A 139,803-nucleotide genomic window follows, 5' to 3' on the forward strand; every position below is an offset into this window, starting at 1 on the left:
GGGATTGTGATAATGGCTGAAGTGGAATGGTATCAAAACACATCAAATGCATGGTTTCCATGTACATGGTTTCCATGTATTTGATGCCATTTAATTTGCTCCGTTCCAGCCATTATTATGAGCCATCTTCCCCTCAGCAGACTCCGCTGACGTACACACAATACACACGTACACACATACCAGCACACACACACAAACACACAGTTTTGTACTGCTATCCTTGTGGGGACCAAAAAATGTGTTCCCATCCAAATCCCTATTTTTCCTCACCCCAACCCTAAATCGAACCCTAGCCCTAACCTTAACCCTTAACCCTTAACTTAACCATAACCCTAACCTTAACCCTAAGTCTAACCTTAACCCCAAACCCCTAACCCTGAAAGTATACCTAACCCTAACTCCTAACCCTAAACTTAACCCTAAACCTTACCATAATTATAATCCTAAACCTTATTGTAACCCTAACGCTAAACCTAACCCCTAAGCCTAAAATAGCATTTTTCCTCATGGGGACCGACAAGGATAGTTAAACAAAAATATACACACTCAGACACACACTAAACCCACATTGTGAAAGTAAACACATGCTTGGGAATCAGATAGACCTATAGATATAAAACAAACTGCAAACAGAAGTGGAGCTTACCCATAATAAAACAAGGCAACAGTAAACATGTTGTCCCCCACAAAGGATGCAGCGCCCCCCTTGGGCCAATCAATGTCATTTTGTAAATGACCGATGGATCTCTATGGCAAGAACCTTCATTCACCCAAGTTTCGTCAAAATCGTCCCAGTGGTGTCTGAGATATTGAGTGGGTTAGCTAGACTCATCTCCCTGAGCATGTGTGCCAAATTTCATCACTTTGAGTCAACAGATCAAGAGATATAAACATGTGCCCGTTATAGCGCCACCGTGAGGTCGATATGAATGTTTTTGTATGTGTTGAGTGTTGACAGTGTTTGCAACATGTGTGCCAAATGTTGTTATAATATGAATATGCATTTATGTGACTCATATGCATTTATGTGACTCATATGCATTTATGTGACTCATATGCATTTATGTGACTCATATGCATTTATGTGACTCATATGCATTTATGTGCCAGACCACGCCGGCATGAACGTTTATTGGCCAATACCAGCCATGTTGTTTTAGGTTCTAGTCTGAAAAATATTGCTTTGAGAGACCTTTGACCATAGATATCACATATCAAGTTTGGTGCAGATCGGTCATTAGCTGCCAGAAGAGTAGCATCAAAGATATTTATAGGTTTCCACTTCTGTCTGTGGTAGCGTTTTAATCGTTTTTTCACAAAATTCAAAATGCCAGAAAATCCATAATGAAAGACGTGTTCTTTATATACCTGAGGGACCTACAGTATATACGAATTTCAGGACTTTAGGTCAAACGGGCTGAGGGGCGTATCTTTTTCTAAGTTGAGTCCAAATCGGGCCAGTGCTGTCTGATATATCAAGTGTGAATAACGTCGGAAAGAACATCCTAACGGACGGAGACAGACCCACAGTCCCCTCACAGATTTTATCTTTGGGGACGAGCAATAATGTATACAAACCCTGGACTGCTGTTGCAATGTATTGGCCATTGAGAGTCTTTGAAGCCACCGGTTGGTAATATTGGAACTCCAGTTGGAGCAGTCCACAATAGGAATGAATGGAATTCTAAAATACTTCAATTAAATGTTTCTAGAACAAAATTGCATGTATTTAAGTATGTTTTGCTGTAGTGGGGAAAGTAACATTAGTACTAAAATAAAATACTTAAAGGAAAATGTTTTAATATATTTTTTATTTGTATGTTTGGCTCACATAATGTAATTTAAAAGTATGCATTAAGGTTTTCTGTAATATAATAAACATGTCAAAAACGAATCTAGACATGAATAAATGCATTTATGTAGCGGTGGCATCATTACAGCACCCCCTGTCAGTCATCCAGGGTTTATACACACGACTGGGGACAACTATAATGCATACTGTTGTACGGATACTGCTAGTGTAAGGTCCACTAGATGGCAGCAATTTTCTGTGAATGAGAATGTTTGGAAAATGCGGTCATTTTGTATCCTATTGGGCCTCCATACATGCTCGCATGTGACAAGATTGGAAGCGGTGTTTGTTGACTGATTCCGAATGTGAGTTGCTAATGTTTCTCAAACAAATAATGCTATTTAGTAAAATAACGTTTATGAAATTGTTGATCTCTATCATTTTCGCAAGTATAATGCAATAGTCACCCTAGCTCTATTGTACAGAGCATCATCAATTTACTTTGCAAACAGTTTTTCTTGTTACAGCTAGCAGGAGAGGCTAACTGAAATGAGCCATCTCACTCGTCCATCAAGCTAACGTCAGTTAGCTGGCTAACAATAGCTAGCTATATGTAGACATAGATAATACGGCAAAGTTACTGGGCAATTCTTCTTTGGTTTATGAATGATATTCATGTGGTGGTCTGTGTAGATACTAAAATATTTCCTGCGGGACGTTACCTAAGGGATGCTGCTTTGTTATCTTCATAGCCAGTTAAATAACTACACAGCTAGCACATTATGGAACTATGTAATAACAACCCATGTAACTAGCTCACGAGTTATTCGGGTAACATGTAATTGGTTCAACCTGATTCTAAATTATTTACACTAGTATAGTTAATACCTGTTTAGGGCTACTTTACATGCTCACCTCCTTGCCTACAGTATCTGACTCCAAAGTGAAACTTGTCTTCTTAACTTCCACGTTCTCTCAGCAAGATGGCAGAACAAACGACGTTGGACAGCCTGCTGGAAATGGGCTTTGACAGAAACAGAGCGTAAGTAGCTAACTGAATTAATGTGGCTATTTTTCGACACACTAAATATCAACTCTGGTCCTGTCTGTCTACTGCTTTCAGGGAAAAGGCTGTGGCACACACAGGAAACCAGGGCATAGAGCGGGCCATGGACTGGTAAGTCAGCTGGCAGAGGCTTTGGTGAGCTGGCCTCAGAGGCTTCTAAATCCACAGCTGAATTTTACAGATGGTCAGTTGAGTAATTTACATGGAATAACTGATTTGTCATTTCTTTCTTCCATTATGGCTTCCTTCCACAGGCTAATGGAACATGAGGGTGACCCAGACATTGACGAGCCCTATGTACCTCCTGTGGGGAACGTGCTTGGTGGAAGTGGAACTGGAGGAAGTGACCCACAACAGCCCAGTCCAGCAGCCCAAACCGCAGCAGAAGGAACAGACCCTGGTAAGTGGTCAATGGTCATGGCAGCATATTGTATTGTTATTACTCATATTGTTATAACCTCATAACTATGGCTTGTACTTCCCATTACTGGTTAACATGGTTGTTGGTTTACATAGTTTTCTTGTCCCCTACCTCTTCTATGTCAACTCTACCTTTTTAGCTACAGACGGTAGTGACCAGATGATCCATGACGGGGATACCAAACGACCAATGACAGAGGAGGAGAAACGTGAGCAGATAAAGAGGTCAGATAATTCACCTCTACTGAGGTTCTGTTTACACACTTGTTTTATTCTGTCAGTGGGGAAATGTCAGGTTTGGTCAATAATGTTACTCAAAGAGATTTTCAAGTGTCAGCAAAAGCTTTCAGTAGAAAATGCAATGAGACAGCATACAATGAAGCCTGTGCCTGTGTTTGTGTCTGTTTCTTTGTGTGTGTGTCTATTTCTTTGTCTACTTCCATGTGTGTGTTTCTGTGTGTACCAGGCTAGAGGAGCTGATGCGGGTGAAGCAGGAGGAGCGGAGAGAGAGGGAACGAGCAGAGGAAGTAGACAGAGAGAAGCAGAGGAGGAGGCAGGGCCAGGAGCTGCTGCAGGTCAAACAGAAACTGCAGGAAGATGAGATGAAAAAAATGGTCGACCTGCGCCAGAGAGAGAAGAACGATGACAAAATGGCCAAGTAAGCCATGAAGTCAAAAGGCTTGTTTGACATTGCAGGCGACTGCCGATTAACTGATTTACAAAATACCTTACATATAAGTATTATTATTTGTAGATCAGCTAGGCAGTCACAATTTACCCACAATGCATCACAGATGGATTTGATACTCTCGAAATTGGCCAATGGCTGTTGTCTCAAAGGACATTGGAGGAGAGGATCCTTGAACAACCTCCTTCAATGAGCTTTGAGAGGAATTGAGGAAACAAGAATAGCTAGTAAGGTTTTCATACACAGCCAATAGTTAGTTTTTGTAAATGTCTTAGTGCAAATAAAGTCTATTCCCATTCTACAACTGTTCTCTTTGTCCAATGAATACCCTCTCTTTCTCAGGCAGCGGGTGCGAGACAAGATAGCACGGGACAGAGAGGAGAGAGCACTTAAGGTACTGACTGCACCTACAGCATCTGACTCGTATGCTGAACTGTTGCTAAATAATGTCTCCATGTCTTTCATAGAGTTGAACTCACTAACCCCTTCTACTCCTCTCCAGTTTGGAGGCGGTTCTTCCAGTACAGCTCTAACCTCCCCTTCAGCAGAGGGCCCTCCCTCCTCTCCGCCCAGTCAGGGCCCGCCTCCCGCCAAGAAGGACTATAACGAGTGCAGAATCCAGGTTAGGGGCCATGGATGTCTACAGCCTAGTTCACATTCTGTTCATACTCACAACTGATGTACAACGCATTTTGACACAACAGATATTTTTGATGAGTTTGTCTCAACAGTCAATGTAGTTTATTTATCCTCCTGTCCTCAGGTGCGTATGCTGGACGGCTCGGCGCTGACCTCCGTGTTCAAGGCACAGGAGCCGCTAGCTGCTGTGCGCGTCTACATCCAGATGAACGGCAACGCCCCCGAAGGCCAGGACTTCACGCTGCTGTCCCCGTACCCCCGCCGCGTCTACACAGAACTGGACATGGAGAAACCCCTGCAGGAGCTGGGTGAGCAGACAGGATGCCCCTCTTACTGGGCTTGAACAGAGAGAATCGCAATAGTCTAAAGGGGCTTCCTCTCCTTCATCTGCACTAATCTGAAAGGACGAGACGTCAAAACCAGCCAAAGACGTACTACTTTCATCTATCCTGTGTTGTCAGATCAGTTTTAGAGGAATCTAATCTGATATTTAGGTGTGTTGTAGTTTGTGTCGTACTGTCTTAACTGTTTTGTGTCATTGTTCAGGTTTGGTGCCTTCAGCTGTGCTGGTCGTTGCCAAGAAATGAGGACCCTGAAGTAAAAACATGCTTTATGAGCCAACCTCAATTCCACACATCATTTATCACAACAGGACAATGACCAGGATGTCAACTATGGATTGATTCTCCTTCAACAAACATTGAGCTTTAATGTTAAATAGCAACACAAGATGGATGACTATTGATTCTCATGAGGCCTAAAGTGTAAGACATGGCTGGTGTTGAGACACTGCGACTTTCCACTGTGTTGAAGTTGTAGTTTCTATAAGTTAAACCATTTGACAGTGGTGTTATTGCATAATCACTTGGAGTTACATGGTGGACTGAACATACTTTAAAACTTCACATAATGTACTTTTACGAGAAAGCTGCAAAACTTGATGACCTAAGTCAGCTTTGTATCTCACTGACTGGTGAGAGTTGCTTATATGTGCATGACAGTTAAGAAAGATACACTCTTAAGAAATCACGTGTCATATCAAGAGTCCCAAAAATGCACATTGTGCTTCACTCAAATGTTTTATTGAACAATGTAAAAGTGAAGATTAAAAGTTACATTGTCATACATTTGCAGTGTATTTGTGCATGCCTTTTTTGAGTACAATGGATTGGATGCACTAAAACACAACAGAAATGGAATGGTATTTCAAAAACTCAGTGATTAAAAAAGGCTAAAGTTGTGTGGTGGATTTTGCCAAACATTTAACAGTTTTCTACTCTGAAGTTTGACCAAACATGACTGATGCTGTTGGTTTTAGACATGTCCACTAGGTACAGCACAGCGTACCTATTCAGTTATTATTCTTTACTTAACCTCTGAGTCCAGAGGCACTGGTACACCTGCATACAACATGGCTTCCCTATCTTCTGTCTGGAGGACTCGAATGGGCAGAAACTTGAATGAAGGACACAATAGATTGATCTTAACCTGCTCGTTAATGAAAAGAGCTTTGACTTCACAACTATAAAACACCATTATGTACATTAGAAAAAAATACTAGCCTATACTTCTGGAATGACAATAATACAGGAGGTATGGAGAGATGGTTTTGCTTAAAATGAAAGGGGCTGCATGTAGAAGAGAATACAAAAATAGTTTATCATTAAAACAATGTACAAGAGCACATTTTCAAAGACCAAACGAGTAGTAGACGTCACAGGTCCCACCCCTGTTCCTGATAAAAGATATGAGTTTGCACCCTATTCCCTACAAAGTTCACTACTTTTGACCAGAGCTCTATGGGCCCTTGTCAAAGGTAGTGCATTATATAGGGCATAATGTGCCATTTGGGGTGCATCCATGGAGTTTAAACACGTGAACACTGGGTCGTCAATGCTGAATCATCTCTGGTAACCCCTGCTGTCAGTTGGTGTGTCACAGGAGTTCTCTTCCCCCTTAGCTGGGAGGGTAGTAACCCTGATTGTAGTTCCAGGCTTGCTGGTAGCCTCCGTATCCCCCATACTGTGGTTGCTGAAAGAGGAGAACAACACTTTAAAAAAGGGCAAGTGAAGGAACACCCGCTCTCTAAACATTTTAGTGCAGGGGTATTCAGATCTTACCCTACGAGGTTCGGACTACTTCTGGTTTTCTGTTCTACCTGATAATTGCACCCACCTGGTGTCCCAGGTCTAAATCAGTCCCTGATTAGAGGGGAATAATAAAAAAAGCAGTGGAACTGGCTTTGATGTTCAGATTTGAATTTGAGAGCTTCAGTGTCTCTCCTCTATCTGGCTCAATTTCAAAAGAAGCACTGATCGTTTAAGACCGTATGTAGACGATATTTGGCTCGTATCAGTTTGTACAGCGTAACCATCCCTGTCATACCTGATGCCAGCTTCCATATCCTCCATAGCCTGCATGAACCGCACTCATGTCCCCACCCATCATGGGTGGAGGTGGTGTCGTCATGGGGACATGGGGCATTGTGGGAGGGGCCTGTGGTGGAGCGGGCACAGCAGAGCCATCTTCTCCTTTACTCATCTTCTCTGGGTCCTCACTGTCTCTGCAGATCAATCAATATAACAACTGCGTCAATAACCAATCCATGAACAGTTTACCCATTTGCTTCTCCATGAACAGCTTCAGATCAACAAAAAATGTGTCACAACATCACACAATTTGACAGGTATAAACCCTTGCATGATATTGATAGATACGTTATAATCTCACCCGTTCTCAGCCACTCTCTTCTTGTTGCCGAGCTCTTTCAGTAGCTTCTGATGCTCCTCATAGACTGTTAGCACACTGCAGGCCAGAGAACAGCAACAGTACAGTCATTTAAAACATGGTAAAGTGATGCTCCTCAGACTGTTGGAACACTGCAGGCCATAGGACAGCAACAGTACAGTCATTTCTCCTGGTTGGTTGATTTCATACCATTAAATCAAATATGGGCAGAATAAAATGCTTGTTTTATTTTCTCCGGGTTCCTGATTGTATCTAAAAACAACAAACAATCCTATGACCCCTGACCTTTGCACAGAGGTCCCATAGTCCTCAGCGTACTGCAGGCCCCTCTGGGAGAAGAGGATCTTGGTCTGTGGGGAGAGGGGTGCGGCCAGCGCCCGCGCCACGCACTGCTGCACCCCCTCGGCCGACCCTCTGGGGTCACCGGACACCTCCAGCTCCAGCAGGTTCAGGTGCAGCTTACCGTCATCCTGGAAAACAGAGGGGACATTAAAGAGGGAACAACAAACAATGATAAATGATGCTCTGACAGGTTACATTTTCTATGAGGTTTAGATCTGGACTATTTTCCATGTTCCATCCCTGATATTCAATCCCAAATGCATCTTAAATGTGATCCTTCCTCTTTCAGTCGATGCTTAGAGCGCTTGGCCAGTAACCGGAAGGTTGCTGGATTGAATCCCAGAGCTGTTAAAAATCTGCCGTTCTACCCCTGAGCAACGATGTTAACCCACTGTTCCCCGGGCACCGAAGACGTGAATGTTGATTATGGCAGCCCCCAGCACCTCTCTGATTCAGAGGGGTTAGGTTAAAAAGAAGACACATTTCAGTTGAATACATTCAGTTGGACAACTGACTAGGTATCCCCCTTTCCCTAAATCTTTTCATTTTTGCCTCTCTTAGATCTATCTCCCCTCCTCTCACCGGGCTAATCTCCAGCGCCTCCTGCAGGACTCCCCGGGCCTTGCTGGGGTTCTTGCAGAGCTTCAGCAGCAGCCGGGCCAGTTTGATGGAGTAGAACGCATGGAGGTAAGGTGTCTCTTTGGCCTGGGCCACCGCGTCCCTGAGCAGAGCTTCTGATTCATCTAGCCGGCCCGCCCGTCTCTCTAGCCCCGCCCTGCGCAGCCGGACCATGGCCAACCCCGGCACTGAGGTTTCCAGAGCCTCCAACACTCGCCGTGCCTCTGTTAGGTCACCTGGGAGGAGATGGAGGGGAGGAGGGCGTGAGTGGGCTACAACACTGGGTAATGGTGTCCTGTGTATCACATTTGAGGTGAAAGTGAAAAGGTGAACAATGTGACGTGTTTCTTCCTCTCTCACCATGCCTCTCCTCGAAGGTGGCCCACTGCAGGTGCATGGTGTGTTTGTGGGCCAGGTGGATCTCACAGGCTCGCCGAAACACTCCCCGCGCCTCGTCCAGACTCTGAGGTTCCAGGTACTGAACATACTGAAAAACATGCATACAGTATACATTAGTCACACTGACATACAAACATGTTACTGACACACACACCCCTGCAGCCCCTCCTTACCTTGGTCCAGAACTCCTCGTAGAGAGCGCAGGCAATCAGACAGCGCTCAAACAGGATCCGTACCCTCCGGTCTCCCCCGGCAACGATCTCACTGCTCTTTGACCCCTCCTTTTCCTCCTCTTCCTGGCCCTCCATGGCCTCTGGTTCGGTCTCGGTCTTCACCTCCTTTTCACCGCCCCCCTCCAGCTCGGTGAGCTCCCAGTCCAGGTAGGAGTGCCAGGCCCTCAGCTGGGTCCGGTCCAGAGGCTTCACGTGGAAATATGGACGCTTGATCTGGAAAGAAGGGAGGAATGGGAACAGAAGAGAAGATAAGTAAATGTTTCCAACCAATGAAAGTACACTACTTGACCAAAAGAGTGTGGACACCTGCTCGAACATCTCATTCCAAAATCATGTTTACTAATATGGAGTTGGTCCCCCCTTTGCAGCAATAACAGTCTCCACTCTTCTGTGAAGGCTTTCCACTAGATGTTGGAACATTGCTGCAGGGACTTGCTTCCATTCAGCCACAAGATTATTAGTGAAGTCGGGCGATTAGGCCGGACTGGCATTCCAATTCATCCCAAAGGTGTTCAATGGGGTTGAGGACAGGGCTCTGTGCAAGCCAGTCAAGTTCTTCCACACTAATCTCGGCAAACCTTTTCTGTATGGACCTCGCTTTGAGCAAGGGGGATTGTCATGCTGAAACAGGAAAGGGCCTTCCCCAAACTGTTTCCACAAAGTTGGAAGCACAGCATCATCTAAAATGTCATTGTATGCTGTAGCATTAAGATTTCCCTTCAATGGAACTAAGGGGCCTAGCCCGAACCCTAAAAAACAGCCCCAGACCATTATTCCTCCTCCACCAAACTTTACAGTTGGCACAATGCATTGTGGCAGGTAGCGTTCTACTGGAATCCGCCAAACCCAGATTCTTCCGTCGGACTGCCAGATGTTGAAGCGTGATTCATCACTCCAGAGAACACGTTTCCACTTCTCCTGAGTCCAATAGCGGCAAGCTTTACACCACTCTAGCCGATGCTTGGCATTGCGCATGGTGATCTTAGGCTTGTGTGCAGCTGCTCAGCCATGGAAGCCCATTTGACGAAGCTCCCGAAAAAAATGTATTGTGCAGGGGCAGCTTGGAACTTGGTAGTGAGTGTTGCAACCAATGACAGACCATTGTCACGCGCTACGTGCTTCAGCACTCGGTGGTCCCGTTCTGTGAGCTTGTGTGGTCTACCACGCTGAGCCGTTGTTGATCCGAGACGTTTCCAATTCACAATAACAGCACATACAGTTGACCGGGGCAGCTCTAGCAGGGCAGACATTTTACAAACTGACTTGTTGGAAAGGTGGCATCCTATGACGGTACCATGTTGAAAGTTACTGAGCTCTTCAGTAAGGCCATTCTACTGCCAATGTTAGTCTATGAAGATTACATGGCTGTGTGCTCGATTTTATACACCTGTCAGCAACACGTGTGACTGAAATAGCCGAATCCACTCATTTGAATGGGTGTCCACATACTTTTGTATATATAGCGTATCATGCATGCTTCAATCATTGCTTCTGAGTTGCACATGGAAGGGATGTGTGTGTGTGCCAGGGGTAACTCACAGCTTCCTCAAAGTTCCACCTCTTCCTGACCTCTCCCTCCAGGTCTTGGTACACCTTCTCTCTGCGAGCCAATAGGAGCTCTCGCATTTTCGGAATCAGTTCTTCCTGATTGGGTGAAACATAACATAACAGTTATGATGGCAGACTTTTAAATCAGTGTAAAAATCAAAGTTAAGATCCTATACCATAGCCTTACTCCATAGCTTGAAATGTCTCCACTTTATGCTATTTTGGCAGCATCTGACACTCGTGTAAATGCCATGTTAAATCTTAATCCAACACTACTAGGGATTTGTCATTTGTAATCCACCTCTGTAGGTTCCTTCTCTTCCCCAGGTGGTAACTCCTCTTCCCCCTCAGCCAACTCAGACTTCTCAGTCTTGTGGCTCTGTTTAGATTCCTCAAGCAACCCCTCATACTCCACTGCTGAGAGGACGTCCTTGGGCGCATGGGCATTAAGATGAGTCTTGAATCTGTAAGAGAGAGATAGGAGGGACGGAGAAAGTGGATCAGATTCACCAGGTCAGCAAATATGAGGTCCATAATGGGAAGTGAGTTTGATAATTATTAAAATCTATAATTTAATAAAAGGTTACGATTTTATACTTTAGATATATTTTTTACCCCCTTTTTCGATCTTGTCTCATCGCTGCAACTCCCCAATGGGCTCGGGAGGCGAAGGCTGAGTCATGCGTCCTTCCCGAAACATGACCCACCAAACCATGCTTCTTAACACCCGCCCGCTTAACCCGGGAGCCAGCCGCATCAATGTGTCGGAGGAAACACTGTTCACCTGACGACCGAGGTCAGCCTGCAGGTGCCAGGCCCGCCACAACGAGTTTCTAGAGCGAGATGAGCCAAGTAAAGCCCCCTCGGCCAACCCCTCCCGATGCTGGGCCAATTGTGCACCGCCCTATGATAATCCCGTTTACGGCCGGTTGTGATACAGTCCGGAAATGAACCAGGGTCCGTAGTGACACCTCTAGCGCCTTTGACCGCTGCGCCACTCGGGAGGCCCTATAGTTTAGAGTTTTGACTGATTTGAAGCTCTACTGTTTTTCTTAGTACAGAGAGTGTACTGTTTGTGAATGTGTATAGTCTCACTTCTCATAGTGGCTGCTGTACAGCTGAGTGGGGACTCTGAGGACTCTGTCGTAGACTCCAGTGGCAGCCTTCATGTCTCCCTGCTCCTTCTCCCACTCGATGTACAGCTCCCACAGACGGTCAGAGTGGAAGTCCAGTCCTGCTGCCGTCACCGCCTCCTCAAATGCACTGGGGAGAAGTGACAAGAGACAGGGATCAGGCTATCTGACATCTATCTATCTGACATCTATTAAAAAAGAGTTAGGGCTCCATATCTTTATTTGAACATTCATTCTGTGAATGAGAATAAATATTGAATTAAAAGATTTGGAGTGTTCATGCTAATATTGAAAGTAAAGGCTGGCTAGTGTTGAATGTATATAAGTGTGGTACTGTGTGTTAAAGAGTATAGGAGTGTGTACCTGCGAATGCGCTGAGAGGACTCTGGCAGGTTCATGTTGAGCGTGCCCAGTAGCAGGTTAATGTAGTGGATCCACAGATCTACACTCAGGGGAATGGCCTTCAGACCCTGAACACACACCTGGAACAACAAAACAACATTACACATGAATGTTATGGAACTAAAGCCATTACATACTGTGAGAGAGAAGAATGTGCCTTTTTGTCAATAAAAAATGTCAGTCAGCAGACCACATAACAAGACACACATCCATGTGCCAAACACACTCTTCCTCATCCTCATACCTCCTGAGCTTTGTTGGTGTAGCCAGCACGTCGCTCCAGGTCGGCAAACTTCTTCCAGTATCCGTAGCACAGTGGGTACCGTGCCAGAAAGGCTACCAGCGCCCGACGTGACGCTGTCATGTGACTCTGGGGACAATTAGAAATCTGGTTAGCTGCAAATTCCACTTCAACAGTGCACATCTGAACAGTGGTATAGTTAGCTATGCATTATTAATGCAGAAGAGCTTTAGGCGTATGACAAAATGGCAATAGGAGTCTTGTCTGTCTCCTCAGCTCTTTTCACCTCTTGCTCACAGTACTGCAGTAGGTCAGTCCAGCTAGAGAAGTCCTGTGGATTGTCATGGGCCAGCTTCCAGAGTCGGTCAAAGTCCGCAGGGAACTCTCCGTCTTCTTCCTCCTCATTCTCTGCCAGAGGCATGTTGTATGATGTCGCAGCTGCTGCTTCTGGAGCCTCAGAGGCTCCTCCTCCACCATTCTCCTCTGATGCCTCTTCCTTCTCTGTTGGAAGTTGGACAGCCTCCATGGCTTCCAGAGCTATTAAATGAGAAATGTAGAAAGTTACACATGGAAGAATTTGTTTTATCTATAACACAAAGAAATGGCTGGCCTGCTCAATGACGCATAGTCCTAATCAAATGTAATTTACAGATTAAATGTAGATTACTGCCATTATAAGGGGAATTCCAATCACTGATGGTGTTTTTAGCCAATCATTCATTAGTATTTCTAGGTTCTACACACAAATCAAATTAGATCAGCTTACTACACCATAATAAAAGACCCGGCCTGGCAAGTACTAGCTAGTGCAGGGATGGGTAACTGGCGACCTGACTGGAACTCAGTCGGGGTCTCAACCTACTGTTGAGAGTTAAAATCGTAGAATACACAAGGCAATTTCAAAATGTGGTTGTGCATCAGCAGTTTTTCTTGTTATGTCAGTCACTCAATTAGCCCATTTCAGCTAACATTTTTTAGATTGGTAAATTAGTCTAGTGGCAAGCCATCTAAATTTCTAGTAAACGTGCCTGAAGACTCAACGTTGAATTGCATAGAATTCTATGTCGGGCAAAAATTTGCATTTGAATCAGAAAAGTTCTCTCTCACAACCTCTACAAGTCAGAATGCTGAATACAATGATACTTCCGATTGTCCGTGTGGTTGGTCCTTTTGCAGGTAGGAATGTTAGACAAAATATCCACTGAGTAGTATTATCAACCCCACCTTGGGTGGTCTGTATATCATTTGTATTTCTGGTTCATATTTTCAATACTGATGCAATTCACATGTGACCAACACTTGCATAATATGGCCAAGACTAACCGAACAGCAAACACTTCAAGCTTATTGCGAGGAAACGTGCTTTTGTTTACATATTGTGCATCACGTGAAATGCGTCAACAGATTGAAAATACAAGTAATAACCTACTGGCACCGCAAAGTTTTCCTGTGGACAGCCTATCTCCACCTCCTACCGCCAAAAGGATCAACAGCATGTACAACCGGTAAAGTAAGTGGAAATATCATTTTATTCAACATTCTGTCTTGTAGAGACTATTGTGTCTTTTTTTACAGCGACTTATTTCAGACTGATATTCATGGGATAACCATGGTAACGGGCTGATGTTTAGGCAAGTAGTAATCATGGTCGAATTATCGACCCGGGGCCCCAATTGAATTTGGTTAGTCACTTGCACTCAGATATCATATTAAAAACTGCAAACATTTTCTCACCACCCCATGGCAAAATGTGTAGATTTGCAGCAAAGTTGCTTTAAAACTGCCACACTTTCTAAATGTATAGAATTTAGGGCTGACCCCAAATAGTCGACTGGTCGATAGGCTGTTGGTCAACCAAAATATTTTTAGTAGAGCAGTAGCAAATATACAGTATACATTTCCTACATTGTAGAATAATAATGAAGACATCAAAACTATGAAATAACACATATGGAATCATGTAGTAAACAAAAAAGTGTTAAACAAATCAAAATATATTTTAGATTCTTCAAAGTAGCCACCCTTTGCGTTGCTTACAGCTTTATACACTCTTGGCATCCTCTCAACCAGCTTTATGGGGTAGTCACCTGGAATGCATTTCAATTAACAAGTGTGCCTTGTTAAAAGTTAATTTGTGGAATTTCTTTCCTTCTTAATGCATTTGAGCTAATCAGTTGTGTTGTGACAAGGTAGAGGTGGTTACAGAAGAGAGCCCTATTTGGTAAAAGACCAAGTCCATGTTATGGCAAGAACAGCTTGAATACGGAAAGAGAAACGACAGTCCATCATTACTTTATAACATGAAGGTCAGTCAATGCAGAAAATTTCAAGAACTTTGAAAGTTTCTTCAAGTGCAGTCTCAAAAACCATCAAGCGCTATGATGAAACTGTCTCTCATGAGGACCGCCACAGGAAAGGAAGACCCAGAGTTACCTCTGCTGCAGAGGATAAGTTCATTAGAGTTACCACCCTCAGAAATCGACAATTAACTGCACCTCAGATAACAGCCCAAAAAATGTAAAAAAAAAAAAGTAACAGACACATCTCAACAGCAGCTGCTCAGAGGAGACTACGTCAATCAGGCCTTCATGGTTGAATTGCTGCAAAGAAACTTCTACTAAAGGACACCAATAAGAAGAGACTTGCTTGGACCAAGAAACACGAGCAATGGGCATAAGACTGGGGGAAATCTGTCCTTTTGTCTGATGAGATATTAGACCGACAAAATTTTTAGATTTGGGGTTCCTACCCGCTGTGTCTTTGTGAGACTCATGGAGGAAGAGGTGTGATAGTGCTTTGCTGGTGACACTGTCTGTGATTTATTTAGAATTCAAGGCACACTTAACCAGCATGGCTACCACAGCATTCTGCAGCGATACGTTATCCCAACTGGTTTGCGCATTGTGGCACTATCATTTGTTTTTCAACAGGACAATGACCCAACACACCTCCAGGCTGTGTAAGGGCTATTTGACCAAGAAGGAGAGTAATGGAGTGCTGCATCAGATGACCTGGCCTCCACAATCACCCGACCTCAACCCAATTGAGATGGTTTGGGATTAGTTGGACCACAGAGTGAAGGTAAAGCAGCCAACAAGTGCTCAGCATAAGTGGGAACCCCTTCAAGACTGTGGAAAAGCATTCCAGTGACTACCTCATGAAGCCAGTTGAGAATGGACAGTGTGTGCAAAGCTGTCATCAAAGGCAAAGGGTGGCTACTTTAAAGAACATTAAATATATTTTGATTTAACAATTCTTTGGTTACTACATGATTCCATAAGTGTTATTGTATAGTTTTGATGTTCTACAATGTAGAAAATAGTCAAAATAAAGAAAAGCTCTTGAATGAGTAGGTTGAATGACTGCTACATATATATATATGTGTGTGTGTGTGTGTGTGGGGGCGGTACATCCTGTATAAACACAAACTCACTCCCTTGACAACAGAACTGCACTGCTCAGCGAAGCGCAAGAAGTATGAATACCCAGTCTTTTGCTGAGGCCGTATCACCGTAAGTGCTGCATGGCCAATGCAGACGTCAGATTGACCATGCGCCCAGATGCACAATGCACTTCTATCTCCAGAATGCGCTCTCTCCCACCAATTTGTGAACATTCATTGTTTCATAACTTCATTGTGTGAATTGTTTGCATTTGATTGTTAGTGTCTTTCAATTCCCCATCATATATCACCAGTAGTACATTTCTCGGTAATTCCTAATCTACAATGTTTCTTACTTTCGTTATGGTAATTTCTGTTAATGCATTCAATATTATTCCAGTCTTACAGTTCATTGTCAGAGTTGACACTGTAGAGCGCACAACCTATGCTACACATGTGAAGTGAACAACACAATTTAGTCATTGCCTTCTGTTTGGAGTGCTCATGTCAATGTTGAGTAAGGACACGCATGCATAGAAGTAGGCCTATAGGCTACCTGGCCTGCGCACAAATGTAGGCATATAAATGGGGTATAGTATTTTTGATTGGCTTCAAGCACCACCACTAATGAGCTGTGGAGCTTATCAAAGTAATGTTTTCACATCAAATAGTAAGCAAACGAAGACTGTTTTTACATCCATTGAGCATTACACTACTTCCTCAATGTATTTGAAAAAATCTTTCCAGCCCTCTCCCTTTCGATAACCACTCAGCGTGTAAGGGGGAAAAAAAGGTCATGATCCAGTGGAAACGTCATAAAATAGGTCTACCCGATTACTTATCAGTGCTTGTCATGGACTGAAATAGGTTCAGGTACTCATTTTGGGTGCTGGTATTGTTTATATGTAGTTGCAGGATCTCCACAATACTTTTGAGCTAATATTCTAGAAGAGGAACAGGAGCTCAAGCAGTAAAACAGTTGAGGTGCTGGTCGTCAGCTACGGTGAGCCTACAACTGTGTCCGTCTTGAGCTCACTGGTGGGAAACTGAGGGCCCAGAATACTTTATACAATGTTACAGGTTCGCTAGTGCAAGCTACATGGTTGCCGACTCCTTGTGTAGCCTATTACCGGAAACTTCAGGAGAGTAATGGCAGAATTGGCGAAAGCCAGCAGGAACAGAAAGAAAGAGTTGGGTCAGCTTAAGGTTACCTACATCTCTGGTTCCCTCAAGGCATTGGTGTCTTATTTAATCAAAAGCTTAAAGCATCAGACAAGCTCAACACATATAGTTATTTAAAACATATGGAAAAATATGTTCCAAAATTGACTAATCAATTGATCTTAAAAGATTGATGACTTTCACTGGACCAATATTTTTTTTTAGCAGGGGCCAGCCTGGTAGAATTGCAGGAAATGTATTTAAAAAGGTAATTTTCTCCCCCTCTATCCACTGTCTGGTGGAAAAAGTTTAAATATTTTGCTCACAAGGTGGGGGTAACAAAATGTAGCTTAGGGCCCCCAAAAGGCTAGGACCGGCTCTGACTACATGTGTAGGTATGGATGTGTGTATGCAGACCCGCGAGCCACTGAGGCCCCCCATAATGAGTTCAGATTTATTGTGGACCACCACCCCCCCATCAAAGTTGCCCAACCCTGTGCTAGTGCATTAACTCTGGTACTTGCTAGGGGGAGGCAACTTTCGGTTTCTCCAGTTGGCGCAACGTAAACTCATATTAGCCATGTCAGCTAGTTAACGTTAGCTAGCCAGCCATCTTTTCACAGGCGTAGTTGCGACTGTTAGCTGACGTTAAAGATACAAACGACTATACATATGAACCATTGAATAACTTCGTGAATATATTTAGATTATTTCATGTTTTTACAACCTGAAGGAGCCTCCATTAGCCCGTTGGTGTTCAGGTCTTCTGAATCCGAGCCTTCTGCCGCCATGACAAAAAAAAAAATACGTCACTTCCATGCGACAAGTACTGTCTGCAAGATAACCGAATAAAAATTTTGCTGAGCGTTGATTCACGGTATTTTCGGCCAAATATGTATTCCACTGACAGTATTCATATGGAAATGGATACGCGGATCCTTGATCAATGACTTTCCTTTAAAATGGCTGGCATTATTGTAGGCCAAATTCGTCATCTGTATACACACACACATTGCAAAGGAAAGCTTTGGGTTAACATATCTTTGGTACAATAAGAACAAAACAAGGACTCATTAGATTGGGAATATAGTTATTTTATTAACATCCCCATCTACGTAAACCGCATTAATTCATAATTAAAAACAACAATGCCCTCTCACATTTGGTCAGGTTTATTTTCACTTGGTCCGTCATCTTATCACATACAACTGGCTTCAATTGGTTCCCAGTTCCAACACTCATCCTGAGAATGCTGCAGTAAGTTTTTGAATTCAACCACAAAATAATGAAGAAAAACTCTTCAAAATGCTTGATTACCAACGACAGTAGGGAATACAACCGCTTAACGATGCTTTGACCAACCAGGACCGGTCGCTTGTCTCCAGAGAGCTCACTGCATCTTAGTAAACATATCTTTCCTAAGTCGCATTTAGACTATTAAATCAACACTAGAAAGAGCATATGACACTGAAGACAGTGGACCATGACCCTGTACCCCAACTGACAATCTAATCTGAATGGCCCTAACTGCTATTAGGATGAGCATCCACCAAGTCAAGTGGTTTTAGAATAATTCCCAAATATGACCCAACTTATAAAGCCAAATCCTCGCCATTCATTAGTTCAGTCGACCATACTTTGTGTCTTTTCTCCAGCACATTTTTAAAAATGGCATAATAATGACTGAGGTAAGCACGCACATTCTTGTCAGAAACTGCATTAGGGGCAAAATAAGAAGGAATGACTAACCTTAAAATTAGGAATATCAGATATAAGACTCAATACACCTTATGGCAATTAGAGAGATGCACATGACATTTACAGATCTTGATCAGTGCAGCATTCTTGATTGGTAATAAAAACCTGAATAGAATGTGGCACATAAGCTGAAAGCAAAGGGAGCGGTTTGGCTTTCCTGTCAATTTCTCTTCAGTAATTACAGGGGGAATATGTAATGGAATAAAAACATGAAAAATATAAGAATTTAAAGTCATAAGAGATGGCCAGATATGGAATTAAACAGATACTAACTAGTCTGAATGAGTGTCTTAATTTTGTTGTCAGCAAACTTATTCAATGATCTTTTACATCTACAGCATACTTGATGGAAAACCTAAAATAATCATCCATCAGACTTGAACGTCCGAGTACTCCCAAAACATTAACGACAATGATACCCTGATTTGAATTGAAGAATTTTGCCCTAAATGCCGCTAACAAAGAACAATCTACCTAGTAACCAGTTCAGATCTACAGAGCAAATCCCTGTCCACGTGTGTTTGTGTGTACAAAATTGTTATGACAGTGTGTGTGTGTGAGAGAGAATAGTCCTGTATCACCTGTCCAGTCTGAGTACCACAGAGCAGTCGTTCCAATATCTTGCTTGGTGCGTTACGATTGCAGCCCGTGTCCACTCAGTTCCTCTATCTCTCTCATCCTTTCCTGTTCAGTCAGGTTCAGCCCCCCCCCCCCCCCCCCCCATTTCTCATCTCCATGGTTACTGAAGCACCACAGTCCAGTCCACCCCTGCGTTGACGCCTGGCTTACGAAGGGTTAACACCGACATGGAGGCATCAAACTCAAACTCCAGCAGATTCTCCTTGCCATCTACAGAGAAAAAGACATCAGAACATAGCAATAACAGTCATTTGAGTATGACCTGTCATTATACACACAGTGAAAGATACACAAAAAATGACAACAAAAATATAATAACAAGTGTTGGTCCCATGTTTCATGAGCTGAAATAAAAGATCCCATACATTTTCCATATGCTCAAATTTGTGTGCATTCATTTGTTTACATCCCTGTTAGTGAGCATTTCTCCTTGCCAAGATAATCCATCCACCTGCCAGGTGTGGCATATCAAGAAGCTTATTAAAGAGCATGATCATTATACAGGTGCACCTTGTGCTGGGGACAAAAAGGCCACTCAAATGTGGATTTGTCACATAACAATGCCACACATATCTTAAGTTTTGAGGGAGCGTGCGATTGGCATGCTGACAGCAGGAATGTCCACCAGAAATGCACATTAATTTACCATAAGCCACATTCGTCGTTTTAGAGAAATTTGCAGTATGTCATCCGGCCTCAAAACCACAGACTATGTGTAACCATGACAGCCCAGGACCTCCACATCCGGTTTCTTCACCTGCAGGATAGTCAGACTAGCCACCCTGCCAGCTGATGAAACTGAGGAGTATTAGTCTGGAATAAAGCCCTTTAGTGTGGAAAAACTCATTCTGGATTGGCTGGGCCTGGCTCCCCAGTCATGTGAAATCCATAGATTAGGCCTTAATTTATTTAAATTGACTGACTTCGTTATATGATCTGTAACTCAGTAAAATTGTTGAAATGGCTGCATGCTGCGTTTATATTTTTGTTCAGTATAGTTTATTCCCAAACTGTTTCCGTCTCAAATGCCTACTTGGGTGTGAAAACCAGAAACTTTCAAACACAATGACTTACTGGCAAATTAATTCGGCACACTAATCCATAGTATGAATAAGACATTGGAAGAACTCACCAGGAGTCTTCAGAGTGGCCTTGCTGGGCTTACTGGCCCCCAATATGACTATCTTCTCAATCCAGGAGGGAGTGATAAACTGGGAACCAGGGGCCAGGTTTCTGCAGGGAGAGAAAGGGAAATCTGTGTTAAACAAAAAGCCAGGAGTAATAATGACTAAACAATTTGGAGAGAGAAAAATGATCTGACAGACCTGGAGGACAGGGCCTTATTGGCAAAGGAAAGTCTTCTGTGGATGAACTGTTTCTGTTTGTCAAAGTTGAAGGTGTGGCCGTCATCTATGTAGAGCTCGCCCTGGGCAAATCTCTAATGGACGTAAAAAAGGTCAAATCCCGAATCCCACTTCTCCTGCTTCAGAAATCCATCTAAATGGGGAACATTTAGTGTATAAGTGATAATGTCTGTGTTTGTTTTACCTTGGGGCTAAGCGCAACGAATAAGGTGTAGGGGTCATGTTCCATGCAGGATGATGACCTTCGAACCCGGGCCTTCCTGGGAATAATTGAACCACCGCGCTGGAATACCGGAATCTGGTAACGAGAGAGCGAGTCAAACAGGGAGTGTCTTTCCAAGCTTACACAATTCTCTCAACAGCACATACAGGATGTAATCTTAACTGTATGTGACTGTTTAACTAAGCATGTAGCCCCCTGGTCATGACAGACTGGTTGTGAGTGTGTTGTAGAGTTTCTTACAGAGCTGATGGTGACAGGGATGTAGAGGTTCTGGGCTCCGTTGTGTTTCTGGAACGTGTGGACGTCAAACCAGACCTGAAGGACACAGAACAGAGCAGCTAGGAGAGGGTTTCAATTAGACGGCTGACATATAACCTACACAAGACATAAGTGACAATGTTATGACAGTTCCTGAGATGGACTCGCCTCTCCTTTTCCAGGCAGGTAGGCAGTAACACCCCTGCCCCCCTCCTCAGTCACAGGGTGCACCAGCAGATCTCTCCCTGAAACAGTAGGATAGATGGAATGTGACTCAGTCATGGCATCAGTCATAACGGATAAGCAAAGACAGGAATATCTATTGACACAGAGTTCTACTAGGGAATAACAGATCAATATAAACATGAGCTCACTCACCAAGCAGGAACTGGTCATCCATGGAGAACGTGGCCGTATCCTGAGGATACTCCACCCACAGAGGTCTCATGACGGGCTGGCCAGAGTGGTGGGCGTGGTAGAACAGCTGGTACCAGTAGGGCAGGAGGGCGTAACGCTGGCGGACAGCCTCCCTGATCAGAGCAGTGTTTTCTGGGCCAAACAGCCAGGGCTCCCTGCGTGGGGTGTCCAGATGGGCATGGGCCCGGAAGAAGGGCTGGTAAGCCCCTGTCTGGTACCAACGCACCAGGAGCTCAGTACTGGGAGACTTGAAGAAACCACCCACATCAGCTAGGAGAGGGAGAAACAAGGACAGGAGTGGTACATAGATTTAACAGAGGGAGAATAACCAATAACAATGTGGTGGGGTTTAAAGAAACAGGCAACAAACCATAATAAATGTAATGTAAACAAGTCGATAACGGCAACATAAAATTGTGCAAAATATTTCCGATGTATTAATTGCTTAGTTGTGACTTTTAGTGGAGAGGAAAATAGAGGTTTTCACTAAGCCTGAGTCAGACTCACCTCCACAGAAAGAAACACCAACCAGGCCCAGACTGAGACACATGGGGATGGAGATCTTCAGATGTTCCCACTCAGCAGTGTTATCACCTGTCCACACAGCACCGTAGCGCTGGGAGCCAGCGAAGAAGGCTCTGGTCAGGACAAACGGCCTCTCCACTCCCCCTGAACGCTCAATCAGACCCTCTGCTGTGGCCATTTGCTGAAGGAGAGAAGAGAGGGTGGTTACTGCAAGTTCAAGCAGCAAAACTAAAACATTCAAACAGTCCAACAGTCATTTCGTCAAGAAAAAGTCTACCATTGCAATTGTAAGTCCCAGTTCTACTAGTGAAGATGGGCACATACAACACACTCACCACATAGAGTCCGTAGAGGTTGTGGAGGTCACGGTTCTCCCAGTTCCCGTGCAGGGCGTCTTTATGCATGGTGACCTCTGGTCCGTTAAACACTGACGGCTCGTTCATGTCGTTCCATGTATACATGTTCTCCATGGATCCCTGAGATCAGAGATGGGGGAAGAGATATTTCAGCAAAAGAACGACACAGGGAATGAGACGACATGGCAAAAATCAAACCCGGGCAGAAGGGACTAGGGCTGTTACGGTGACCACCCCACACTTCATTTCATGTTACGGTGCCCACCCCACACTTCATTTCACGTTACGGTGACCACCCCACATTTCATGTCGGGCTGTTACGGTGACCACCCCACACTTCATTTCATGTTACGGTGACCACCCCACATTTCATGTAGGGACGTTACAGTGACCACCCCACACTTCATGTAGGGCTGTTGTGGTGACCGTATTACCGCCACACCGGTGGTCACGAGTCATGAAGGGAGTCAAATGCCACAGGACCGCGTGAAAAAACAGTGATGGCCACTAATAAAAAGAGGTGCCCAACAGCTTTCTATAGGCTAGTGATGATAGATGATGATGCTAGTGGTTGAATTAATTTTGGATCTACAGCATCCCACCACTGTCCCAGACTATGTTTGGAATATTTATTTCTCGCACAGAATAGGTCAACTTTTGTACTGTGGGGGATAGTAGATTGACATAGGTTAGTTATTTTGCTGTTCATTAGGCCAACTCATCTTGTTGGCTGATACAAAGTAAATGTGGACAGTTCTTCCAATATCTTCAATGAGCACCACAGAATTAGATAAGGACGCGTGCAATTGCGTCACAGATGTGTCCGTCTTCACTTGCAGCCTATGAGAAAGACCTGATCACCTGATGGAGAGCTGTGTGAGTGAGATGAGGTGCATCGGAGCAGGCAGCACTCAGGGAGAAGGGCTGCAAAAGGCATGGATTTATTGTGAAGGTGTAGGCTATATTACATGGATTTATTAGACTTTTAAAATGTAGATGTTCCAAAAGGTCTCATCAGTGACTTGTAAGCTATGTGTGGAAGCCAGGAGATGCTAAATGTGTTTGTTAATTAACTGTCAATTACCGTGAGACTGACCGTTATTTGCTTGACTATCAACGGCTAACGAAATTTCGTAACCGCCACAGCCTAAAAGGAACTTACCTCATACTGATCGTAGGCAAACATACTGGCCCACCAAGCTCTCATCTCAGGATTGGTAAAGTCTGGGTAACCAGAATTACCTAGATTAGAAAAGGGAAAGCTTAGAGAGAGATGTTGAGTAACTGCAATGTGTTCTTTGATTGTGGGTCAGACTAATTTCCCAGTTTCTTACCAGGCCAGCACCAGCCCTCGTAGTCTCCACCATCTTTGTTTTTGACGTAGAAGCCTTTGGAGCGGATCTCATTGTGGATCTTGTAGCTGCTGTCCACCTTGATGTGGGGGTCCACAATGGTCACCATCTAATGGTAGAGGGGGATAATGAGGGAGAAGGAAAACAGCAAAATTGAGATTAGATGACTTGTCAACCTTTTTTCATTCTTCAACCATTTAAACCAGTGGTCACCAACCTTTTCTGAGTCAAGATCACCGAGTCAAAATGCATGCCGAGATCTACCTCAGATTTTTCTTATTAACATGACTTTAAAAAAAAATGTAGGCCTATGCAACATTAACCAATTAAAAACAGTCCTGTAGCAATGAGGTTTGTGCAGTAAGCTATAGGCCCAATATATTATCACTGCATACTGGCTTTGCTTGAATTGCCCTGCCAATACATTGTTGTTCGAGACATGTTTGAAAATTATATTTCAACATTTGAGGTGGACAAAATGATCCCACCGGTAATAAATCCATTGTTGTATTACTTGTGAGGCACAGCTGAGTGAGCATACATTTAAAGAATTAGCTTTTTATTTTACTGGGCTGATGGCGCCTGCATCTGATGGTCAGTCTCAGCGGAGGGAGAGAGCAGCAGACTGAGGGTCAGTCTCAGCGGAGGGAGAGAGCAGCAGACTGAGGGTCAGTCTCAGCGGAGGGAGAGAGCAGCAGACTGAGGGTCAGTCTCAGCGGAGGGAGAGAGCAGCAGACTGAGGGTCAGTCTCAGCGGAGGGAGAGAGCAGCAGACTGAGGTTCCGTCTCAGCGGAGGGAGAGAGCAGCAGACTGAGGGTCAGTCTCAGCGGAGGGAGAGAGCAGCAGACTGAGGGTCAGTCTCAGTGGAGGGAGAGAGCAGCAGACTGAGGGTCAGTCTCAGTGGAGGGAGAGAGCAGCAGACTGAGGGTCAGTCTCAGTGGAGGGAGAGAGCAGCAGACTGAGGGTCAGTCTCAGTGGAGGGAGAGAGCAGCAGACTGAGGGTCAGTCTCAGTGGAGGGAGAGAGCAGCAGACTGAGGGTCAGTCTCAGCGGAGGGAGAGAGCAGCAGACTGAGGGTCAGTCTCAGCGGAGGGAGAGAGCAGCAGACTGAGGTTCCGTCTCAGTGGAGGGAGAGAGCAGCAGACTGAGGGTCAGTCTCAGTGGAGGGAGAGAGCAGCAGACTGAGGGTCAGTCTCAGTGGAGGGAGAGAGCAGCAGACTGAGGGTCCGTCTCAGTGGAGGGAGAGAGCAGCAGACTGAGGGTCAGTCTCAGCGGAGGGAGAGAGCAGCAGACTGAGGGTCAGTCTCAGCGGAGGGAGAGAGCAGCAGCAATCCCTCCGCTCTCTCTTTCCTCCACTGACCAAAAAGGGACATCGTCTTGCAGCTGATGGCGAAACTCGAGTCGCACCGCATTATTTCTGCCTCATGCATAAATTCATGTTGTTTCTCCAATGAACAGAGAAAGGGAAATATTCCGATATTAAAAAAAGACCCAAGCCGCTAATATTAACACGGCAAGCATATAAATACACTTTCCTACTCATTCATTACTGCTGCACTGCTTGATGTAGTGCTGAGGAGAAACAGGAAGAACTAGCATTTTATGGTTTATAAATAAGTGTTGAATACTACAAAGTGTTGAATACTACAAAGTGTTGAATACTACAAAGTGTTGAATACTACAAAGTGTTGAATACTACAAAGTGTTAAATACTACAAAGTGTTAAATACTACAAAGTGTTGAATACTACAAAGTGTTGAATACTACAAAGTGTTGACAGTGCTGAGTAAGAACTGAAACATTAACTCACTCAAAAACAGCAGCTCTTTGCTGTATTCGTTGACAGTCTCTTTCTAGTCAAGGTTTAAATCGTTTTGACATCTCACAGTATCAACTTAACCATAGCTTTATTTTACGCCTGCTACTTTACTGCAGACTCAGTCATCTGAGCAATCTGATTGGCCAGGAAAGGCATAGTGCACTTGATTTCCTCTCCAGGCCCACCGGCAAAGTTTGTACCTACAGACACATGAAATGGCAACAGTTAGCCTACCCGGCGCGCAGGGCAGCTGAATTGGCTGGACCTACCACCAACAGAAATGTTTGGCGATCCACTAGAAATGCCTTGGAGATGGACAAGTCGATCACTATCAACCGGTTTTGTGACCACCGATTTAAACAGTCGAGTCCCAATAAGACAGAACCCAGAAACATCTACTACAAGGGAGCCCTGGCCAGACAGCTGTAACACATTCATGTGCTCACCTTGCGTCTCTTGTCCACCAGGCCCTGCAGCATGTCTTTGGGCTGGGGGAACTTGTGAGGGTCCCAGGTGAAGTAGCGCTTGCCGTCCGTGTGCTCTATGTCCAGCCAGATAAAGTCATAGGGGATGTCGTGCTCATCGAAGCCCTGGTCCACAGCCGCCACATCCTCCTGGTCATTGTAGTTCCAGCGGCACTGGTGGTAGGCCAGTGCAGATAGGGGAGGGAAGGCCTGGGTACCTGGAGCAGTGTGTGAGGGTGATATGAGGGAAGTAGCACGATCTGCGACACTAACCTCCACAGGGACTTAGAAAATAGACTGGTGAACTGGCAAAGTGCACAGGGCATATGAACTGGGTTTCTGTAGTGAGAGTCTGACCTGTGAGTGATGAGTACTGGGAGAAGACATCAGTGGGAGTGGGTCCCAGCATGATGAAGACGTCAATGATGCCGCTCTCTGAGATCCAACGCACGTCTGTCTGTGGCGTCTCACTGGAGCCCTGAACATAGTCTAGCATCTGGCCAAACACAGTCTAAACAACCAGAGAGAACCAGAGTAGGGGTAAGAAGGTGTGTTTGGTTTCTCTCTGACTATACCCTTCAATGTCTATACACAGGGTGGTTGAGAGGTGTCTCACTAGGAACCATGGAGAAAAGGATTTACTGACTAACTGTGTGTGTGTGTGTGTGTGTGTGTGTGTGTGTGTGTGTGTGTGTGTGTGTGTGTGTCTCTTACCTTTCCAGCGGTGTTGGAGCTGATGTCCACCCAGGTCTCAGCAGCGTTGAGCCAGAAGATGCCCATGGTGCGTTGTGCACTGTGGGACAGCATGACAGGGATGGCACCGTACAGGGCCATGGGGTTGAACAGCTCATACTGGAACACGTCTAGGTTAAACAACCGGTATGGATCCCCTCCACTGGAAAACACATGCGCATATATTATTGTATAAGTCATATAGTCTAATTTCATCTTAATTAAAAAATCTTCAACCTACAACATTGAAAATAAAAGAAAATGCATAAACAAACAGAACTAATTAGGATGTCCTGCACCGTCAGAAAATACATACGGTGGAAAGCCATGTGAAAACATGTAGTCTTAATTAACTACAGTCTCAATTAACCAATATAAGGGGCCAATGTCAGTATCACTCACTCAGTGGTTTTGAGTTTAAGACTGTCTGCGTGTTCCGGGATGCCATAGACATGCTCTACCCCTGGCAGAGAGAAGTCCAGACTAATGGAGGAAGGGCCTGTGGGAGAAAACAGCCAACCAGGACACACTACATTCAAAACCAATTCAGCACTAGTCACTGTGCCTAAAGCAAGTCATAAAACTCATCAATCAGAAAATAATATCTCCAGGAGATGAGGACCCAGGATCAGAATACCAAGTAAGCCTCCTCTTTCACCTCTCCATTGATCTGAAACAACAGGTCCACAGAGATGTATCCGTACCATTGGGTTTGTTGTCTGTGTGCGACTTGAACGTCTCCTCCCACATTCCATCCTCCTTTGCCGTCTAGGAAGGAACAAAAGAACCAACATGGAGACCGATGGAAAGAGCGGGAGAGAAGCATTGTGGTGGAGAGAAAGAAAATGGGAAAAGCAACGAAAAGGGGGTTGATGTGCGTTTCAGTCCGTTGGCAAGGGCAGTAAGCAGTGCTACAAAACATTTAACTGCATCTCTCATTCAGTTTACTGATCCTAATCAAAAGACTGGGGGCAACCTTCGTTCTAGTGTTACTTCTCTCTTCACCCCCCCCCCACACACACACACACACACACCTCTCCTTCTGCCGGTTCGTTGGCAGCATCAGTTTCTTCTTTCTTCTCAGCTCCTTCTGGGTCTACCTGACTGTGGGAGAGAGAAACATCCCCAAAAGAGACAACTTCCTGACAACTGAGTAATTAAACATCTAAATTAGGTACAAGAAGCACACAGGGATGAGGGAACACACACACCGGAGCACCAAGTCTGGTTCCAAAAGGCTCCTTAACAGCTTCTTCCCCCCCAAGCCATAAGTCACTTTACCTCTCCTACATGTACAAATTACCACAACCTGTACCACAACCTGTACCCCCACACAAACTATTTAACACAAGTTAATGAGTTAAACCATTTATTGAACAGAAGTCTTGGTTAAGGTCTTATAAGTAAGCATTTCACACCACGGTCCACACCAGTTGTATTTGGTTCATGTGACAAATACAATTTGATTTGAAATAAGGAAAATCATGATGAACCCCCACACACACAGCCTTCTCACTAGTATCAAAATACAGCTAGTGTCAAACTACTTAACCCTCTAAGATTTCACTCTAATGACAAAGGGGAGCAACTCCCTACCTTGTGGTTATTTTTTTAGCTGAACACCCCAAGGGACTAACCCCCAAGTGACAACCAGTACCCTGCCTTACACACAGACCTCCTCCGAGAACACACACTACCCCAGTGGAAGCACACACTGACTGGAACAAACAAGCCTTGAGGATATTGTTGTCTACTCAGTGCTATGGGATTAGACTAGGCAGCCACTAAATACAGTGCCTTTGTAAAGTATTCAGACCCCTTGATTTTTCCACATTTTGTTACAGCCTTATTCTAAAATTGATTGAATTGTTTTTTCCCCCCCTCATCAAATCAGTACACAATACCCATAATGACAAAGCAAAACGGGTTTTGAGATTTGGTTGCTATTTTATTTAAAAAAATAAACTGAAATATAAACTCAGCAAAAAAGAAAATGTCCACTCACTGTCGACTGCATTTATTTATTTTCAGCAAACTTAACATGTTTGTATGAACATAAGATTCAACAACTGAGACAAACTGAACAAGTTCCACAGACATGTGACTAACAGAAATGGAATAATGTGTCCCTGAACAAAAGGGACAGGGATCAAAATCTAAAGTAACAGTCAGTATCTGGTGTGGCCAACAGCAGCATTAAGTACTTCAGTGCATCTCCTCCTTGTGGACTGCACCAGATTTGCCAGTTCTTGCTGTGAGATGTTACCCCACTCTTCAACCAAGGTACCTGCAAATTCAGACATTTCTGGGGGGGAGGGGGTCCCAGATGTGCGCAATAGGATTGAGATCCAGGCTCTTCGCTAGCCATGGCAGAACACTGACATTCCTGTCTTGCAGGAAATCACACACAGAACGAGCAGTATGGCTTGTGGCATTGTCATGCTGGAGGGTCATGTCAAGATGAGCCTGCAGGAAGGGTACCACATGAGGGAGGAGAATGTCTTCCCTGTAACGTTCCCAGCGTTGAGATTGCCTGCAATGACAACAAGCTCAGTCCGATGATGCTGTGACACCGCCCCAGACCATGACGGACCCTCCACCTCCAAATCGTTCCCGCTCCAGAGTACAGGTCTCAGTGTAACGCTCATTCCTTCGACGATAAACGCGCATCCGACCATCACCCCTGTTGAAACAGAACCGCGACTTGTCAGTGAAGAGCACTTTTTGCCACTCCTGTTCAGTGACGTTGGGTTTGTGCCCATAGGCGAGGTAAGGCAGGTCATCACAGGCAACAACAGGCCTTACAAGCCCTCAGTCCAGCCTCTCTCAGCCTATCGCGGACAGTCTGAGCACTGATGGAGGGATTGTGCGTTCTTGGTGTAACTCCGGCAGTTGTTTTGCCATCCTGTACCTGTCCGGTAGGTGTGATGTTCGGATGTACCGATCCTGTGCAGGTGTTGTTACACGTGGTCTGCCACTGCGAGGACGATCAGCTGTCTGTCCTGTCTCCCTGTAGCTCTGTCTTAGGTGTCTCTCAGTACGGACATTGCTATTTATTGCCCTGGCCACATCTGCAGTCCTCATGCCTCCTTGCAGCATGCCTAAGGCACGTTCACGCAGATGAGCAGGGACCCTGGGCATCTTTCTTTTGGTGTTTTTCAGAGTCAGTAGAAAGGCCTCGTGTCCTACGTTTTCATAATCGTGACCCTTATTGCCTACCGTCTGTAAGCTGTTAAGACACTAACGACCATTCCACAGGTGAATGTTCATTAATTGTTTATGGTTCATTGAACAAGCATGTGAAACAGTGTTTAAACCCTTTACAATGATGATCTGTCAAGTTATTTGGATTTTTACCAATTATCTTTGAAAGACAGGGTCCTGAAAAAGGGCAGTTTCTTTTTTTGCTGAATTTACATAAGTATTCAGACCCTTTACACAGTACTTTGCAGAAGTACCGTTGGCACCAATTACAGCCTCGAGTCTTCTTGGGTATGACGCTACAAGCTTGGCATACCTGGATTTGGGGAGTCTCCCATTCTTCTCTGCAGATCCTCTCACTTTCTGCCAGGTTGGTTGGGGAGCGTTGCTGCTATTTTCAAGTCCGGGCACTGGCTGGGCCACACTAGGACATTCAGAGACTTGTCCCGAAGCTACTCCTGTGTTGTCTTGGCTGTGTGCTTAGGGTCATTGTCCTGTTGTACGGTGAACTTTCACCCCAGTCTGTGGTCCTGAGCACTCTGTAGCAGGTTTTCATCAAGGACTGCTCTGTACTTTGCTCTGTTCATCTTTGCCTCGATCCTGACTAGTCTCCCAGTCCCTGCCGCTGAAAAACATCCCCACAGCATGATGCTGCCACCACCATGCTTCACTGTAGGGATGGTGCCAGGTTTCCTCCAGACGTGACGCTTGGCATTCAGGCCAAAGAGTTCAATCTTGGTTTCAGACCAGAGGATCTCGCTTCTCATGGTCAGAGTTTTTAGGTGCCTTTTGGCAAACTCCAAGCGGGCTGTCATGTGCCTTTTTACTGAGGTGTAGCTTCTGTCTGTCTACCATAAAGGCCTGATTGGTGGAGTGCTGCAGAGATGGTTGTCCTTCTGGAAGTATCGCCCATCTCCACAGAGGGACTCTGGAGCTCCGTCAGAGTGACCATCGGGTTGTTGGTCACCTCCCTGACCAAGGCCCTTCTCCCCCGATTGCTCAGTTCGGCCAGATGGCCAGCTTTAGGAAGTGTCTTGGTGGTTCCAAACATCTTCCATTTAAGAATGATGGACACCACTGTGTTCTTGGGGACCTTCAAAATGGCAAAAAAAAATTGGTACCCTTCCCCAGATGTGTGCCTCGACACAATCCTGTTGTTGCGGAGCTCTATGGACAATTCCTTCAACCTCATGGCTTGGTTTTTGCTCTGACATGCACTGTCAACTGTGGGATATTACATAGACAAGTGTGTGTCTTTCCAAATCATCTCCAATAAATTGAATTTACCACAGGTGGACTCAAATAGAAACATCTCAAGGATGATGAATGGGAACAGGAGGCACCGGAGCTCAATTTTGAGTCTCATAGCAAAGGGTCTGAATACTTACCTAAATGGGATATTTCAGTTTTTTTATACATTTGCAAACATTTCTAAAAACCTGTTCACGCTTTGGAATTAAGGGGTATTGTGTGTAGATTAAAATCCTCAATCTATTTAATCCATTTTAGAACAAGGCTGTAGCGTAACAAAACGTGGATGAAGTCAAGGGGTCTGAATACTTTCCAAAGGCACTGTATAACATGACTGCGTTGGGTCAACAGTGTGGTGAAATGACTATCATGAAGACGTTTGAAGTCAAAAGAGAAGTATGAGAGGAAAAAGGCTTGTGAACATCTGAAGACAGGTAGAGAGCTTAGAACTGGTTTTCATGCCTAGACAAGAAATTATTTAAGAAAAAGCTACCAAGCCAAGTCACCACATCCTCGAGCCATTTGGGCATGTCATTTTTGGATGTCTATCTAAACTTTTACACTCAACTCCATACTCCTACTCAGCACAGACAAATACACACCTACAAAGCTGAAGGAATTTACCTAGAGAATACCCACTTGATATTTTCCCACGCGCTGTAAACTTTGTTTTTTATCTTATAGGAGATGCTGAGACATTGAACAGAATGGAGGGAAATTATTTAATGGATTAACAGAACACCAAGCAGTGAAAAAGCAAGAAAAACAAATAAACATGTATACTGTGAGAACATGAATACAAACTTGCATTGTGGCGGGATATGTGGGTGCATTGCTGTCACTTACGTATCCTTGCGGATCCGGAGGTGCTCGAAGGCCAGCAGACCACGGGAGTTAAGTGACAGAAGAACCTCCCGCCCTTCCATGATGTCCAATCGGAACGGTTTAGCACTGACGATCAGCCACTGAGAGTCTGCCCCCAAAGACAGAACCACCCCATTCTCATCCTGCGACAGGAGAGAAAGACTGAGGAAGGAGAGACGAGTGTGAGAGAAAATGGGTGGAATCAATACACAAATTATTGAGAGATGACATTATTCTGTGCCATCTTGTCTCCGCTGTCTATTCATACAGATGCATTCTCTCTTGGTGCTGGTGGCTATAACATTATCAACAAATCTACACCACTTCCTGAAAGCCAGGTCATTCATCTTCTGCATGTCCTCAGGTAGTGTGTCACTGCATCCTCCACTAGCCTACACTAACTATATTTCATTTTAACTCCCTTGCTAGTCTCTGTCCTAACCAATTCATTCACTCTCCCCATTTAATTTAATTCTCCCCATTTCATTTAATTCCCCCCCATTTAATTTCATTCTCCCCATTTCTCCTCAAGGGTTTTTACATGACATGTTCTACTCTGCTTTAGCCACCATTTCCTGTATTCCTGACACAGAGTTCGCTCTAGAACATTTCTCCTCCATATCCATTCTTCTGGCAGTTACACACGCCCCTTTTAAAAGTCAGAGTCAAAGATAACTCTGAAGAAAACCAAAGGTTAGATCTATCTGAGCTCATTCAGATGAGAAATCAGGCCTGGGCCAAAGCAAGGAAAACTGACTCTGTAGTGGACTGGCAATCTTTCAGACAATTGAGAAACCCATGTACTATCTTGACTAAGAATCTAAATCAAGCTACTTTTTAAGCTCCATCTCTGACTCTGCTGGGGATTCTTCCAATTTTGGAAAACAGGAAATGCACTAAAGCGTACAAATTCCTCCTCTTCCCTGCCTATGCACATTCTGTCTGACTCTGGCATAATAACTGCAAAGAATGGAAGTGCTTTTAATCATCATAATCATTTTGTGCTTTTAATCATCATTTTATCTCAGCAAGCTTTAAGCGGTGGTTTAATTGACCCTGGCCAGTCAATCGACTGCTCTTCCCTCTGCCAGGCTCTAGCGGACTCAAAGGTTAATCCGTCAACTTCTAGACAATCTGTTTTCATTTCAACAATTTACTATCTATGATGTGCTAGATGCCTTGCTTAGGATATGTAAAATCCACTGGGGCTGAGTTGCTTGATCCATTTTTACTTCAGCTCTCCGCCCCCCTGATTGCTGAATCATTAACCCATATTTTTAACCTGAATGATTGTATCTGGTACTATCCCCAAGGTTTGGAAGTCAGCCCATGTACTCCCCCTTCACAAAGGTGGATATAAATGTGGTTAACTATGGATAAAAGGAAACATTGTGCAGCCCTCTTTATTGACCTGTCAAAGGCTTTCAATACTGTTGATCACGCACTACTAATTCAGAGGCTTTCCTCAAATTGGCCTACACCAGGCTGCATGTAACTGGTCTAAAAGTTACTTGACATATAGAACTCAATGTGTATCTACTGATGATGTTAAAACAGGTTTCCTGGATATTACGAAAGGTGTCCCGCAAGGGTCGATTCTAGGTACCTTTACGGTTTACATTAAGAATATCGACTGGTCCGTAAAAAACTAACCTGCACTTGTATGCCGATGATACTGTTGTGTATGCTATTGCCCCCATGGTTGACCAGGCTGCCTTCATTGCATATCGATCATATTGATCGTGTCCCTGCTTACAAATATCTGGGGATTTGGGTAGATAAAGCTGTATTTTAAAAAACATATTGATGTGTTAGTTCAGAAGCTGAGAATAAAAATTGGGCTTCTTCTATAGAAATAGGTCCTGCCTCTCGCTAAATAGTAGAAAGCAGATTATTCAGTCGATGTTCCTATCGGTCCTAGACTATGGCGACATCTATATGAACGCAGCTGCCACCTCATTAAAGCCATCAGATGCAGTTTATCATAGCGCACTGTGCTTGACTACGGGCGACAATTTAAGTGCTCATCACTGCACTCTCTACCAGAAAGTTGGTTGGCCCTCTGATGTCACATATGTTGATACATTGCTTTTTTCATTTATAAAAGCCCTTTTACAAAAAGTCCCACTGTACCTAACATCTTTACACAATTTTAGACAAACAGGTTAACTCCTTTGGTCTCTACTGAGTTAACTAAAAGGTGATTTACCTTTTTTGCACCTTATTTGTGGAGCAATCTTCAAAATGTTCTTAAATGGGATGTTTTGGTGCCTCTAGGGCAATTCAGACAGCTGATTGAGGACCGTGTCAGTGATGAATGTGTGGTTGTTTTATGACCATGTTGTTCTTTCCACTTGCATTTGTAGTGATGTGTGCATTTTCTGTAATTCAGGGCTCATCTGTAAAAGAGACGTTGGTCTCAGTACGACTCCCTGATAAAATAAAGGTTAAATAATTTAAAATAAAATCCACATGGCTCAGTGTCACCCATCACCCACCCACTACTGCAGATGGCTCTCAGACTTACGGCTCTGTAGGAGGGTCGTTGATGAGCACATCGGGGACCTCAAAGCGAGGCTTCAGCGGCTTCAACTCATTTATCTTCACCCGGGTCATGTTGCCCTGGAGACGATAGAGCTCGAGCAGCAGACGCACCTGCGGGGGAAGAGAGAGGGGTAAAAAAAAGAAGTTTTTTTTTTTTTTTTTAAACAAGAGACCAGATCCCATAGGGGTTTCAAGCACACCTGTTAATACATGTATGGACATATAATAACATCATATTACATCTGTCGATTGAAGTGCGAGTGTACCAGACCTTGTTGTTGTCATTGATGAGCTGCAGTGTGAGTTTAGTGTTGGTGAGCTCCAGGGTCTCCAGCAGGGCTCTGTACGGGGACTGGCCAGGCTTCAACGCTCGCTGACGCCTGAGTGCACAAACACAAACCCTGATAAACATGTTCTATTTGCACATAGAAGTACATATTGTGAACATTCTGGATCATAAGTGAGGAGAGACTTGTTGAAGGCTCACGCATTACCGTCAGTCACTTACTGAACTAAAATATTTTAAAAACGCAACATGCAACAATTTAGGATTTTATTGAGTTACAGTTCATAAGGAAATCAGTCAATTTAAATAAATTAGACCCTAATCTGTGGATGTCACATGACTGGGAATTCACATATGCATCTGCTGGTCACAGATACCATAAAAAAGGAAGGGGCCGAGATAAAAAACATTTTTTAACTCAGTATCTGATGTGACCACCATTTGCTCATGCAGCGTGACATCTCCTTCTCATAGAGTTGATCAGGCTGTTGATTGTGGCATGTGGAATGTTGTCCCACTCCTCTTCAATGGCTGTGCGGAGTTGCTGGATATTGGTGGGAACTGGAACACATGTACATGTCGTACACGTCGATCCAGAGCATCCCAAATATGCTTAAATGGGTGACATGTCTGGTGAGTGAATATGCAGGCCATGGAAGAACTGGGACATTTTCAGCTTCCAGGAATTGTGTACAGATCCTTGCGACATGGGGCCGTGTATTTGCATGCTGAAACATGTGGTGACGGCAGCCGATGAATAGCATGATAATGGGCCTCTGGATCTCGTCACGGTATCTCTGTGCATTCAAATTGCCATCGATACAATGCAATCGTGTTCATTGTCCGTAGCTTATTTCTGGCCATAACATAACCCCACAACCACGGTGCACTCTTCACAACGTTGACATCTGCAAATCGCTCGCTCACACAAAGTCATACACTCTGTCGGCCATCAGCCCAGTAGAGTTGAAACTGGGATTAATCTGTGTAGAGCACACTATTCCAGCGTGCCAGTTGCCATCAAAGGTGAGCATTTTCCCACGGAGTCGGTTATGACGCAGCACTGCAGTCAGGTCAAGACCCTGCCTAGGATGACAAGCACGAATATGAGCTTCCCTGAGACGGTTTCTGACAATTTGTGTGGAAATTCTTTGGTTGTGCAAACCCACAGTTTCATCAGCTTTCCAGGTGGCTGGTCTCAGAAGATCCCGTATGTGAAGAAGACAGATGTAGAGGTCCTGGGCAGGCGTGGCTACACGTGGTCTGCAGTTGTGAGGCCGGTTGGAAGTAGTGGAAAATTCTCTAAAATTACAGAGGCAGCTTATGGTAGAGAAATGAACATTCAATTCTCTGTCAACAGTTCTTGTGGCCATTCCTACAGTCAGCATGCCAAGTGTACACACCCTCAACTTGAGACATTTGTGGCATTGTATTGTTTGACAAAAGTGAACATTTTAGTGGCCCTTTATTGTCCCCAGCACAAGGTGCACCTGTGTAACAACCATGCTGTTTAATCAGCTTCTTGATATGCCACACTTGTCAGGTGGATTGGTTATCTTGGCAAAGGAGAAATGCGCACAAATTTGTAGTAGAGAAATACATTTGTGCATATGGAACCTGTTATTTCAGCTCATGAAACATGGGACCAACACTTTAGGTGTTTATTTTTGTTCAGTATAAATACGTAGTGTACTTTCATTAATTGTGTTTCATCTTCATCAAGGTGCTAAGTGGTGTAGCTGTGTATCATCCAGGACTTACTTGCAGAAGGCACTCTGGTCACAGGTTTTGAAGTTCCCACGGTCCACCGCCCAGGTCCCACTGAGGAAGACAGCCAGCCACAACACTAACAGAGGCCCCATCCTGAGAGGGCAGAAGAGAGAAACAGAAATGGAAAGTAAAGGTTAAGAGGAGAATGAAATACTACATACATTAAGCCATTGTTTACCAACCCTGGTCCTCGAGTACCCCCAACAGTACACATTTTTGTTGTAGCCCTGAAAAACACACCTCATTCAGCTCATCAAAGGCTTGATGATTAGTTGACAAGTTGAATCAGGTGTGCTTGTCCATGGTTAAAATACAAATGTGTACTGTTGGGGCTACTCGAGGACCAGGGTTAAGAAACACTGCATTAAACTTGGCAAAGTTAGTGATAGATAATGATGCTGACAAGTCAAATGCCTAGACCGGTGTTAACCAATGTCGGTTCTCGAGTATACCCAACAGTACATATGTCGGTTGTGGCTCCAGACAATCATAACGGATTATATTTGTCAACTAATCATCAAGCCCTTGAATCATGCGTTTTTGTCCGGGGCTACAACAAAAGTGTGCTGTTGGTTACGCAAGGACCGGAGTTGGGAAATACTGGCCTAGACGGTGAAATGCATGTGGGAATTTACACTACAATGGACTTTAACCTAGTTATGCATCATCAAAAGTTGATACAATTGCCACTTGCTGATAGGCTGTTGCTGTTTCCAATTTCCAAATCCTGTTGATTAAGCTCATCTAAACGTGTATAATGACTCACTAACGCTATAACTTAACTAGCCAAAACCATACCCCAACTAGCTAAATCCTTGGACATAGAGACAAGACAGACACGCACGTTATGACACTTCACTGATCAGAGTTAGTTAAACGTATGTAGAAAATTATATAATTAGAGATCATCTTGAAATGTTAACTTAGCTGCATAGAGGGCTCTCAAGCCGCTAACTTAATTCAATTCAAGGGGGCTCGAGCTTCTTCCTGTGACTGCTACTAGCTAGAGACAGTAAAAAGATAAGAGAGTGGACTGGTCGAGGTATGGCGAGCGAAAGTCCCTGGATCACCGTACATGCGAAATATTTCTCGAAATCAATAGCTGGCTAAATGCATATTTAACCGCCGAATTGGTTTGTCTTACCTTACTATGAAGGCGGCCATCTTGGTTTAGTTCCAACCTTGGCCCAGCCCCGTTTCACATTGAACTAACAAAGACCGCGGAGAAAAACAAGATACCCGAAAAAGCAGAGTGAGAGTTTTTGGAGTCTTTAAATATGTAGGACCTCATTCGATATTGGTGGATTCTGTTCAATATTTATAATTATCATAGGCAATTAGATTCGAAACTATTTAGTCTTCTGGAATGTGTCCACACGGTTTATCTCGCTCCTTGTATTTATTTATCCTCTCAGACACGGACACATCAGCTTGAATTGGTAGTCAGTTCTGGAGCAGTCCACTGATTTATTTGTACTACTCTGGTTGCAATGTGCTTGCTGAATTTCCCTTCAGGGACAAACACACTTACAGGCTCTACCAATATAAAAACACTTTGTGAAACATCTACACAGAGCACGTATTGTGGTTCAAACAAATGGTCCTGTTTGTAATCTCATACAGCATATTTGAGTGATACCTCATGATGTACCTGTGGGATGTGTTTGCTGGTGTGAAATTACAATATAATCAATGTACCTTTCCCCCAAAATATAAATATATTTCTTTGTCAGTTCAGAAAAATCAAGGACACAGACCTGCAGAAGGTAGAAACTTAGCCAAGTTCAAAGGTCAAATATTTGAATTAAAAATGTGCTCATCTCTTTTTCTGGTTATTTATTGTATACTACATGTTTTTATCCCTCTACAGTAACAGCTAGATACAAAATCCTACTCAGTCTATAAAATGATACAAAACAGTAGATGTAACATTCTCAGCATTTGGTGAACTAAGGTGCCTTCAGAAAGTATTCACACCCACTCACCTTTTCCACATTTTGTTGTGTTAGCATGAATTTAAAATGGATTCTATTTAGATGTTGGGTCCCTGGCCTACACACAATACTGCACAATGTTAAAGTTAAATATTTGTGGGGGACATGTTTACAAATGAATAATTAAAAAAAGCTGAAATCTTTTGAGTCAGTAAGTATTCAACCCCATTGTTATGACAAGCCTAAATAATTTCAGGACCAGAAATTTGCTAAACAACTCAAATAATAAATTGCATGGACTCACTCGATGTGCAATAATAAATAGTGTTTGACATGTTTTTTTTTGTACTCTACACATACAATTATCTGTGAGGTCCCTCAGTCGAGCAGTGAATTTCAAACAGATTCAACCACAAAGAACTGGGACGTTTTCCAATGCCTTGAAAAGAAGGGCACCTATTGGTAGATGGGTAATACATTTTAAAAAAACAGATATTGAATATCCCTTTGAGCATGGTGAAGTTATTACAGTTTTTTCCAATTGCTAACACACTAAAATGACATGCACAGCACAGTTATTTAAACTGACACACAGAGAGCAAAACCTCTTCTCAAGTCTCCAAAAGTCTAAACACATTTTCTGCTTTACACACATTTTGCAATTCAAAATGGCACTTTTTAAATGCACTTCACATGGTTCTCTGCATAAAACACAACAATCTGACATAAAGTCACATGTTTGCCATTTCAAAACACAGCCATTCAAAATGACACTACATGAGCTAATTGGCCACCTGGCCAAACACCTCTGGTTAAATGTTACCACTTCAATCAGGAAGTAAGCACTATGGAAAGACCACAGGTGAGCACCTTTTGTTTTACAACAACAATGGAAGCAATTACAGAGGGAGGAAGAGGGAGGTTGAGAATGAGAGAGGGGAGAGGGATGGGTAGAGCTGGTAAAGGAGTTCATGGCCAAAGAAGACAACTTTCAAATGAAATCAGAGCAACCTTAGTTGATCATGTCATCAACCATGGGCTGACAATGCGAGAGGCTGGACAGAGAGTGCAGCCCAACTTGAGCCGTTTTACTGTCGCCTGTGTCATCCGGACATTTAGACTGGAGTACAGGTATGTAACCAACATTTCTTTCACACTATGTAGTACACCCCATGTCATAGTGTATCAGTTGGGTGACACCTGTTTACTTCATGAATGGCTGATGTCATACACTAACTGCACAAATTTCCTGTAGCATTTACTCTACTGTGGGGGAAATATCTTTAGGCTGCATTGTCCAAGCCCTATATTTTTGTTTTTTTGTTTTTCTAAAGGCCAAATGTTCACCGGGGTACAGGAAGCTAACATTGTAAACTTGGTTTTGGAAAATGAAATCAGATTACGATAAATTCAAAGCCACATCATCCAAGACAACACCATATTCAACAACATTCAACGAGTCAGTCTGTCCACATTGGCTCGCATTCTCAAGCGAAACCAAATCAGAATGAAACAACTTTATAAGGTGTCATTTGAGAGAAACTCAAATAAAAAAAGAGGTCAGACGAGCATATGTGGATGTAAGTACAATATTGACTGCAGTACACTACACGCAACATTGTTTCCCAGTGTACTGGATAACACCATATTGACTGCAGTACACTACACGCAACATTGTTTCCCAGTGTACTGGATAACACCATATTGACTGCAGTACACTACACAACATTGTTTCCCAGTGTACTGGATAACACCATATTGACTGCAGTACACTACACAACATTGTTTCCCAGTGTACTGGATAACACCATATTGACTGCTTTTGTTCTTTGTTTTCAGGGAGAACTGGAAATGGATGCTCATGCAATCCCACATGAGTTCATCTTTATAGATGAGGCTGGGTTCAACCTAGCAAAGACCAGAAGAAGGGGGAGAAACGTCATTGGCCACAGAGCCATTATAGATGTTCCTGGCCGACGTGGTGGGAACATCAAAATGTGTGCTGCCATCTCCAATACGCATGGTGTCCTCCACCGTCATGCCAACCTTGGACCATACAACACAGCCCATATTCTCACATTTCTGGACAGACTCCACAACGTTCTCATACCACCAGAGCGTATGAATGATGCAGACCATCAACCCGGTACGTTGTAGTATGGGACAACGTGAGCTTTCATCGTGCAGCCCCAGTCCAAAACTGGTTTGTTGACCACCCACCATTTCTCGTGCAATACCTCCCACCATACTCACCATTTCTGAACCCCATAGAAGAGTTATTTTCGGCATGACGGTGGAAGGTATACGACCGGCAGCCCCTTGTGCACATGCCTCTTGTGCAGGCTATGGAAGAGGCATGTGATGAGATTGATGTGGGTGCGATTCAGGGATGGATAAGGCACTCAAGGCACTTCTTCCCTCGATGTCTGGCAAGGGAAGATATTGCCTGTGATGTGGCCGAGGCGTTGTGGCCAGACCCAGCTGTGCGGCAAGATGCTGCCTTATTATTTTTCTTGCCTTTTCTTTTTCAGTTTACTGTTTTTTTGTGATCATATTTTTGTTCAGTCCAATGTAAATATATATACTGTGCATATGTTACACTGACTTGTTTGGTGAAATATAAAAAATTATATTAATAATTTTCTACAATTTTAGTATTATGGCAAAGCATACTAAAGATGAGTGCTTTTCATTATGTCCAACAGTGTGTAGTTGGTTAGACAAAAATCTGGTTATATGAATGAAGTGTGTGCCATTTCATGCAAACGTTTGATTTCGATAATGCTATATGTAGTTTTGGTTGCAGGGCTTCATTTTGCAGGATATATGAGGTTTTTTGCAGTTTGGATGTGTGGTTTTTTGAATTGTGTTAAGTATTTTGATAAAACCAGCCTAGTTAGCAAAATTGTGTTTTAGCAATTGGGAAAAACTGTAATTACACTTTGGATGGTGTATCAATACACCCTGTCACTACAAAGACAGGGGTCCTTCTTAACTCAGTTCCCGGAGAAGAAAGAAACCACTCAGGGATTTCACGAGGCCAATGGTGACTTTAAAACAGTTAGAGTTGAATGGCTGTGATAAGAGAACTGAGGATGTATCAACATTGTAGTTACTCCACAATGCTAACCTAATTGGCAGAGTGAAAAGAAGGAAGCCTGCACAGAATATGCATCCTGTTTGCAATAAGGCACTAAAGTAAAACTGCAAAAAAAAGTTGCAGAAAAATGAATTTCATGTCCTGAATGCAAAGCGTTATGTTTGGGGCAAATCCAACATAACACATCACTGAATACCACTCTTCGTATTTTAAAGCATGGTGGTGGCTGCATCATGTTATGGATATGCTTTAAAATAATAATGTGCAAATATTGTACAATCCAGATGTGCAAAGCTCTTAGAGTCTTAACCAGAAAGACTCCGCTGTAAAAACTGCCAAAGTTGAATCTAACACGTATTGATTCAGGGTGTTGAATACTTATCCAATCAAGATATATTAGTGTTTCATTCTTATAAATATAATCATTTTTCTTCCACTTTGCCATTACACAGTGGCATAAAATACTTAAGTAAAAAATACTTTAAAGTACTACTTAGGTAGTTTTTGGGGGTATCTGTACATTACTATTTATATGACTTTTACTTCACTACATTGCTAAAGAAAATAATGTACTTTTTACTCCATACATTTTCCCTGACAACCAAAAGTACTCATTATATTTTGATAGGAAAATGGTCCAATTCACACACTTATCAAGAGAACGTCCCTGGTCATCCCTACTGCCTCTGACCTGGCGGACTCACTAAACACAAATGCTTTGTTTGTAAATGATGTCTGAGTGTTGGAGTGTGCCCCTGGCTATACGTCAATCATTTTTTTTTTATAATTGTGACGTCTGGTTTGCTTAATATAAGGAATTTTAAATGGTTTCAACTTTTAATTTTGATACTTAAGTACATTAACAATTCCATTTACTTCTGATACATAAGTATATTTAAAACCAAATACATTTAGACTTTTACTCAAGTAGTATTTTAGTGGGTGACTTTAACTTGAGTCATTTTCTATTAAGGTATCTTTTACTTTTACTCATGTATGACAATTGAGTGCTTTTTCCACCACTAACATTAAAGAGTATTTTGTGTAGACCGTTGACAATTACATCCATTTTAATATCTCACATTGTAACACAACAAAATGTGGAAAAAGTCAAGGGGTATGAATACTTCCTGAAGGCACTGTATGCTTCAGAGTGCATACAGAACTAGATGACAGTGATAGAGCAAAAACCAAACTTAGAAAACGGCAAAGCAACATCTCCACAATGACCTATAACCACACCTTCCTCATCTTTCACAATCAATCCCAAGCGTCCCCTTCTTGCATCCTCTTCATCCATCCATCCCTCCTTCAGTTCTCTCATTCCCTTGTTCAGAGCTGGAAACGCCAGCATAGATGCCCCAGCCGGTCAATGTTCTTATGCAGGACACTGTGGATGGGCGCTACGTATCTCGCCACGTCTCCGTCCCGTGCAAAATCCCGGCAGAACAGGCCCTTCTCGGCACTGAAGACAAACTTCTGTGGCATGGGGCCATTGCCCCTCACATACTCCCACACAGCCAGGAGGAGAAGCCTCACCTCGAAGGGCGTCAGGTAGGGGAAGGCCTCGTGGACGTTGCCCAGCACCGGGGGCAGCAGCTGGCCCTCGCCCATACATGACACCAGCATGCAGGAGGCCTGGAGGTGCCAGGGGGAGTCTACTGCCAAAGGCTCCCTCGAAGCCTCCCAGTGGGCCAGCAGAGTGGCCAGCAGGCCCCGGAGCACCGCAGAACAGTAACAGAGAGCAGGACGCCCGGCAGCCACAACATGGAGTAAAGGGAAGAGGACAGGGTGGGCCTCGAAGCAGCGGCGGATGTGTATGTCACGTTCTACAGTGGTGCGGGCGTGTTCCTCTGGCGGCCATGACAGCTCCCCGTTGGCCACGTCGGGGCAGATATACTCCACCAGCGTCACCGCCATCATTTTGGCCGCCTCAGCGTTGATGGGCGGCGGCTCGTCGGGAACGACGGAGGATTGGTGTCGGGCGCCGCCACTGTTGCCACCATTCCCAGATGGCGCGCTGCAGCACTGGACAGTGACAGCCAGCAGAGTCTGGACGTTCTGTATGACACTGGCGGCGTCGGGGTGAGGCGTAGCGCTGCGCTGCTTCAGACCCTTTCCTATCACCCCAGCATGGAACACAGACCACACACTGCCAGAGAAGTTGACCGTAGTGCCAAACCTGCAGTTGATGTCCAGCAGGAAGCCCCCCCGGTCAGGGGCCAAGGACGGGGAGATGGGGGTGTCCCCTCTAATGTCCTCGCTCTGCCCTCCGAACAGGTCAGCGTTTCCTTTATGTAGAGCTCCCTCCACCAGCTGCAGCAGGACACATTTGAGGGTTAGAGGGGAGTAACCTGCCAGACGGGACAGGAGGAGCACCGAACAGTTCACCGCCTCTCCTCCCTGCCCTCCGTCTCTCCCCTTCCCTGCCTGTACTCTCCTCCGCAGCGCCAGGAAGAAGTGTGTGACGGCGGCCCGACAGACGAGCAGCAGGTGGGAAGGCAGGGTGGCACGGGGGAGGAGGCTGCGGGACAGGAGCCGCACGGCAGCGTGGGATACCGCCGGGTCACTGTGGAGGAGCAGAGGGCAGAAATCATGGAGGTGTCCCGAGACCGCTGCTCCAACCTGCACTGCCATGGAGGACTGAGGACTAGCACCTCCTCCTCCCATGCCTCCAGGACCCCTCCTCTCCTCCTCCTGTACACTCTGCATGGCAGAGGCCAGGTTGAGGAGGAGCTGGCAGAGCTGCTTGGGTCCCAGGGTGTGTGTGTGGATCTGGGCCACGCAGCGGGTTACTGCTGCAGGGATGAGGCCTGGCAGGCAGGTGGACAGCGGGGTGTGGAGCTGCCAGGCCAGGGCCAGCTGGTCTGGGTTCCGTGCCAGGGTGAGCAGCTGACAGAGGGCCTCCGTGGCCACACTGGGGCCCCTGTACACAGACAGCAGACACAGCAGCTGGTGCAGCCAGAGATGGCGCTTCCTCTCCAGCCTCAATGTCTCGGCACACAGCTCTCCCACGTGTGACTGCATCTCCTCCAGGAAGGGGACTACCCGGGGGGCCTGGGAGGAGGGAGAGTGGGGGCGGCTGTAGTAGCCGTCGTCCCCCTCTGAGCAGGTGTAGACCAGCTTGTGGAGATGCAGCAGGAGCATCTGGAGGAGGCGGTCGCAGGCCTCCCGGACCCCCTCGTGAGGGGAAGGCGTTGGGCCGGAGATAATGACGGATGCGGGGGTGGCCGTGTCAGCGAGGAAACGGAGGATGCGTGCCCCTCCAGCAGGGCTCTGGGCGATGAGGTGAACAACCAGCCTCATCATGTTGTCCAGTTCGTCCCTGGGAAGCCCTTGTAGAACAGCCTGGAGCTGGAGCAAGACTGGAGGCCGTAGAGACTCCACCAGCTCAGCAGACACGGCGCCCAGCAGAGAGGGTGACAGCACCGCCAGCTGGAGGAGGAAGGGCACTGCGCCTCGGCGTAGCTGAGCTGAGTGCTCCCAGGAGGTGGACCCAGAGCTGGGGGGTATAGTCGGGGGACTGAGGCTCTCCTGGAACATCCTCAGCAGCTCCTGCCGGATGCTGTCAGAGTGCCGCGCCGCCAGGTGGCCCAGGATCCCCACCACAGAGCCGATCTTAGGCACTCGGTTGCTCTTGTCTCCCTGACCCTTGTCAGCCGTTCCGTGGGAGCAGAAGTCTTTAAGGCCACAGGCCAGGACGCGGCTGATGATGGTGCCCGGGAAGGAGGATCCGATGTGGGCCACCACCCAGTCAAAGTGGGGGGAGTGCTGCACGGAGGTGTCCAGGAGAGCGTCCACACATTGATCAGGACACCAGGCTATCATGGCCGCCAGGCACTGGGTATAGGCCTCCATGAGGGAGCGGGTAGCTGCACAGGACATCCACAGCTGCAGCAGCTCGTTGAGGCTGGAGGATTGGGGAGCTGCCCTGCGACCAGCATGCTTGGAGCTCAGCTGCCCCAGCAGGTCTACAGCCCAGGTGGAGACGAGGGGAGCCCAGGCTCGGGGGTTGAGTCTGATGAACTCTGCCAGGACGCCATGGACCTCCATGATGACGTCCTCCAGGTTGGAGTCCCCGTCGCCCTCGCCGTCCGCCTCCAGATTCTGAAGAAAGGCTGATACATGCTCGTTGTAAACGCCCCTTAGGTGCTCAAGCACCGCCCCACGACAGGCAGGCACGGATCGTAGCAGACGCACTGCACAGCGGGCATGCTCACGGACGCCGAGTTTACGACCCTGGGTCTGGTCCACGCCACTGATGAAGGATTTGATCTCCTGGGACAGCTCCTGGGGGCTACACAAAACACACACACACTCACAATAAAAGTTCACAGTTGCAAAAAAATCTATAAACTAACAAATGTGATTCTAATTGGTTGAATTTTTCTATTCTCTGACTAGAATATTTCATAAATATAATTGAAAAATGCTAACCACATCTCTCCACAATACCCTTAGCATAATAACAGCCTTATAACTTTCTGGTACAGTAGGGAATCAGCCACATACTGTAGCTACTACTACTGGCTGGTTGGCTAGCTAGCTATGCTAAGCAACAAACCTAAGTGCATTCTGCGGTGAGTGAGCGAGAGAGGTCTGCATGGTGACTGTCAGGAGAGTTCCGTCAAAAAAGCCAGACATCGTTCAACTTCCCAAACTGAAAATAGAACATTAACTCTCCCCTAGTAACAAGCTACGAATAACCAACTCTACACCTGAAATATTATGATATTTTTTAAGTAATGTTCGGTCTAAATATCAAAAGGGCGCTCCAAAACCGGAAGTCTTTATTTTATTATTCTATCATGTTTACCGAACGGCAATGCAGAAAATATATTTACTGCCATCTACTGGCCTGACACAGTACTTCGAAACCAACGTCAGCGCGCACGCTTCCAACAGAGACGCCGCCCTGATTTGTTTTCTTTTTTTGAGTCAGCTGATAGCTGACGCTTATGACTTCTGTGTTCGAGGTGAAAGCAAGCAACATCCGCACGACACCGAATTTACTGTAAGTATAATGATTTTAATGTATTTCAATTATTATCTTTACCGAAATACTTGTGAGAAAGATTACAAATAACTAGGTAGCTAACTGGGATCGAACATCATACCATGACTCTTGACAGCACGCAAAGACTGTCTCTGTTTTGTGCTGTCTGTGGTCAGTGAACGTATGAACAGTGAACAGAGGCTAGCTACGCAAGCTATCTATTCCGTTGCATAATGTTTTATTATATACACCAAAACACAGTGAAATCAGTTTCTAATTTATTTGTCAATAGATTGCCTAATATTCTGTGAGCTCGTGTGTTTTGGTAACAGGCTCCCTAAATATAGCCCATTGGTTTCATTTTGACATAAAGGGTTGAGATCGAAGCTCAGTGAAGGGAAATCAAAGCTGTGTAAAGGAAATAACAGTAACCATGGCTCCAACATTGGTAAGTAAAGTCCAGTCTTTTTGTTGTCCTCTGTCTCTATGTAGTCTTTCTTACCTGTTTGTTTAGAACATATTTACATTGTGTTTGTACAATGCATGAGTCATGACTGAAGAACTTTTTATAGTTCCCTGATCTGAGAACTTTCCCTTTCAGAACTGCATACTTGGCACTTTAACAAGATGGTGTCTAGCAACATTGTGCCAATACACAGATTGCTAAATCATTCTTAATGGTTTCATCATTTTATTTTTCACAGTATGATAAGAAGCCGGAGCCAGGGGATCTGATAGAGATATTCAGAGGGAACTACCAGCACTGGGCTTTGTACGTTGGTGACGGCTTTGTTGTTCACCTGGCCCCACCCTGTGAGTAATACTCTCGATATAGTGTACTCAACAATTGATATACTATAGATATAGAGTACATTCAACTCAACTTTGACACTGATGATGTCTTGTCTGTGCACCCCCTCCCTTGGACCTTTCCCTCACCCATTTCTCTTTGCTCCCCAGCCGAGGGACCTGGGGCCAGGGCCAACAGCATGATGTCTGTGCTCAGTGACAAGGCTAAGGTGAAGAAGGAAGAGATCTGGGACGTGGTAGGGCATGATCAGTGGTGCGTAAACAACCAGCTGGATGAGAAGTACCAGGTCAGTAGCAGTAAGTACAGTAAGGCTGTGTCCCAAATGGCACCCCATGGGCCTCTGGTCAAACGTAATGAACTATGTAGAGAATAAGGTGCCATGTGGGACACAGCCTGTGTGATCCTGTGTGGCTCAGTTGATAGAGCATGGTGCTTGCAATGCCAGGATAGTGTTTTCCATTCCCACTGGGGCCACCCTTATAAAAATGTATGCATGCAAGTTCGCTTAGGATAAAAGCATCTGCTAAATGGCATGTAGTATTATTATATTATCATTATAGGTCAGACCCATACATGAGATACTGAGGGAAGCCCAGGCCTATGTGGACCAGGAGATGCCCTACTGTGTCTTCAGGGGGAACTGTGAGCACTTTGTCACAGATCTGAGATATGGGAAGGCTGAGTCTCGACAGGTAGGTACAGTGGACTGGTGCTCAACGCTAGTTGTACTGTGCTCAGCGTAGTATTTTTGTGAGTCATAATAACATTCTCAACTTGGTCAAGACATACGTGAGTGTAGAGTAACTGGTGTACTTGTTGTTATACATTCAAAGCATCTATGCTGTGATACTGTTTCTGAATCAGTCATTCATTCATTCAAATTAATGTTAGTATTTTTCTGCCCAGGTTCGTCAGGCTGTGGAAACTGTGGGAATGGCTGCAATGGTGGGCTTCGGAGTTCTTGCTGTTGCAGGTATCGCAGCGGCCATCTTTGGAGGTGGAAACAAGAAGAAGAATGAAGAAAAATAAGAATATAAGTGACCAACTGTATAATAGCTTCCTGAGCAGCCAGTCACCAATAAGCCTAATAGATTATTTTTTTAACTACAGTACTGCCATCGTCACTTGTATAATTCTGGTGTTTTCAGAAGGAAGGGTTGAGTATTTCCATAATATTTGTATTTACAGTTAAACAGACATGAATTGAAAGCACAAAAGGAGGAAAAGTGTCTGGTTATAATTCCAAGGTATACAGCCTTGGAGGGGCCATAACCTTGTAGGCTGCTAGACTAAGCTAGCTGTTAAAAAATGTTGACAGTTACTTATAAGCTATGAAGTTTCCCTACTAAAGTTTTAACATATTTATGTAGACTCTCTTTATAATGGGATAAAATGGTATTCCACTGAAGTTATAATGTTTCTATCATGAAGTAAATTGTCTAAAGGACCCAGGGCTTTCGAGTGGCACAGCATCTCAGTGCTAGAGACATCACTACAAACCCTGGTTCGATTCCAGGCTGTATCATAACCAGCGCACAATTGGCCCAGCGTCGTTAGGGTTTAGCTAAATAAGAATTTGTTCTTAACTGACTTGCCTAGTTAAATAAAACAATTAAAGGACCCACAGAACTACTCCTGGTTAGGGTTGAAGTGGATACATCAAATGCTGCTTGTATCGCTTCTTAATGACCGACAGCATTATGAACAGGTGCATCAAAGCAGTGACCAAGAGACTGAAAAACTGCTTCTATCTCAAGTCCATCAGACTGTTAAATAGCCATCAGTAGCACCTTAGAAGCTGCTGCCCTATAAATGGTTTAATTTGGAAGTTTACATACACCTTAGCCAAATACATTTCCACAATTCCTGACATTTAATCCAATCCCTGTCTTGGGTCAGTTAGAATCACCACTTTATTTTAAGAACATCAAATGTCAGAATAATAGTGGATAGATTTATTTCAGCTTTTATTTCTTTCATCATTCCCAGTGGGCCAGAAGTTTACATACACTCTTTCTGAGGTCTTGGCTGATTTCTTTTGATTTTCCCATAATGTCAAGCAAAGAGGCACTGAGTTTGAAGGAAGGCCTTGAAATACATCCACAGGTACACCTCCAATTGACTCAAAGGATGTCAATTAGCCTATCAGCAGCTTCTAAAGCCATGACATCATTTTCTGGAACTTTCCAAGCTGTTTAAAGGCACAGTCAACTTAGTGTATGTAAACTGTCCCACTGGAATTGTGATGCAGGCAATTATAAGTGAAATGATCTGTCTGTAAACAATTGTTGGAAAAATGACTGCATGCACAAAGTAGATGTCCTAACCGACTTGCCAAAACTATAGTTTGTTAACAAGAAATTTGTGGAGTGGTTGAAAAACTAGTTTTAATGATTCCAATCTAAGTGTAGGTAAACTTCCGACTTCAACTGTACATAGACTTGAAATCGCTGTCCACTTTAATAATGGAACACTGGTCACTTTAATAATGTTACATATTTTGCATTACTCATCTCATATGTGTGTACTGTATTCTATTACACTGTATCTTAGTCTATTCCTCTCCGACATTGCTCGTCAAATATTTATATATTCTTAATTCCATTCCTTTACTTTGGATTTGTGTCCATTGTGAGTATTGTTGTTAGATGTTACTGCACTGTTGCAGCTGGAAACACAAGCATTTTGCTACACCCGCAATAACATCTGCTAAACACGAGTATGTGACCAATAAAATTAGATTTGAACAAATTCTTACTTTATTTAAATGTTTGATTGAAAATATTTGAAATCATAACTGGTGTTTCATCTTTAAAAAAGAGTTTGAAGAGTTTGTTTATTAAATATTGATTAACTGAATCTTATTAGCATTTTATCTTAGTAGATTTAGTCTTGACATCCTCTTTGATTTATATTTGTAAATGTCTACTTAACTTATACTTGTCTTAGTAAACAAAATAAACACCTCTGTTGGCCCACTGCAAGTCCCAGAAGGAACTTCAGTGGATTTGGATGTTGACTCTTGGCAGAAGTAGAAATTGTTCTGAATATCTTTGTAAAACAGTGCACAGCCTTTCACATAAAACACCCAATGTGTATTTTATTGTCATGGTTTTGTTTTGGAATTGTTTACATGGTACACAAGATTCCGCCTTTATAAAACAATGCATCTGATTTTACTGTCTTCTTCCATATGAACTTCCCTCCCTACCCATCCACAACATATTTAAAAATCACAGCACAGCTCATCTGACCACATAACACCAGTAAATAGTGCTGCCATCAAACAAAGGCACAAACAGAACCTTCCCTTGACCTACCCAACTCTAAAAAGATAGTTGATGGTGATGGGCAGAATTATTTTGCACTTTATGATTTGATATTAAATAACTCAGTGACCCAATAAATATATAGGAGGAATCTACAATTTGACTTGAGCCTGTTTGAATCTGTTTATAATTGTATAATTAGCCTAACAGTAGTAATTTTCGTGTTATGGGTCAGTTGGAATGATTGATGTGCATTGTGTTTGGGGACAGGTAAAGTACAAAGTCTGAGTACCAGAATGATTCCATGAGGGTTGAATAGGAGCCATGTGTCTGGGGTTAAGGGTGATGGATCCTAATAAATGTTCTAGAGCACTGTCTAATATCCTTACAGTTTTATATCATTATATACTCTTAATATGAATATATAGATCTTTTATATTCTTAGAGAATGAAGGTAGTGTTAAGTTTCAGCTCTTTGTGTATGAGAAGTGTAATTATCTAGTGGACTGCAGTCGACTGTAGGAATGTGTACTCCCAATAACTAAGGCACGGAGGAGCAGGAAGGTTCCGGACTCAGGCTGGGACACGAGAACACCAAGAGGAGGAACAGACTCAGTTCCTGTCCAGAAACAGAGACTGATTATTTATCTTAGAAATACAAGGAGGTGACTCCGCCTAGTCAGAAGGTGTACAGTGCATTCGAAAGTATTCAGACCCCTTGACTTAAAAAAAAAAAGAAATTGACATTACAGCCTTATTCTAAAATTGAATAAATTGTTTTCCCCCCCTCAATCTACACACACTGCCCCATAATGATAAAGCAAAAACAGGTTTTTAGACATTTTTGCAAATGTATTTAAAATAAACAACTGAAATATGACGTTTACATAAGTATTCAGACCCTTTACTCAGTACTTTGTTGAAGCTCTTTGGCAGCGATTACATCCTCGAGTCTTCTTTGGCATGCCGCTACAAGCTTGTGTCGTGACGTTGTATTAGTTCATGTGAAGACTGTTGCTCATCGAATGATTAAAGTTTCTAATTGTGTGATTAACTGAATCAAGCAATTATTAATTCATTAACCTGGGGCACCATGGGAAAACTAGTTTTTATTGAGTTTCTATTTCCCAAATTAACTCAAAGAATATCAGAATATCGATTTTACAACAGCCGCTAATTAACCAGTTACCTCAACAATCTCGTTCTGAACGTCGTATAGTCCGTGAATCTGCACGGACCCGGATCTCACCAATGAGTTCGTACCACACCAATCTTAGGTGAATATTTATTGATTAGAAAGCTAAAATGATGATAAAAGATACACATAGACAAAACACATTATAGGCTATTGATTAGAACTTAGTATAACGGGCCAACACACTATGGCGCGTGTTACCTAAAATGGGGATTTCAAAGAGAGAGAGAAAAAAGAAAGTACACGAGAGAAATATACATTTGGGTGAATTTGTCAGCTATGCTATTCTAACCCTAGCCTTGCCCCAAACTGCCGCTCTTATGGGTCAGAATATAATGATGTAATTACTTGGGGAAGACCTACGAGGATTCTCTGCGTGGACCGTTCAGGGGACAGTTCAGGCTGCTCGAAGACGCACTTCTCCGGCGCACCTTTCTGGGCGTCCTCACGATGGCAGTGTCCTTTTTGGCTTAGGAGTCTGTTCCTGTCACGCCCTGACCTGAGTATTCTTTGTTTTTTTAAAATATATTTTGGTTAGGTCAGGGTGTGACATGGGTGATGTATGTGTTTTTAGTACTGTCTATGGGTTTTGTAGGTTTATGGGGTTGTTTATCATCTAGGTGTTTATGTATGTCTATGGTTGCCTAGATTGGTTCTCAATTAGAGGCAGCTGTTTATCGTTGTCTCTGATTGGGAACCATATTTAGGCAGCCATCTTCTTTGGGTATTTCGTGGGTTATTGTCTATGTCTAGTTGCCTGTGTCTGCACATTTGTAGTATAGCTTCACTTTCGTGTTGTTGTTTTTGTAGTTTGTTTAGTGTCTGTCTTCATTAAAATATAATGTCTTCTCACTACGACGAACGTGACAGAATAACCCACCAACAAAGGACCAAGCAGCGTGGTAAAAGGCAGCAGCAGCGGTCGCAGGACTCATGGACTTGGGAGGAAATTCTGGACGGCGGAGGACCCTGAGCACAACCAGGGGAATATCGCCGCCCCAAGGCAGAGCTGGAGGCAGCGAAACCAGAGAGTCGCCGGTATGAGGAGGCAGCACGGCAGCGCGGCTGGAAGCCCAAGAGGCAGCCCCAAAAATTTCTAGGGGGGGGTCACTTGGAGCAGTCAGCGAAGTTGAGGGGTGAGCCTGAGATTGTCGAGGAGTTATTGGACAGATTGGAGGAGAGTGAACGGAGGGGAGATTATGAGACATTCGAGGAGTTGTTGACGAAATTGGAGGAGAGTGAAGAGAGAGAGCTGTTGGTTTGGCGTAGTATGCACGGCATTCGCCCTGAGGAGCGTGTTAGCTGTCCGATGCCACCTGTGTCAGTTCCTCGTACTCAGCCTGAAACTTGTGTTAAAGTTCTGGAAGATTTGATGCCGGCTATACATACCAGGTCTCCAGTACACCTTCACAACCCGGTGTGTCTTGTTCCTGCTTCTCGCACTCATCCTGAGGTGCGTGTCCTCCGCCCAGTACCACCAGTGCCGGCACCACGCACCAGGCCTACAGTGCGCCTCGCCAGTCCAGAGTGTCCGGCGACAGTACCCAGTCCAGAGCGTCCGGCAACAGTACCCAGTCCAGAGCGTCCGGCAACAGTACCCAGTCCAGAGCGTCCGGCTACAGTACCCAGTCCAGAGCGTCCGGCAACAGTACCCAGTCCAGAGCGTCCGGCAACAGTACCCAATCCAGAGCGTCCGGCTACAGTGCCCAGTCCAGAGCGTCCGGCTACAGTACACAGTCCAGAGCGTCCGGCTACAGTGCCCAGTCCAGAGCGTCCGGCAACAGTACCCAGTCCAGAGCGTCCGGCAACAGTACCCAGTCCAGAGCGTCCGGCAACAGTCTACAGACCGGAACCTCCTACGACGGGCCGCAGACCGGAACCTCCTAGGACGGGTCACAGTCCGGAACCTACCACGACAGGTCACAGTCCGGAACCTACCACGACAGGTCACAGTCCGGAACCTACCACGACGGGTCACAGTCCGGAACCTACCACGACGGGTCGCAGTCCGTAACCTACCAGTTCGGATCCGCCAGAGTCTCCCTCCAGTCCGGATCCGCCAGAGTCTCCCTCCAGTCCGGATCCGCCAGAGTCTCCCTCCAGTCCGGATCCGCCAGAGTCTCCCTCCAGTCCGGATCCGCCAGAGTCTCCCTCCAGTCCTGAACTGCCAGAACCGGCAGTCAGCCAGGAGCCGTCAGCCAGCCAGGAGCCGCCAGAGCCTTCAGCCAGCCAGGAGCCGCCAGAGCCTTCAGCCAGCCAGGAGCCGCCAGAGCCGTCAGCCAGCCAGGAGCCGCCAGAGCCGTCAGCCAGCCAGGAGCCGCCAGAGCCGTCAGCCAGCCAGGAGCCGCCAGAGCCATCAGCCAACCAGGAGCTGCCAGAGCCATCTGTCACGCCGGTGATGCAGGAATCTCGCTCCTGTCCGGAGCTGCCAGAGCCGCTCCTCAGTCCAGAGGCGCCTTTCCGTCCAGTGGCGCCCTCTACAATGATCTTCAGTCCGGGGCCCGCTGCGATGGTCCCCGCTCTAAGTGGGCCAAGACTGAGGTAGAGCGGGGTCCACGTCCCGCACCCGAGCCGCTGCCATGAAAAAGGCCCACCCGGAGCCTCCCCTTTTGATTAGGTTTTTGCGGCCGGAGTCTGCACCTTTGTGGGGGGATACTGTCACGCCCTGACCTGAGTATTCTTTGTTTTCTTTATATATTTTGGTTAGGTCAGGGTGTGACATGGGTGATGTATGTGTTTTGTACTGTCTAGGGGTTTTGTAGGTTTATGGGGTTGTTTAGCATCTAGGTGTTTATGTATGTCTATGGTTGCCTAGATTGGTTCTTAATTAGAGGCAGCTGTTTATCGTTGTCTCTGATTGGGAACCATATTTAGGCAGCCATCTTCTTTGGGTATTTCGTGGGTTATTGTCTATGTCTAGTTGCCTGTGTCTGCACATTTGTAGTATAGCTTCATGTTCGTTTTGTTGTTTTTGTAGTTTGTTTAGTGTCCGTCTTCATTAAAATATAACATGTATTCAATTCACACTGCGCCTTGGTCTTCTCACTACGACGAACGTGACAGTTCCCTCACCCTTGCTCTGGAAGGGGTCTTCTGACGACAGACAGCTCTGTAGCTCAGAGCTAACAGCAAAGGAATGAAACAGTGTAGATATCACGATTCGATGGGAGATGGAGGATAGGTGGTTCGACTTGAATTCACCCACTTAGACACAGCTGCTCATCCGTAGCTTGGGTAGAAAAAGATTTCTCTGTCTTCAAACTTGCGTTGCGTTTTGGATTCGTTGACTTTTTAGACCTTGGCTGCAGCTTGGGTCACGTAGTCTTGTCTGTAAATTCTTTACTCACAGGTTTTATACCCTTGGGTCAGAAGTGGGCGTAACAACGTCATCTATTAACCTTTAATAACAAAACAAAAATTACATACATTTTCATATTCCATCTATCGTCATGACCACCATTGTGGCTGACAGAAACCATTGTTCCAAAGTCCCTTTATTTCATGTTTAATGTTCTGAGGCTGGTTCTCCATAGTAACAGGACAAAGGAATTTATCTGTGGCCTGAGATTTACCAGGGGCGTGAGGGGTCATAAAACCCCCACATCTTCAGAACCCTAGATCTCTCCTCCTCTGTTGGGGTTGAGAGATAATCTGTAGGGTTGTGGTCTCCTGTAACCTGACCTGATCAGGACAGTCATGACACTTGGCACACCTGGATTAGGGGAGTTTCTCCCATTCTTCTCTGCAGACCTTCACAAGCTCTGTCAGAATGGATGGTGAGTGTCGCTGCACTCTGCATTTTTGTGTCAAAATGGAACGAGTACTTTTGGGTGTCAGGGAGAATGTATGGAGTAAAAAGTACATTATTTTCCTTAGGAATGTAGTTAGGTCAAAGTTGGAAAAATATAAATAATAAAGTAGGGGTAATGTGTGTGCTGAGAGTCAGGAAGCAAGTATTGGGAGTGAATATTTCATAAATAACCAGAACATTATACGAAACACAAACAACGCACAGACATGAAACAGAAACACCTGGAGACGGAACCAAAGGGAGTTACATATATAGGGCAGGTAATCAAGGAGATGATGGAGTCCAGGTGAGTCTGATGATGCGCAAGTGCGCGTAACGATGGTGACAGGTGTGTGCCATAACGAGCAGCCTGATGACCTAGAGGCTGGAGAGGTGCACACGTGACAGTAGTAAAGTACAGATACCCCAAGAGTTCCATCAAACAAGGCAGACATCTTTCAATTTCCCAAATTGAAAATAGAACATGAGCAACTCTCCCCTAGCAACAAGCTACGAATAATCAACTCTAGAACTGTAGTTTGTTTAGTGTCCGTCTTCATTAAAATATAACATGTATTCAATTCACGCTGCGCCTTGGTCTTCTCACTACGACGAACGTGACAGAATAACCCACCAACAAAGGACCAAGCAGCGTGGTAAAAGGCAGCAGCAGCGATCGCAGGACTCGTGGACTTGGGAGGAAATTCTGGACGGCGGAGGACCCTGGGCACAACCAGGGGAATAACGCCGCCCCAAGGCAGAGCTGGAGGCAGCGAAAGCAGAGAGTCGCCGGTATGAGGAGGCAGCACGGCAGCGCGGCTGGAAGCCCGAGAGGCAGCCCCAAACATTTCTAGGGGGGGGGGTCACTTGGAGCAGTCAGCGAAGTTGAGGGGTGAGTCTGAGATTGTCGAGGAGTTATTGGACAGATTGGAGGAGAGTGAACGGAGGGGAGATTATGAGACATTCGAGGAGTTGTTGATGAAATTGGAGGAGAGTGAAGAGAGAGAGCTGTTAGTTTGAAGGATCCGCCAGAGTCTCCCTCCAGTCCTGAACCACCAGTCAGCCAGGAGCCGCCAGTCAGCCAGGAGCCGCCAGAGCCGCCAGTCAGCCAGGAGCCGCCAGAGCCACCAGTCAGCCAGGATTCGCCATAGCCGTCAGCCAGCCAGGAGCCGCCAGAGCCTTCAGCCAGCCAGGAGCCGCCAGAGCCGTCAGCCAGCCAGGAGCCGCCAGAGCAGTCAGCCAGCCAGGAGCCGCCAGAGCCGTCAGCCAACCAGGAGCTGCCAGAGCCGCCTGTCACGCCAGCGATGCAGGAATCTCGCTCCTGTCCGGAGCTGCCAGAGCCGCTGTCCAGAGGCTGTCCAGAGGCGCCTTTCCGTCCAGTGGCGCCCGCTGCGAGGGTCCCCGCTCTAGAGGCGCCACCTAAGTGGGCCAAGACTGAGGTAGAGCGGGGTCCACGTCCCGCACCTGAGCCGCCGCCGTGAAAAAGGCCCACCCGGAGCCTCCCCTTTTGATTAGGTTTTTGCGGCCGGAGTCTGCACCTTTGTGGGGGGGTACTGTCACGCCCTGACCTGAGTATTCTTTGTTTTCTTTATATATTTTGGTTAGGTCAGGGTGTGACATGGGTGATGTATGTGTTTTGTACTGTCTAGGGGTTTTGTAGGTTTGGGGTTGTTTACCATCTAGGTGTTTATGTATGTCTATGGTTGCCTAGATTGGTTCTTAATTAGAGGCAGCTGTTTATCGTTGTCTCTGATTGGGAACCATATTTAGGCAGCCATCTTCTTTGGGTATTTCGTGGGTTATTGTCTATGTCTAGTTGCCTGTGTCTGCACATTTGTAGTATAGCTTCATGTTCGTTTTGTTGTTTTTGTAGTTTGTTTAGTGTCCGTCTTCATTAAAATATAACATGTATTCAATTCACACTGCGCCTTGGTCTTCTCACTACGACGAACGTGACAGTTCCCTCACCCTTGCTCTGGAAGGGGTCTTCTGACGACAGACAGCTCTGTAGCTCAGAGCTAACAGCAAAGGAATGAAACAGTGTAGATACCACGATTCGATGGGAGATGGAGGCTAGGTGGTTCGACTTGAATTCACCCGCTTAGACACAGCTACTCATCCGTAGCTTGGGTAGAAAAAGATTTCTCTGTCTTCAAACTTGCGTTGCGTTTTGGGTTCGTTGACTTTTTAGACCTTGGCTGCAGCTTGGGTCACGTAGTCTTGTCTGTAAATTCTTTACTCACAGGTTTTATACCCTTGGGTCAGAAGTGGGCGTAACAACGTCATCTATTAACCTTTAATAACAAAACAAAAATTACATACATTTTCATATTCCATCTATCGTCATGACCACCATTGTGGCCGACAGAAACCATTGTTCCAAAGTCCCTTTATTTCATGTTTAATGTTCTGAGGCTGGTTCTCCATAGTAACAGGACAAAGGAATTTGTCTGTGGCCTGAGATTTACCAGGGGCGTGAGGGGTCATAAAACCCTCAAGAATGGGAGTTTCTCCCATTCTTCTCTGCAGACCTTCACAAGCTCTGTCAGAATGGATGGTGAACGTCGCTGCACAGCTATATTCAGGTCTCTCTAGAGATGTTCGATCGGGTTCAAGTCCGGGCTCTGGCTGGGCAACTCAAGGACATTCTGAGACTTGACTCCTGTGTTGTCTTGGCTGTGTGCTTAGGGTCGTTGTCCTGTTGTCAGGTGAACCTTCACCCCAGTATGTGGTCCTGAGCGCTCTGTAGCAGGTTTTCATCAAGGATAGCTCTGTACTTTGCTCTGTTCATCTTTGCCTCGATCCTGACTAGTCTCTCAGTCCCTGCCATTGAACAACATCCCCACACCATGATGCTGCCACCACCATGCTTCACCGTAGGGATGGTGCCAGGTTTCCTCCAGACGTGACGCTTGGCATTCAGGCCAAAGAGTTCAATCTTGGTTTCATCAGACCAGAGAATCTTGTTTGGTTTTTGCTCTGACATGGACTGTCAACTGGGGAACCTTATATAGACAGATGTATCAAATGTAAATGGAATTGCTCAATGTATTTAAGTATCAAAAGTAAAAGCATAAACAATTTAAAATTCTTCATATTAAGCAATTCTCTTGTTTATTTTTGTTGACAGATATCCAGGGTCACACTCCTACAAACTAAGCATTTGTGTTTAGTGAGTCCGCCAGATCAGAGGCAGTACGGATGACCAGGGACGTTCTCATGATAAGTGTGTGAATTGGACCATTTTTGTGTCAAAATGTAACTAGTACTTTTGGGTGTCAGGGAGAATGTGTGGAGTAAAAAGTACATTATTTTCCTTAGGAATGTAGTTAGGTTAAAGTTGGAAAAATATAAATAATAAAGTAGGGGTAATGTGTGTGCTGAGAGTCGGGAAACAAGTATTGGGAGTGAATATTTCATAAATAAACAGTGCATTATACCAAACACAAACAACGCACAGACATGAAACAGAAACACCTGGAGACGGAACCAAAGGGAGTGACATATATAGGGCAGGTAAATCAAGGAGATGATGGAGTCCAGGTGAGTCTGATGATGCGCAAGTGCGCGTAACGATGGTGGCAGGTGTGTGCCATAACGAGCAGCCTGATGACCTAGAGGCTGGAGAGGTGCACACGTGACAGTAGTAAAGTACAGATAGAGTTCCATCAAACAAGGCAGACATCTTTCAATTTCCCAAACTGAAAATAGAACATGAGCAACTCTCCCCTAGCAACAAGCTACGAATAATCAACTCTAGAACTGAAATATTATGATATTTTTTAAGTAACGTTCAGGAAAAATATCAAAAGGACACTCCAAAAACGGAAGGCTTTATTTTCTTCTTCTATTGTGTCTTTCGAGGGGTAATGCAGAAAAAACATATTTACTGCCATCTACTGGCCTGACGGAGTACTTTGAACCCTACGTCATTGCGCAGGCTCCCAGCAGAGACGCCCCTCGAATTTGTTAGCTTTTTTTTCTCCAGTTGATCGTTGACGCCTGATGCCTTTTGGCTGATCCATTTGTGGTTTCAGGGTGAAAACAGAGTTGGGTGCTGTGGAATCGGTGAGGTTAACCAGAAGTGGTCTTGTGTTAATTGTTTGTGTTTCTGACTGGTCAGGGTGAGCAAGCGCTCCGCGTTATACGAATGAGGGCAAGAGATGTGAATTGTTTGACTCAAGAAAAAGGCGCCATTGAAAGGAGTGGTAACTGGGGTAGAGGTAAATGTAAAAGTTGACCAACTGAAAGGGAAGATTCCCAGTGTTTGTGATACTCGTTGTTTGGTACGTCGCAAACAGGGTGGGGTGAGTGCTGAAACAGAGGAGTCGTTGTCTGTTTTTTTAAATGTTGATGTTGAGTCTTTGCCCGACAAAGTGATGTTCGGATATATAAGTTATCGCATACAAGCTTTTGTACCGAATACATTACGTTGTTACATGTGTCGAGCTTTTGGGAAAGTAGTGGTATGTGTACATTTTAGGGGTGCCCATGGGGCTGGGGATCAAAAATGTCCCATGTGAGAGAAGCAGGTTGAGGTTTCCAGGATCAGAGTAGTGAGGAAGTTGTCATATGCTGAGGCAGAGGAAGATGGGTCAAGGAGGTGAGATCCTGAGAGGAGTGGTGTGAGTAGTAGATCTGTACCAGTACAGAGGGATAGGCCAACAAATTATATAAACTCAGCAAAAAAAGAAACGTCCTCTCACTGTCAAGTGTGTTTATTTTCAGCAAATTTAACATGTGTAAATATTTGTATGAACATAACAAGATTCAACAACTAAGACATAAACTGAACAAGTTTCACAGACATGTGAGTAACATAAATTGAATAATGTGTCCCTGAACAAAAGTTACTGTCAGTATGTACTGCATTATGTACTGCATTATGTACTGCATTATGTACTTCAGTGCATCTCCTCCTCATGGACTGCACCAGATTTGCCAGTTCTTGCCTTGAGATGTTACCCCACTCTTCCACCAAAGCACCTGCAAGTTCCCAGACATTTCTGGGGGGAATGTTCCTAGCCCTCAGCCTCCGATCCAACAGGTCCCAGACGTGCTCAATGGGATTGAGATCCGGGCTCTTCACTGGCCATGGCAGAACACTGACATTCCTGTCTTGCAGGAAATCACGCACAGAACGAGCAGTATGGCTGGTGGCATTGTCATGCTGGAGGGTCATGTCAGGATTAGCCTGCAGGAAGGGTACCACATGAGGGAGGAGGATGTCTTCCCTGTAGCGCACAGCGTTGAGATTGCCTGTAATGACAACAAGCTCAGTCCGTTGATGCTGTGACACACCACCCCAGACCATGATGGACTCTCCACGGACCCAGTGCTCCAAGAGCACTTTTTGCCAGTCCTGTCTGGTCCAGCGATGGTGGGTTTGTGCCCATAGACAAAGTTGTTGCCGGTGATGACTGGTGAGGACCTGCCTTACAACAGTCCAGCCTCGCCTATAGCGGACAATCTGAGAACTGATGGAGGGATTGTGCGTTCTTGGTGTAACTCGGGCAGTTGTTGTTGCCACCCTGTACCTGTCCCACAGGTGTGATGTTCGGATGTACCCATCCTGTGCAGGTGTTATGACACGTGGTCTGCCACTGCGAGTGTAACAGTATAACTTTAGACCGCCCCCTCGCCCATACACGGGCGCGAACCAGGGACCCTCTGCACACATCAACAACAGTCACCCACGAAGCATCGTTACCCATCGCTCCACAAAAGCCGCGGCCCTTGCAGAGCAAGGGGATCCACTACTTCAAGATCTCAGAGCAAGTGATGTTATTTAGCGCGCACCACCGCTAACTAGCTAGCCGTTTCACATCCGTTTCACGAGACCGATCAGCTGTCCAACCTGCCTCCCTGTAGCGCTGTCTTAGGCGTCTTACAGTACAGACATAGCAATTTATTGCCCTGGCCACATCTGCAGTCCTCTTGCCTCCTTGCAGCATGCCTAAGTCACGTTCACGCAGATGAGCAGGGACCCTGGGCATCTTTCTTTTGGTGTTTTTCAGAGTCAGTAGAAAGGCCTCTATTGTGTCCTACATTTTCATAACTGTAACCTTAATTGCCTACCGTCTGTAAGCTGTTAGTGTCTTAACGACCGTTCCACTGGTGCATGTTCATTAATTGTTTATGGTTCATTGAACAAGCATGGGAAACAGTGTTTAAACCCTTCACAATGAAGATCTGTGAAGTTATTTGGATTTTTACGAATTATCTTTGAATGATAGAGTCCTGAAAAAGGGACGTTTATTTTTTTGCTGAGTTTATATTTCAGTAAGATTGAATTTTTAGAATTTATAGCAATGGTTGTCAACTGTACTGCAGGGATGGAACGTAAAGTCACAAAACATGTAGGTTGTGGTGGCAGCTGCAGAGAGGTTTTTGGGTGTGCGAGACTTGACGTCAGCATACCACCATGCATCCCACTGCTGGTTTGCTTCTGAAGCTAAACAGGGTTGGTCTTGGTCGGTCCCTAGATGGGGGATAGGAGGCACTCTTTCCTCTGGTCTAAAAAAATATCCCAATACCCCAGGGCAGTGATTGCCCTGTGTCGTGTGCTGTCTTTCGGCTGGGACGTTAAATGGGTGTCCTGACTCTCTGGGGTCACAAAATTACTATTATTCTTTTTTATTACTATGTTATTTTTAATTGTGAGTGTAGTGTTAGATGGTAGGGTAATAGTTTATTTATTTATGTTTTCAAGCAAAGTATAAGGGAGTTGTACTCCGGTCTAGTAGGTGGCGGTAATGAAACATTTATTGGATGCCAACCGCCGTTAAACCTCATCGAGGAAGAAAAATAAGTTGAAGTCTTGTACTTCTGTGTTCTAAGTGAAAGTAAGCAACATCGAGGCCACGACACCGAACTTACTGTAAATTATATGATTTTAAATGTATTTAAATTATCTGGACAGAAATACGTGTGTGAGGAAGATTACAAATAGCTAGGTAGCTAACTGGGATCGAACATCATACCATGACTCTTGACAGCACGCAAAGACTGTCTCTGTTGTGTGCTGTCTGTGGTCAGTTAGCTAGCGATCTATTTCGTTGCATAATTCATGTTTTTATAGACACCAAAACACAGTGAAATTAAATCAGTTTCTAATTTTTGCCAATAGATTGCTTAATATTCTGTGAGCTCCTGTGTTATGGTAACAGGCTCCCTAAATATAGCCCATTGGTTTCATTTTGACATAAAGGGTTGAGATCGAAGCTCAGTGAAGGGAAATCAAAGCTGTGTAAAGGAAATAACAGTAACCATGGCTCCAACATTGGTAAGTAAAGTCCAGTCTTTTTGTTGTCCTCTGTCTCTATGTAGTCTTTCTTACCTGTTTGTTTAGAACATATTTACATTGTGTTTGTACAATGCATGAGTCATTGTCATGAGAATTTTCAATCACAATGATAATAACTCATAATCAATAAGCTTTGACCAATCCCAGAGGTTTGTAAGACCTTGGGTTTAATAATAATTAGGCAAAGACTAGTACAGTTTATTCACAAGCGCGTTCTAAAGTCAAGAATACAAACCCAGTCTTTATAACACAGACACACAAACAAGTTCAAATCTTAAGCTACGCCTTGCTCAGACAGACAGTGTTTTTCCACGACACGGATACATTGTTTCTTTAATCTGCAACATTTCATAATCTTCTGCAAGCCTAACAGTTTCTCCCCTCCACGGGTGGAGACAGAATGTCCTGTAAGGAACACAGTAGTACAACTTGTCTGTCGATAGCTCCTCTTATCATTTGTTTCACACTTGCACCCTGCTTACATACTAATAAGGAGCAAAAGGTCCTTGTTCTAATTCTGACTAAAACTACACACACCATCAGATTATAGATTTATAGTTCTTATACATTTCATACAATTATATGGTTTCAGGGTGGAATAGTTGAATCATTACCTTTAAGCATATAATTCCCTTATCAGTCATGACTGAATAACTTTTTATAGTTTTGTTCCTGATCAGAGCACTTTCCCTTTAAGAACTGCATACTTGTCACTTCAACAAGATGGTGTCTAGCAACACCCCTGTATGTGTAACCATGGCAATACACACATTGCTAAGTCATACTTAATTGTTTTATATATATATGTTGACAGTATGATAAGAAGCCGGAGCCAGGGGATCTGATAGAGATATTCAGAGGGAACTACCAGCACTGGGCTTTGTACGTTGGTGACGGCTTTGTTGTTCACCTGGCCCCACCCTGTGAGTAATAGTCTCAATATAGTGTACTCAACAATTGATATACTATAGATATAGAGTACATTCAACTCAACTTTGACACTGATGATGTCTTGTCTGTGCACCCCCTCCCTTGGACCTTTCCCTCACCCATGTCTCTTTGCTCCCCAGCCGAGGGACCTGGGGCCAGGGCCAACAGCATGATGTCTGTGCTCAGTGACAAGGCTAAGGTGAAGAAGGAAGAGATCTGGGACGTGGTAGGGCATGATCAGTGGTGCGTAAACAACCAGCTGGATGAGAAGTACCAGGTCAGTAGCAGTAAGTACAGTAAGGCTGTGTCCCAAATGGCACCCCATGGGCCTCTGGTCAAACGTAATGAACTATGTAGAGAATAAGGTGCCATGTGGGACACAGCCTGTGTGATCCTGTGTGGCTCAGTTGATAGAGCATGGTGCTTGCAATGCCAGGATAGTGTTTTCCATTCCCACTGGGGCCACCCTTATAAAAATGTATGCATGCAAGTTCACTTAGGATAAAAGCATCTGCTAAATGGCATGTAGTATTATTATATTATCATTATAGGTCAGACCCATACATGAGATACTGAGGGAAGCCCAGGCCTATGTGGACCAGGAGATGCCCTACTGTGTCTTCAGGGGGAACTGTGAGCACTTTGTCACAGATCTGAGATATGGGAAGGCTGAGTCTCGACAGGTAGGTACAGTGGACTGGTGCTCAACGCTAGTTGTACTGTGCTCAGCGTAGTATTTTTGTGAGTCATAATAACATTCTCAACTTGGTCAAGACATACGTGAGTGTAGAGTAACTGGTGTACTTGTTGTTATACATTCAAAGCATCTATGCTGTGATACTGTTTCTGAATCAGTCATTCATTCATTCAAATTAATGTTAGTATTTTTCTGCCCAGGTTCGTCAGGCTGTGGAAACTGTGGGAATGGCTGCAATGGTGGGCTTCGGAGTCCTTGCTGTTGCAGGTATCGCAGCGGCCATCTTTGGAGGTGGAAACAAGAAGAATGAAGAAAAATAAGAATATAAGTGACCAACTGTATAATAGCTTCCTGAGCAGCCAGTCACCAATAAGCCTAATAGATTATTTTTTTAACTACAGTACTGCCATCGTCACTTGTATAATTCTGGTGTTTTCAGAAGGAAGGGTTGAGTATTTCCATAATATTTGTATTTACAGTTAAACAGACATGAATTGAAAGCACAAAAGGAGGAAAAGTGTCTGGTTATAATTCCAAGGTATACAGCCTTGGAGGGGCCATAACCTTGTAGGCTGCTAGGCTATGCTAGCTATTTTTTTATTGTCAGTTACTTATAAGCAGTGGTGGAAAAAGTACCCAGTTTTCATACTTGAGTAAAAGTTAAGATAACGACTCAAGTAAAAGGGAAAGTCACCCAGTAAAATACTACTTTTTAAATATACTGAAGTAAATGTCATGGATAAAATGTACTTAAGTATCAAAAGTAAAAGAACCAGACTGCATCATTACCCTTCAGGGAAGTACCATATGTCGTTTGATAGGTAAGTCACATATACAGACCCATGCATGAAGACTATCAGTCTTATTTCTGCAGTGTGACAGCTCATATACACACACTTTATATAGTTTTTTTTAGACAATTTGAATTTGTATAATAATCCTAACAGTAGTAATTTGTGTGTCAGTTGGAATGATTGATGTGCATTGTGTTTGGGGACAGGTAAAGTACAAAGTCTGAGTACCAGAATGATTCCATGAGGGTTGAATAGGAGCCATGTGTCTGGGGTTAAGGCTGATGGATCCTAATAAATGTTCTAGAGCACTGTAATATTGTTAGTTTTATATCATTATATACTCTTAATATGAATATATTTTATATTCTTAGAGAATGAAGGTAGTGTTAAGTTTCAGCTCTTTGTGTATAAGAAGTGTAATTATCTAGTGGACTGCAGTCGACTGTAGGAATGTGTACTCCCAATAACTAAGGCACGGAGGAGCAGGAAGGTTCCGGACTCAGGCTGGGACACGAGAACACCAAGAGGAGGAACAGACTCAGTTCCTGTCCAGAAACAAGAGACTGATTATTTATCTTAGAAATACAAGGAGGTGACGCCACCTAGTCTGAAGGTATAAATATACAGTATGTCCTTGTGACCTCTAGGTGTGCTGTGCAGCTGCAACACCCACTGTGGTGAATAAATCTAGCTTGAGTTTCTCAGAGTATGTCTGGATTATTGTACCAGAAATTACAACCTAACAACATTGATATCATTTATTTATAAAAACATGTTCAGATTTCTTTTGTCACAGTCCTTTTCAGACAAATACACTTCTTTACAAATTAAATGTGTGATGTAATGTTTAAACCCCAGAATAGTCTGGATGAGTCCTGTCTCTTATCCCTTTCTCAAACAATAAGCAGCTTGCACCGTCGTCCAGTTCACAGTTTCTCTTGTTATTTTGATTATGGACTGTTGATCCTTCCATACAGTCCACCCTCTCTGTGGGAGTCAGGGAAAAGTTATCACAGCACACGGTCTGCTTTTCTTTCCAGTCAGTCCAGTTTCCGAGCGCCCAGTTTGAGAGGACCCTTAGCTGCCTTGCGTTCTGCCCGTTTGGCCTCCAGTTCTTTCCTCCTCTCCTCACGCTTCTTCTTGGCCAGCTCTGCCTTGGTTAGGCCTGCTTAGGAAATAGAGAGAGACATCTGTTATCGTCTGTCTTGAAGCTTATAACATGAATAGCATCTTGTTAAATGACTCCCTGGTTTCAGATCATTGAGAAATAATGGAGTAGAGATGTTAGAGCAGGTTGAGATTCACCTGGACTTCCGCCCACAGACTGCCAGCTCTCCTCGGCTCCCCAGTCTCCAGCAGGCTCTGCACTCCAGCCATCACCAACCTGGCATGAACCAGAAAACACATGCATTAAAACATACATCCTTCCATTTCCACATCAAAACCATTCCCCACTTAGCATCAACACCAAACTTTTCCATTTTGACAAACCTGCTTGTCAGTTCTTCAAAACACAAAGCCTACTCCTGTCAAAGTATTTTATTTATAAAGCTCCTCTCCTCACCATAGCAGTGGGGGTAGGCGTTGCTCTCTGAGACACATTGGCGAGGAAGTCAGTCTGCGTGTCTCCCTTAATGTCCCAGTCATACTCGCTGGCTAACCGAACCCCCTCCGGCAAAGCAGCACTCTTAGTGGCCGGCGCAGTCCTACCCTCCTCCTCCCAGTCATTGCCCCACCCATCCTCTCCTGGTGAACTCTGACCCTGGATGTCAGCCTCCTTCTCATTGGACCAGCTGTCGTCGGCATCCCAACCCGAGCTGCTCCAATCAGAGCTCTGCTTTTTTACTGCCTCAGAGGAGGCTAGAGACACCTAGATGGAGACGGAGACAGCAATGAATTTAGTTTCAGCACTATAACAGTTTTAGATCATGGACCACTGTTCAGTAGGTTGGAACTTTCAGCACTTTGCAGAGGAATATGTAAATACATTCCTGTTATTTAGCAGGCACAGCCAGAGAGAATACAGTTTGTGCAATCATCTTAAGATAGCTAGGTGAGACAACCACACATCACAGTAAGTACATTTTTCCTCAAAAAGTGTGAGTGGTAGTTACTTTACAGTGCCATTATCTTTGACTTTTTTTCAAACACTCTGCCTCCCTGAATAACCCTTAGGTCTAAATATAACCAGATACGTACTCCTCTGACACTGGCCTTTTTGACTGATGACATTCCTGACCAATCAGAGGAGTTCCAGTCATCTGGGTCAGCTGCCTGTACCTTCTCTGCGTCCTGAGAGGGGGGAGAGAGAAAGCGAGAGAGTGAGAGAAAGACAGAGTTTAATAACTTAATTGATCAACCAGAACACATGTTTCCCGTGTTCAGTGACAGTTGACGTCCCTCGGTCCCAGCTGTCAAATCCCACCCCAAATCCCATTCATGTCAATTACAGTTGAAGTCGGAAGTTTAAATAAACCTTAGCCAAATACATTTAAACTCAGTTTTTCACAATGCCTAACATTTAATCATAGTAAAAATGTCCTGTCTTAGGTCAGTTAGGATCACCACTTTATTGTAAGAATGTGAAATGTCAGAATAATAGTAGAGAAAATTAATGATTTCTTTCAGATTTGATTTCTTTCGTCAAATTCCCAGCAGGTCAGAAGTATACATATACTCTCAATTAGTAGTTGGTAGCATTGCCTTTAAATTGTTTAACTTGGGTCAAACATTTCAGGTAGCCTTCCACAAGCTTTCCACAATTAGTTGGGTGAATTTTGTCCATTCCTCCTGACAGAGCTGGTGTAACTGAGTCAGTTTTGTAGGCCTCCTTGCACGCACACGCTTTTTCAGTTCTGCCCACAAATTTTCCATGGGATTGAGGTAAGGGCTTTGTGATGGCCACTCCAATACCTTGACTTTGTTGTCCTTAAGCCATTTTGCCACAACTTTGGATGTATGCTTGGGGTCATTGTCCATTTGGAAGACCCGTTTGCAACCAAGCTTTAACTTCCTGACTGATGTCTTGAGATGTTGCTTCAATATATCTACATAATTTCCATCCTCATGGGCCATCTATTTTGTGAAGTGCACCAGACCCTCCTGCAGCAAAGCACCACCACAACATGATGCTGCCACCCCGGTGATTCACGGGTTGGGATGGTGTTCCTCGGCTTGCAAGCCTCCACTTTTCCTCCAAACATAACGATGGTCATTATGGCCAAACAGTTCTATTTTTGCCATCCTCCTCAGACCGGAGGACATTTCACCAAAAAGTATGATCTTTGTCCCCATGTGCAGTTGCAGTTGCAAACCGTAGTCTGGCTTTTTTAATGACGGTTTTGGAGCAGTGGCATCTTCCTTGCTGAGCGGCATTTCAGGTTATGTAGATATGGGACTCATTTTACTGTGGTAATAGATACTTTTGTACCTGTTTCCTACAGCATTTTCACAAGGTTCTTTGCTGTTGTTCTGTGATTGATTCTCACTTTTCACACCAAAATACGTTAATCTCTAGGAGACAGAACGTGTCTCCTTCCTTTCCTGAGTGGTATGACGGCTGCATGGTTCCATGGTGTTTATACTTGTGTACTATTGTTTGTACAGATGAACATGGTACCTTCAGGCATTTGGAAATTGCTCCCAAGGATGAACCAGACTTGTGGAGGTCTACAATTTTTTTTCTGAATTCTTGGCTGATTTCTTTTGATTTTCCCATAATGAAAAGCAAAGAGGCACTACGTTTGAAGGTAGGCCTTGAAATATATCCACAGGTACACCTTCAATTGACTCAAATGATGTCAATTAGCCTATCAGAAGCTTCTAAAGCCATGACATTTTCTGGAATTTTCCAAGCTGTTTAAAGGCACAGTTAACAAACAAGTTTTAATGACTCCAACCCAAGTGTATGTAAACTTCCGACTTCAACTGTACCTCTAAAGTTCCCCAGTCCTCGTCATCCCAACGGTCTCCAATTGGCTCCTCGTCCTTCTCTGTCACCTTAAGGGAGTCTGATTGGATAGCAAGGCCAGAAGCAAAGGGTAGAGTCATGGAGGCCGGTGGTGGTTTAACTTCAGAGCCTGGAGGAAGGAGAGATGGAGGGATGAAAAGAACAGTGAGGTGAAAGGTGAATGTAAGTTTTGGATTGATGGGTACAGCTTTGCCAGTTCATCCTATGTTTCTGTGGGGGATGCCACCCTAATCTACACAATGACCTAAACAGAAACATACAGTGCCTTGCGAAAGTATTCGGCCCCCTTGAACTTTGCGACCTTTTGCCACATTTCAGGCTTCAAACATAAAGATATAAAACTGTATTTTTTTGTGAAGAATCAACAACAAGTGGGACACAATCATGAAGTGGAACAACATTTATTGGATATTTCAAACTTTTTTAACAAATCAAAAACTGAAAAATTGGGCGTGCAAAATTATTCAGCCCCTTTACTTTCAGTGCAGCAAACTCTCTCCAGAAGTTCAGTGAGGATCTCTGAATGATCCAATGTTGACCTAAATGACTAATGATGATAAATACAATCCACCTGTGTGTAATCAAGTCTCCGTATAAATGCACCTGCACTGTGATACTCTCAGAGGTCCGTTAAAAGCGCAGAGAGCATCATGAAGAACAAGGAACACACCAGGCAGGTCCGAGATACTGTTGTGAAGAAGTTTAAAGCCGGATTTGGATACAAAAAGATTTCCCAAGCTTTAAACATCCCAAGGAGCACTGTGCATAATATTGAAATGGAAGGAGTATCAGACCACTGCAAATCTACCAAGACCTGGCCGTCCCTCTAAACTTTCAGCTCATACAAGGAGAAGACTGATCAGAGATGCAGCCAAGAGGCCCATGATCACTCTGGGTGAACTGCAGAGATCTACAGCTGAGGTGGGAGACTCTGTCCATAGGACAACAATCAGTCGTATATTGCACAAATCTGGCCTTTATGGAAGAGTGGCAAGAAGAAAGCCATTTCTTAAAGATATCCATAAAAAGTGTGGTTTAAAGTTTGCCACAAGCCACCTGGGAGACACACCAAACATGTGGAAGGTGCTCTGGTCAGATGAAACCAAAATTGAACTTTCTGGCAACAATGCAAAACGTTATGTTTGGCGTAAAAGCAACGGATGGATGGAGCCAAATACAGGACCATTCTGGAAGAAAACCTGATGGAGTCTGCAAAAGACCTGAGACTGGGACGGAGATTTGTCTTCCAACAAGACAATGATCCAAAACATAAAGCAAAATCTACAATGGAATGGTTCAAAAATAAACATATCCAGGTGTTAGAATGGCCAAGTCAAAGTCCAGACCTGAATCCAATCGAGAATCTGTGGAAAGAACTGAAAACTGCTGTTCACAAATGCTCTCCATCCAACCTCACTGAGCTCGAGCTGTTTTGCAAGGAGGAATGGGAAAAAATTTCAGTCTCTCGATGTGCAAAACTGATAGAGACATACCCCAAGCGACTTACAGCTGTAATCGCAGCAAAAGGTGGCGCTACAAAGTATTAACTTAAGGGGGCTGAATAATTTTGCACGCCCAATTTTTCAGTTTTTGATTTGTTCAAAAAGTTTGAAATATCCAATAAATGTCGTTCCACTTCATGATTGTGTCCCACTTGTTGTTGATTCTTCACAAAAAAAATACAGTTTTATATCTTTATGTTTGAAGCCTGAAATGTGGCAAACGGTCACAAAGTTCAAGGGGGCCGAATACTTTCGCAAGGCACTGTATATAAAATCTGAGTGATTAAGAGGTATCATGTTCATAACTCAGTTCCTTACCCACGGGTACCCCATCTGTCACAGGGTTCCCTGTGCGAGGAGAGGCAGTACCAGCAGCAACAGGGGTGTTGTCGGCCGGGCCGCCCACCTCTGCCCCCGGGCCGGTTCGGATGAGCTTGGAGGTCAGAGAGGACACCCCCGTCACTGCCCAGCCTGCCCAACTGGCTGCTGCCCCCGCCGGCTGGGCTGATGACATCACATCCTTTTCTAGGGTGAATGGGAGATAAATAGACACTCAAAGGCTGTACTCAGATTCCTAACGAGCATAGCGCAATGACTGGAAGTCTTCAGGTACAGCTAGCGCTAGTTCGTTTTATGAGTGAATGCTATCTAACTTCCTTCATACTGACTATCCTACCATTCTGACTATCCTACCAATCCTTGACTTCGGCGATGTCATTTACAAAATAGCCTCCAACACTCTACTCAGCAAATTGGATGCAGCCCATCACAGTGCCATCCGTTTTGTCACCAAAGCCCCATATACCACCCACCACTGCGACCTGTATGCTCTCGTTGGCTGGCCCTAGCTTCATATTTGTCGCCAAACCCACTGGCTCCAGGTCATCTATAAGTCTTTGCTAGGTAAAGCCCTGCCTTGCCTTAGCTCACTGGTCACCATAGCAGCACCCACCCGTAGCACACGCTCCAGCAGGTATATTTCACTGGTCACCCCCAAAGCCAATTCCTCCTTTGGCCGCCTTTCCTTCCAGTTCTCTGCTGCCAATGACTGGAACGACTGCAAAAATCACTGAAGCTGTAGACTCATATCTCCCTCACTAGCTTTAAAAAACAGCTGTCAGAGCAGCTCACAGATCACTGTACCTGTACATAGCCCATCTGTAAAAAGCCCATCCAACTACCGCATCCTCATACTGTTATTTATTTTGCTCCTTTGCACCCCAGTGTCTCTACTTGCACACTCATCTTCTGCACATCTATCACTCCAGTGTTTAATTGCTATATTGTAATTATTTCACCACTATGGCCTATTTATTGCCTTACCTCCCTTATCCTACCTCATTTACACACACTGTATATAGACGTCTTCTATTGTATTATTGACTGTATGTTTGTTTACTCCATGTGTAACTCTGTGTTGTTGTCTGTTCACACTGCTTTGCTTTATCTTGGCTAGGTCACAGTTGTAAATGAGAACTTGTTCTCAACTGGTCTACCGGGGTAAATACAGATTAAATCAAATAAAAATAAAATACTGAACACAAAAAATGCAGATGCAGATAAAGGACTTCATTGCCAAAATCCCGCAGTATCCCTTTAATGTGAGAACAGTGCTTGTTTACAGACCTATTTCAGCCAGCTTGGTTGGATCTTCAGAAACAGTCTCCAGCTTTGTCAGGAAACTCTTGATGGCTTTAAACGCCTGAGGGAGGAAGGACAGAAAAAAAATGTTTCATCCAATTGGTGACAGATTTTCAAGCAAATAGTCTAAAATATGCATAAATTAAATACGCAGATTTTCCCACTAGAGATGTGTTTCCATCAAATTAACTTGCTGTGGATAAAAGTATGTGTGTGATGATGTAGTGCACATAAAAATGACCATGTACCGAATAAAAAATACAAGTTAAATGGGTTTAATCGCATTTTCAACTCTACTGATGGTTTTGTCACCAGAAATGTTGCGTTATATAGTGAATGTCCCCACTCTGGTATTGGCATGTGCGCTAACGAACACCTGGCAGGTCCAGTGTGGGTATAGCCTACATGATGAGAGTCTTATCGACTACAGAACAAGATTATTTTTATTTGTCAAAGAGCAGCCAAGTATAGATGATCATGTCACCAGAATACAACCCTCAATATTTATCAGAAAGAAGCATCAAGCTCATCACTGTGCACTTTCACCACCCTGTGAAGTTCATCAGAACTTATTTAATCTGTAACCTAATAAACTGCATGATTTCCCGAGTCGTAGCGGGAGGAGCATACAGCATGACTCCAAGTTTACTTCGATACGATGGTTATTATATCAATATTTGCACATAAAAGCACGTCCACTGACATTTGTAGCATAATTACATCTTACAGACAAAAACATCCCACCGTATCGAGTATATATTTTTGTGTCGACATTTGGAAAGTTCATTGCCAAATTTGCAGTTTCCATCAGGCCTGTCGTAACCTTTTCTTTTATACAACGTACTTTACTGGTGTAAAAAGGTTGGATGGAAACCTGATAACAGATGGAATGTTGCAATGAGAGTGTAGGGAAAAATAGATTGTCACACACAATTGCAGATGAAATGTTGCAGGGTGAAATCACAGAGTTTCTAAATCCAGAGGTGCAACATTGTGAGACTTCCGGGAACGCTTGTGATCAAGATCAGGCCCTGGTTTGGGGTTTGAGAAGTCAATTTTGTTCATTTTCTCGAAATCTAAAAAGGCACAACTCTAACTTCGTGAGTGACACCTTTTCATTTTCGTCAAAAACAACAATACCAAAGGAGTGCTTTTGATTTGACGACCTGTACAGGAGCAACTCTATGCAAGACAACTGCTAGAGCTGATGATGCGTTTCTACGCATGAGCTTAGCTAGTCATCACTGCCATGACATCGCCTACAAGTGTGATCGGGATTTCTATTGGAGAAGCAGCTTTAGCCTGTGTTTTTGTGAAATATTTATAAACAGAATGTTAAATGTCCCAGTCCTGTGGTTCAATGTGTGTGGGGTGTAAGGTGTTTGTAGTGCTTCTCACCTGATCTCTAACATTCTTGTCAGGGTCAACAGTGAGGGTACAGAGCGTTGGCAGTACTCGTGCTGCGCTCTCCGTCACACTGTAGTAGTTGTGCGTTGCTGCGAAGCCCAGAACCCCGGCCGCCCGAGAAGCGGGAAACGGGTCCTTAGTGGCCCGAGAGAACGCAGAGATCAACACTCGCTGCCGCGTCTGTGGAGGAAAGGAGAAGGGCATGAATAAGAGGGTCAGGCAGAGGGAGGGAGAGAAGAAATGGGCAGGCAGAGGGAGGGAGAGAAGAAATGGGCAGGCAGAGGGAGGGAGAGAAGAAATGGTCAGGCAGAGGGAGAGAAAAGGGGAGATGGGTAAAGAGAGAAAGTGAGTTACCCCAGCGTTGAGGTAGGGGGCGATCTTTCCCAGGCACACGGTGGTGTTGCAGCGGATTGGTCCCTGCTCGTCTCTCGCCTGCAGTCGTGCAAAGTGCCTCATCAGCTCCTGATTCACATTACTCTCATTCAGCTTGGGGGCCAGCAGCAGCATGGACTGGGAGATGAAAAGAAAGACAGAGAACAGAGCGGTGGGAACACCATTAACCACAGGGAAGGAACCCTGTCAGTTCCACTTGAATGAAGAAGTGAGTGAAGCCATCAGGTCGTGTGAGTATGTTAATCACAGTCTGACAGACTGGGTAAGCCAGTTATACCTTGACAGTCTGTTCTCTGATGGCTGGGTTTGTGTCTGTGAAACCGTGAACAACATGAGGGAAGATCTGCGAGTTCACCGCTGCATCATTTAGATACTGAATAAACTGCTCCATCTAAAGGAAAGAGAGAAGAGGACGGGGTTGGAAAGAGGAATAAAACAAGAGATCTGCAGCAAACACTCATTCTGGTGTAATGGCCGTCTCTGTACTCTGACGTGTGGTACTCTGTACCTGTTGAAGCAGTCGTATCCTCATGGCCCGGTCTGTAGAGGAGAACATCTTTACAATGACAGGAATGATCTTCTGCTGGTACTCCTCCGCAGACAGGAATTTACCTACCTGACAGACACAGAAAAAACAGGGAGAGATGGAAGAAGGAACCTTCTGCTAAACACCAGTCTGAAAGTCAACAGTGAAGAGGCGATTCCAGGATGCAGGCCTTCTAGGCAGATTTCCTCTGTCCAGTGTTTGTGTTCTTTTGCCCATCTTAATCTTTTATTTTTATTGGCCAGTCTGAGATATGACTCCAGGCCAGCATCCCGGAGTCGCCTCTTCAGAGATTGGTGTTTTGCGTGTACTATTTAATGAAGATGCCAGTTGAGGACTTGTGAGGCGTCCGTTTCTCAAACTAGACACTCTAATGTACTTGTCCTCTTGCTCAGTTGTGCACCGGGGCCTCCAACTCCTCTTTCTATTCTAGTTCGTGCCAGTTTGCGCTGTCCTATGAAGGGAGTAGTACACAGCCTTGTACGATATCGTCAGTTTCTTGGCAATTTCCCGCATGGAATAGCCTTCATTTCTCAGAACACGAATAGACTGCCGAGTTGTTTCTGGCCTTTTTCAGCCAGTAATCGAACCCACAAATGCTGATTCTCCAGATACTCAACTAGTCTAAAGAAGGGCAGTTTTATTGCTTTTATTACAGTTTTCAGCTGTGCTAACATAATTGCAAAAGGGTTTTCTAATGATCAATTAGCCTTTTAAAATGCTAAACGTGGATTAGCTAACACAACGTGCCATTGGAACACAGGAGTGATGGTTGCTGATAATGGGCCTCTGTACACATATGTAGGTACATTCCATTAAAAATCAATTGTTTCCAGCTACAATAGTCATTACAACATTAAAATGTCTACACTGTATTTCTGATCAATTTGATGTTATTTTAATTGCACAAAAAACGTGCTTTTCTTTCAAAAACAAGGACATTTCGAAGTGACCTCAAACTTTTCAACGTTAGTGTGTGTGTGTGTATACAGTTGAAGTCGGAAGTTTACATACATTTAGTTTGGAGTCTTTAAAACTCGTTTTTCAACCACTCCACAGATTTTTTGTTAACAAACTATAGTTTTGGCAAGTCGGCTTGGACATCTACTTTGTACATGACATAAGTAATTTTCCCAACAATTGTTTACAGACAGTTTATTTCCCTGTATCACAATTCCAGTGGGTCAGAAGTTTACATACACTAAGTTGACTGTGCCTTTAAACAGATTGGAACATTACAGAAAATGATGTCATGGCTTTAGAAGCTTCTGATAGGTTAATTGACATCAATTGAGTCAATTGGAGGTGTACCTGTGGATGTATTTCAAGGCCTACCTTCAAACGTACCTCCAAACACCTGATAGTACCACGTTCATCTGTACAAACAATAGAATTCAAGTATAAACACCATGGGACCACTCAGCCGTCATACCGCTTCAGGAAGGAGATGCGTTCTGTCTTCTAGAGATGCATGTACTTTGGTGCGAAAAGTGCAAAATCAATCCAAGAACAACAGCAGAGGACCAGGTGAAGATGCTGGAGGAAACAGGTACAAAAGTATCTATATCCACAGTAAAACGAGTCTTTAGACATAACCTGAAAGGCCACTCAGCAAGGAAGAAGCCACTGCTCCAAAACCGCCATAAAAAAGCCAGACTACGGTTTGCAACTGCACATGGGGACAAAGAACGTACTTTTTGTAGCAATGTCCTCTGGTCTGATTAAATGAAAATAGAACTGTTTGGCCATAATGACCATTGTTATGTTTGGAGGAAAAAGGAGGAGGCTTACAAGCCGAAGAACACCATTCCAACCGTAAAGCACGGGGGTGGCAGCAGCATGCTGTGGGGGTGTTTTGCTGCAGGAGGGACTGGTGCACTTCACAAAATAGATGGCGTCATGAGGATGGAAAATTATGTGGATATATTGAAGCAACATCTTAAGACATCAGTCAGGAAGTTAAAGCTTGGTCGCAAATGAGTCTTCCAAATGGACAATGACCCCAAGCATACATTAAAGTTGTGGCAAAATGGCTTAAGGACAACAAAGTCAAGGTATTAGAGTGGCCATCAGAAAGCCCTGACCTCAATCCCATAGAAAAGTTTTGGGCAGAACTGAAAAAGCGTGTGCGAGCAAGGAGGCCTACAAACCCGACTCAGTTACACCAGCTCTGTCAGGAGGAATGGGCTAAAATTCACCCAACTTATTGTGGGAAATTGTTTGACCCAAGTTAAACAATTTAAAGGCAATGCTACCAAATACTAATTGAGTGCATGTAAACTTCGGACCCACTGGGAATGTGATGAAATAAATAAAATCTGAAATAAATCATTCTCTCTACTTTTATTCTGACATTTCACATTCTTAAAATGAAGTGGTGATCCTAACTGACTTAAGACAGGGAATTTTTACTTGGATTAAATGTCAGGAATTGTGACACTGTGTTTAAATGTATTTGGCCAAGGTGTATGTAAACTTTCGACTTCAACTGTGTGTGTACACACGTACACACACACACACACACACACACACAATGTATTCTTCAGACATACTACATATTCTATCCATCATGTCTATACATTCCATCATGTGAACAAAAATATTAATGCAACATGTAAAGTGTTGGTCCCATGTTTCATGAGCTGAAATAAGAGACCCCAGAATCTTTCTATACGCACAAAAAGCTTATTTCTCTCAAATTTGGTACACAAATTTGTTTACATCTCTGTTAGAGAACATTTATCCCAAGAAAATCCTTCTACCCAACAGGTGTGGCATTTCCACGAAGCTGATTAAACAGCATGAACATTACAAAGTTACACCTTGTGCTGGAGACAATAAAAGGCCACTCTAAAATGTGCAGTTTTGTCACACAAAACAATGCCACAGATGTCAAGTTTTGAGGGTGTGTGCAATTGGAATGCTGACTGCAGGTATGTCCACCAGAGCTGTTGCCAGAGATTGAATGTTCATTTCTCTTCCATAAGACAACTCTGTCGTTTTAGCAAATTTAACAGTATGTCCAACTGGCCTCACAACCACGTGTAACCACACCAGCCCAGGACCTCCACATTCCGTTTCTTCACCTGCGGGATCTTCGGAGACCAGCCACCTGGACAGCTGATGAAACTGAGGAGTATTTCTGTCTGTAATAAAGCCAATTCTGATTGGCTGGGCCTGGCTCCCCAGTGGGTGGGCCTATGCCCTCTGAGGCCCAACCAGGGCTGCGCTCCTGCTTAGTCATGTGAAATCCATAGATTAGGGCCTAATGAATTCATTTCAATTGACTGACTTCCTTATTTGAACTGTAACTCAGTAAAATCGTGGAAATTGTTGCATATTTCATTTATATTTTTGAAGCAGATCATGAGAATGCCAAGAGTGTGCAAAGCTGTCATCAAGGTAGAGGGTGGCTACTTTGAAGAATCTAAAATACACTGCTCAAAAAAATAAAGGGAACACTAAAATAACACATCCTAGATCTGAATGAAATATTCTTATTAAATACTTTTTTCTTTACATAGTTGAATGTGCTGACAATTAAAAAAAAATCACACAAAAATGAACAATGGAAATCAAATTTATCAACCCATGAAGGTCTGGATTTGGAGTCACACTCAAAATTAAAGTGGAAAATTAAAGTCAAAATGAGGCTCAGTAGTGTGTGTGGCCTCCACGTGCCTGTATGACCTCCCTACAACGCCTGGGCATGCTCCTGATGAGGTGGCGGATGGTCTCCTGAGGGATCTCCTCCCAGACCTGGACTAATGCATCCGCCAACTCCTGGACAGTCTGTGGTGCAACGTGGCGTTGGTGGATGGAGAGAGACATTATGTCCCAGATGTGCTCAATTGGATTCAGGTCTGGGGAACGGGCGGGCCAGTCCATAGCAGCAATGCCTTCCACTTGCAGGAACTGCCGACACACTCCAGCCACATGAAGTCTAGCATTGTCTTGCATTAGGAGGAACCCAGGGCCAACCGCACCAGCATATGGTCTCACAAGGGGTCTGAGGATCTCATCTCGGTACCTAATGGCAGTCAGGCTACCTCTGGCGGGCACATGGAGGGCTGTGCGGCCCCCCAAAGAAATGCCACCCCACACCATGACTGACCCACCGCCAAACCGGTCATGCTGGAGGATGTTGCAGGCAGCAGAACGTTCTCCACGGCGTCTCCAGACTCTGTCAAGTCTGTCACATGTGCTCAGTGTGAACCTGCTTTCATCTGTGAAGAGCACAGGGCGCCAATGGCGAATTTGCCATCTTGGTGTTCTCTGGCAAATGCCAAACGTCCTGCACGGTGTTGGGCTGTAAGCACAACCCCCACCTGTGGACGTCGGGCCCTCATACCGCCCTCATTTTGCAGGGCTCTGGCAGTGCTCCTCCTGCTCCTCCTTGCACAAAGGCGGAGGTAGCGGTCCTGCTGCTGGGTTGTTGCCCTCCTACGGCCTCCTCCACGTCTCCTGATGTACTGGCCTGTCTCCTGGTAGCGCCTCCATGCTCTGGACACTACGCTGACAGACAGAGCAAACCTTCTTGCCACAGCTTGCATTGATGTGCCATCCTGGATGAGCTGCACTACCTGAGCCACTTGTGTGGGTTGTAGACTCCGTCTCATGCCACCACTAGAGAGAAAGCACCGCCAGCATTCAAAAGTGACCAAAACATCAGCCAGGAAGCATAGGAATTGAGAAGTTGTCTGTGGTCACCACCTGCAGAACCACTCTTTTATTGGGGGTGTCTTGCTAATTGCCTATAATTTCCACCTGTTGTCTATTCCATTTGCACAACAGCATGTGAAATTTATTGTCAATCAGTGTTGCTTCCTAAGTGGACAGTTTGATTTCGCAGAAGTGTGATTGACTTGGAGTTACATTGTGTTGTTTAAGTGTTCCCTTTATTTTTTTGAGCAGTGTATATTTTGATTTGTTTAACACTTTTTTGGTTACTACATGATTCCATGTGTGTTATTTCATAGTTTTGATGTCTTCACTATTATTCTACAATGTAGAAAATAGTAAAAATAAAGAAAAATCCTTGAATTTGTAGGTGTGTCCAAACTTTTGACTGGTACTATATCTATCTATCTATCTATATACACACACGGATTCTGACATTGCTCGTTCTAATATTTCTTAGTTCCATTCTTTTACTTTTTAGATGTGTGAATTGTTAGATATTACTGCAGTGTTGGAGCTAGGAACACAAGCATTTCGCTACACCCACAATAACATCTACTAAATATGTGTATGCAACCAATAATATTTTATTTTATTTGTAAAAAGGGCTTAATAAAATATATTTGACTGATTGAGGAAGGGCGGGAAATCATTAGTTGCCAAAAGCTTTCCCCCTGAAGAAATGGCTTTAACTCAAACCACTTCCAATGATTATGCTTTACATAGATATTACATAGTTTTCCCACTTCTGCATAAAACAGAGGAGCAATTCAATGCCAGACCGGTGATTCCTTCTGAATCCCCCCTCGCTGCCTCCACAGCACACATACCTTAAACAGAGGTGTGAGGACGACAGCACCAGCATTGCCAAACTCAAAGGCAGTGAGTAGCTGTGGCAGCACCTTGTGCTTACAGAAGTCCTCTGGGAATGAGTCCAGGTTCTCACTCAGGTCCTGAAAAAACTGATGCTTCTCTGCTGGGTCTTTGATCTGGATCACATAGATATATGTTAGATAGACATAAGATACATAGATATTTCACACTTCACAGAATAAAACATTCTATCGAAAAGCCAACACATTTCAATGAAAGTTGTGTCATCTCTCTCAAGCTTTTTCTATAGCGGAGATGGAGGTTAGGAATTGTACCTGGATCTCCTCAAGGAAAAGGTTGCTCTCCACAAAGCTGTTGCTAAGGAATCCTCCAGGAGCTCTGCAGTTCTGGAGGAAGCGAGCTGGGTTTGGCCGGGCCCTAGCGTTGGCCCCTACCAACTCACAGTAGTGTGGCACCAATGCTTTAGGGATCTGAGGGACAACATACCATAATACATTTCAAATCACTTCCAATTCATTCATGACTTTTGATATTTTGACAGGATGATATTAGAATCACTTTAGGATTTCCTTAAAAATGTGTGATGCTCTGGTAAAATGTTAGAAGGTGGGGGAGGAGGGTACCTTTCCGAGGGAGCGTAGGGAGGAGGTTCGGGGCAGTGGACCATTGAACACTTCCCAGATCAGACAGCCCAGCCGCCATACATCCCCAGCCCTGGAACACAGAGATATTTTTTTATTTAACTAGGCAAGTCAGTTAAGAACAAATTCTTATTTACAATGACGGCCTACCCAGGCCAAAGCCAGACAACGCTGGGCCAATTGTGAGCCGCCCTATGGGACTCCCAATCATGTCCGGATGTGATTCAGCCTGGATTCGAACCAAGGACTGTAGTGTCACCTCTTGCACTGAGATGCAGTGCCTTAGACCGCTGTGCCACTCGGGAGCCCAAGAGATATACTTCATACTACAAATATTAAGTATCTTCAGAATACATCAAGCATTGAACTAAAATCTTTGTATGTGAGATACCAGCAATACAATTTGCAATGAAATCAGTATTTTACACCCTCTCATTCTTAACTGATTGTCTGTCAGTCTCACCATTTCTCTCCACCGTTTGGTGACTCAGGGGGGTCGTATTTGTCCATGTCAGAGTGAACAGCTTTAGCAGAGGGTAGTGATGTGGAGGCGTCCTCGTTCTCTGGGGTCATGTGGTCCAGACCGCCAAGCTTCCATTCTCCGGCTCGGTCCACAAACACAGACCAGATACCCAGGTTATTGTGAAGGAGGTGGCAGTCATTCACCAGGAAACTAAGGGCTTTCTACAGGGGGGAAATAGCGTGTGTGAGCAATTATTTTATTAATTACTTTCCTGTATTTGATTTACTGTTGATATGGATTGCTATGTATTAAACATGATTTTAGGTATGGGAAGACGTAGACAGAAGTATTCCCTTGGGGGAAGTTAGTCTACAATCATCTGTTGTCACGGAGTACTGATGTTTCTACCTTCGACCTGTTTAACTGCCAGTATCAACTGTCTGCCAGTGTTGAATGTTATGGTTACATTTTGGCTCCATTCTGGGCCTGGGACACACTGATAATGTATCTGTGAGACTGTGTTATTCTGTAGCAGCTGATGTTGTGACTTCCTATGAGCCTTTCGGGCTAGTGTTTAGAGAACATTCAGTACTGCATGATTAACATAGAAAAGGGCCTTCTCAGAGAAGATGGAGAGTCACCTTTCCATTGAAAAAGAGATTGATAGAGAGAGACAGAGGAAGGGAGAAGGATAATGGAGTAGAGGTGGAAGAGGCTTGATAAAGGACAAGCGGAACTCAACATACAGAAACACATGAGGAAATCAGAGCACTCATCTCTCCTCCAGTCTACTGACCACAATCTGATGAAGGCCCCAGGACATCTCCAGATCCCCAGAGCCCCCCCGGTCTGATTGGGCCTTCAGGTGGGCTGCCAGGGGGGTGACCTGCTCTGTGACCAGGTACAGGCTCTTCTCTGTCTGCAAGGCACCAGAAAGAGACAACATTAATGCATTCATGACTTGGTTAAAATGTGCATTACAGTCTTAAGTATTTTTCTATTATATGGTGAGTACACCAACGACTAGCACACTAGCTACTGTTTCTCTATTATATGGTGAGTACACCAACGACTAGCACACTAGCTACTGTTTCTCTATTATATGGTGAGTACACCAACGACTAGCACACTAGCTACTGTTTCTCTTGATTCAGTCGATACTCACCACAGTCTGCATGAAAAACAATGAAAACAAAAACAGATACAAAAGAATGCGACAATGGTGACAGAAAAAGAGTGTTGTTTGCCTTTTAAATATCAACTATATTGTGATGTTACACTATATGCATTTGGGGTGAAACACACCTCCAATCCATCTACGTAGGCCAGGATGTTGGGATGTCGAAGGGTCTTCATGCGTTTGAACGCTGCCTTTGCTAGCTGGGTCTGTTCCTCTGTCCCTGTTGACACATCGTACACAAACACTGATACTGGCTCCCCACCTGTCTGAAGAGAGAGAGATGTCAAAATGTGATAATGTCATGTTTCATCATTGGTATGAGGAGAGATGTTATTGTGGTTTAAGAGAGATAAAGTTACAGTCTCCTTGGTGAGGCCAGAGGCCTCAACCACACTCACAGGAGAGGTGTTGTTTGGTTCTGTACCTTGCAATAAGTGTTGTTGTCATGTCAATACACAATTTGTCTCAGTCTAGTAGCTATTTCAGGTGAAACACAGAACGACACCTAGGCAAGTCTGCCATCAAAGGTTCTACTTTGAAAAATAAGTAAAGGAAACAATGCAACCTTTGATGACAAACAAACTAGATAATGTTAGCATCTAGTTAGTTAGCTACCAGTCAAAACAAGACTGACACTGTGCAAACATCATTATTAGTCATGATATCAGTGGTGGAGAGTACCCTATTGTCATACTTGAGTAAAAGTAACGATAATTTAATAGAAAATTACTAAAGTAAAAGTGAAAAACACCCAGTAAAATATTACTTGAATAAAAGTCTAAAAGTATTTGGTTTTAAAATATACTTAAGTATCAAAAGTAAATGTAATTGCTAAAATAGGGGGTACAGGGGTACGTACACTCAGACATAATTTACAAACGAAGCGTGTTTAATGAATCCACCAGATCAGTTGCAGTAGGGATGTTCTCTTGATATGTGCGTAAATTGACCATTTTCCTGTCCTGCTAAAGTATTCAAGATGTAACGAGTACTTTTGGGTGTCAGGGAAAATGTATGGAATAAAAAGTATATTATTTTCTTTAGGAATGTAGAAGTAAACGTTAAAGTTGTCAAAAATATAAAAACGACTTAAGTAACGCTAGTACTTGAAACATTTTTTTACACCACTCCATGAAATTAGTTGGTCGAAATTTCGCATGTAACTAGCTGAGGTTGTTAGCTCGTTAGGTTACAACAGTGACTGGCTAGCCAACGTTAGCTAGCGGAGATTGGCCCTTCATAAACAAAACCTACTAGTTAGGTATCTATACTAGCCTAGCAGTAACGTTAGCTAACAGTGCTGTTTTAGCTTCTATAGGCGATAAATATCCTGACAATGTTTTATATATATATATGATAGATATATATGATAGATATATATGATAGTGATAATCTTGTATGGAAATTACATACAATTTCATCCCAAAAATAACTAGCTAGCGAGACCTTGCCTTGTATCAGCTAACCGCTACGTTGCCTAGCTAACAAGACATAATTATTCTGTTAAAATATATTTCTGCCCCCACAATTTGATTTACCTTTCGTTTGCCCCGATGTAGTGTCCATATTCCGGACGTTTCTTGGGTTTCCGGTAAAATGTCATAATTAAAGTCTTTGACTGGATCCCGAGCGAAAAAGGCCCACATCTCTGATATCTTCCAGCCTACATCAAGTAAACAACAACTATGGCGAACCGCAGCCTGCTAGCAAGCTGGCCACCCCAGAGAAATCAGATCCTTACGTTCCACACCTTTGGAAAAGCAGAGTGAGCGTTGACTTCTTTCTTCCAGAATTAATATTTTAATATCAACAAATAAAATATATTTGTCTCCGTGGTCATGGGACCACATTGACCCTGTCGTTTTACAGCAATGAGGTCGAACTCGGTTGGAAATATGTCTCCAACCAGTAGGTTGCGTTGTTTCGACTACCAGAGGTCAGTGTCGAATTTAGTCAACCTCAAAACATGAATGGCTTAATTTTGAGGGGGCTTAATTTTTTACTGGTTCTCCATGGAAATTGTACCCACAAACCTGACATTGCAAGCCCCATGCTCTACCAACTGAGCCAGACCGAACCGGTTTGTATATTTAGTAAAACATGAGATTCAGTAAATGAGACATGCTGAATGCAGTGCAATTGTACTTGACATGCATCATTGTCTCTGGTACTTGCTGATCAATCCTGTCAGAGCAAATCAAATCAAATCAAATTTTATTTGTCACATACACATGGTTAGCAGATGTTAATGCGAGTGTAGCGAAATGCTTGTGCTTCTAGTTCCGACAATGCAGTAATAACAAGTAATCTAACTAACAATTCCAAAACTACTGTCTTGTACACAGTGTAAGGGGATAAAGAATATGTACATAAGGATATATGAATGAGTGATGGTACAGAGCAGCATAGGCAAGATACAGTAGATGGTATCGGGTACAGTATGTACAAATGAGATGAGTATGTAAACAAAGTGGCATAGTATAGTATAAAGTGGCTAGTGATACATGTATTACATAAGGATACCATCGATGATATAGAGTACAGTATATACGTATGCATATGAGATGAATAATGTAGGGTAAGTAACATTTATATAAGGTAGCATTGTTTAAAGTGGCTAGTGATATATTTACATCATTTCCCATCAATTCCCATTATTAAAGTGGCTGGAGTTGAGTCAGTGTCAGTGTGTTGGCAGCAGCCACTCAGTGTTAGTGGTGGCTGTTTAACAGTCTGATGGCCTTGAGATAGAAGCTGTTTTTCAGTCTCTCGGTCCCAGCTTTGATGCACCTGTACTGACCTCGCCTTCTGGATGATAGCGGGGTGAACAGGCAGTGGCTCGGGTGGTTGATGTCCTTGATGATCTTTATGGCCTTCCTGTGACATCGGGTGGTGTAGGTGTCCTGGAGGGCAGGTAGTTTGCCCCCGGTGATGCGTTGTGCAGACCTCACTACCCTCTGGAGAGCCTTACGGTTGAGGGCGGTGCAGTTGCCATACCAGGCGGTGATACAGCCCGCCAGGATGCTCTCGATTGTGCATCTGTAGAAGTTTGCGAGTGCTTTTGGTGACAAGCCAAATTTCTTCAGCCTCCTGAGGTTGAAGAGGCGCTGCTGCGCCTTCTTCACGATGCTGTCTGTGTGAGTGGACCAATTCAGTTTGTCTGTGATGTGTATGCCGAGGAACTTAAAACTTGCTACCCTCTCCACTACTGTTCCATCGATGTGGATAGGGGGGTGTTCCCTCTGCTGTTTACTGATCAGAGCAGTTTACTGATCACTGTACACAGCCAATCTGTAAACCTCACACCCAACCACCTTATGTTACTTATCCTCTTGCACCCCCAGTAGTGCTACTTGCACATCTAACACCAGTGTTAATGCTAAATTGTAATTGTTTAGCCTCCATGGCCTATTCATTGCCTTAGCTCCCTACATTTGCACATTATATTATGTTGACAATACATTTGTTTGTAACTGTCACACTGCTTTGCGTCATCTCATCGAATTGCTACGCTTTATCTTGCCCAGGTCACAAATGAGAACGTGGTCAACTGACCTACCTGGTTAATTAATAAATACACCCCCATTCCTTGGTTATGTAGACTCACTCTACTCCGTAATGAAAATATACTTCAGGCCACAAATTGGACTTGTCAAATATGAAAAGCACATTAAAACATGTCAAGTAAAATTGTAATGTATAACCCAAATAAATCCAGGGAATTAAGTCAATATTGAAGACATTGTAATGAGGTATGACAGCACAATTTTGTACAGTTCATAGACTTTATTCATAAAATACAGTAAATTACTCATTTCTTGAACTGCAAGTCATGTCCCAACCAATGACTAAACAAAATAAATTCCAGTAGAAACTAGTTGACATTTATGGGTTGGAAACAAGCCTAAGTAGAAACATTTTTGGAACAGTTCATATTTGGTTGCAATTGAGAATTTTATTGACGAGACAGTTTCCACTAGGGGCACATACTAAACAGCCTCAATAACTATAGCACCTGCCAATATTTTAAGAGGTAATACTTGAATGATTAAAAAAGTTCACAATATGACCCTAGAACTTACTTTAACTACCTAGGTTCCCGTTTTCACTGGCTTACCCAACTAAGCAGCAGGTTGAGAAAAGCAAAGACACCGCAGGGAATTGAACCCCATCCTGAGGACGATCAGGAGTGCCACCACCGGAGTCTTTTGCTTTTTTTTTTTTACACAAGGACAAAAAGCAAAACCTGGAGGAACAAAAACCAGAGGGTTTGTTCTCCCAGGAAAAGAAAAACCCTTGCACCTGCTGCTCTACACGAACCCGAGGACTTTAGCATCGTCGCAAGCCTGAAACTAGAGGAAAAGACAACTGGTTTCCCCAGCCCCAGCAAACCCATAGACACTTAATGCCATTAGAGCAATTCCACATTTTACCCATGATACCAGTAAGACAAAGTCACAACGTAAGTGTAGATCTTATCACTGACATTGGTCCAGATTCAGAGGTCAGTAAAACTCACAAGGATTGGGCTGTTAGATTTGAAGCTGTAAAGACAAAAGAGGAACAATTACACCCCCCCCCCCGCCCTCACAAAACAGATCCCTGAAATTGAAAATATGTTAAGCTGTCATTTACTTTGACTGATAGAAACAGTACAAACCACAACCAACCGGTTTCTCTACACTGTTGCTCTCAACTTCCTAGACCTGGATCAAACCAAGACACTTCCCGTGACTCCCTGCAGCTGCAAGCACCCAGTAATGACAAGTTCACTCAAGAGGTATCTGAAAGGAAGGAAGAAAGTGTTGCACCCACCCACCCAACATCAACTGGAATGTGCCTATTTTACACATGAACTATATGAAAGTTATGTTGCGCATTTTGAAGTTCAAAATGTTATGCAGAGCTGATATGCATGCAGTCAAAAGGTTGTGTTAAAACATAGCCATGATGTGTTCAAAATCAAAAGGGAACCAAAACGACTTAACTTAGTAACCAAGAAACTGAAGTGATGCTCAATTTTCAGCAAGACAAGCTTGTGGCTCTTGATCTGAAAGTGACTGGGTTCTCAGTGTTCCATCACGCAGTTAGAGGCAGAACAGATGCCAATTCATGACTATTTTACGTCGGATGAGAAATTGTCACCTGAGAAACCAAAAGGGAGAAAGGAAAGGAGCACAGACAGCACAGAGGGAGAGGAGTCTGAAGACCGTCGAGTGTGGGGGTGGGGTTTGACTAAGCTCAAGCGCGGAGGGGGTAGATGGTAGGTACGTCATTCAGGGGACACATTCATTTGCCGAGTTTCCTGCGACGGCGTTACATTCAGATGGAGGCGCAGTCAGCGGACAGTGAGACAAGATAATGATCTGAAACAAAGAGGTTTCTACACAAACCACCATAGTACTCACATAACATACATGACGTTTTACTCAACTTAAAGATGCAAAGCAGTAGGGCTCTGAGCCTAAGGGCATATGCCAGTCAAAGCATGGCTTGATGATGGTTATTAACAATAGGAGGTTAACAGAAAGCCAGTTCAAGATGTACATTGAACAAAACTAAAACATGGCAGGGGTCTGGAGTTCGATTTGAAATGAAGACTGAAAAGGTACACCAACACCTTACTACGTGCGCCAGGTCAGAAGACTTCATTCGTGCTTCACCAAGACGCACTCAGATTTCTGTTGAGAAAAAGTGCAGAATCCCCCCCCACCACCCTCAACTACCAATCCAAAAGCAAAACAATTGCACAGTCCAAATTACAGCTGCACAGTTGCGCAGTGTTCCTCAGCTACCTTAATTTGGGAACGCTGTCACAGTTGCACGACAGCTGCAAAGGAAAACCAAATATGCAGTTGAAGAGGAATGGAAGGCTACTACGATACAAGACTGCTTGCTCCTTGCACAGTTGCACAAGTGTTGGTAGCTGAGGAGAGTCAAAAGCTAACTACAAATAGTCTAATGTAGTGAAGGTGTTCAAACGGTCCTGCCTGTGTAGAGTTCAAAGGAGGGGCGATTCCTGTGGTCATGTCACGGGTAGATGGCAGTCTTCGTTTGGGCTTTTGTAATTCTGAAAGATCAAAAACAAACAGCCCTATACCCACCCTCACAGCACTGACATTTGTTACCCGTAGACAAAATATGCTTTATAATTAGCATAAGTTTGAGTTGAGAAGTCTCCACCAGAAGAGATTTGCACTCAGTGAAAGCACAGCAGTGCAACTTCTACATACCGCAAGTAGCGGCAGAGTCGTTGTATCGCTAAGTAGATTATTCTCTATTGAAGACGAATCAACTACGGCAGCAATAGGGCCCCTTCAGACAACCAGGTGCCATGTCATAAATTCCCACATTTGGACATACAAGCTGGATTGAACTTATCTGAAACCGTCACTTTCCACCTTGTAAGAGCTGCCATCAAGCCCAGGTCACTTCCGTGATCTAAAAGCACCAAGCTAAGTCATACCTGAAAAAGCACAAGAAAAGCCCCCACACAAGAGTCCCCCATAATAACAAATGCATACCAAAACTGTCTTCAATCACAAAAAGCTATGCATTTATTACCAATTATAATTCCTTGACAATGTTCAGTTGCATCAATACAAAACATTTAACTAATTTGCAAAGGCGTGCAATTAAGGCAAGGTGCCAAATGTCATTAATGAAATATAAAAATGTGAAAACATTTGTAAGGGACCTTACTTGAGACCTAATGAGGTGTTTTGAAGCAACAGTAAACCTTGACATACAATGAGTTAGGGGCGTTCCTGTTGATCTTCAGTACTGAAAGCGTAGGACACAGCACACTGGAAAACAAGACTTCCACCATTCCCACCCATACAAACCCAGACAGTAACCAACCCACTATCAAAATTCTATTAACAGTTGCTAAAATACAATTAAAATACACAAATTCACGTACACAATAACTTTACACAAGAAACAGTTAAATACCACTGGCCTCAAGGCATCAGCTGTTCTCCTTAAGACGGGGGAGATGTAGACCTCCAATCTTTCATTGAGGGGTGGGTCATAATCTGGAAGAGTCACAGTTAAGCCCTCCCCTGACCCCAGAAACCCCAAATGCAAATTTCAACTCAAGGATATATAATGCATCAGCCTAAAAGTTAAGTTACCACACTCCCTGGGAGAACACCGCAAGTTCACATCCCAAAAGGTGGCCCGCCTCCTGCTACATCATTGTAGACACCAAGGAATATCCACACCACAAGGCAAAAGGAACCCCGAAAGACGTGGACCGGACCACTGGGTTGACTCCTTGCTCCTCAAACATCAACGCTAATCATTTGGATCTTTAAAATGCTGCTTTACACGAAGCTGTGTGAAAAAAACTCTAGGAAAATATTTGATTAACACCCCCACAACCCTCCCAGAACCCAAGTGTGTATCCCTACAAAATATTGGAAGAAAAACAGTATATGCAAATGATTAACTCACTATAGAAAACCAGTACAAAATACCTTCCTACATGATTTTAACACCAGAGATTTCCCTTGATCCATCCTTAGAATGATCTGTTTCGGAACGTGCTCAACCGTTTTCATTAATGTGGTGAGCAGTACTAAAGAGGGACTCCCTTGGATGGTCAGGTTTGCTTTAAGGTGCGAGCCTGTGAAAAGAAGAACTTGGAAAGTCTCCCCCCCACCATCCACAAATGCACCAGTTTGACCAATACTACAAATTAAATGCAGGGACAATCCTTTTCAGTTACCATTACAAAGAGGCAAATATAAATGTTATATCAATATTTGAGGGAAATAGTTACTCCCCACATGATCGTTGCATGCATTTAAACTCACTGCTCACTTTAACCAGCAGATGTAGCTGCTCAGCACCAAAGCAGCACGAACGAACAGAAGAATTTCGACTCGCAACACTCCCATGTAGACCACTTCTCAGGGGAGTAGACCTATTGAACTCAATGAAGAAACTCCTCCGCCCAGGGGGGGTACTACATCTGCGCTGCAGGAGGGTGAAATCCTTTAAGACAGTCCTCTCGCCAGTGCACTCTACCAAGTAGGCCAAGGGGGACTCATCACAGCAGACATCACACAGGAAGAGGGCACAACCAGGAAAATTAACACTTTACCTGAAAGAGGAAGAAAACTTCGCGAGAAAATGTGTTGACAGATTTAATATGGACTAATTTCAAAGATGTTGGCCCAGTTAAACATTACTCGATACCACTACCCATCATACAAACACTTGTCACTTGCGAAGCTAGTTGACCCTTTTACTCGTCTGCCTCATTTCTGCTGGGACCCACTGGCTGCATTGGGGCAACGCTCGACCTGGGACTGCTCCGCTCTCAGCTCGCTACCCTGCCATCTGGCGCGCTCCCTCTGATGAAAACTGCTGCGTTCCGCTCGCTCAACTGGGTCCCATCTGCTCCTCCCGCGATCCACCTGGATCCTGCCTGGCTCCCCGCTGGTCCTCCCAGTTTCCTTCTGCCTGATCCTGAAGTAGTCCTTCCTCATCTGATCAAACTGCATACTAGCTAAGTGCCCCCCCCACCCCGTAAAAGTCCATTCTTCAGTCCATTCTTCTACAGCAAAATCTTCTTTTCTTCGCCAACTAGAGCCAATTGTGTTTAGATGAAGTTTATCAAATCTGAAGCGTGACAAAGCAACGTCACGAGCCTGCACCTCCTTGACCTACCGCTAGTGCTAGCAAAGCAACGTCACGAGCCTGCACCTCCTTGACCTACCGCTAGTGCTAGCAAAGCAACGTCACGAGCCTGCACCTCCTTGACCTACCGCTAGTGCTAGCAAAGCCACGAGCCTGCACCTCCTTGACCTACCGCTAGTGCTAGCAAAGCAACGTCACGAGCCTGCACCTCCTTGACCTACCGCTAGTGCTAGCAAAGCAACTGCTGTACTTGGAAATGTAACCGGCAGCACATCTTGTTCATTTTAGGCTCAAAATATTTTTACTTCTTGAAGCAGCTTAAATGACCGACAAACAGGCACTGTTGGCCTAAATTATCTTCCAATATTTCGTTTGCTATTGAAATAAAAGTTTCACAAAATAAGCACATATTGTACTTCACGTAAAAAAAAAAATGTAAATCAATAAATATAACTCAAATGATCAAAAGGCCACTGCAGCACAACTTCCAATATTCAGTTGGCTATTCAAGAGGCTTCACAACTTCTCATATGATTCAAGATCAGTAACTTGGTTATTTCACATGTCGCCTATACTGATTTGAGACAAACTACCAGTACTTATTCAGTTTAGATAAAACATTTTTTTCTGGCTAGAATCAAAGCGTAAACTTTTGAAAGGATAGTCTTGTACCTTGGTTCCCTTTTCACTATAAAATTGTTTTTCCTGATGCGCAACCAACTAAAAGCAACACTTCTAACGCACTGAGGTATATCAACTGCCTCGGATATAAGGGACCTACGCTCAACTTGATCTTCAAATATTTAGCTGGCCATTCTCCGTGTCTTCACAAGATGGCAGTCTTGTAAGTGGTATATTTTACGGCCCATTCCCAAGGGCTCAAATTTATCTTGTAAACTAGTCTTCATTTTAGGTTAAGAAAATAGTATACGCATTGAAGTAGATATTGAGCGTAGGTCCCACTTATTTCTATTCAAATATTTAGCTGGCTATTCGAACGGCTTCACTCCCTTCATAAGGTTCTGGTCTTGTAACTTGGTTATTTCAATTACACTTATACAACCTGATTCTTTCATGAGCTTTAAAACATTTTGACTTCAGATAGCTGCACCAGCACTGAGTCACCCGGGCAGCCATTTCTCCACTACATCGTCAAACGCCGCGATTTTGCTTGGTAAATAAGCCTTCTTGGCTAGGTACCGTAGTTAACAAATGTGACATGTTCGCTGTTACTTAGCGTAGAGATGCCAACTCAGCTGAAATAACCATTCTTCTGTGTTTAACTACGTAACTGACGAGGATAACAACAATACCCTGCCACCTAACGATAATCTTGTTGTGGCTTTCATCTTTCAGAACGGACACGTCAGCTTGATCGTTTCTTATAGCTATGTTAATCTTATTGCATACGAATCGTAAGTAATTCAGTACTCAAGTAAAAGCAACCATCGCAAAAAAGCTGAGGCAACAAATAATGTCGGCGTCGAAAAACAAGCTAGCAGGTAACGTTAGATAGTTACTTTATCTGATCACTTTAAACTACCATACTACAGTCACACGAGACCTGTTACATATTAGTCTTAGCTATCATTCGTCACTTCTAAAATTAAAGTAAACTAATAAGATATTCAGGAAAAAAATACATCTTGACGAAAACGAACCGTCAGTCGCCACAGAACAATAGAACGGCATCAATAAAGAGTTTTGAGTTGGAAGGGGGTTTGCGGGTGTTATTTATACACGAGTTGTGATGCGGCAAACGTCACAATGAGAATACCTCCGACCTAGTGATTCACGAAATAGGGCCACATTTGTCGCGATTTATAAAATGGCTGCGTACTTTTACTTACACTCTTTTTACTTCACCGTGAAACATAAGCGAACAAACCTACTAATTTTAATGTATGGTCATGAAAAAGGGTTTTGGTAAATGTGGGAGTCTATCAAAATGTACTTACTTGCATTGCTTTCATCTCAACCATGAACCAACCTATCTATGTACTGTAAATTTTTCAACAACAGCGTCAAACTTGCCAATCATAATACAGTACTGTAAATATTACCATTATGTATTATGACGTGTTCTCATTTCGCGGGTTACAACGGCTGCTGTTGTAAGAGGGAGTCATTCGACATACTTTTTGAATAACAACAGCTGACGTCAACGCATTTGGTGCTCGGATAAATACATAGCAAGATGTGAACAGTCCATACAACCCGGATTAAACTGGAATTCACTGGTTCATTCTACCGGGTCTACTTCCCATATACTGCATTGCTGAATTTGAATTTGCTTAATGCCGAACATTATGTAGCCTACCAACCAATAAATCACACCCGTTTTTTAAACAATGTAACAACTAGACATTTGTAGAAGAGATAGTTGATAACTGTGGGAGAGCAAACCAGTTTCCTTTTACTTTAACAAAAATAAGCGGAGGAGCTGTAAAATGACTCATCATTGGCATTCCAAATATAACATCATCAGAAAAAAACTCAAGATGGCTACAGTAGCCCATAACAAACCTGATATGCTGTAAAATAAAAGTGATGATAATTAATGTAGCCTACATCAGCAACCAAACCACTATCTATCTATTCATTAGCAGGTTTGTTTGTGTTTTGTAATGAGCTTTTCCATTAGATATCTTGGCACAACAAAATGTTTGAATTATCTAGGTCAATCTGTCTTTTTAGACACCCAATTATCAATATCAGCTCACCAAGGACATTTTTTGCCTCTCAAATCTAGAAGATTCTACGAAAGAATCTTGAGAATCTAACAAAAGTCTCAGTATGTGATTGTGAATCTGTGTGGAAAAGTACAGACTGGACTCTGGAGGGCATAGGAATGAGTTTGCCTTCACCACCAGATGGCACAAAGCTACTTCACAGAATTCCTGCATCACTAGCTAGTTAGATGTCGTGATGGCGATCAAACTAGGAATTAATCATCTCTCAAAGCAATGCAGGAGGCCCCAAAGCCTATTATTGGATCTGAGTAGGCTGTCCCGAGTGGCGCAACGGTCACTACAGACACCCTGGTTCGATTCCAGGCTGTATCACAGTAGTATCACAGGAGTACCATAGGGTGGCACACAATTGGCCCATAGTCGTCTGGGTTTGGCCTGTGTAGGTCGTCATTGTAAATAAGAATTTGTTCTTAACTGGCTTGCCTAGTTAAATAAAGGTTCAATTTATTTTTTTAAACATCACAATGAAATCATAAGGGACAAGCACAGACTAGTCTAGCAGGTTGATGAAGGAGAGTACAGTCTTAGAATAAAAGGTGCTATCTAGGTGCTATAGGAGAACCATTTTTGGTTACAGGTAGAACCCTGTCCACAAGATGTTTCTACAGTGCCTTCAGAAAGTATTCACACCCCTTGACTTTTTCCACATTTTGTTGTGTTACAGCGTGAATTTAAAATGGATTAAATAGAGATTTTGTGTTACTGGTCTACACACAATACCCCACAACGTCAAAATGGAATTGTTTTTTTTATACAATTTTACAAATGAATAAAAAATGAAAAGCTGTAATGTCCTGAGTCAATAAGTATTCACACCCTTTGTTATGGCAAGCCTAAATAAATTCAGGAGTAAAAATGTGCTTAACAAGTCACGTAATAAGTGGCATGGACTCACTCTGTGTATAATAATAGTGTTTAACATGATTTTCGAATGACCACCTCATCTCTGTTCCCCACACATACGATTATTTGTAAGGTCCCTCAGTCAAGCAGTGAATTTCAAACACAGATTCAACCACAAAGGTCTGGGAGATTTTCCAATGGCTCGCAAAGAAGGGCACATATTGGTAGATGAGTAAAAAAACAAAAAAAACAGACATTGAATATTCCTTTGAGCATGGTGAGGTTATTGGGGATCTGAATACTGACTGTTTTTCATCATGCTGTCCACTCAAGAGGAAGCATCTCACTGTAACCAGTGCCTGTAAACTGGTTCAGATTATTAATCAACCTACCAAGGTGTTTACAAACACTACAGGAACAAGATCATCCACATCTATTGATCACATTTTTACTAATACTATAGAAATTTGTTCTAAAGCTGTATCCGTACCCACTGGATGCAGTGATCTCAATATAGTGGCTATTTCCAGAAAAGCCTAATTTCTGAAAACTGGGCCTAAAATAGTGTATAAGAGATCATACAAAATATTTTGCTGTGACTCTTATGTGGATTATGTTACAAACATTTGTTGGAACTGATGTGATTAATAAGGAGCATCCAGGTGCTGCACTTGATGAATTTATGAAATGGTTGATAAACATGCACCTGTTAAGAAACTGATTGTTAGAACTGTTAAGGCTCCATAGTTTGATGAGGAATTGAAAAACTGTATTGTTGAAAGAGATGGGGGAAAAGGGAGTGGCAATAAGTTTGGCTGCATATCTGACTGGCTGACCTACTGCAAATTGAGAAATGATGTGACTAAACTCAACAAAAATAAGAAGAAACTGTATTATGAAGCCAAGATCAATGATATAAAGAAAGATGGGAAAAAAATTGGAATACTTTAAATTAAAGTTATGGGCAGAAATGAAATTCAACTCCATCTTTCATCAAATCAGATGGCGTAGTCATCCCAAAATCATTTGATGTTGCCAATTAGTGGGCAAACTTACGCAGGAAATTCCAACAACAAACAGCAAGCCATTGTACTCATGCATAAAAAATAAAAGCATTGCAAGTTAAAATTTTGTAAAGTTTGTGTGGGAGAGGTGGAAAAATATTGTTATCAATTAATCACGACAAACCTCGTGGCATTTACAACTAAGATGGAAAGCTACTAAGGATGGTAGCTAACTCTATAGCCAATCCCATCTGTCATATCTTTAATCTGATCCTAGAGACAAGTCTTTGTCCTCAGGCCTGGAGGGAAGCCAAAGTCATTTCCGCTACCCAAGAGTTGTAATGCAGCGTTTACTAGTTCTAACAGCAGACGGATCCGTTTGCTGCCAGCTCTTAGCAAACTGTTGGAAAAAATTGTTTGACCAAATACAATGTTATTTCTCTGTAAACAAATAACCAACATATTTTCAGCATGCTTATAGAGAAAGGCACTCAACATCTACTGTATTGACACAAATGTCTGATGATTGGTTGAAAGAAATTGATAATAAGAAGATTGTGGGAGCTGTACTATTACATTTCAGTGCAGCTGTTTGACATTATTGACCATGACTTGTTGTTGACAAAACGTACTGTATGTGTTATGGCTTTTCAACCTCTGCCAAATCATTGATTCAGAGCTATCTACCTAATAGAACGCAGAGGGTTTTCTTATGTCAAATGTAAAGCATGGTGTACCACAGGGCAGCTCTCTAGGTCCTTTACTCTTTTCTATTTTTACCAAGCATGTGTGTCCATGTATGCTGATGATTCAACCATATACGCAAAAGCAACCACAGCCAATGAAGTCACTGAAACCATTAACAAAGAGTTGCAGTCTGTTTTGGAATGGGTGGCCAGTTATAAACTGGTCCTGAACATCTCCAAAAAAATAAGAGGATTGTATTTGGTAACACTCATTCCCTAAGTTCTAGACCTCAGCTGAATCTGGTAATGAATGGTGTGGCTGTTGAACAAGTTGAGGAGACTAAATTACTTGGTGTTACCTTAGATTGTAAATTGTCATGGTCGAGAACATATAGATTCAATGGTTGTAAAGATGGGGAGAGGTCTCTCCGTACTAAAGAGATGCTCTGCTTTTTTGACCCAACAGATTCAAAAAGCAAGTCCTGCAGGTTCTAGTTTTGTCTGATCTTGATTATTGTCCAGTGGTGGGGTCGAGTGCTGCAAGGAAAGACCTAGTTAAGCTGCCCACACAACGCCATACACGTGGTCTGTTGTTGTGAGGCCAGTTGGATGTGCTGCCAAATTCTCTAAAACAACGCTTATGGTAGAGAAATGAGCATTAAATGGTCTGGCAACAGTTCTGGTGGACATTCCTGCAGTTAGCATGCCAATTGCATGCTCCCTCAAAACTTGAGACATCTGTGGCATTGTGTTGTGTGGCAAAACTGAACTTTAGAGTGGCCATTAATTGTCTCTAGCACAAGGTGCACCCGTGTAATGATTATTCTGTTTAATCTGTGTAATCATTCTCTCAGGTAGATGGATTATCTTGGCAAATGAGAAATGCTAACTAACAGGGATGTAAACAAAGTTGTGCACAAAATTAGAGAGAAATATCCCTTTTGTGCATATTTTATATATTTGTGTTCAGTGTAAGTACACTTTGGATGGTGTATCAATACACCCAGTCACTACAAAGATACAGGCGTCCTTTCTAACTCAATTGCCAGAGAGGTAGGGAACCGCTCAGGGATTTCACCATGAGGCCAGATACAGTTACAGAGTTTAATGGCTGTGATAGGAGAAAATTGAGGATGGATCAACAACATTGTGTTACTCTACAATACTAACCTAAATGACAGAGTGAAAAGAAGGAAGCATGTACAGAATAAAATATTCCCAAACATGCATCCTGTTTGCAATAAAGCACTAAAGTAAAACTGCAAAAAATTAGGCAAGAAATGTACTTTTTGTCCGGAATACAACGCATTATGTTTGGAGCAAATCCAACACAACACATCACTGAGTACCACTCTTCATATTTTTAAGCATTGTGGTGGCTGCATCATGTTATGGGTATGCTTGTCATCGGCAAGGACTAGGGAGTTTTTTGGGAGATAATTAGAAACGGAATAGAACTCAACACAGGCAAAATCCTAGAGGAAAATTGTGTTAGTCTGTTTACCAACATACACTGGGAGACAAATTCACCTTTCAGCAGGACAATAACATAAAACACAAGGCCAAATATACACTGGAGTTGCTTACCAAGACAACATTGAATGTTCCTGAGTGGCCTAGTTACAGTTTTGACTTAAATCAGCTTTCTAGCTGTCTAGCACTGATCAACAACCAACTTGACAGAGCTTAAAGAATTTTTAAAAATTGTATTGTGCAAATATTGTACAATCCAGATGTGCAAAGCTCTTGGAGATTTACCCAGAAAGACTCACAGCTGTGATCGCTGCCAAAGGTGATTCTAACATGTATTGACTCAGGGGTGTGAATAATTATGTAACTGTATTTCTGTATTTAATTTTCAATACATTTGAAAACATTTCTAAAAAAAGTGTTCACTTTATCATTATGGGGTATTGAAAAATCAATTTCATCCATTTTGAATTCAGGCTGTAACACAACAATATGTGGAGTAAGTCAAGGGGTATGAATACTTTCTGAAGGCACTGTACATGGAACCAAAAAGAGTTCCACCTGGAACCAAAAAGGCTTCTCTTCTCCTAAGAGGACAGCCAAAGAATCCTTTTGGGAACCTTTTTTTCTAAGAGTGTAGCCTACATAGAAAAGAACAACGGCCTAGCCCATAATAGCACATGTCGAACAAGACATACATCACACAATCTAGTACACCCAAATACAAAAAGCATGCACGCACGCACGCACGCACGCACGCACGCACGCACGCACACACGCACACACGCACACACGCACACACGCACACACGCACACACACACACACACACACACACACACACACACAATACAACAGACTGGGTTGTGTCTGAACATGTACATTTTTAATGACACAATCTATCAGTCGCTCCAGGCGAAAAACACTATCTGCTCTCTTAGGCAACTCATCTATTGATCGGGGAGAGTAGGGAGTGTAGTTCTGTCCTCTGGATGTTGGTAGTTTAAGCATCTCATCATAAACTGAAAATATTCAATGTAACCCTGTCTTGTCTGGTGGGGGTTTAAACAGGATATATTTTAGACTTTTTAAAGCTTTTGTTTAGGCTTTGTTTAGTTAACAAATGTGGTAAATAAGCTGTTTCAGTTTCCACCTTATTTGCATATAGATAATGACTAGTCCCTGTTAGGCATGGGTGTGAGTCACACAAACAAACAATTCTTACCGCAAATTTGCATTGAATGGTCATTGATGATGCGTGAGTTTTAAATTGATAGGTCTGATATCAAGGGTGTCAAAGTAATTTGGGGGGCCATTTTGTAAACATCATGGTCTGTAGGGCCAAACATTGGCAAACAAAAAGTTGATTTACATCCCTCTATTTACAGTAGCCTATTGTCACGGTATAGTGTCGGCCTCAACAGAATTACATGTGAATTCACTTCTATTAGGCAGCTGGAGTTGGGAGTACAAGTCTGGGCCCACATTCAACCAGATGGCAGGCTACAAAATGGACCCTAGGCTGCATGTGTTTCATGTTTGACAAGCCCTACCGTACTCTCAGACTGACTGTAGTGAAACTGGGGGACAAGGCCTACATATAATCCATAATCATCAATGATAATAGGCCTGTAAGTGCGCCGCTAGAGGCCAAGGGTAACCCCACATTTATATCAATAATCCAGAGCAATAGGCTAAATGAACTGCACTAATGTTCTTGTTCCAGCTGTGACGGTTCGATCCGGTTCTGCATTCACAAGGACAATTGTCTGTCTCGCGCTTTCAATTGGTTGGATGAAACACCACTACATCAGGATTCGATGTGGTTTGACTGATGTTGGGTCAGGGATGTGGCATATTTCTTCCACTGTCACGCAGCTATTCTAGAGTTGGAGGGTGAGGGAGACAGATGGATAGCACCAAGATGAGAGGCTGATGAACTGTCCAGAATAACTTAACAGCTGGATACTTCATTGAGATAATTACTTTCCCCTTTCAGCAGAAACAGCGTTGGGTTAGATATTTGGAAACATTTCAGATTTTCTTTTAAATTAGACCCATTTTGGAAATGTAGGCATTTGTGGTGCACATATCTTGAAGGATTTCGTATTAATTGCTCATTCATACAGAACATATGTAATACCGGTAACCAGCTGACAGAGTGATGGTTGTTCATCTTCTGGAGCTATGATCTCTGAGGCTGACAGACAGGGAGCAGTTAGACCCAAGAGGTTACCATCAGACGGGCACAGGGACAGGGACCGCAGCCCCAGACAGAGAGCAGAAGCTGATCAACACTATGTTTTACAGGAGAGACATCAGGAGGGCATCGACGACCTCCCTGCAGGGAAGAGACAAATGATGGAGAAGTTTTTCACTCCTGTTCATAGTCCTTCTCCAGGTGGGATGAAACCAGGGAAGCACTGCCATCACAACCCCGATCATTACCACCAGCACCGGGATCAAGAAAGGGAGACACACAGGTAGGATCACTATTGAGTTTCTCTTTTATTAAAGTTTCCTTTTTTAAACAGTTATGAACAGAATGCACATTTGATGAAGACTATAATTGAGTGTGGTTATTGAATGAATACATCATTACTACCTAATCTCTCAATATCAGCTACAGCAGGTTACGGGACAATGATAGACGCAGCAGTGAAAGCCACGGTCACCACCATACCCATGGTAACCATCTCCAAGATGACCAGGAGCAACCCCTTAGACGCCACCATCACCATCCTCAGCACCTTCATCACGATGACGAGATGTCGGACCACCACACCACCGTCACACTCTCCAGAGCATCTTCCTCCTCCCTCTCATCTTCCCCCTCCGACTCTTCCACCGAATGGTCCTCTGAGGCTGGCATTGACGACAAGTTCTCCATGAAGCACGTCAGCCGGCCGCAGCATACCATGTCCTGCTCCAACATTGCGGGAGGACGACAGTTCCGTGAGGACGACAGCGAGCTGCAGGTGTATGCCACTGTCAAACAGGGTCGAATTCACGGAGGAGGCAGTCCTGGGACCCATCCTCGGGCCCAGGAGAGGGGAGGACGAGAGCCCAGCTACTCCGAGCTAAATCGAGGCCACAGCCGCAGTGAAGAGGGGCTGCTGCAGAACACAGGAACTGACAAAGGGAAAGTACGGACACCCCCACACCTGAAGCACGGATCCCTCTACAAGACAGCCAGCCTGGGCCGGAGCCTGGCCTTCAGTGAAGAGGTCTTGGCTGGGCCGAAGAGGGCGGTGTCTTTTATCCAGCTCCCCAGTAAAGGCATCCTGAAAAACAAGGAGGCGCCACGGGACATCCGCAAGGCCAAGTCCATGGAGGTGCTGTCCCCCCGGGTGGCAGGCAAAGCGACAGGGCCCAAGGGGAAGCAGGATGTGGATGCTCTGAAGGATGCAGCCAGGCAGAGCATGGTAAAGGGGAAGATACAGTTCTCTGCCTTCCTGGATGAGATCACTAAACAGGTCATCAGCCCCGCCCGACTCAATACTCTGGGGGTCCCTGTCGAGACCGTAGGACCGGGTCCAGCCAAAGCCCCAGCATCCCCCAAATCTCAACCGAAAAGTCAGCCCCAGCTTCCTTCGAAAAAGCAGGGAGATGGGCAGGGGGAAGAGAGGGAGCCGGCTACTAAACCGCAGGCTCTGCCTAGGAAACTGAGGAATGCCTCTGACGCACGGTCACGGAAAATATCTCTCCCTGCAAAGTTTGGGTATGAAAGCAAGAACCACACTCCTCGTCTAGGCAGCCCCCCAACCCTCCTCTCCAGCCAACCCTACCCGCCCCACCCACCAGCTGGCTATGAAGACGAACCAGCTTCCCTGCCTGACTTCCAGGGTCCTGTCGGTAATAGGCATGGGCGGTATGGCCCGCTTCTTACAGATGGCACTGTCAGCTCCAGCCCTGAGCCCAGCCATCACAAACACCGGAGCTACAAACACCTTGATCAGAGCCACAGGTCCAGCCATAGCCCACCTTCATCTCCACACACCCAGCAACCCCAGCTACCCCATCACGCCCTGATCCACACACATTCCCCTCCTCCAGTACAAGGGCCAGAGTCGGAGTCTCCCTCCAGCAAGTCGGACTCGTCCCGGAACAGAGAACAAGACACGGCCAGCCCTAACTCCGAGCAGAACGACCGCCACAGCCAGTCAACCTACCGCTGGTGTCCTACTTCATATAGGGTGAAAAATAACGGATGTCAACTACAGATGTAGGATCTTCATTTGTGCAAGTTTGCTACAGGAGGAAAATAATCCTGCAGTAAATGGAAATGTCTTATGTAGATTACAATTAATGGACATTTTTGTAGGGGTTGATACATTTTTCGTTAGGGCAAATCAAGTCTGACATTTCAAAGTGAAAATGTCTAACTTTAGAAGCCTTTTAAAAACTTAAATACACCACACGTTTGTATTTCCTGCTCTGCAGGAAAATTCTCAGCAACAAAAGAGTGATCAAATTAAGATCCTACATCTGTATGCCGATGGAGTCAGAGTCTAAATACATACTATAGATAGTAGGTCCTAACTTTGGAGTTAGGTAAATCATACTATAGATAGTAGGTCCTAACTGTGGAGTTAGGTAAATCATACTATAGATAGTAGGTCCTAACTGTAGAGTTAGGTAAATCATGCATTGATGTCGTTGTGATACCCAAGTAGGATTTGTCCCAATGTTCTTTAATTCTTTAATGGGGCGGCAGGGTAGCCTAGTGGTTAGAGCGCAAGTTCAAATCCCCGACCTGACAAGGTACAAATCTGTCTTTCTGCCCCTGAACAGGCAGTTAACCCACTGTTCCTTGGCCGTCATTGAAAATAAGAATTTGTTCTTAACTGACTTGCCTAGTTAAATAAAGGTAAAATAAATAAAATAAAACAAATTCTCAAAGTGATTCAAACCACACAGGGAGTGTCAGTTAGTGTCCTAAACCACAAAGTAGCAGTTATATAAGGATAACTCAAGCGTCATCCTCTGTCTGTGACGCTTGTCCACATAAAGTAACCTTTATAGGCCTTGTGTTGCATTTGGAATAACACACTACCCAATGCGAAAGGGCCAGCTAGCACAGAGAGGACCAGCTAGTACAGAGAGGACCAGCTAGTGCAGAAAGGGACAGCTAGCACAGAGGTTCAGTTAGCACAGAGAGGTTCATTTAGCACAGAGAGGGCCAGTTGGCACAGGGAGGGCCAACTAGCACAGAGAGGACCAGCTAGCACAGGGAGGGCCAACTAGCACAGAGAGGACCAGCTAGCACAGGGAGGCCCAACTAGCACAGAGAGGGCCCTGCTGTGGCTCTGGCTCTATTAACGTCACTGATCCATATCTGACACACAATCCATAGCTTTTCTTGGAGCGTATAAACTCAAGTTCAATAAACAATCCCTTTCGCCCTGTTATGTCCCTATTATTCTCTCTGTCATTTTCATCTCGGTCCAAAAAACATTCAATTCAGTTTATGAAACTTTATTAGCAAGTGAAGAAACTGCACTGTACATTGTCAAAGCTTATAGTAACAATATCCAAAGTGAATGATGTGTATAGTAATGAGTCAAATAATAGTCAAAGAAAAAAAAAGTTGATAATAACATTACTAATACAACTAATAGAACTGTATTAAAAGTTATTAAATTAGAAAATCAATGAGTTATCTTTAATCTTCTCTTTTGCTGTCTCTCTCCACAGGCCTTGACGGATGACATAGGCGAACTCCAGTGAGTGTGATTTTTTTCCTTCTCCTCCTCCTCTCCTCTCTGTTTATCGATGCACTCTAAAGAGCTTTTGATTGTGAAATGTCACTGGATATGGATTGCACTAATGGCTTCCAGAGCTCTCTCATCACCTCCATCAGTAAAGATGGATGAAGAACATGTTCAGATAAACTGTATGAAAAATGGGTGTAACAATGGTACAACGCACAGCGTTCAGTCTGGATTAACAAGGCTGTGTGAAATCTCTAGAAGCTGACATGAGCTGCATCTAATGTGCTAAAATGGCCTCCTCAGGAAATGTGACTGCATTTTACAAATAAAACTACATCTCCCATGATCCTCCTGTGTGTAAATAGGACACTGCAGGAGGAGAATGCTGAGCTGCACCAGAACCTGATGCAAACAGTGGTCTGCATCGAGAGCCTGGAGGCGGAGCTAGCCAGGGCTAGGGAGGAGCTTAGCCACATGAAGGAGAAGTTCAAGAGGTCAGGGCTCATGATAACATGATGACGGCAGTGGAGGCTGGCATTGGAGGAGCTATAGGAGGACGGGCATACAAAATAGGCCCAGAATTCATAGCCAGACCCCTGCTTATGATGCTGTCTCTCTCTGCTGCAGGCTCCAGGACACACACACAGGTACCCAGCACACCAACAGCCTTCTGGGGGAGAAACTGCACTCAGCGGTAAGAATCAGGTCAAACATGAAAGATGGAGAGTCAAAAGAGAGCGAGAGAGTGGCCTCCCGAGTGGTGCAAGACACTGCATCGCAGTGCTAGCTGTGCCACTAGAGATTCTGGTTTTGAGTCCAGGCTCTGTAGCAGACGGCTGCGACCGGGAGACCCGCACAAGGGGAGGGTTTGGCTGGATATCCTTGTCCCATCACGCAATAGCAACTCCTGTGGCTGGCTGGGGGCAGTGCGCGCTGACATGTTTTCTACGACACATTGGTGCGGCTGGCTTCTGGGTTAAGTGGGCATTGTGGCTTGGCTGGGTTGTGTTTCAGAGGGCGCATGGCTCTTGACCTTTGCCTCTCCCAAGTCCATGAGAGAGAGAGACATAGAAACATACACTGTTCTGAATATCCTTCTCCCGCTCTGTCACCTCTACAACAAACAGTGTTGTGTTGACTGATGTCCTATGTTCAGTTGTTGAAGACTTAGAGCACAATTAGTACTACTGTTATACCATCTGTAGTGAACATGTACTCTGTTCTATCCCTGCAGACTGAGAGCCTTTGCTCTGAGAGGAAGTATATGGTGCAGCATATAGCCCATCTCAGCACAGAGCTGGAGCAGGCCAACGCCACCATTGTCTCTCTGGAGAACATCAATGTGAGCACAGCACCATCTACTGTGCAAAACCCACACTTTCTTTGTAAAGTTGATAGTGGCCTTACATTAAAACACTGTATCCATAATCTCCTCAACTCGTGTTCAGCTCATTGCTACCTACATGATCATTTGTAACTCCTCTACTGGTTTCTCTGTGTCTGTTGTAATTGTATAAACTGAGAGGATGTCTGTGCTGTCCTCCAGGTTCCCTGTCTGATCAAGGAGCTCCTAGAGAAGCACTTTGACTCTGGAGACGCTGTCAAGCAGTTCCTGAAGAACGCCTTGAAAACCGGCCAATCTACGGGAGACATCGAATCACAGGCTCCAAAACTGGAGCAGAAGCCGTCTGATTGGTCAAGCATAGGACTGAGGGAGTTTGAGGCGGGTCCACAAAGGGTCACTGCTTTTATGCCCTGGAAGCAGGAGGAGGGGTTTGGGGTGATAGGTCAGACAGGAAATGAGGATTCTGGCTCGATGAGTCCCCCTTTCTCAATCGCTGACATCAGTATGGCTGTATATAAGAAGCTAGCTGCCAGCCAAGCAGCAAGACAGCCCCGGCCTTCCAACTACCAACCTCACACTGACACCCCTCCCAACCCCTACCCTCTGGTGGAGTTGGGTACAGGGGGGGAGGGTTACCGTGTGCCTGCTGTCAAGGGGTGTGTGGCAGAGGCAGGGAGAGCAGCTGAGAGTAAGCAGGGTGCTGTTGTTGATGTGTCCTATCTGACGGCCCAGAGGGTTTTAGATGACTTCCTGCACCAGCTGACTCACCCAGAGGATGAGAGTGGAGGTGGGGGGAGGGGGCACAAGGCCAACGGGGAGGAGGAGGAACTGACGAGAGGGGGGCGGAGTGAAAGGAACCTGTGAACTTCTGTAATTGTAATCTAATCTTGCATAGGCTAGGATTGTTCAAATTGTGACGGTTTCTTTGTGATGGTTTCAGGCCTGTAGTTCTGCATTTATTTGACTCACTAAATGTCACTATACATTTGAGTGATAGCATTGTAAGTATTACATTCTTCCTTCCCAAATGTCTTGTTGTGCAGTGGTAAAGAAAGTATTAGACTTAAACAATTCATTTGCATACTCACAGAATATAATTATTGATTAAAGTTTACAATGTGGTACAGTTCCTTCTTTCCCTTATGAAGTGATGCAGAATTGAAAGAGTTTTTGGTTCGTGTCTAGACAGTGAGTAGAATTTTCTATTTTATAACAATGACTGCTATTTTGTAAACTCCAGTAAGCCAATGAAGTAACCTTCATATCTGAAAAACATCAATCCAGCTGCTACCCACTGTGTTTTGGGCTATCATGTCACATGACCTAGATTTGAACCTTTATTTTAAGCCTTATCCAGAGATATTAATTACACCAACAATGCCAGTAATTGTCTGAGGATGCTGCTGGACCATCTGACACACAAAGAAAAGTGGACAGTTTGATGAAAATGCTTGAAATAAAGGTTCAAATCCAGGTCATGTGACATGATTGTCCAAAACACAGGGCCCTACTTATGAATGCTATGCTGTACATCCTAATAAACTCTCTTAGCTAAAACTGAATAAAGTTGCTGTCATCCTCCCCGAATACATTTCATGTTGTAGATCAATAAAAGGACTGATTCTATGATGTCTGACAAGGTTTCTTGATTTGTCTTTACTGAACATTACCCACTTCCGGTGTTAAGCCATCACTCTCTCTCCTATTCTAACCTACGATGAACAAAAATATAAACGCAACATGCAACAATTTCAAAGAGTTTACTAAATTACAGGTCCTATAAGGAAATTAGTACATTTAAAGAAATTCATTAGGCCCTAATCTATAGCATTCACATGACTGGGCAGAGGTGCAGCCACACCCACTGGGGAGCCAGGCCCAGCCAATCAGAATTAGTTTTTTCCTAGAAAAGGGCTTTATTATAGACATAAATACTCCTCAGCACAACATTTGAGAGAAATAAGCCTTTTGTGCATATGGAACATTTCAGGGATTTTTTTTCTTCAGCTCATGAAACACTTTACATGTTGTGTTTATAATTTTGTTCAGTGTATGTATATCGCTCTCCCCCAGTCCCTCGGCCTGTAAGCGTTTATCCATCTCTCTCTATCTACCTGTATAAAATATAGCCCTGCCCTGCCCCCCTCCCAATCCTCTGTCTCAACTCCCTGTGAGTCTACCCGTCATAACCATCAAATCCAACCTGTAGGCCCAGAACAGGTTTGCTGATCAGACACTGGCCTGCTTTCCTATTGGTGCTCCTCTCCTAATAGGATCCCAAGGACTATGATGGGGGATTACCATATCCATACTGTACAATCGACATTGGCCAGTTCGTGTCCTCCACCATGGCCCCAGCAGGAATTTAAGGATGCACCTTGACCACCCACAGACCACACCAGAGGGGTTCCATCCAAAACAAACTGGGGTTGTCATCGTCAGTTATTGTGTGAATCGAAGAGTCACTGTCGTGGTGCAACCATAACCTGATGATTTGAAGGATTATAGTTTTGCTGTCAAAAAAGGACGTGGATTATCAAATATCTATTAGATTCATTATTTTCTTGGCCTTCAGTTTTTGTCTCACAACTTCAATTGGATTACTACGGAGATTCCTAATATTTTCCTTTCTACGTGAAAGTTTTGGATTATCGTCCCAACCTGAACCTGTCCTTCAACATCAGACAGGTCTCCATTCTTATCTCAGCCCACAGGAACAACTTACAGGAGATCAACCTGATAATAACTCACCAACGCACCCTGGAAAGGCCAAGCCGTACCTGTCTGTCTAATACAACAACCTTCGCATAACCTACTCCTATGAATTGCAGTAGTCCACCTTATTTCTTTGCCCAGAACTTTCCTTCTTTGAACCTACCAATATTCTTTCCTCATCCTTCACTGCTATCTCTCTCTACTTGATTATCTCAACATCTCCTCCTTCTGTCCTTATCTCTATCCTCTTGCTCTCTCTCTCTCTGTGTGCTGTGTTGGTTGTTGTGAGCACCAGCCATGGTGCTGCTGAAGCTGCAGTTCCCCCTGCAGAGGCGCGTGCGTCTGGCCCAGGGTCTGTGGCTGCTGTCCTGGCTGGCCGTGCTGGCTGGGGCCTTCACCTTCTCCCTGGGAGTGTACCTCAAGACCGAGCTGCTCCGCAGGGCAGAGGTACTGGCTGGAACTATAACACACACAAACTATAACACACACACACCTGTTCACACATGGCAAATTACACACACAACTGTTGTATTTCACACGGCACACACACGTGTCATGCTCACACATAACACACACACACGTTTCTGGCACTCGGCACACACACCACACACACAACTGTCTGTGTCACTACTGTTTCTGTGGTCTATCCTGGCTGGTTCCACTGTGTTATCTCTTAGTGTGGCGTCTGTCTCACACACCTTCACCTATCAAAGCTTCATTCACACTCGGCTGTCATTATGCAGTTGGCTTGAATTCGGACGAGCTTTGTGTGTATGTGTGGGGAAGGGGGGTGTATTGGTGTGTGGCTGTGGGGGGAAGGGGGGTGTATTGGTGTGTGGCTGTGGGGGGAAGGGGGGTGTATTGGTGTGTGGCTGTGGGGGGAAGGGGGGCGTATTGGTGTGTGGCTGTGGCTGTGTGTGGGGAAGGGGGGTGTATTGGTGTGTGGCTGTGGCTGTGTGTGTGGGGAAGGGGGGTGTATTGGTGTGTGGCTGTGGCTGTGTGTGTGGGGAGGGGGGGCGTATTGGTGTATGGCTGTGTGTGGGGGGGAAGGGGGGCGTATTGTTGTGTGGCTGTGTGTGGGGGGGAAGGGGGGCATATTGGTGGGTGGCTGTGTGTGTGGGGGGGGGGGGGCATATTGGTGTGTAGTTGTGGGTATGTATGTGGCTGTGTTCATGACTCATGCTGTGTATGGATTGTATGTATGAAGGGAGGGGGAGGGAGGGAGAGGGGTTGGTCGAAGCTTCACACCTATCACTCAGATATGTAGGGTGCACCGGTACAGTGTATCTCCAATGAACCATTGACTACGGGTGGCTTCAATCTGGGGCTTTTCAAAAAGGAAACATTGTTTTTCGGTGCCTCCGCTGGTGACAAACGCCGAGCTTCAACGCTCATTCATTTTCTGGATCTGACAAGTTGTTACATGAATGTTACTGAAAAAGAACAACAACATTCCTGAACTCAATAACACCAATACAACAGAAAAAACAGACAAATGATGTAGTTGATTGCACTTTACCTACAGTGTCATAGTACTGAAGTGGATATAGTGGAGCACTAGAAGTAGTTATGTAGGGTGCTGACTCTGACTCATATTGCCTTAGATGAACGTACATAAATGGAAACATCATCATGGAATGGTACATGGCAGAACATATCTTCTGGTGCTTAGCTCTGTAATGTAACATAGAAAGATTGTTTAGATGTAGTTTATTACTGCGTTATAACTAGTATATTGCCTTTGTTATAACTGGTATAGTAAGGTGACCCTAGGTTTGACCTTTGACCCTCCAGGTGATGGACAACACAGAGATCCACGTGGTGCCTAACATCTTGATGCTGGTGGGCTTGGTAACCATGGGGATCAACCTGTTTGCTGGGCGGGTGTGTCAGGACTCCCTGGACTCTGCCCGATTCCCTCCCTGGAAGCCCTTCCTGCTGCCCTGGTATGGCCTAGCCTGGATGGTGTGTGTCTGGTTGCTGTCTGCTGTGGTGCTCAGCTATGCCCTGCAGGGACACCTTGAGGAGTCACTCAAGGTAAGGGCCTCTGGGATGGGATGAAGAAGGATGAGACAGTAAATGCCGAATAACATAATGACAACATTCGGGTCCTATCTCAGTTAGTCTTTCTGTGATTCCTCGCATCCTATCTCCTCGCCTGCACCACAACCGTATTGGAGGAAAAGGTCACGGTCCCCCCACCCCTCTCCAATTCGTTTTGAGAAGAAGGCAAGGACATAAGAACTGAGGAATCCAGGAAAGATTAATTGAGAACAAGCCTTGGCTCCCATGAGTACTTCCTGGTCTTTTTATGACATCATCTCTGTCCAATCCCAGGTGGGCCTGAGGAACGGTATCCGGTTCTACCGGGACACGGACGTCCCGGGCCGCTGTTTCCAGAAGGAGACCATCGACAGGCTGCAAATGGAACTGCGTTGCTGCGGCAACACCAACTACAGGGACTGGTTCGAGGTGCAGTGGATCAGCAACAGATACCTGGACTTCACCTCTAAAGAAGTCAAAGAGTGAGAGATGGAGGAGGGGGAGAGAGGGGGGTGGAATGGAGGGGGGAGAGAGTGGGATGGAAGGGGGAGAGAGGGGAATGGAGTTGGAGAGAGGGGGATGGAGGGGTGGGATGGAGGAGGATGGAAGGAGGAGAGAGGGGGATGAAGGGGGAGAGAGGGGAATGGAGGGGTGGGATGGAGGGAGAGAAAGGGGGATGGAGGGGGGAGAGGGATGGAAGGGGGAGGATAAGGAGTGAGGAGAGAGGGGGGGAGGAGAGGGAGTAAGGGGAGGTGGAGTAAGGGGAGGTGGAGGGGGGACAGAAGGGGTGGAGGAGAGGGAGTGAGAGAGAGGGGGGATGGGTGGAGGGGGGACGTGGGAGGAGGTGAGGGAGAGTGCGAGAGGGGGGGATGGAGGAGGGGACGTGGGAGGAGGAAAGGGAGTGCGAGAGGGGGAACAGAGGGATGGAAGGGGGAGAGAGGGGGGAGGAGGAGTGAGAGAGAGGGGGGGGGGGGGTGGAGAGGAGAGGTGAAGCCCACTAACCATAGTTGTCTGACTTATCTGAGGTGATGATGACTCACATGTGATTTCCATACACCATGTCTCCAAGTGCCATCTCATAGATGTGTCATCCATCATTAAAGCCAGTGTGATTTATGTAAGGTAAAAATGTACAAGGAAAACGCTCAATCAAACCGTTAACCTATCTCCTTTCCAGTCGTGTGCGTAGCAACGTGGACGGTCGTTACCTGATGGATGGAGTCCCCTTCAGCTGCTGTAACCCCGGCTCCCCTCGGCCCTGTCTCCAGAACCACCTGACTGACAACACTGCCCACTACAACTATGAGCACCAGAGTGAGGAGCTGAACCTGTACAACCGCGGCTGCAGACAGGCGCTGGTCGACTACTACATGGGCCTCATGAACACCATTGGCCCCGGGATTCTGTCGGTCATCTCCGTACAGGTATACATATGCACAAACAGTAGTTTTCATTGGTTATTTTGTTACCATCAACCTCTACCCTTGTGATAAGGTGGCTTTAGATATACATTTTGTAACCTTTGCTTTGAGTTGAACCTTGACCCATGTAACATCATCTCCACAGATATCAGTGTTGGTGAGCCTGCGGTACCTGCACACGTCTCTGGAGGGTGTGGACCCGGAGAACCCCGAAGCTGACAGCGAGGGCTACATCCTGGCGAAGGGGGTTAAGGAGACCCTGATGGATGTCAAGACCACTGTGTTCAAACTGCTGCAGTTCGGACAGGTAGTGAACTACAGTACCCATAACGCTCTGTGAAACATGTCAGGGGTGTGCTCAGGGATGTGGAACGCTCTAAATGTTGCAGATAGAAGGAGAATAAACAGAGATGAAAAAAATGCCCCTATTGGATCTGACTGACCAATCATACAGATTTAGGATCTAAATTTGAGCCAGTTTGCTACAGCAGGAGAATAATCCTGCAGCAAAAGGAAATGTGAATTATTATTATTATGTGAATTAATGGACATTTTTCGTTAGTGCAAATCAAGTCTGAAATTTCAAAGTGGAAATTACAAACTTTAGAAGCCTTTTTAAAACTCAAATACACCACAAGGTTGCATTTCCTGCCGTGCAGGAAAATTCTCAGCAACAAAAGAGTAATAAAATTAAGATCCTACATCTGTACCTGTCCTACACAAAACATTTATATCTTAACATTCTGTAACAATACATCCTCCGGATCAGACCGTCAGTGTTGTATGATGTACTACAGTACCCGCAATGCATTTGGTAATGAATTTGGTTGTATCTCACTAACGTGTCCCGTCTTTATCAATACAGGTGGAGGCAGGTGACGAGGCAGAAGCTGGGGCGGACGGCGAGAAGGCAGCCACGTCCAGCTAGATGAAAGATAATATGTAACAATATATGGGTTTGAGAAGGGGAGTGAGGCTGTATTGAGCACTAAAATACATAGGGAATCTTATCTTATCATTAATCTTATTTTATCATGCTCCGCACAGACTAGACATGACAAGATCTAACAATCCATAGTTTTTTTTAACTTGACAGAATTTGGAAAGATAATCTTTGAGAGAATGTTGTGTCCTGTTGCTCCATGATGGACAATACATCAACTATTGAGGGGGAGGGTGATGTTTCATGTGGTCAAGAACAAACAAAGTCAAACTACTGAAAAGCACCCAAGAACACACACATACATTTGGTAAATATTCAAAAACAATATTCACATACTGGTACATGAGTAAATGAAAAATCACACACACGGAAGTGAACTGATGTTCTGATCTTTGATTTGGATCAGACAAAATGTAAACCACACAGGTAATAACGTAACAAACATTCACCCAGTGTGAAGAAGGCCTACAGTCAATTGAATACTGGCCTGGCTATAGAGTTTGTTAATGCACTGCTAAGTAACATGTGAAGTTGGCATCTGGCATTGAATATATTAAAGTTAGTTGCTTTTAATGGATTTGCGGAGTTGAGTCTTTTTGTACTAGATAAGCATTCAACTGAATTGGGTTATTTCAGTTCACCCAGAGGTATAGGATGATGGTGTGTGTAATGACTGAAAGTGATGCCAGTGATACAGTAGGCCTAGGCTACTGTAGGTTTATGACAGTATGGAGAGGAGTGACTGTATAATGTAATCTGGGCTGCTAGGTATACTAGGACAGCTCTCATAACACCTTCATAATCCTATATAGCTAATCCATATGCTACTGCTACAACAGTTCTCTGCACAGCAACAGGAACACTCGGGATGTATGACTATCAAACATACCACAACAATGGACAGGGTTAAGAGAAAGTTCACGTCAAAGTGTGGTCATGTAGAAAATTGTAATTACATTTTCCATTGTGTTTTGACAAAAAAAAGAAATGTCGCTTGTATTATAAACGTGCACTATCTTACACATAGCAAACATGTTTTAATTTGTAGTGGCTGTTTATTTTTGTTTCTTTGTCAAATGGTTAATTCACTCTGATCTGTGTTTTACGACAATGTTCATTCAACAGCTTTATTTTACAAGTAGGATGTTCATAGATAGTAGACTACCGACCTTTCACCATAATTCCACCAGGGTTCGCCATTGCATTACACCTGAAAGCGCAACGAACGCCCGTCCTACTGAATTGACCATTTCGAACTTGTTTATAGTATATCTTGATCAATCGGATGCATAGGCTACAAACAACTGAATAAGTGAATTGTAATATAAACATTGTTACAAACGTCTAGGCAAGGAACCCCAGTGCGCACAAAGTAGTCTAATATTTTCCATCCATCTCAAACCACCTACTCATTTGTCATTGAGCGACTTTCTTTTCTGGAAACAAACTCACTGGTAAAGGTGGTGATTGTTCCGGGTAGGCCTAAAGCACTAATGAAATGTGTTCGTTAAGAAATTCCGGTGTGGTTTTGCAATGTGCTTACCACCAGCACTAACTGAAAAAGTGAGATAGAGGAAGAGAGAGGGAGGGGAACTGAAATGACGAACACAATGGATTCAGTATTTAGTAAAATTGCTTTAATAATGTAGGATATATTTTATTTATATTTTTTATAGAAGTTTGTAAATTATTTATGCGACACCATGGACTCTAACATAATGGACATTCTAGAAGAATTCATGGAAAGTGCGTTGGTGACTTGGGTATGTGTCAAAGCTTATTTAAATCACTTTCAGATGCTATAGTAGTAGACCTAGATATACGTGATGATGATAGTCTTTTATAACATAAAAACACATAGCCTATTGCTGTTGTTTTGCTTTTATGGAGTATCAATACATACAAATCCTGTAAATAAACGACGTGTAAATTTAAAAACACTTATGAGATTATGCATTTTGTAAATAATGTATAACTCTTTATTTACAGAAGTTATAACAACACGGATGGGTTGAACTTGAATCAGATGTAAATGCTTGTCATAACTTTTGTCATAACAGCAAACAACACTTAGTTCTCAAACTTCTCCTTTTCACAGCTTTCTCTACAATGGCTCATAGAATGTATCTTGTTGTTTTACCTTTATATCTGTGACTTCCTATTCCCTTTCTTATTTATTTCTCAGTAAAATATGACCATCTCGGGTTTCATTGATCTATACCACAGATTCCAGATAGCAGTTTTCTCTGTTTGCAGTGATCCCCATGTGGTCTCCATATATATTATTTAGGTTGTACAGTGCCTTCGGAATGTGTTCAGTCCCCTTGACTTTTACCGCAATTTGTTACGTTACAGCCTGATTCTAAAATGGAATAAGTTGTCCCCCCCCCCCCCCTCATCAATCTAATCACAATACCCCACAATGACAAAGCAAAAACAGATTTTTTGAAATTCTTACTAATTTATTCAAAATCCAGAACACATTTACGTAAGTATTCAGACCAAGTCTTCTTGGGTATGACACTACAAGCTTGGCACATCTGTATTTGGGGAGTTTCTCCCATTCTTCTCTGCAGACCTTCTCAGCTCTGTCAGGTTGGACGAGGAGCGTTGCTGCACAGCTATTTCCAGGTCTCTCCAGAGATGTTCGATCGGGTTTAAGTCATGGCTCTAGCTGGGCCACTCAAGGACATTCAGAGACTTGTCCCGAAGCCACTCGTGTGTTGTCTTGGCTGTGTGCTTAGGGTCGTTGTCCTGTTGGAAGGTGAACCGTTGCCCCAATCTGAGGTCCTGAGTGCTGCAGAGATGGTTGTCCTTCTGGAAAGTTCTTCCATCTCCACAGAGGAACTCTGGAGCTCTGTCAGAGTGACCATTAGGTTCTTAGTCACCTCCCTGACCAAGGCCCTTCTCCCCCGATTGCTCAGTTTGGCCGGGCAGCCAGCTTTAGGAAAAGTAAAACATCTTCCATTTAAGAATGATGGAGGCCACTGTGTTCTTTGGGACCTTCAGAAATGTTTTGGTACCCTTCCCCAGATCTGTGCCTCGACACATTCCTGTCTCTGAGCTCTATGGACAATTTTTTTGCCCTCATTGCTTGGTTTTTGCTCTGACATGCACTGTCCATTGTGGGACCTTATATAGACAGGTGTGTGCCTTTCCAAATCACATCCAATCAATTGAATTTAGCACAGTTGGACTCCAATCAAATTGAATAAACATCTCAAGGGCGATCAATGGAAACAGGATGCACCTGAGCTCAATTTCGAGTCTCAAAGCAAAGGGTCTGAATACTTATTTAAATAAGGTATCTGTTTTTAGTTTTTAATATATTTGTAAACATTTCAAAAGACCTGTTTTCGTTTATCATTATGTTGTATTGTGTGTAGATTGATGAGGATTTTTATTTATTTAATCCACTTTAGAATAAGGCTGTAACGTAACAAAATGTGGAAAAAGTCAAGGGATCTGAATATTTTCCGAAAGGCACTGTTTATTATGTTTCTATAGAATTTAGGGCTCGATTCAATCCGTAGCGTAGAATATCTGTGTTGTGGCGCGGTTCACATTTAAAGGTCATTTCCGATTGAGCCAACATACACTACATGACCAAAAGTATGCTCGTCAAACATCTCATTCCAAAATCATGTTTATTAATATGGAGTTGGTCCCCCCCTTTGCTGCTATAACAGCCTCAACTCTTCTGGGAAGGCTTTCCACTAGATGTTGGAACATTGCTGTGAGGTCGAGCACTGATGTTGGGCGATTAGGCCTGGCTCGCAGTCTAGTCTGCGTTCCAATTCGATGGGGTTGAGGTCAGGGCTCTGTGCAAGCCAGTCAAGTTCGTCCACACCGATCTTGACAAACTGTTGCCATAAAGTTGTAAGCACAGAATCGTCTGGAATGTCATTGTAGGCCGTAACATTAAGATTCCCTTCACTGGAACTAAGGGCCCTAGACCGAAGCGTGAAAAACAGCCCCAGGCCATTATTCCTCCTCCACCAAACTTTACAGCATTGGGGCACAGAGTTTTCCTGGCATCCGACAAACCCAGATTCTTCCGTCGGACTGCCAGATGGGGATGTCGTGATTCATCACTCCAGAGAACGTGTTCTCACTGCTCCAATGTTGTGGAGCTTTACACCCCTCCAGCTGACACTTGGCATTGCGCATGGTGATCTTAGGCTTGTGTGCAGTGCGGCTGCTCAGCCATGGAAACCCATTTCATGAAGCTCCCGATGATGTTGTGCTGACGTTGCTTCCAGAGACAGTTTAGAACTCTGTAGTGAGTGTTGCAACCGAGGACAGACCATTTCTACGTGCTTCAGCACTTGGCGGTTCCATTCTGTGAGCTTGTGTGGTGTACCACTTTGCGGCTGAGCCGTTGTTGCGCCTAGACGTTTCCACTTCACAATAACAGCACTTGCAGTTGACCGGGGCAGCTCTAGCAGGGCAGAAATTTTACAAACTGACTTTTTGGAAAGATAGCTTCTGATGACGGTGCAATGTTAAAAGTTACTAAGCTCTTCAGTAAGGCCATTCTACTGCCAATGTTTGTCTATGGAGATTGCATGGCGGTGTGCTCGATTTTATACACCTGTCAGCAATGGGTGTGGCTAAAATAGCCAAAACCACTAATTTGAAGGGGTGTCCACATACTTTTGTTTATATAGTGTATACAGCGTTTACTGTGAATGCAGTCTCCGCGACATTAATTGTTGATCGCGCTATAAAACAGATCTTCACCGCTACGGATTGAATTAAAGGCCCTAATAGGATGCCCCCTCCCTCAGGTACAGCTCTTTGATGGTGTAGTGGACAGGGAGGAGAATGTCATGCTCTTCAACCAGTACATGGAGGTGAACTCCAAGTCCCAGAATTCCCATGACCGCTACATGAGACTGACCAATGGGATCTTTCTCAACGAGGTCATGAGGGTCATGTAAGTTCACACCTTTGCACAGGCCTCAAATGTCACAAGCAGGAAGTACACATTCCATAGCATGTAGTGTATACTGAAGGATTCAATGTAATACATTTATTGTACTTTATCTGATCAAAGGTATTATAGCTGGTGAAATACTGGGCTGGGATAGTTACCTCTGCCAAGAGGTGAGAGCTTTTATGGCACAAGTAGACGTGCACACTGGCTCAATCCCCACTCTGTCTGTCTGTCTGTCATTCCCAGAGACCCCAACCCCAAGCTGGAGCATTTGTACCGCAGTGGGAGAGATGACCAGATGCTCAGAGTCCAGAACTTCTCCATCCTCAACCGACACCTCAGGGCCTTCTACCAGGTATTGGTATTTGTGTCATGATTTTGTTTGATACACAATCACATCTCAGAGTAATTTACCACACAAGGTCCAGACTTGAGCCTAGGGAGACATCCAGGAAAATCTCTGCGAGAAATGAACTTTAGTCCAATACATTGTACAAAACACACAAAAACATGAGTCTTCACTGTTTGAGTTCCTGCTTTTGATAAGTCATTCAAACCCTCTGAACAGTGGAGCATCATGGGAGGGACACCAGCAAGTTTAAAATAATATTTTGGGATTTATTCAGAAATGTTTTGGATACAATTTATTGACAGGACTGTTTGTCATGACAACAATTCCGTCTTGTCTGATGTTGCTACGATGTCATTTTGTTTTTTGTGGTTTCACTTCTTACTTCGTGTTTCCTGGTCACAATGGCAGGGCTGTGAAACCTTAAACCACCAGCAGCATGTGGTCACTGCAGCCTAATTTCTCTCTACCAGGGCTTGTGTCTGAGAACTAAATATAGTCATCGTACTACATAGAAACATACATGAACAAATTGGCCTACTTTCCCCTCTGATGTCATCTGTGTTTATATTCTAAACTGAACTAAACTGAACTAAACTGGAAGGTTTTGTCATTTCAATGTTGATTTGAATACAGTAACTGCAATGTGGTTAGGGAAATTTCAATAAATAAATCTTTGAATCCTTTCAAGCTCTCCCTCTGATTCTGTCTACAGGAAGACCTACGGCAGCTGATTCTGATGCCTCTTCCGAACATTGCCATTTTGGGGCAAGACCCCCTAACAGGTAAAAAGAGCCAGTTGAAAGTACAGAATCTCTGATTGGGCTCCTATGTTGTCTATGAGAGTATGATGGGAACAAGAGAGTCATAAGAGTGGTATCTGTGTCTTCAGAGGCAGCAGTGGAGGAGTTGAGGAGATTGCTCCTGCTTTTACTGGGATGTGCTGTACAGGTGATTTTTCTCACACACACAAATACACACGCACACACACACAAATACACACGCTCACACACACACACACATGCTCACACACACAAATACACACGCTCACACACACAAATACACACGCTCACACACACAAATACACACGCACACGCTCACACACAAATACACACGCACACACACAAATACACACGCACACGCACACACACACACACTGAGCCAACTTTACTGACTACTCTTTGTTGATCAACAACAGTGTGAGAGGAAGGAAACATTCATACAGCAAATCCAGTCGCTGGACATCGAGACTCAAACTGCCATTGCCAACTGTATCCAGGAGGTCAGTTCAGTTCCCTACTCATTTATTCATATCCACTATTAACGTTCACCACGTCAGCCATTCTGTGCTGGAATGCTCAGTCACATACTGTTATTACCATAGAGAGGTAAGAAACTGTTGTTCCTGCAGGTGACCCAGGACCCCAGAGCGGTGCTGCCGCTGCAGTGGGAGGAGCTGGGAGGGCTGGAGGGGGTGGAGCTACAGGTGCTGTTTGGCTCCATGGCCAGACAGATCCAAGGCCTGCTGGCACAGAGGGACACACACCTGGAGGTACACAGACAAATACTCACAAATAGGTCCAGAACAACAAAGAGGAATTGAATGATGAAACCAGGCCTTTCAGCCTCTATAGGAGAGTGTATTCCACATGACAGCATCACTGTGTCAAACCTGATTTAAAAAGCTTTAAGGGTTCTTCCTCTCCGAGATTCACACAGAACCTGATCCTGATTTCATCACCTTCCTATCATCTCTCTCCGTCTCTCTTTTTCCTTCTGTCTCTCCCTCCGCCCTCTCTCTCAGAGGATAGCAGAGTTGTGTTGGAAGAGTGAGGTCCAGCAGGCTGAGTCTGTCATGGCAACCCGAGGTGGTCACGTTGACGAGCAGCCCCAGGGTCTGGCTGTCCAGTTAGCAGACAGCAGGGCCAAACTACGACGCCTCAAACAAGAACTGTAAGACGTGTGAGTGTGTGTGTGTATGCTTGTGTGTGTGAGACCGTCATGTCAGTGTGTGCATCAAAACGTTTTTAAGTTGGAGGAAGACTTTTCTTTGAGAGATGTCTGGTAACTGTTAGAACTACATACAGTATGTCGTCCATTTCTAGGGAATACAAAGACAAGTGTGTGTTTAAGGTTTTTAAATTGGAAGAGGACTATTCTGTAAGAGGTGTCTGTAGTTTAGTAGTACAATACTATTGCAATAATGACGTCTGTTTCTAAAGGGAAGACAAAGGGGATCAACTATTGGATCACAAGCAGGAAGTACAAACTATGGACGAGCAGCTGAAGAAACTTCAGAAAGAGGTAAGATTTTCTCTGGTATCACTACCAGTAACTGGACCAGAACTTTCTGCTACTTTTGTCCTCCTCTAACCTCACCTCTATCTTGTGTGTGTTGGGCAGAACCGCAGTCTTCAGGGTGAGGTGCGGGGAATGCGAGCGTTGCGTGACGAGCTGGACTGTCTTCGTGACCGTGCAGGCAGAGCTGAGCAGCTGCAGACAGAACTACAGAGCTGCACTCATAGACTACGCAGCCTGGAAGTCACTCGTACACAACTGAAGGTATCTCCGAAATACACTGCACACTGTTTTGTACACAGAGACACTATTGAGGGTTTCTACACCTATACACCACACACTGTTTAGTACACAGAGACTCTACTGAAGGTATCGCCACCAATACACCACACACTGTTGCCACACACAGGCACAATTGAAGGTACCACACCACCTCTACCGTCAACTGTAGCCACACTCAGCTGATGGTTGGCCCATTCCCAAAACAACCCTCAGCCCCTTCCCCCTAGCTACTTCCCTCTGTGTTTGCAGATGGGCTTACAGTAGGTGAGCTCCCTCAATAGTGATTATACTTTGCAGTTTCTTCAGATCTGTACATACCTGTAGTATTGGTGCTAGGTATTGTAGGTGCTATGCCTTGTTTTTCTACTGGGACATTGAATGCTGTTACCTGTCTCTGTCTCTGTCCCCTGTCTGTCTCTGTCCCTATCTCCTGTTTCTGTCCCCTGTCCCTATCTCATGTCTCCTTCTCTGTCCCCTGTCTGTCTCTATGTCTATGTGTCTATCCCCTGTCTCTCTCCCTCTCTCTGTCTCTATCCCCTGTCTCTGTGTCCATCCCGTCTCTGTCTCTATCCCCTGTCTCTGTCTATCCCCTCTCTATCTTTGTCCCTCTCTTTGTCTCTATCCCCTGTCTCTGTCTCTATCCCCGGTCTCTCTCTCTCTTTGTCTCTGTCCCCTGTCTCTTTCTCTCTCTCTGTTTCTATTCCCTGTCCCGGTCTCTGACTCTCTCTCTGTCTCTATCCCCGGTCTCTGTTTCTTTCTCTATCCCCGGTCTCTATCCCCCGTCTCTGTCCCCTGTCACTTTCTCTCTCTCTGTTTCTATTCCCTGTCCCTGTCTCTGACTCTCTCTCTGTCTCTATCCCCGGTCTCTGTTTCTTTCTCTATCCCCGGTCTCTCTCTCTGTGTCTCTGTCCCCTGTCTCTTTCTCTCTCTCTCTCTGTTTCTATTCCCTGTCCCTGTCTCTGACTCTTTCTCTGTCTCTATCCCCCGTCTATGTCCCCTGTCTCTTTCGCTCTCTCTATCCCCTGTCCCCATCTCTCTCTGTTTCTATTCCCTGTCCCTGTCTCTGACTCTCTCTCTCTCTGTCTCTATCCCCTGTCCCCGTCTCTCTGTTTCTATCCCCTGTCCCTGTCTCTTTCTCTCTCTCTGTCTCTATCCCCTGTCCCTCTCTGTCTCTATCCCCTGTCCCTGTCTCTCTCTGTTTCTATCCCCTGTCCCTGTCTCTCTCTGTCTCTATCCCCTGTCCCCGTCTCTCCCTGTCTCTGACTCTTTCTCTCTTTCTGTCTCTATCCCCTGTCCCTGTCTCTCTGTCTCTATCCCCTGTCCCTGTCTCTCTCTGTTTCTATCCCCTGTCCCTGTCTCTCTCTGTCTCTATCCCCTGTCCCCGTCTCTCTGTCTCTATCCCCTGTCCCTGTCTCTCTCTGTTTCTATCCCCTGTCCCTGTCTCTCTCGGTCTCTATCCCCTGTCCCCGTCTCTGACTCTTTCTCTCTCTCTGTCTCTATCCCCTGTCCCCGTCTCTCTGTCTCTATCCCCGTCTCTCTGTCTCTATCCTCTGTCCCCATCTCTCTCTGTGTCTCTGTCCCGTCTCTGTATGGCGCCCCCCTAGGAGCAGCAGCAGCTGTGTGTGGCACTGCAGGAGACCCGGGTCCTGCTGGAGGAGCAGCTGGCGGACACACGACAACGCTGCTCGAGCCTACGTGAGCTGGAGAGAGACAATCTACTGCTGCGACGAAGACTCATAGACCTGGAGGGGGTAGGTAATGATAGTAATGTGTGTGTGGTAATGTGTTTCTGAATCACAAGTAAGAAATTTGGTATCTGCTGTCCGGGCTCACGTAGATATTTCCCCTAATTTGTTGGTGTCTGTGTGTGTGTAGGAGCGGGATACTGAGAGGCAGAGGGTCGATGAGCTGTTAGAGATGAATATGGGCCTGGAGGCGGAGCTTAGACAGGAGCTTAGACATAACAACAACAATACAGGCACGATGACAGCGACTCCACATTTCCACCAATTGGAGGTGGAGTCTGACGAGGAGGCTGGGCTAAGAGTGGAGCTAAGAGAAGAGATTGGTCAGTCAGTCTGCCTGTCTGTTGTGTGTCTTTTCAGTTAAATTAATTTGATTATTGTCAACGACCCCTCCTCTCTAATTCAAATTCAAATAAGCTTTAATAGCATGAATGGTACCACTGTTGCCAAAGCAATGAAATATATATCCCTCCCTCCCTCTCCACTCCCTCTCTCTCTCATTCGCTCTCTCTCAGATCTGAAGCCTCTGAGTGTGGAGGTGGGCGAGGCATCGTCACTGAGGCTTCTGGGAGCTGAGAATGAGAACGCTGAGCTGAGGAGACGCCTGGAGGACCTGCAGTCCGAACAGGAGTTCAGGGGTCAGAGGGTAAGGGTCACGAGAGTCGATCTATCAAAATGGATTGAGTCTAGGTTAAACCTCCAGGGGGCAGGCAAAGGCAACAGTAGCAAGGAAAAGTAAAGAAGAATGAGACTCTACACAGGGAGCCTTGTGGCTTGCCAAGTACTTGTATTAGTGTCCAGGCTAAGGGCACTGCTATTGGAGGATCCAACTGTCTGCTATATTTTGCAGCAAGCTGATTTGCCGGAGGTGAGGGAGGAGTTGGCCTGTCTGGAGGCAGAACACCAGAATACGCTAAGAGAGGTGAGTTGATGTGACCGACTGTGTTAACCCTCTGAGCTAAAGCCTAGGCATTAGGAGGCTAACAAAAGTCTTTAGGTCTAAGAGAACGCTATTCATCATGTGGGTCACTAAACCGTTACCGTGCATTCAGAAAGTATTCAGACCCCTTCCCTTCCCTTTTCCCACATTCTGTTACAGCCTTATTCTAAAATGAACTCAATTAAAAAAAATGTCCTCATCAATCTACACACAATACCCCATAATGACAAAGCGAAAACAGGTTTTTAGAAATGTTTGCAATTTTTTTTTTTTAAATAAACAGAAATACCTTATTTACATCAGCCTGTCAGACCATGAGAAACAAGAATCAAGTGTCACATCTGGAGGAAACCTGGCACCATCCGTACAGTGAAGCATGGTGGTAGCATCATGTTGTGGGGATGTTTTTCAGCGGCAGGGACTGGGAGACTAGTCGTGATTGAGGGAAAGATGAACGGAGCAAAGTACAGAGAGATCCTTAATGAAACCTGCTCCAGAGCGCTCAGGACCTCAGACTGGGGCGAAGGTTCATCTTCCAACAGGACAACGACCCTAAGCACACAGCCAAGACAACACAGGAGTGGATTCGGAGTGGATTCGGGACAAGTCCATGAATGTCCTTGAGTGGCCCAGCCAAAGCCTGGACTTGAACCCGTTTGAACATTTCTGGCATCATACCCAAGGAGACTCAAGGCTGAAATCACTGCAATCACTACCAAAAGGGTCTTAATACTTCTATAAATGTGGTATTTCAGTTTTTTATTTTTAATACATTTGCAAAAATATCAAAACACCTGTTTTTTCTTTGTCATTATGGGGTATTGTGTGTAGATTTATGAGGGGAAAAAGTATTCAATAAATTTTAGAATAAGGCTGTAATCTAACAAAATGTGGAAAAAGTCAAGGGGTCTGAATACTTTCCGAAGGCACTGTATCTAGATGTGACCTCACTGTGTCGTCTGACATGTATCTAGATGTGACCTCACTGTGTCGTCTGACATGTATCTAGATGTGACCTCACTGTGTCGTCTGACATGTATCTAGATGTGACCTCACTGTGTCGTCCGACATGTATCTAGATGTGACCTCACTGTGTCGTCCGACATGTATCTAGATGTGACCTCACTGTGTCGTCTGACATGTATCTAGATGTGACCTCACTGTGTCGTCTGACATGTATCTAGATGTGACCTCACTGTGTCGTCTGACATGTATCTAGATGTGACCTCACTGTGTCGTCCGACATGTATCTAGATGTGACCTCACTGTGTCGTCCGACATGTATCTAGATGTGACCTCACTGTGTCGTCTGACATGTATCTAGATGTGACCTCACTGTGTCGTCCGACATGTATCTAGATGTGACCTCACTGTGTCGTCCGACATGTATCTAGATGTGACCTCACTGTGACGTCCGACATGTATCTAGATGTGACCTCACTGTGTCGTCCGACATGTATCTAGATGTGACCTCACTGTGACGTCCGACATGTATCTAGATGTGACCTCACTGTGTCGTCCGACATGTATCTAGATGTGACCTCACTGTGTCGTCCGACATGTATCTAGATGTGACCTCACTGTGTCGTCTGACACATTAACTGTTCTTGTCATTGTCTACCTTCCTCTCCACTCTCAGTTTCAGAACGTCAAGAATGAAAATGCCACTTTGAAAAAGAGCCTGGAACTGCTGTTGACAAAGCGTCAAAGTATTGAGGAAGAAGGAAAGAAGGAGGAGAGGGGAGAGAAGGAGGAGAGGGGAGTCCAAGGTTCTGAGTCCTCAAGAGGAGAAGGGGAGGGTACTGCCCGGAGAGGGTTGGACAGTGAAAGGGAAGCCAACATCATTAGAACCCAAAGAGAAGCTGGAGTTGGGGCAGAGCTGCTCCATCCTGAAGAGAGAGGGGTGGAAGCAGAGGATCAGGTGCTGAAACCCCAAAAGAGAGAAGAAGAAGCAGAATGTGAGAAGATAGAGAGAGAGATAAAACATGTTACAAATGAGAAGGAAGAAGATCTTGGGAAGGCAGATATTGACCGGAAAGAGATACAAGACCCCAGCCCAGCCACTGAAGAAGAGAAACTACCAAAAACAAAGGAGAGAGAAGACAAAGAAAAGTCAGTGGAACTCAGTGAAAAAGACGTGTGTGTGTTCCCTGGGCCTGAAGTGGAGCGCCTGGCCTCTGAGCTCCAGCAGGCCCTGGAGGAGGCTGACAAGCAGGTGTCTGTAGCCCAGGACCTGCGCTCCAAGCTGGGGGAGCAGAGCAGGAAAGCCTGGGAGGCTGAGCAGAGACTGGTGCTACTGGAGGCCGAGGGCCAGAGACTGAGGAAGGCTTCAGAGAGCCTGGCGGAGGCTAGGAGACAGATAGAGGTATGGAACCAATCACGAAAAAATCATTACTCTGCCAGTAGTTTCATGTACCAGACTCATAGGGCTTTCTTCCTTCACATTGCAGCTGTCATAGACAGTTACTTAATCCCTTGTCCATCCATAGTCTTCCATAGAGTACCATAGTCTTCCATAGAGTACCATAGTCTTCCATAGAGTACCATAGTCTTCCATAGAGTACCATAGTCTTCCATAGAGTACCATAGTCTTCCATAGAGTACCATAGTCTTCCATAGAGTCCCATAGTCTTCCTAGAGTACCATAGTCTTCCATAGAGTACCATAGTCTTCCATAGAGTACCATAGTCTTCCATAGAGTACCATAGTCTTCCATAGAGTACCATAGTCTTCCATAGAGTACCATAGTGTACCATAGTCTTTCATAGAGTACCATAGTCTTCCATAGAGTACCATAGTCTTTCATAGAGTACCATAGTCTTCCATAGAGTACCATAGTCTTTCATAGAGTACCATAGTCTTCCATAGAGTACCATAGTCTTTCATAGAGTACCATAGTCTTCCATAGAGTACCATAGTCTTCCATAGAGTCCCATAGTCTTCCATAGAGTACCATAGTCTTCCTAGAGTACCATAGTCTTCCATAGAGTACCATAGTCTTCCATAGAGTACCATAGTCTTCCTAGTCCTCCTTACTGTAGTCTGTCTGTCAGATGGTCCATCCCTCTATCCTTTCCTCATCATTCCTCTCTGGTTTGTGTTAGGTGCTACAGGGGGAACGCCTGGAGATGGAGGAGGAGCTATGTCGTCTGCGGAGCCAGGCTGAGCTGCAGCGGATGCAGGCCTCGGTCATCGCTACTCTGGAGGGGGAGCGAGCCACGCTGGAGAGAGAGAGAGAGACCCTCCGTAGCTCTGTGGACACCCTACGCACTGCCCAACGCAAGGTGCCACTGCTGCAGTACACACACTATGCACTGCAAAACACACACATTACTACCAACAGAAAGATCAGGACTAGATTACACAATGTCACTGAATACTGTGATCCTGAACACTACCTTGTTTGACAGGGTGACCAATTGGAGCTGACGACCCAAGCTCTGAGGGCGGAGCTAGAGCGCCAGGGGAGGAGTCTGGAATCCTCACGGCGCAATGAGGAGGAGCTAGAGGCGGAGCTTCGCGAGGTAGCACTAGAGGTGGAGTCTCTGACCCGGGGGCGGGACCAGGCTCTGCTGGAGGCCTTGCGATTGGAGCATGAGAAGGAGGCGTGCCAGAGTGAGCTGGACAGCCAACGAAAGGAGCAGAGGCAGAGGGAGAGGGAGGTGGCCAGGCTGAGGCAGCAGCTACAGAGTACAGCATCAGCCCTGGAACACAGCAACCAGAGGGCCTGCAGTCTGGAGACAGAGCACAGGTGATACACAAACACCTGAAGCTGCGCGCGCTCACACACACACACACACACACACACACACACACACACACACACACACACAATTCATTTAAAATAGAGGTAGCAGAACAGTCCCCTCCATGTACAGACAGTGTGTTTCTGTACTATTACCATATTATGGGTCTGACCTAGTTGATCTCTCTGTCTCTGTAGGCATGTGTGTCAGGAGCTGTCTCAATCCAAGGAGCTCTGTGCTCAACTACAGGACCTGGAGCAGGAGCTCGGTACTCGGCTACAGGGTCTGGAGAAGGAGAGCCAGGAGCTTAAAGAGCTGAACACAGAAGCCCAGGATAAAATCAGATCTCTGACTCAGGTGTGTGTATGTGTGTGTGTGTGTATGTGTGCCTTGAGCCTAGAAACAAGTGTTCATCCTCTCCTTTTCCCACAGGAGCTAGCCAATGAGAAGGTGCAGTCTCAAAAACTGTCCAATGAGGATGCACGACTGAAGCAGGATTTGGAGAGGGCAGAGGCGGAACTGAAGACAGTTACCGCTGACCTTCTTCTTTCAGAGAAGCGGGAGAGAGATGCCGTCCCTGGTAATATCCCACCAGAAAGCCCTGCTAACACACAGCAGGCTACATCCTCAGACACACTCACATTAGAGCACCCAGAGGCTAAAGATGCCCAATCAAAAGAGGGCCACGACCTCCTTACGACCCCAAAAGCTGGAGTAGAGAAGACGGACTGGTCTCTGAGGGAACGACTGATAGACCTGGAGAGAGAGGTGTGTGTTCACCTGTCGTTATTATTTGATTTGTTTATATTTGCTGTGCCATATCATATGTCCTAGATAACAGAAGCTAGCTACAGTGGACCGTACCCTGTCCCCCAGTGTACCTCTCTAGGAAGAATATTCTGCTTATACCCTCATCACATATTTGTAATCAACTCATCTCCCTCTCAGAATGCAGCAGGGGGTTAGGAGAGGGAGGTGTGTGTCTGTGTGTGTTCACCTCTCAGAATGCAGCAGGGGGTTAGGAGAGGGAGGTGTGTGTCTGTGTGTGTTCACCTCTCAGAATGCAGCAGGGGGTTAGGAGAGGGAGGTGTGTGTCTGTGTGTGTTAACCTCTCAGAATGCAGCAGGGGGTTAGGAGAGGGAGGTGTGTGTCTGTGTGTGTTCACCTCTCAGAATGCAGCAGGGGGTTAGGAGAGGGAGGTGTGTGTCTGTGTGTGTTCACCTCTCAGAATGCAGCAGGGGGTTAGGAGAGGGAGGTGTGTGTCTGTGTGTGTTCACCTCTCAGAATGCAGCAGGGGGTTAGGAGAGGGAGGTGTGTGTCTGTGTGTGTTCACCTCTCAGAATGCAGCAGGGGGTTAGGAGAGGGAGGTGTGTGTCTGTGTGTATTCACCTCTCAGAATGCAGCGGTGGGTTAGGAGAGGGAGGTGTGTGTCTGTGTGGGTTCACCTCTCAGAATGCAGCAGGGGGTTAGGAGAGGGAGGTGTGTGTCTGTGTGGGTTAACCTCTCAAAATGCAGCAGGGGGTTAGGAGAGGGAGGTGTGTGTCTGTGTGGGTTCACCTCTCAGAATGCAGCAGGGGGTTAGGAGAGGGAGGTGTGTGTCTGTGTGGGTTAACCTCTCAGAATGCAGCAGGGGGTTAGGAGAGGGAGGTGTGTGTCTGTGTGTGTTCACCTCTCAGAATGCAGCAGGGGGTTAGGAGAGGGAGGTGTGTGTCTGTGTGTGTTCACCTCTCAGAATGCAGCAGGGGGTTAGGAGAGGGAGGTGTGTGTCTGTGTGTGTTCACCTGACAGATTCTAATCTGCTGAGATATGCTGTGACAACTAGTCATTTGATTGTCAACATTCTCTAGTCAAATCATCTCTTTCTCACCTCCCCCTCAGAATGCAGCGGTGGGCGCAGAGCGGGAGGTGTTGCTATGCCAGCTGTCTCAGTCCCAGTCAGCCGGTAGCCACCTGAGGGAGCAGATAGACACCCTGCATCATCACTCCATCAGCCTGCAGGAGACCTGCACCAAGCTGCAGACACTCAACACTCAGCTACAGGTATCATACAGCTACTATTGTTTTATATAGTTATTATACTGAAACTGTTACCTCTCGCCACTTCAGACTGTAGTACTGTCAACTGTCTCAGAGTTACAGTGTTTGGTTTCCAACACCCCCCCCCCCCCCCCTCCCCTCTCCCAGGTTGACCAGGCGGCCCTGAGCTTCCAGCATGCAGCAGTGTTGGCGAGGTGCAGCGAGAGCGAAGCCAGGTGTGCTGCTCTGGAGGCGGAGTCTAAGGTGTGGGCCAGGGAACATGAGGAGTCATTGGCCAGGACGGAGGGGCTCAGGAGGGACCAGGAGCGAATGACAATGTTGCAGCAGAGGCAGGAGGTGGAGCTAGAGGAGCTGCTGGATAGACACTCTGACCTGAGGAGCAACAACCGTAACCTGGAGACACAGTACAGGGAGCTGGAGGGAAGGTAGGGAGCCGGAGGGAAGGTAGGGAGCCGGAGGGAAGGTAGGGAGCCGGAGGGAAGGTAGGGAGCCGGAGGGAAGGTAGGGAGCCGGAGGGAAGGTAGGGAGCCGGAGGGAAGGTAGGGAGCCAGAGGGAAGGTAGGGAGCTAGAAGGAAGGTAGTGAACACAAAGTAACACTTTATGTAAAGAAGTATACATAAGGCATTCTTAACTTTATGAAACCAGTCTGATTGTAATTTCATATACCATTGAACACACTGTAAACTGACTTGTGAGAAAAACCCTGATAAAATAACGTTTATGAAATGAGTCATGACACCTTAATGAGTGTTTAAGTAGAAGTCATAGCAATGTTCATAATTGCTTCATGTTCTCCAGGTATCAGGAGCTCCTGGGCCTCAAATCCCATCTGGAGGAGAAAGAAACAGAGATGAAGATGGAAAGAGAGAAGATGGAGGGAGAGGTGCAGAAGAAAGCGGAGAGAGAAAGAGAACTAGAGAGACTGAAAGAGGATTATGAGAGGTAAAAAAAAACACCCTCTCAGTCAAACAACTAACTGCTCCGTCATCACTTATTCTCTTCAACTTGTTTCATGTAATATAACTTCTTGTTCTATTCAGTTCATCCCTGATCGATTCAGTTAATTCCTGATCTATTCAGTTAATTCCTGATCTATTCAGTTCATTCCTGATCTATTCAGTTCATTCCTGATCTATTCAGTTAATTCCTGATCTATTTAGTTCATCCCTGATCTATTCAGTTCATCCCTGATCTATTCAGTTCATCCCTGATCTATTCAGTTCATTCCTGATCTATTTAGTTCATCCCTGATCTATTCAGTTAATTCCTGATCTATTTAGTTAGTCCCTGATCTATTCAGTTAATTCCTGATCTATTCAGTTATTTCCTGATCTATTTAGTTCGTCCCTGATCTATTCAGTTAATTCCTGATCTATTCAGTTTGTTCTTGTTCTATTCAGTCCATCCCTGATCTATTCAGTTCATCCCTTATCTATTCAGTTCATCCCTTATCTATTCAGTTCTTTCCTGATCTATTCAGTTAATTCCTGATCTATTCAGTTTGTCCTTGTTCTATTCAGTTCATCCCATATCTATTCAGTCCATCCCATATCTATTCAGTTCATTCCTGATCTATTCATTTAATTCCTGATCTATTCAGTTAATTCCTGATCTATTCAGTTAATTCCTGATCTATTCAGTTCATCCCTGATCTATCCAGTTAATCCCTGATCTATTTAGTTCATCCCTGATCTATTCAGTTAATTCCTGATCTATTTAGTTAGTCCCGGATCTATTTAGTTAGTCCCGGATCTATTCAGTTAATTCCTGATCTATTCAGTTCATTCCTGATCTATTTAGTTCATCCCTGATCTATTCAGTTAATTCCTGATCTATTCAGTTTGTCCTTGTTCTATTCAGTTCATCCCATGTCTATTCAGTTCATCCCATATATATTCAGTTCATTCCTGATCTATTCAGTTCATTCCTGATCTATTCAGTTTGTCCTTGTTCTAGTAATTTAATTTCATTCCTGATCTATTCAGTTAATTCCTGATCTATTCAGTTAATTCCTGATCTATTTAGTTCATCCCTGATCTATTCAGTTAATTCCTGATCTATTCAGTTAATTCCTGATCTATTCAGTTCATCCCTGATCTATTCAGTTAATTCCTGATCTATTCAGTTAATTCCTGATCTATTCAGTTCATCCCTGATCTATTCAGTTAATTCCTGATCTATTTAGTTAGTCCCGGATCTATTCAGTTAATTCCTGATCTATTCAGTTCATTCCTGATCTATTTAGTTCATCCCTGATCTATTCAGTTAATTCCTGATCTATTCAGTTTGTCCTTGTTCTATTCAGTTCATCCCATATCTATTCAGTTCATCCCATATATATTCAGTTCATTCCTGATCTATTCAGTTTGTCCTTGTTCTAGTCATTTAATTTCATTCCTGATCTATTCAGTTAATTCCTGATCTATTTAGTTCATCCCTGATCTATTCAGTTAATTCCTGATCTATTCAGTTAATTCCTGATCTATTCAGTTCATCCCTGATCTATTCAGTTAATTCCTGATCTATTCAGTTAATTCCTGATCTATTCAGTTCATCCCTGATCTATTCAGTTCATCCCTGATCTATTCAGTTAATTCCTGATCTATTCAGTTCATCCCTGATCTATTCAGTTAATTCCTGATCTATTCAGTTTGTTCTTGTTCTATTCAGTTCATCCCTGATCTAGTCAGTTAATTCCTGATCTATTTAGTTCATCCCTGATCTATTCAGTTAATTCCTGATCTATTTAGTTAGTCCCTGATCTATTCAGTTAATTCCTGATCTATTCAGTTAATTCCTGATCTATTCAGTTCATCCCTGATCTATTCAGTTAATTCCTGATCTATTCAGTTAATTCCTGATCTATTCAGTTCATCCCTGATCTATTCAGTTAATTCCTGATCTATTCAGTTCATCCCTGATCTATTCAGTTAATTCCTGATCTATTCAGTTCATCCCTGATCTATTCAGTTAATTCCTGATCTATTCAGTTTGTTCTTGTTCTATTCAGTTCATCCCTGATCTATTCAGTTAATTCCTGATCTATTTAGTTCATCCCTGATCTATTCAGTTAATTCCTGATCTATTCAGTTAGTCCCTGATCTATTCAGTTAATTCCTGATCTATTCAGTTAATTCCTGATCTATTCAGTTCATCCCTGATCTATTCAGTTCATCCCTGATCTATTCCGTTAATTCCTGATCTATTCAGTTTGTTCTTGTTCTATTCAGTTCATCCCTTATCTATTCAGTTATTTCCTGATCTATTCAGTTTGTCCTTGTTCTATTCAGTTCATCCCATATCTATTCAGTTCATCCCTGATCTATTCATTTCATCCCTGATCTATTCAGTTCATCCCTTATCTATTCAGTTCATTCCTGATCTATTCAGTTCATCCTTGTTCTATTAATTTCATCCCTGATCTATTCTATTTGTCCTTATTCTATTCAGTTTGTCCAAGCAGTTGGTTGTATGACTGACAAATAGCCTGAGTTGCTGTATCACTGTCTTATTTTGTCAAGTAATTCCTTGGTTTTCTGTCTCTGTCTGTCGGTCTGTCTGATCTGATCCTATCTGGTTGTGTTGTTCTGTTCTCCCAGGCTGCAGGGCGTGCAGAGGGAGTCAGCTCAGGTACAGAGTGAGCTGCTGGCTCAGGGCTCAATGCTGCGGGGTGAGCTGAGTGCTGCCCAGCTGGAGAGGACCAGGCTGGAGGGAGAGATCAACTCTCTGAGGGAGAACAACCAGAGACTGGAGCTCTGCACTGACCGCCTCACCAACCAGTACCAGGTCAGGAGGAAGGGAGGGTCTCACTCACACACACGTTAGTTTTACTATCCAAGTTGCGACCATTTTTTTTTTATTTCCCCTAAAACTAACCCTAACTGTACCCTAAACCCTGAGCACAAAATAGCATTGTTGCTTTTAGGGACCAGCGAAATGTCCACATTGTCAAATTGTCCTTGTTTTACTATCCTTGTGATGACTTTTGGAACACAAACGTATATTTAAGTTAGACCACACACACACCTTACCTTGTTTACTATAAATAATTCTGAAACCTGTGTGTAGCTGCTGACCCAGCTGAAGGGGAACATGGAGGAGGAGAACCGTCACCTGTTGGAGCAGAACCAGAGTCTGACCAATCACAACAGAGACCTGATGGAGCAGAGCCTGGAGCGCAAGGACCAGCACCACTCACAGCAGAGAGAATACCAGTCAGTACACACACACTCACAGCAGAGAGAGTACCAGCCAGTGCACACACACACACACACACAGCAGAGAGAGTACCAGTCAGTACACACACAGCAGAGAGAGTACCAGTCAGTACACACACACAAATGTAAATATGATTCTATTTTCGCCTAACTTCTCATCTCTCTTCTTTCTCCTCTCCTCCCTCTCTCCAGGGAGAAGATGGGTGAGCTGCGTAGAGAGAAACAGAAGCTGGTGGAGAAGATCATGGATCAGTACAGAGTCCTGGACCCCAGCATGCCTACACCCATCAAGGCCAAGTAAAGACACACACACACACACATACACACACACACACACACAGGTTGTCCATTGAAGTCAATGATGTGCCGTTAAGATTGGGGCTGTGGAGGCTGATGCCCCGCTGTAAAGATGCTGTCATGGACAGGTGGACTTGTCGAGAGAGGTTCCAGTGTTTCTTCTGGACTCCTGCAATTCGTTTGGGTGCAGACACAGATCAAGGCCAAATTCCTCTTTTTGTCGTCATCCCCTCCACCAACTCTCTCCATCTCCCTCACTTCTTATTGATCTTGATCTCCTTTACTATGTCTCCTTCCTTCCTTTCCTCCTCCATCTCTGTAGGAAGTCCAACTGGATAGCAGACAGGATGAAGAAGCTGATTAAGCCTAAAGGAGGAGGAGGGAGAGAGGGACGTGCTCTGTTCTACGCTGCTGGCAGTATAGAGAACCTGGCTGACAGTGCAGACTACCCACCAGACACACAGACTGCTGCTGGTTCTGGTGAGACTATACAAGACAGACAGACAGAACAACAACTCGTGAGAGACCACAGACACTATTATACACAAATCACATTCAAATCCCTACATGAGTCATTTGTACTGATACTACTACTCATACGTCTCTCCCTCACTGTCCCTTGTATTCTATCTCCGTTACATCTTTCCCACCTGTTCTCTTCTCTCCTCCAGACCCCCGCAGTGCCCCCGTCTCCCCCTCCCCCCTGCGTCATGCCACCTCTCTGGGTGACTCTGACCAGGCGGGGGGGCTGTGTGGGCTGCCGCTGCGTTCAGGTTTGGGGGGCCGTCGAAAGCTGGGCTCCCATCGAAAGCTGGGCTCCCAGTCCTTCAGTCCCGGAGACCAGAAGACTTCACCCCTCCAGCGTCTCCAATCTGCAGACAGAGTGATCTGGGAAGGGCAGAGCAGCCCTACAGACACACCCATGACCTCAGCCAACAACAGCCAGGAGAATGTGATGGAGGAGGGAGGAAGAGGTGAGGAGGATAAAGGTGAGATGGATGAAGAGGGAGGGAGTGGGGGGAAACGGGGGAGGGAGAGGGATAACAAGGGAGGGAGGTGGTGGAAGGAAGAGAGGTAAGGAGGGATCAGAGGAAGGAGTGGGGGGAGAGGTGAACATGCAGGTGTGGACTATAGGGGAGAGGTGGAGGGAGGACGGAGGGAGGGGTTAGACATGAGCTGACACTGATGTCCTTGACCAACCCTGACAAATTGAAGTGAAGTGACTGGTTTTGACAGGACCTCTGTGTGTGTTTGGTTTTAGCCGTGAGTGGGGACAACATTGAAGGACATCTCAACTCAGACCCCTGCTGTCAGTCCAGTAAGGATAAACCGGCAAACTAAAAGAGAATTACTACCTTTCTGCTTCAACTGGAGTTAACATGATCCTTTGCACACATCCGACCTCTGCATACAGATCTGATCAAAATCCAGATAGGGACTCAAATTAAAAAAGTGTCAAATTCAAATGTTTTGTCTGATTTTTGTAAAAGGTGCCAGAAAATACAGTATTTCCGATTCCATAGACTGTAAACAAAATATTTTTCTACCAGCTAGTACTGTATTTGTATATATCATTGAAGAGATGCCTCTGTTCTTCTGGGGTGATAAGCAGCAGTTTCTCCTCTGTGGCCAATAGGTGTCAGTGTAGAGCTAGTTAGACACCAATACAGATCAGATGCGGGAGAATCTTTGAAATGAGAAACATGGCCTGTAGATCCATCACGACTGTAGGGCCTCTCTGGTTCCCTGCATCCCACACCAAGGAAGCAACACCTCAGCATTTCAGCTGGGGAGGGTGGGGGGGATGGAGGGGAGAGAAGACTGACACTAAAGGATAAAAGCAGAGAGAGAGGCTCTCCACCGAAGCTCCGGTGAATTACGATTCAGAAAAAGACAAATGGAAGGCTAATACAATTCATTAATTATGTAGTTGTCATGGCAACATTAATCAAAATGAGGCCCCAGCCTCTGAACATTTTGTTTATGAAATTGAGATGCATCCAGCGTGAGTGAGTGTGAGTGTGGAGGATGACATTGGGCCTGCCACTCAGTCAGACATCTCCATCTGACACCTGCAGACAGACAGCAACCACAAGGTGAAAAAAGCAGTGACATAACAACCCAGAACAAAGACAATGAAACTCCTTCTCATTCCTTACAGTCAATAAAACTAAATGCATTGTACATCTGTGCCAGTAGTCATTAACATGTACGTTTGAAGAGTAGGGGTGTAAAAAAAGAGACATTTCTGAGACTAGAATAAAAGTTAAATGACATGTACGGTACACGGCCCAGTGTTCATCTGAACTTGTCAGTATGTGTCTGTAGTGGTGGTTCAACACAGTGCCTTCAGAAAGTATTCACACCCCTTGACTTTTTCCACCTTTTGTTGTGTTACAGCGTGAATTTTAGATTTTGTGCCACTGGCCTATAAAAAATACCCCATAGTCAGTGGAAATACAGTGGGGCAAAAAAGTATTTAGTCAGCCACCAATTGTGCAAGTTCTCCCACTTAAAAATATGAGAGAGGCCTGTAATTTCCATCATAGGTACACTTCAACTAGACAAAATGAGAAAAAACAAATCCAGAAAATCACATTGTAGGATTTTTAATGAATTTATTTGCAAATTATGGTGGAAAATAAGTATTTGGTCACCTACAAACAAGCTCTCACAGACCTGTAACTTCTTCTTTAAGAGGCTCCTCTGTCCTCCACTCGTTAACTGTATTAATGGCACCTGTTTAAACTTGTTATCAGTATAAAAGACACCTGTCCACAACCTCAAACAGTCACACTCCAAACTCCACTATGGCCAAGACCAAAGAGCTGTCAAAGGACACCAGAAACAAAATTGTAGACCTGCACCAGGCTGGGAAGGCTGAATCTGCAATAGGTAAGCAGCTTGGTCTGAAGAAATCAACTGTGGGAGCAATTATTAGGAAATGGAAGACATACAAGACCACTGATAATCTCCCCCGATCTGGGGCTCCACGCAAGATCTCACCCCGTGGGGTCAAAATGATCACAAGAACGGTGAGCAAAAATCCCAGAACCACACGGGGGGACCTAGTGAATGACCTGCAGAGAGCTGGGACCAAAGTAACCAAGCCTACCATCAGTAACACACTACGCCGCCAGGGACTCAAATCCTGCAGTGCCAGACGTGTCCCCCTGCTTAAGCCAGTACATGTCCAGGCCCGTCTGAAGTTTGCTAGAGAGCATTTGGATGATCCAGAAGAAGTTTGGGAGAATGTCATATGGTCAGATAAAACCAAAATATAACTTTTTGGTAAAAACTCAACTCGTCGTGTTTGGAGGACAAAGAATGCTGAGTTGCATCCAAAGAACACCATACCTACTGTGAAGCATGGGGGTGGAAACATCATGCTTTGGAGCTGTTTTTCTGCAAAGGGACCAGGACGACTGATCCTTGTAAAGGAAAGAATGAATGGGGCCATGTATCGTGAGATTTTGAGTGAAAGCCTCCTTCCATCAGCAAGGGCATTGAAGATGAAACGTGGCTGGGTCTTTCAGCATGACAATGATCCCAAACACACCACCCGGGCAATGAAGGAGTGGCTTCGTAAGAATCATTTCAAGGTCCTGGAACGGCCTAGCCAGTCTCCAGATCTCAACCCCATCGGAAATCTTTGGAGGGAGTTGAAAGTCCATGTTGCCCAGCAACAGCCCCAAAACATCACTGCTCTAGAGGAGATCTGCATGGAGGAATGGGCCTAAATACCAGCAACAGTGTGTGAAAACCTTGTGAAGACTTACAGAAAACGTTTGACCTCTGTCATTGCCAACAAAGGGTATATAACAAAGTATTGAGATAAACTTTTGTTATTGACAAAATACTTATTTTCCACCATAATTTGCAAATAAATTCATTAAAAAATCCTACAATGTGATTTTCTGGATTTTTTCTTCTAATTTTGTCTGTCATAGTTGAAGTGTACCTATGATGAAAATTACAGGCCTCTCTCATCTTTTTAAGAGGAAGAAATTGCACAATTGGTGGCTGACTAAATACTTTTTTGCCCCACTGTATGTTTGTCATTTTTTAAACAAATTCATTACAAATAAAAAGCTGAAATGTTTTGAGTCAATAAGTATTCAACCTCATTGTTATGGCAAGCCTAAATAAGTTCAGGAGTAAACATTTGCTGAACAAGTCACATAATAAGTTGCATCGACTCATTGTGTGCGATAATAGTGTTTAACATGATATTTTAAGTACCTCATTTCTCTACACGACACACAATTATCTGTAAGGTCCCTCAGTTGAGCAATGCATTTCATTACAGATTCAACCACAAAGATCAGGGAGGTTTTCCAATGTCTCAAAAAGAAGGACAAATATGGGTAGATGGGTAAAAATAAAAAATCTGACATTGAATATTTCTTTGAGCATAGTGAAGTTCTTAATTACACTTTGGATGGTGAATCAATACACCCAGTCACTACAAAAACACAGGTGTTCTTCCTAACTCAGTTGCTGTAGAGGAAGGAAACCGCTCAGGGATTTCACCATGAGGCCAATGGTGACTTTAAAACAGTTAGAGTTTAATGGCTGTGATAGGAAAAAACTGAGGATGGATCAACAACATTGTAGTTACTCAACAATACTAACCTAATCGACAGAGTGAAAAGAAGGAAGCCTGTACAGAATAAAAATATTCAACATGCATCCTGTTTGCAATAAGGCATTAAAGTAAAACTGCCAAAAGTTTGGCTAAAATATGAACTTTAAGTCCTGAATACAAAGTGTTATGTTTGGGACAAATCCAACACAACACATCACTGAGTACTACTCTTCATATTTTCAAGCACGGTGGTGGCTGCATCATGTTATGGGTATGCTTGTCATTGGCAAGGACTAGGGAGCTTTTCAGAATAAAAATAAATGGAATAGAGCTAAGCACAGGCAAAATCCTAGAGGACAATCTGGTTCAGTCTGGTTTCCAACAGACACTGGGAGATAAATTCACCTTTCAGCAGGACAATAACCTAATAGACACTAGTTTGCTTACCAAGACAACACTGAATGTTCCTGAGTGGCCTAGTTACAGTTTGGACTTAAAATCGGCCTAAAAATGTCTGTCTAGAAATGACCAACAACCAACTTGAAAATTTAAAAAAATAATAATGTAAAAGTATTGTACAATCCAGGTGTTCAAAGATCTTACCCAGAAAGACTCACAGGTGTAATCACTGCCAATGGTGAGTCTAGCATTTACTGACACAGTGGTGTGAATACTTATGTAAATGAGATATTTCTGAATTAAATGTTCAATAAATGTACAAAAACATGTTTTCACTTTCTCATTATGGGGTGTTGTGTGTAGATGGGTGAGAGAAAAAAAACAATACATTTTGAATTCCGGCTGTAACAACAAAATATGGAATAAGTCAAGGGGTATGAATACTTTCTGAAGGCACTGTAATTGACAAGTGGAGTGGTGTAATGCCATCTGTGTTTTTCTGTCAGTGAAGAACTCTCTCTGTCTTGAGTATGTCTATTTAACTATTTCAGCCCTGGACATCAAATGTGAATGTGGGTGGCCTTCTCTAAAGAGCCACTAATGGCCAGCTTTTTCTTTACTGCCAGACTGAAATCACACTGACCTAGCAAAAACTGAGAGACAGTAACACTGACTTGGACCCAGCAAACACCAGGGTCCGGTTTCCAGGACACAGACTAGGCCTATTCCCCGACTAAAAAGCACGATGAATTGAGACTTTGTAAATATTACATTCCTTGTTTTTGATGTATTATTTACTCAGAGATGGTACTGTAGTTACCGGCCCTTGGTGATATCAGATATTCAAGGTATATCTTTATTTTTGTTGCTGTATTATTTCCAAAGACGGAGGTGCTAGCTACCTGTAGGACTAGAGCAGGTACAATGAGGGACCTAGAAAGCTGAACTCTGATCAAGAGAGAGGAATAAGGTTTCGTCTAATTAATTAAAGTCCAGCCCCGGGCTGTGGAGACACTCAGATCGACGAGGATTTGCTGAGAGGAGAAAAGCATAAACACAACAACAGACAGCAGGAGAGAGAGAGAATAAGTGTTTGTCTTAACTCAGAGTCTGACCTTGCAACCTTGCGTCATCACAAAACTGTCAAAATCTCAGAGCTTTCAGGGCCTTTTAGTCAATGAGGCTACCCCTAAGGTAACTCTATCCACACACTTTCTTCTTTACCACTCCTCTCTCCATCGCTCTCCTTCCTTCAGTCTGTCCTTCTCTCTCTCCCTCCCTCCCTTTCCTATGTCTCTCTCTCCCCCTCCCTCCCGCCCTCTCTCTCCCTCTCTCCCTTTCCTATGTCTCTCTCTCCCCCTCCCTCCCGCCCTCTCTCTCCCCCTCTCTCCTAGTGTATTAAAGGGTTTGTCCCTCTCAGTAAAAGCTGATTTATTCTCTTGTGGTATCGATCGGTCGCTGCATTAAAGATTATAATTCATTACCTCGGCCCTTTTAATACATTAAACACTCAAAATAAAAATAAAATAATCCTAACCTCCCCAGGGTGCAAGTAAACGCTCTGGGAGAGGAGACGTCCGCCCCTTCCACCGTCCCCGGTCTTCAGCACGTCTGGAGTGTGTGTGTATGAATGAGAGACACACACTTCGATCACACACACACACCCAGGC

General features: G+C 44.3%; 10 protein-coding genes and 1 long non-coding RNA gene across 22 annotated transcripts; 6 read left to right on the top strand and 5 right to left on the bottom strand.

The window, feature by feature from the left end:
* Positions 1 to 2,011: 2,011 nt before the first annotated feature.
* On the top strand, positions 2,012 to 5,738 carry ubxn1 (UBX domain protein 1). 2 transcript variants are annotated; one of them, XM_021561619.3, is made up of 10 exons: positions 2,012 to 2,157; positions 2,772 to 2,834; positions 2,916 to 2,969; positions 3,113 to 3,258; positions 3,419 to 3,503; positions 3,745 to 3,936; positions 4,309 to 4,360; positions 4,469 to 4,588; positions 4,730 to 4,913; positions 5,152 to 5,738. In XM_021561619.3, the coding sequence occupies exons 2-10, from the start codon at positions 2,776 to 2,778 to the stop codon at positions 5,190 to 5,192; spliced, it is 933 nt and encodes a 310-aa protein (XP_021417294.2). In that variant the 5' UTR covers positions 2,012 to 2,157; positions 2,772 to 2,775; the 3' UTR covers positions 5,193 to 5,738. The 2 variants fall into 2 exon arrangements, with proteins under 2 accessions (XP_021417294.2, XP_021417296.1); XM_021561621.3 differs by having other exon boundaries at positions 2,030 to 2,157; positions 2,776 to 2,834.
* si:ch211-114c17.1 (pre-mRNA-processing factor 39) lies at positions 5,285 to 17,821 on the bottom strand. Its single transcript, XM_021561616.3, has 14 exons — positions 17,540 to 17,821; positions 12,556 to 12,806; positions 12,273 to 12,398; positions 11,990 to 12,108; positions 11,589 to 11,756; positions 10,795 to 10,957; positions 10,485 to 10,589; positions 8,886 to 9,158; positions 8,674 to 8,800; positions 8,278 to 8,549; positions 7,639 to 7,823; positions 7,336 to 7,410; positions 6,991 to 7,168; positions 5,285 to 6,636 (listed from the first exon to the last, which is right to left on the bottom strand). The coding sequence occupies exons 1-14, from the start codon at positions 17,601 to 17,603 to the stop codon at positions 6,562 to 6,564; spliced, it is 2,181 nt and encodes a 726-aa protein (XP_021417291.2). The 5' UTR covers positions 17,604 to 17,821; the 3' UTR covers positions 5,285 to 6,561.
* Positions 17,822 to 17,890: 69 nt separating this feature from the next.
* ganabb (glucosidase II alpha subunit b) lies at positions 17,891 to 38,243 on the bottom strand. Of its 2 annotated transcripts, none has more exons than XM_021561615.3 (22): positions 37,779 to 38,243; positions 36,626 to 36,727; positions 34,850 to 34,958; positions 34,562 to 34,689; positions 32,017 to 32,196; positions 27,753 to 27,822; positions 27,423 to 27,486; positions 27,121 to 27,217; positions 26,701 to 26,881; positions 26,344 to 26,497; positions 25,969 to 26,204; positions 23,687 to 23,813; positions 23,515 to 23,594; positions 22,332 to 22,472; positions 21,979 to 22,177; positions 21,433 to 21,741; positions 21,223 to 21,299; positions 21,037 to 21,111; positions 20,758 to 20,871; positions 20,535 to 20,647; positions 20,342 to 20,442; positions 17,891 to 19,419 (listed from the first exon to the last, which is right to left on the bottom strand). In XM_021561615.3, the coding sequence occupies exons 1-22, from the start codon at positions 37,796 to 37,798 to the stop codon at positions 19,310 to 19,312; spliced, it is 2,787 nt and encodes a 928-aa protein (XP_021417290.2). In that variant the 5' UTR covers positions 37,799 to 38,243; the 3' UTR covers positions 17,891 to 19,309. The 2 variants fall into 2 exon arrangements, with proteins under 2 accessions (XP_021417290.2, XP_036799112.1); XM_036943217.2 differs by lacking the exon at positions 37,779 to 38,243 and adding an exon at positions 37,479 to 37,725.
* A 4,225-nt stretch (positions 38,244 to 42,468) lies between these two features.
* ints5 (integrator complex subunit 5) lies at positions 42,469 to 46,489 on the bottom strand. The gene is made up of 2 exons (XM_021561610.3): positions 46,233 to 46,489; positions 42,469 to 45,965 (listed from the first exon to the last, which is right to left on the bottom strand). The coding sequence occupies exons 1-2, from the start codon at positions 46,310 to 46,312 to the stop codon at positions 43,001 to 43,003; spliced, it is 3,045 nt and encodes a 1,014-aa protein (XP_021417285.1). The 5' UTR covers positions 46,313 to 46,489; the 3' UTR covers positions 42,469 to 43,000.
* Positions 46,490 to 46,517: 28 nt separating this feature from the next.
* LOC110489059 (phospholipase A and acyltransferase 4) lies at positions 46,518 to 50,226 on the top strand. 2 transcript variants are annotated; one of them, XM_021561614.3, is made up of 6 exons: positions 46,518 to 46,682; positions 47,038 to 47,112; positions 47,369 to 47,477; positions 47,625 to 47,761; positions 48,036 to 48,167; positions 48,382 to 50,226. In XM_021561614.3, the coding sequence occupies exons 2-6, from the start codon at positions 47,098 to 47,100 to the stop codon at positions 48,502 to 48,504; spliced, it is 516 nt and encodes a 171-aa protein (XP_021417289.1). In that variant the 5' UTR covers positions 46,518 to 46,682; positions 47,038 to 47,097; the 3' UTR covers positions 48,505 to 50,226. The 2 variants fall into 2 exon arrangements, with proteins under 2 accessions (XP_021417289.1, XP_090054793.1); XM_090198667.1 differs by having other exon boundaries at positions 46,532 to 46,682; positions 46,997 to 47,112.
* Positions 50,227 to 59,638: 9,412 nt separating this feature from the next.
* On the top strand, positions 59,639 to 66,162 carry rarres3l (retinoic acid receptor responder 3-like). 6 transcript variants are annotated; one of them, XM_021561613.3, is made up of 6 exons: positions 59,639 to 59,797; positions 62,940 to 63,014; positions 63,850 to 63,958; positions 64,106 to 64,242; positions 64,517 to 64,648; positions 64,863 to 66,162. In XM_021561613.3, exons 2-6 carry the CDS (start codon positions 63,000 to 63,002, stop codon positions 64,980 to 64,982), a joined length of 513 nt encoding a protein of 170 aa, XP_021417288.2. In that variant the 5' UTR covers positions 59,639 to 59,797; positions 62,940 to 62,999; the 3' UTR covers positions 64,983 to 66,162. The 6 variants fall into 6 exon arrangements, with proteins under 6 accessions (XP_021417288.2, XP_090054794.1, XP_036799116.1 ...); XM_036943221.2 differs by having other exon boundaries at positions 59,701 to 62,574; XM_036943223.2 differs by having other exon boundaries at positions 59,757 to 60,036.
* Positions 66,163 to 66,200: 38 nt separating this feature from the next.
* Positions 66,201 to 84,600, bottom strand: scyl1 (SCY1-like, kinase-like 1). Of its 2 annotated transcripts, none has more exons than XM_021561612.3 (18): positions 84,250 to 84,600; positions 82,837 to 82,977; positions 82,328 to 82,450; positions 81,532 to 81,752; positions 81,051 to 81,141; positions 80,742 to 80,897; positions 80,424 to 80,582; positions 74,878 to 74,985; positions 74,647 to 74,760; positions 74,331 to 74,486; positions 73,968 to 74,156; positions 72,555 to 72,630; positions 71,247 to 71,453; positions 69,390 to 69,535; positions 67,656 to 67,748; positions 67,021 to 67,326; positions 66,762 to 66,840; positions 66,201 to 66,621 (listed from the first exon to the last, which is right to left on the bottom strand). In XM_021561612.3, the coding sequence occupies exons 1-18, from the start codon at positions 84,355 to 84,357 to the stop codon at positions 66,497 to 66,499; spliced, it is 2,598 nt and encodes an 865-aa protein (XP_021417287.2). In that variant the 5' UTR covers positions 84,358 to 84,600; the 3' UTR covers positions 66,201 to 66,496. The 2 variants fall into 2 exon arrangements, with proteins under 2 accessions (XP_021417287.2, XP_021417286.2); XM_021561611.3 differs by having other exon boundaries at positions 66,201 to 66,624.
* Positions 84,601 to 89,245: 4,645 nt separating this feature from the next.
* On the bottom strand, positions 89,246 to 93,066 carry LOC110489055 (uncharacterized). The gene is made up of 3 exons (XR_016486358.1): positions 91,569 to 93,066; positions 90,539 to 91,519; positions 89,246 to 90,341 (listed from the first exon to the last, which is right to left on the bottom strand). It is a non-coding gene; the product is annotated as an uncharacterized LOC110489055 (long non-coding RNA).
* A 6,914-nt stretch (positions 93,067 to 99,980) lies between these two features.
* LOC110489054 (uncharacterized) lies at positions 99,981 to 106,799 on the top strand. The gene is made up of 7 exons (XM_021561607.3): positions 99,981 to 100,597; positions 100,738 to 102,310; positions 103,812 to 103,840; positions 104,194 to 104,322; positions 104,456 to 104,522; positions 105,063 to 105,170; positions 105,375 to 106,799. Exons 1-7 carry the CDS (start codon positions 100,302 to 100,304, stop codon positions 106,035 to 106,037), a joined length of 2,865 nt encoding a protein of 954 aa, XP_021417282.1. The 5' UTR covers positions 99,981 to 100,301; the 3' UTR covers positions 106,038 to 106,799.
* Positions 106,800 to 107,408: 609 nt separating this feature from the next.
* On the top strand, positions 107,409 to 112,872 carry LOC110487760 (peripherin-2). Its single transcript, XM_036943637.2, has 6 exons — positions 107,409 to 108,335; positions 109,683 to 109,925; positions 110,226 to 110,413; positions 111,109 to 111,355; positions 111,498 to 111,659; positions 112,218 to 112,872. Exons 1-6 carry the CDS (start codon positions 108,186 to 108,188, stop codon positions 112,278 to 112,280), a joined length of 1,053 nt encoding a protein of 350 aa, XP_036799532.1. The 5' UTR covers positions 107,409 to 108,185; the 3' UTR covers positions 112,281 to 112,872.
* Positions 112,873 to 113,501: 629 nt separating this feature from the next.
* On the top strand, positions 113,502 to 134,612 carry LOC110487759 (coiled-coil and HOOK domain protein 88B). 3 transcript variants are annotated; one of them, XM_090198669.1, is made up of 28 exons: positions 113,502 to 114,058; positions 117,086 to 117,234; positions 117,481 to 117,589; positions 118,299 to 118,368; positions 118,476 to 118,534; positions 118,782 to 118,865; positions 118,995 to 119,135; positions 119,388 to 119,536; positions 119,806 to 119,887; positions 119,987 to 120,145; positions 121,768 to 121,914; positions 122,039 to 122,231; positions 122,424 to 122,554; positions 122,759 to 122,830; positions 124,488 to 125,213; positions 125,953 to 126,132; positions 126,259 to 126,599; positions 126,792 to 126,951; positions 127,027 to 127,362; positions 128,473 to 128,634; positions 128,779 to 129,056; positions 129,431 to 129,574; positions 132,232 to 132,418; positions 132,701 to 132,846; positions 133,042 to 133,146; positions 133,469 to 133,626; positions 133,818 to 134,135; positions 134,408 to 134,612. In XM_090198669.1, the coding sequence occupies exons 1-28, from the start codon at positions 113,999 to 114,001 to the stop codon at positions 134,485 to 134,487; spliced, it is 4,926 nt and encodes a 1,641-aa protein (XP_090054795.1). In that variant the 5' UTR covers positions 113,502 to 113,998; the 3' UTR covers positions 134,488 to 134,612. The 3 variants fall into 3 exon arrangements, with proteins under 3 accessions (XP_090054795.1, XP_090054796.1, XP_090054797.1); XM_090198670.1 differs by having other exon boundaries at positions 133,818 to 134,120; XM_090198671.1 differs by lacking the exons at positions 128,473 to 128,634; positions 128,779 to 129,056; positions 129,431 to 129,574; ... (4 more) ...; positions 133,818 to 134,135; positions 134,408 to 134,612 and adding an exon at positions 127,991 to 128,096.
* Positions 134,613 to 139,803: the final 5,191 nt, after the last annotated feature.

Source organism: Oncorhynchus mykiss, chromosome 14 (genome assembly GCF_057628025.1).
Source record: "Oncorhynchus mykiss isolate SJ-2025 chromosome 14, ASM5762802v1, whole genome shotgun sequence".
In the NCBI taxonomy this organism is placed as follows: domain Eukaryota; kingdom Metazoa; phylum Chordata; class Actinopteri; order Salmoniformes; family Salmonidae; genus Oncorhynchus; species Oncorhynchus mykiss.

Excerpts from the sequence above, each read along its gene's own strand:
- ubxn1 (XM_021561619.3), top strand. The coding sequence starts at position 2,776 with ATGGCAGAACAAACGACGTTGGACAGCCTGCTGGAAATGGGCTTTGAC. Across the intron at positions 3,259-3,418 it reads AGCAGAAGGAACAGACCCTG|CTACAGACGGTAGTGACCAG; the intron begins GTAAGTGGTCAA and ends CTACCTTTTTAG. Across the intron at positions 4,589-4,729 it reads ATAACGAGTGCAGAATCCAG|GTGCGTATGCTGGACGGCTC; the intron begins GTTAGGGGCCAT and ends TCCTGTCCTCAG.
- si:ch211-114c17.1 (XM_021561616.3), bottom strand. The coding sequence starts at position 17,603 with ATGGCGGCAGAAGGCTCGGATTCAGAAGACCTGAACACCAACGGGCTA. Across the intron at positions 11,757-11,989 it reads TCCTCTCAGCGCATTCGCAG|TGCATTTGAGGAGGCGGTGA; the intron begins GTACACACTCCT and ends ACTTCTCCCCAG. Across the intron at positions 7,411-7,638 it reads TATGGGACCTCTGTGCAAAG|TGTGCTAACAGTCTATGAGG; the intron begins GTCAGGGGTCAT and ends TCTGGCCTGCAG.
- ganabb (XM_021561615.3), bottom strand. The coding sequence starts at position 37,798 with ATGGCCGCCTTCATAGTAAG. Across the intron at positions 27,487-27,752 it reads ACGAACCGGCAGAAGGAGAG|ACGGCAAAGGAGGATGGAAT; the intron begins GTGTGTGTGTGT and ends GTTCCTTCCTAG. Across the intron at positions 21,742-21,978 it reads TGGTGTTTCTTTCTGTGGAG|CTGATGTGGGTGGTTTCTTC; the intron begins GTGAGTCTGACT and ends TCCCTCTCCTAG.
- ints5 (XM_021561610.3), bottom strand. The coding sequence starts at position 46,312 with ATGTCTGGCTTTTTTGACGGAACTCTCCTGACAGTCACCATGCAGACC. Across the intron at positions 45,966-46,232 it reads TCACCGCAGAATGCACTTAG|CCCCCAGGAGCTGTCCCAGG; the intron begins GTTTGTTGCTTA and ends TGTTTTGTGTAG.
- LOC110489059 (XM_021561614.3), top strand. Across the intron at positions 47,478-47,624 it reads TGTTCACCTGGCCCCACCCT|CCGAGGGACCTGGGGCCAGG; the intron begins GTGAGTAATACT and ends TTTGCTCCCCAG. Across the intron at positions 48,168-48,381 it reads GGAAGGCTGAGTCTCGACAG|GTTCGTCAGGCTGTGGAAAC; the intron begins GTAGGTACAGTG and ends TTTTCTGCCCAG.
- rarres3l (XM_021561613.3), top strand. Across the intron at positions 63,959-64,105 it reads TGTTCACCTGGCCCCACCCT|CCGAGGGACCTGGGGCCAGG; the intron begins GTGAGTAATAGT and ends TTTGCTCCCCAG. Across the intron at positions 64,243-64,516 it reads AGCTGGATGAGAAGTACCAG|GTCAGACCCATACATGAGAT; the intron begins GTCAGTAGCAGT and ends TTATCATTATAG.
- scyl1 (XM_021561611.3), bottom strand. The coding sequence starts at position 84,357 with ATGTGGGCCTTTTTCGCTCGGGATCCAGTCAAAGACTTTAATTATGAC. Across the intron at positions 74,157-74,330 it reads CCCCCTACCTCAACGCTGGG|ACGCGGCAGCGAGTGTTGAT; the intron begins GTAACTCACTTT and ends TTTCCTCCACAG. Across the intron at positions 66,625-66,761 it reads GTCTGTGGGCGGAAGTCCAG|CAGGCCTAACCAAGGCAGAG; the intron begins GTGAATCTCAAC and ends CTATTTCCTAAG.
- LOC110489054 (XM_021561607.3), top strand. The coding sequence starts at position 100,302 with ATGATCTCTGAGGCTGACAGACAGGGAGCAGTTAGACCCAAGAGGTTA. Across the intron at positions 104,323-104,455 it reads ATGAAGGAGAAGTTCAAGAG|GCTCCAGGACACACACACAG; the intron begins GTCAGGGCTCAT and ends TCTCTGCTGCAG. Across the intron at positions 104,523-105,062 it reads GGGAGAAACTGCACTCAGCG|ACTGAGAGCCTTTGCTCTGA; the intron begins GTAAGAATCAGG and ends CTATCCCTGCAG.
- LOC110487760 (XM_036943637.2), top strand. The coding sequence starts at position 108,186 with ATGGTGCTGCTGAAGCTGCAGTTCCCCCTGCAGAGGCGCGTGCGTCTG. Across the intron at positions 109,926-110,225 it reads ACCTTGAGGAGTCACTCAAG|GTGGGCCTGAGGAACGGTAT; the intron begins GTAAGGGCCTCT and ends GTCCAATCCCAG. Across the intron at positions 110,414-111,108 it reads ACCTCTAAAGAAGTCAAAGA|TCGTGTGCGTAGCAACGTGG; the intron begins GTGAGAGATGGA and ends TCTCCTTTCCAG.
- LOC110487759 (XM_090198669.1), top strand. The coding sequence starts at position 113,999 with ATGGACTCTAACATAATGGACATTCTAGAAGAATTCATGGAAAGTGCG. Across the intron at positions 119,888-119,986 it reads TGAAGAAACTTCAGAAAGAG|AACCGCAGTCTTCAGGGTGA; the intron begins GTAAGATTTTCT and ends TGTGTTGGGCAG. Across the intron at positions 122,831-124,487 it reads ACCAGAATACGCTAAGAGAG|TTTCAGAACGTCAAGAATGA; the intron begins GTGAGTTGATGT and ends CTCCACTCTCAG.